This window comes from Haliotis cracherodii, unplaced genomic scaffold, assembly GCF_022045235.1.
Source record: "Haliotis cracherodii isolate W230 unplaced genomic scaffold, xgHalCrac1.p SCAF_2, whole genome shotgun sequence".
NCBI classification, from domain to species: domain Eukaryota; kingdom Metazoa; phylum Mollusca; class Gastropoda; order Lepetellida; family Haliotidae; genus Haliotis; species Haliotis cracherodii.
In genome coordinates this window covers 42,243,537-42,387,715 of record NW_027266275.1, presented here as the reverse complement: position 1 = coordinate 42,387,715, position 144,179 = coordinate 42,243,537, and the positions used below count along the sequence as shown (strand labels likewise).

Below are 144,179 nucleotides of genomic sequence, written 5' to 3'. Positions count from 1 at the left end.
TGCCTAACTCGCTGTTATCTTCCTCGTTTGTAGAACACAACGTCTGGTCCGATTAAATTGAGATTTCAGATATCCAGTCTATAAGGATCTGTCACCTTCAAACTTCCAACCTCCCATATTGCCAGTAAACGTAGGGGATGTGAGGGATGGGGGGGGGATGTTGGCATGGATGCACCTGATTACATCGTATCCCCCCCCCCCCCCCCCCCACACACACACACACACCACACCAAGTCCCCCCTCCTGTTCCGCTTCCTCCGCAAACAAAACAATACCCTACTGGTTGTGCTCGTTTTCAGATACCGTGTATAATTACATTTGTTTAACATTTCGGAACAGGTGACTTAAACAAGTTAATTACATATAAGAGCTGTGGTTTGTTGTTAAACATGACAGTAAATGTAGGGTTACACTCGCGTGGCTTCTGGCACATAATTTTCTCCCAAGCTTCGTGCTGTAGATCTAGTTGTTCGGCACCGACACTGCTGCAACCCTCGATACTCCAGTTGTCCCCCTTGGACACATTGAAATATTCAGATTTACACTCTACACATTTACTTTTACACTTTGAAAAACCGTCACATGTTTCGGGTGCTTGTTTATATCTGTTTGTGCATCAGACCATAAACAGACTCATTGTTGATATAGATAATAAACAGACTCAATGTTGATATAGATCATAAACAAATATAATGTTGATATAGATAATAAAGAGACGTAATGTTGATATAGATCATAAACAAACGTAATGTTGATACATATAATAAAGAGACGTAATGTTGATATCGATGATAAACAGGCACAATGTTGATATAGATCATAAACAGACGCGATTTTGATATAGATCATAAGCAAATATAATATTCATATTGATAATAAAGAGAAGTAATGTTGATATAGATAATAAACAGACGTAATGTTCATGTGGATCATAAAGAGATGCAGTGTTGATATAGATCATAAACAAATATAATGTTGATATAGATAATAAAGAGACGTTATGTTGATATAGATAATAAACAGACTCAATGTTGATATAGTTCATAAACAAATATAATGTTTATATAGATAATAAACAGACGTAATGTTCATGTGGATCATAAAGAAATGCAGTGTTGATATAGATCATAAGGAGACTTAATGTTGATATAGATAATAAACAGACCCAATGTTGATATAGATCACAAACAAATCTAATGTTGATTTAGATCATAAACAGACCCAATGTTGATATAGATCACAAACGAAACTAATGTTGATATAGATCATAAACAGATGTACTGTTGATATAGATCATAAACAGACTCAGGCACAAGGAGACGTTATGTTGATATAAATAATAAACAGATGTATTGATGATACAGATTATAAACAGATGTAATGTTGATATATATAATAAACAGACCCAATGTTGATATAGATCATAAACAGACTCAATGTTTGTATTGATCATAAACAGATGTAATGTTGATATAGATCATAAACAGACTCAATGTTGATATAGATCATAAGGAGACGTAATATTGATTTAGATTATAAACAAATATAATGTTGATATAGATCATAAAGAGACGTAATATTGATATAGATTATAAACGATTATAATGTTGATACAGATCATAAACAGATGTAATGTTGATATAGATCATAAACACATGTAATGTTGATATATATTATAAGCAAATATAATGTTGATATAGATCATAAACAGACGTAATATTGATATAGATTATAAACAACTATAATGTTGATATAGATCATAAAGAGACGTGATATTGATTTAGATTATAAACAACTATAATGTTTATATAGATCATATAGAGACGTAATATTGATATACATTATAAACAAATATAATGTTGACACAGATCATAAACAGATGTAATGTTGATATAGATCATAAAGAGAGGTAATATTGATTTAGATTATAAACAGATGTAATGTTGATATAGATCATAAACAGATGTAATGTTGATATAGATCATAAACACACGTAATGTTGATATAGATAATAAAGAGACGTAATGTTGATGTAGATAATAAACAGACGCAGTGTTATATAGATCATAAACGGATTCAATGTTGATATAGATCATAAACAAACCTACACAGATATGTGTTGTTCCCATCGTGAATGCTGCATCGCAACAGCACACAGTGTGGGAGGAAACACGTGCATGCATCACAAAATACAACTTACTTTAAGGTAACTTTAGAAATAGAACAAACGTATCTCTTATGTCTTGACTTCAAATAATCCGAAATTTGACAGATTCCTTTAAGTCAGGACTATTAATATATTCATTTTAGTACATCATCATTAAGGAATCTACTTTATCCGACTGATCATTATAATGAGTATATAAGAGTTGGCTGTCAGCAGGCGCTACACACTGTGACTGAATCCTGAATGTGTAGGCTGTTGTCTAGCAGTGTCGGGGTAATGGCCTGGTACTGTTTGAGATGTGCTACATTTAACAGAACCGCATAAATTGTTTAAAACTGCAAGACTTCAACTTGCTCTTTGTTGTTTGGATGTTCAAATGTGTTTTGCTTCAGAGATATCAAACTAATTGTGGCGAGGGAATAAATGAAGCTGTTTGTTTTGAAATTTAAATAGGTTCATCAACCAATGTCTTCCATGTACGTGTACAGAAGCCGCTGTCTTAAACCTCACTAGAATGCATGGGTTTGATTAAGTGTGCATGCATATTAATCACGATTGTTATTCTGTACGGGTTATTACGTCTGATCCCAAGTCTATCTAATTTAATCAAACACATTATCACATAATTCTGACAAAAACTCCACACGAACTTTGATGTAACATCAATTCCATGAAACAGAAAAAAGTTGGCCATTAATCACAAGAATCACAAATTACAAGTTATCTGCCCTTGATAAGCGACACCTATCCTAGGAAATGTCTACAATAGTTGGAACGACGGATTCGGGGGTTTTGAGTTTGATTTATTCCCGACAAATGTGAGAGGATGGTTTCAGCTTTCTTGACTGCTGATAATGCGACTGCGGTCGTCGAGGGGAGCGCACTATCGATTGAAAGCGATAAATGGGGAGGAAGACACGCATGGCTTGTTACACCAGCTCCTTACAGGTCATCCAGGAAAGTTAGGGCAAATTTCTTCATTTTCAGATAGGTTTTTTTTCAAATTATTTTCTTTGGCTTTGACGTTGTGATTTATATGTTAAGTTTGATGACTTAATTCACTTTCAGTCACGAATGTTTAGGCAGTTGGCGTGTTTTCCTGGTATAATTAGAATAACTGACTGCTCAGTAAATTGGGCCTCAGATGTTTTGTGTGAAATAAAAAAACACGAGTATTCCACGTTCCCTATTCACTGAATTATTTACGTTGTCGAATATTGCAAATGATACGTTAATGTATAGATTGTAATCGTAAGAAGTCAACAAAGTAAACTAATTCAAATTTAAGGTCGGATTCATGTGACCAGTAGCCCCGAGCACTCCAAACACCTTCAGACAACAGGAGATAAAACATGGAGAAGACTTTCGGGCAAATGTCATTCACGCACCTGTTGACAAAACACACAAATGTCGGAATCAAATATTCCTTATGTTACAATAAATGTTTACAAAAATATAAAACAGTTTTTTGTTACGAGTTGCTACAAACTAATTTATTTCTTCAATGTATTGCTCATCTGCTTCTCGTTTGTCATGAACGGAGGTGAAATATGAAATTCTCGATTCCCTCTGACATGTTGGCTTTTTTCAATGCTCGTGCATTTTTGCACATGTCATAAGAAAACATTTCCGATTACATTAAAGATAACGCCAATGTTAAACACACACACAGCACAAACCATAATCAATTTCCTGCCAGTTTTAGATGCTCTGTATTGGGAAGATTTATACAACGCTAAGACTAGAGTTACGGTCATTAATATGTGGGCTTTGATTTACCCCAGCAAATACTGAGTCATACCACAATACTCAACTGATTATTCTTCCACCCATTACCCCCAGCCCGATACAGTGAATGTAAGCTACGAATTGAAGACGTATACAACAGATATACTGATAGTGAATATAAACTACTAATTGAAGACATGCACAACACATATACTGATTGTGAATGTAAGCTACTAATTGAAGACGTGTACAATAGATATACTGATAGTGAATGTAAGCTACTAATTGAAGACATGCACAACACATATACTGGTTGTGAATGTAAGCTACTAATTGAAGACATGTATAACAGATATACTGATACTGTATGTAAGCTACTAATTAAAGACGTGTACGACAGATATACTGATACTGAACGTAAGCTACTAATTGAAGACGTGTACAACACATATACTGATTGTGAATGTAAGCTACTAATTGAAGACGTGTACAATTTATATACTGATAGTGAATGTAAGCTACTAATTGAAGACATGTACAACAGATATACTGATAGTGAATGTAAGCTACTAATTAAAGACGTGTACAACAGATATACTGATATTGAATGTAAACTACTAATTAAAGACGTGTACAACAGATATACTGATAGTGAATGTAAGCTACTATTTGAAGACGTGTACAATAGATATACTGATAGTGAATGTAAGATACTAATTCAAGACGTGTACAACAGATATACTGATAGTGAATGTAAGCTACTATTTGAAGACGTGTACAATAGATATACTGATAGTGAATGTAAGCTACTAATTGAAGGCGTGTACAACATATATTCTGATAGTGAATGTAAGCTACTAATTGAAGACGTGTACAACAGATATACTGATTGTGTATGTAAGAAACTAATTAAAGACGTGTACAATAGATATACTGATAGTGAATGTAAGCTACTAATTGAAGACGTGTACAATAGCTATACTGATATTAAATGTAAGCTACTAATTGAAGACATGCACAACACATATACTGATTGTGAATGTAAGCTACTAATTGAAGACATGTCTAACAGGTATACTGATACTGTATGTAAGCTACTAATTAAAGACGTGTACGACAGATATACTGATACTGAACGTGAGCTAATAATTGAAGACATGCGCAACACATATACTGATTGTGTATGTAAGATACTAATTAAAGACGTGGGTAACAGATATACTGATAGTGAATGTAAACTACTAATTGAAGACATGCACAACACATATACTGATTGTGAATGTAATCTACTAATTGAAGACGTGTACAATAGATAAACTGATAGTGAATGTAAACTACTAATTGAAGACGTGTACAATAGATATACTGATAGTGAATGTAAGCTACTAATTGAAGACATGCACAACACATATACTGGTTGTGAATGTAAGCTACTAATTGAAGACATGTATAACAGGTATACTGATACTGTATGTAAGCTACTAATTAAAGACGTGTACGACAGATATACTGATACTGAACGTAAGCTACTAATTGAAGACATGCGCAACACATATACTGATAGTGTATGTAAGATACTAATTAAAGACGTGTCCAACAGATATACTGATAGTGAATGTAAGCTACTAATTGAAGACATGCACAACACATATACTGATAGTGAATGTAAGCTACTAATTGAAGACGTGTACAATATATATACTAATTGTGTATGTAAGCTACTAATTGAAGACGTGTACAACAGATATGCAGATAGTGAATGAAGCTACTAATTGAAGACATGTTTTTTCAGATACATAAAACGAGTGAATGTAGCTACTTTTTGAATACATTTAATGCAAACACGGAAAGAGTGAATGTAGCTACTATTTGAATACATTTAATGCAAACACGGAAAGAGTGAATGTAACTACTATTTAAGGTGGCCTGAAATGGGGTTTAACGTCGCGCTCAAGATTATTGCACTTATATAGCGACGTAGCTACTATTTGAAGACATGTCTATGCAGATATACGGATACAGTGAATCTGGTTACGAATTTAAAACATCTATAGTCATAAAAAGAACTAGTATCAAGGTTTGTGGTGTGAGAAGTAATATTTATTGCACATTTAAACCCTTTCAATTTTGGAAACAGGACAACAGTGGACATATGTCAGTTACAAAGGCGAAGGTCAAGAGACCTCAATATCACACGTTTTCCTTATTAGCATCATAACATGGATGGGTCACACGTTTGGGAATGTTAGCCCACTCGGCCTGTAGAGCATGTTTCGGCTGTTGTAGCGTCTTCTGTTTTTTTACTGCGATCCATCAATCTCCCAAATAAAAATAACTGTACTTCACATAAAGTTCAATAAAAATATAGTTATTCTGAAATTAAATAATGCATTTTTCAATACATATAATGACGTCACGTCAATAAGACAACCATATTTGGTTGGTGCATCTACGGAATCGATACAAAACTGATACATTAACAGTTCGGACAATTATTGAGTGTAGACCAATTAGTGGCTGAACCCCAGACACGCCCAGCTTGGTGTAGACAGCACCGGAGTTTCAGAATCTAAGACTGGGACAGTATGCTGTTCACAGACGGGTCCAGTTTCATCAGCCCGGATGGTCGCGCAAGGGTGTACATGCGTCCAAGAGAACGTTTTAGCGACGCTTGCGTTACTCAACGTCATTTGGGGGTGGAAGTGTAATGGTATGGGATGGCACCACAACTCGTAGGAGAACACAGCTGATCATGATCAATGGGAATTTATATAGCGTACGCTACAGGGACGATATCGCTCGAGATCACGATCTACCACTTGTGCAAATGCCGGGACATAACGTCACGTTACAGCAAGATAATACCCGCCAAAACGTTTTGAGGCAGCCTAACATTGCTTTGCTGTTATGGTCGGCTGTTTCTGTAGACCTTTACCTTTTAGAACATGCCTGGAATGAGATGGGTCGACGCCTTACGACTGGACTACGACAGATCTAGCCAGTAACGCTAGCTCAGTTGGGACAATCGTTGCTTGACATTTGGAACAACTTCTCCCAGGCTATTTTCAATCATCTGGTGTCATCATGCGCAACCGCTGCCTCGCCTGCATCAACGCAAAGTACTTTTTGTTCCGTCAGTATATGTGAGTGTATTCACAATGCTTCACATGCAGAACGTGTACATACACCGGTGCCATGGGTCTCATGTTTTACTGTATTGTTACGTTTTGGGTTATGCATTTGGTTACCCTTACGTTTATTATGGAGTTCATATGCAGATAAACTCACTTTGGGTGAGTGAGTATATTTTTACGCCACTGTCAGCAATATCCCAGCAATATCCCAGCAATTTCACGGCGGGGGACAGCAGAAATGGGCTTCAAATATTGTACCCATGTGGAGAAAAGAACCCGGTTCTAAGAATGGCATCAAGTGGCATCTTTTAGCGTCTTTTGGTGTGATGCGGCCAAGGGATTGAACCACCGACCTTCCACCCACTGAGCAGACGCGCTATCCACTACACCACGAGGCGGACTGGTGTATTAGTGAGACAATAGCACAAAAATGACAACACATTGAGATGTGCTTCTGAGACATTTATTAAACTCGGGACAATTGGGGTCACTTTATGTGGAACTAATAATACCTGAACCAACATGAAAAAGAACTGATAATATGGCCAGACAATGCTTGGTTAATTAAGCACTTTTCTTTACTATTGGTGATAATGATTGTCTACAGCAGTCACTTGTTGACATATTGATTAATTGAGACGACAATCTACTTTCACTTAGAGTCGCCAGGAAACACGTACTTATAATGACGATTTGCGATTATATTTCCAGACAAAAAAACAGACAGGAGGTTTACCGACTTAAATACACCTGCAGTATTAATCTTAACACTTCCAGTTATCGCCCTTTGACAATAGAGACGCAGAATACCCACCCTGAGAGTTACACAAGTTCAATGAAGTGATGGAATTTTAACAGGCCGGGAGCATTACTTTGTCGACGTGCACGAATTATGAGAGTGATAGTATTTGGTAGGAATAAATGGAAAAACAATTACTGTAACATCGACAAGTACTCGAATTTCGCATAGACATTTGTGTGATAGGTATTGTGAGTTAGCGAGGCATTGCATCGGGTCAATTAAATGAAGCCCTTTTTCTTCACGGAACACCTGTTGAGCAATACATCGATTGCTGGGGCTACGTCAAGCGTTAAAATTTGTTTTAATCCTCATAAATGCACCAACGTTGTCCGTTCGATTACAGACTCATGAAAAAGCCATCAAATACCATTTTGTCCTAGATACATTTTCCGCGACGAGACAGGGAGGAAAGGAAGGGATATCACATTTGATGCAACATCTTGCAAATGGTTTTATATGACGCTCACCTCAAACATACGTACACGATAAGTAAGGCAGCATTCAAGTTTTATATATGTCTGTATTATCATTTTTGTGAAAAGACGGTCTTAATGGAGAACATTAGACGTAACTAAATTGTCCTGAACCGGTTGCCCCTAAACGGTGTAGCTGCATCTCGTCAGGGCGTCTTTGATCATGCTGCATAGAATTTGATATTGTTTGATAATGTTTGATATTGTTTGGTAATGTTTGGATATAAAGACCAAATAAAACAGATTGACTCTGAAGATACATGCCAGAAAGTTGTTAATAATGGAATGACTGTGGATATACCCTACGTTCATAAGATCGGAATGTTTGCTTGGTGTTTGTTCTACAAGTATATAAGCCAATGTCAGTTTTTAAACTATGAAATTATAGAGAAATGAAAAGATGAGCGCAGTCATATTCATTGGAAATGTGCTTCGAGTTAACAATTATCATTTTTCCAAAGACCTTCAGCTTAGGCGGGTAGAGTGCGTCAGTGAGGCTTGAACCTTTAGCGGCACAGTCATTTACAAATGAATTATATTGAATTTCTGGTTAGAAAATACAACTTTGTCATTTGCAATGACATGAAAGGTGTGTGAGTGTGTACACGTGCAGATGGTGTAACTCCCGATAGCAGTTATCTGTTCTCCTGGTACATCTACCCTTGTGTGTGTCAGCAAAGTTTCAAATGCCTAAACAAGGCCGTAGTTAACTTTTTTTGGCAGGGGCGGGATATTTGTACAAGTACCAACTTGTATTTTTATGATTCAAATAATATTGTTAGCTATTTAAAAAATACACGGGTGGGGGGGGGGGGGGGGGGGGGGGGTGGCATCGGCTGGGTACGGCACTGCTGAGACCTGCTTCACTGCGGTCTTTCCTCTCATTAAGTTGAAATGCCGTGGCATTACTGAAATACTGACCAAAACGTTAAACACAACTCACTCTATACTTGGAAAAGTCAAATAAAAGCAACTGCGAAAACATTACAAATATTCTGATCAGAAGATTTATTATGCCAATAGTTTGATGTTTGTGATGATCGCAATGCATCATGCTATTTGACGCAGAGGTTCAATAGCGTGAATGACTGACGTTTTATATTATAAATTACAGTTTACTATAAATGCGATTTTTATATTCATATATTTTAATATTTCAAAATTTTGTCTAAGAATGCTTTACTTTAGAATCTGTCGTTGTGGAAAGTTGTGCTCTTTATCTGATATCGTGAAGTTTGTGTGTAACTTGATATCACGTGATCTACCGCAAACTCTGCGCAATGCTCTATGCCGAACTGTCGCCGCCGACCAGTAAATCATCGACAGATCAAAATGCTGGCAGTTTTTGCGTCGCTTGCTGTGAAGCGGTCATAGCTTTCCATCTCATTTATTTCCTGGCCTTCCAACATTGAAAACCGAACTAAAAATCTCATTATTTTATCTGACAGAGAAAACAAATCACGACGCCGCGATAGCACAGGCACCATCCCTCGGGAGAACGTCCCTGGTAATTTTTCATTTGACGAGAATTTTAGAAAGGCCAGGCGAATTAATCACTTTCGCTAGATCTACGTTTCCCCTGACCCTAAACTTCGAACAAAATTGATTTGGTAATCTGTCTTCTGAGAATGGGAGAATTCATCATCGGCAGAACAATTTGATGACATTCGTGGGTAAAATGTCTCTTTCGTAAAAATGACTGGTCCCTACAGAAATGGCGTCTGCCCCGGGTGACGTCTCCGAACACCAATAGAGCCCTGGAATGATGATCTGGGGAGATAGCTCGAAATCTGAGTATTAAATGATATTTGTACATGTTCTGATATTTTTTTCAATTTGAGATATTACGTTTTAACGCCATGCCGTTTCCGGTTTTCCACTACAACTTAAATACGACACCACAGACCATTAAACATAGCACCAGATTTAAGTTGTATTAGTACATATATATCTATATATATATAAACGTAATACTATCTCTCAACGCTTGTCTTGTAGTGGTTTCATTGCTATAACAACAACATTTTATAATCTGTCTGTCAATCAAGAGGGTTACTTTATACTTCACATTAAACACATATTCTCAATAACACCATGATTCAACCTGTGTGACAGTGATGTTCCCACGCTGTTACAGGCCAAGCATCTACACGTAACACGAACAACACAGATTGCTATATCCCTGACACTTTACCTTACACGTACAATACATACGTTGAAGGATCAGGAGACGGGGGTGCATCGTGGACATCACTCTCTCGTAACACTCCAAATCAACCTGAGTATGTGATACGATGTTATTTCCCCCTGCATCACCAATAATGCCACTGTTCGCGACAGTCTGCTAAATACCCAGGTAACTCAAAATATATCATTTGCACTTCGTATGATTATTTATTTATAAACTTCTAAACTTAATTCTAATCCGCACACTGTTGGCCATGATTGAAAGGAGCAGGCATGAATATCTGCAATGGTCGAATTGAGATACGCTTTGAAAGTGTACAAAGATATTAGCCTTTCTTGACACAGGTAGATACGATGGAAGCTTTGTGGATCACTTAGTGTAATTCACTAGTGTTGCACAATATGAAATACGTAGAATGCCCGCCACTACGTCTGGGTTAGAATGAAGCAACTGCTGTGTGTCCTCCCCGTCTATATATACACATTACATCAATACTGAAATGATAAACAGTGATTCAAATGACCGTGAACATCCGGGGTAGAATAGGTCTTCAGAAACCCATGTTTGCCGTAACGGGCGATTATGCTTGTCGTAAGAGGCGACTAACGGAATCGGGTGGTTACGCTCGCCGACTTGGTTCATGCATGTCATCGTATCCCGGTTGCGTAGACAGATGCTCATGATATCAATCACTGTATTATCTGGTCCAGACTCGATTATTTACAGACCGCCGTCCTAAAGCTGGAATATTGCTGAGTGCGGCGTTAAACAACAAACACACAAACATGATAGCGTGAGCCATTCCATACAAACGTACAATAATGTTGATATTGAATCAATTTGTGTTTATCATTAAAAACATTTCGTCAATAATAGTCAATGACCAACACAGGGACACAGAAAGTGCAGTTATCGGGTTATTGAATAAATAATATTTCCATACATTGAGCGTTACATATCTACAATATAGGTGTGTGGATGCATTAATTCCACCGAGGCATGTAATGACACCTTTTCAGAGTATGAAATGTTTGTAAACACTGTTATTTTGTTTTCTTAAGAAATTAAGTATTACCTAAGCTCAAGATGTGAGGGGGGTAAATTACGGTAAGTATCGATAAGGGCTACAGGGGGTTCGATTGAAACATGTTCGGTTTAAAAAGTGAATTTTTTAAGAAGTATTGAAGCACTGAGCCGTAGATTTGAGTTCACTTTATTGCGATAGCCCGTTGTGTTGGCACTAACAATTAGGATGAGGATGGTAGTTGTAATAGTTTTAACTGATGTGTCGTTGTGTCTTCGTTGCCAGGTCGTAATTGTTACGGCATAAATTTACCAACCTAATTTCACATAAAGTAATGGGATACCTTTCAGCACGCATTTTCAAATTCCGTAAACATTTAATTATCCCAGTCGTGCGCGGACGCACTTGCCATTATTAGCGATATACCTTCGACTGTTAGGCCAGACAGGCAAACTTTACCGCATCGATTTTTCTGGGTCAAAGATCCCCCAAATTTCTCCGTTGCGGAACCTTGCCTCAGTCTTCCTCATCATTTGCAGCGCAATTGAACACTGGCTATAATGGCTAACCTGGAAAAAACAGCACACTTAACGATAATTGCCACCAGAATATACCCCGGGATCGATGTTGTTTTGGCTGACCCCTTACCGAAATCATAGATTATCGGGCGCGCAATATTCCATGGTCTATTAAGCTAAATACACCGCGCTTCGTGAGATTAGCGCAAGTGTTTGTACGTTTATTGTTCAAACACCCCACCGTGACGACTAATGACAAAATGACAGCGCCCCTTCCTCCTAAATGTTTAAATTTACTTACGCCAATGTTGTTTCGACCACGTTGCTGCGCCGCTAATGATGTGCTACATCGCCTGGCACAGAGAGATTTATCAATATTGATTCTGACGTCATTCTTGATAATGGTGATTAGAAACATTCAAGGATTGACCGTTTGCTACCTAACATGAAGTGCATTTGTACCTTCCAGTTGAACATCTATCATGGGACAAACGTGTTGGTTCATTGTACTATGATATTGTCTGTGACAAATATCATGACATAAAAGAAGCCATTTTAATACATTTTTGGACATTTCTGGGCGTACATGTTTCCAGGCTGATTAGCTGCCTTTATACAATGACCTATATATTTTCGCCATAGATGACGCGTTTGAATTAGTCAGCAGGTCCTAACCATATGGATCGCCTCCGTGGTCTAGTGGTAGAGCGTCCGCCCGGAGGGGTCGATTCCCAGCCGCGTCATACCAAAAGACGTTTATAAATGGTAGTTGTTTTTACTCTGGCTGGCGCTCGGTAAGGGCTAAACAAGGACTGGTCGGCTCGGAGTGAGTACACTGTGTCTGAGTGGGGTATTCATACACACACACACACACACACACACACACACACACAAACACACACACACACCGTACTGAAGATTCAAAGGCTTGGGTCAATTATCAGCAAATGACATTAATGGACTCATTTTCCCAACATTTAATTTCAATTGGCAGTCAAAACTAGACACACGACTGTAAAGGTGAAAAATATTTTCAAAAGCACAACCCTTTGAAACGACCGCATAATAACGAAATTAACAAGTGAACGCAAAATGTCAAATGGTCACAAGCCTCCCGTTCACATATGTCGCAGAGATCCGCGACCTGTCATGTGACAATAACCTTTGTTTACGTCAGCACGTGCGGCGAACAGACGACACAAATAAACAATAGTGGCGAGCGATCAAAGTGGTACATTTAGTTTCGTATAATAGCTGAGAGCTATTCTTTCGTCCACATGGCAAGGAGAGAGTAAAAACATAATACCCGAATTACTGCCACACGTGCACGGCACGAGACGTCGGAATCATCCGCCCTTCACGCAGAAAATGTGCTCTTAACTGACACTGAACGCATGTCTACGCATGCGTGTCGACGGAGATATATTAGTGCCGGCTGGGTGCGACACACGCTGACGTCATCAACTGAGTGTGATGAGGGGCGGGGAAGTCGACTCCGGCATTGTTTTTGTCATGTTGGCCCGGGGTGGATGTGTGTTTCTACCCTGGCGGAACAACTGCTACACCACAAGCATCACTATAGCTAGCACAACACCACATGCACCGGTAATATTATAGGCTAATTATCCAGCATCATAGCAAGATCTTTTTTCAAATGAAACTAATGTATCTAGTGATTTAATTACCATAATTTGAAAATAAAAATGTGACATGAGCTTATACGTTTATCTAGACAAGCAGCAAATGAAGCAGGGCTCCAAATATTACAGATATATTCACCGTGGTTTGGTTTGTTACGACAGGCTGAATTATAATGAAGGTGGGTCTACTTCCTATGGAAGATTTAAGAAATGCTCGCACAATTCGCCGAGAGATGGTAATGTATATACAATATAATCAGTATGTGTATATACTGCATATTTCCTCTAAACAATAATATCACCATTGTTGACGTTGATGATCCTCAACGATGCTACTGTGCACAAAGCTGGAATTGAGGGAATATTGCTAAAAGCGGCGTAAACCATTCTCACTCACACACTGTGCCCGATCGTTACCAATATGGTCAATACCAATAGCAATACTAAGGAATGTATATTTACCATCCACACCCGGCCTCCACTCTTACTAAACTATACCACTCACACTTTACCCAACACACACAAATGAAATGAGATAAAGGCGTGTAAATATCCAAGCCAAACTGCTTACAAAAGGAATCAGAAAAAATAAATACGAAAACTGAAACAAGCGAAAATTGAGATAAACAGATATCCAAGAGGATAACAGTGATTCGTGTTCTTTTCCAAATTTTGTTTATACTGGAATAGGTTCTATAGGAATACATGAATACACGTGTTTGTAAGTAAGTCGGTAAAAACTATCACATACCTAGAGCCACTCGGCTACATCTATTACTACATTGACCACTACAATTTAGACGTCTCCATCGCCATGTCAGCGCAGGTAGGACGAATACGGGTTCATCACGATGTATCTAAGGTTCCACAAAACACAACACCTAACCAACTCGGTTGCTCATTTCTGTGGATTATGCACTCAGCATTGAATAGTTATGTCTGAGATTTGGGGAAGTCGGCATAAGGCCGCACAAACCGGGACGGGATAATGTCTTTCCGTCTCCCAAGTTCAATATCCAATTACAACGAGGAGCGAACCTTAATTAAGCCTGAGTCTGAGTTAATCATATCTGGTCGACAATACGACCACTACACTACCCCAAACCATTAACTCTCCTACCCTCCGTTTTCAGACCCGCTTTTCAAAATTGAGTATCTTTTGATCGGCAAATTACAATCGTAACTCTATCAACATTTGCCCTTCCAAGCCCGTCAAACGTGCTCCCCTTGGGTCTGAACAGGGAGTGCAAGGGCCTGGTAATCCCCAACCCTGCCCGTACTCTCACTAGATTAATAGTGCTTTAAATCCCGCTGAACAGCTGACCATTCAGATTGACATATCGCTTGACTCTCGTAATTTTCTTTAGTGGTCAGACATACATCACTGCGAAGAGGGTAGCCTCGCTCGGAGTTGATCCGCCATGACAGGTGCGCCCCTATTCTCAGTCCCAGATACCCGTTTGTAGGTGAAGGTGGGTGATTATAAGACACCTATATGACGATGCGGCTCTAATTCTGATTGAAGAATTAGCAATACAGCTATAGAGAGCTTAAGAAGGTTTATGAGGTATTAGCCCAGCGGGATAGGTCATTTGACTGTGGTTGGAAGAGGCCAATATTTGTCACACAATGGACTTGGTCCGAGTTATAATTTACCTACCCTCTTACAAAGGACGGACGTTATTATGTGGTGACCGGGGACTTAAACCAAACGAGGTTCTTTAGGTGAAGGTAATTAACTGGCAATTTCACTTCCACGTGAATAAACTGCATTTTGTTCATTGACAGATGCTTAGAAAAAAGTCTGATTTATATCTGCGATTATTTGTAGAAGTTTAAGGGTTAATGTTGTTAAATTTTCCCGGATTAACTTGGAATTGATGACTTGTACTTTCTCCGTGTCAAAACTACACGATCCGTATCAGAAGCAAGAACCCCAAGTAGATAGGAACACATGGAAGAGATAATCGGAAAATGGTTGCTAACAGAAACATACGGAGTTCAGTACGAACATTTGTCAAGTTTAATTTGCAATCCAATTGTCATGACATGAAATGCATGTCTGTGTGTGGTCGGTGCTGTACGTTGGTCGTATTGCCAATGCTGATTGTTTGTTACTTTGATGACTCGTCAATTCTACTCGTCATTGTTACTTTGAACTGGGGTGGCCCAGTGGATGATGCCTTCTCTCCAGTGTCCTCCGTCATCATGACTATTGATTGTGAATAGTGATGAAAGTGGCGTAAAACCCCACTCACGCACCTTACTGAATTTAAGAATTTCTAAGTCCGTGCACTTTACAAAGTCATATAGTTTTAACACGGATAGCATGGGATCATTTGATATTGCAATGGTCGGTACTAGTGGACAGAACAAGAAACATCTGCCGAAAATAGTTGGGAGATTCCGTAGCTTTCCCGAAGAAACGCAATAACGCATAAAAAAATGACATTTCGCAGCATCTTGTATATTGTGAGCCCATGCAATGAAAGGCCAAACAATGTCATTTCTCGATATATTTTGCATCAATGTAACGACAGGTCAAACCATGTCATTTCTCGGCACCTTGTGCACCACAGTAATGACACACCAAACAATGTCATTTCTCGGCATATTGTGCACCAATGTAATGACACACCAAACAATGTCATTTCTCGGCATCTTGTGCATCAATGTAATGGCACACCAAACAAAGTCATTTCTCGGCATATTGTGCATCAATGTAACGACAGGCCAAACCATGTCATTTCTCGGCACCTTGTGCACCAAAGTAATGACACACCAAATAATGTCATTTCTCGGCATATTGTGCACCAATGTAATAACACACCAAACAATGTCATTTCTCGACATCTTGTGCACCAATGTAATGACACACCAAACAATGTCATTTCTCGGCATATTGTGCATCAATGTAATGACACACCAAACAATGTCATTTCTCGGCACCTTGTGCACCAATGTAATGACAGGACAAACAATATCATTTCTCGACACCTTGTGCACCAATGTAATGACACACCAATAATGACATGTTTCGCATCTAGTGCACCAATGTAATGACACACCAAATAATGACATGTTTCGCGTCTAGTGCACCAATGTAACGACACACCAAACAATGTCATTTCTCGTCATCTTGTGCATCAATGTAACGACAGGACAAACAATGTCATTTCTCGACACCTTGTGCACCAATGTAATGACACACCAAATAATGACATGTTTCGCATCTTGTGCACAAATGTAACGACACACCAAACAATGTCATTTCACGTCATCTTGTGCACCAATGTAACGACACACCAAACAATGTCATTTCTCGGCATCTTGTGCACCAATGTAACGACACGCCAAACAATGTCATTTCTCGGCATATTGTGCACCAATGTAATGACACACCACATAATGACATGTTTCGCATCTAGTGCACCAATGTAACGACACACCAAACAATGTCATTTCTCGGCATCTTGTGCACCAATGTAACGACACGCCAAACAATGTCATTTCTCGTCATCTTGTGCACCAATGTAACGACACACCAAACAATGTCATTTCTCGTCATCGTGTGCATCAATGTAACGACAGGACAAACAATGTCCTTCTTCGGCATCTTGTGCACTAATCTAATGACAGGACAAACAATGTCCTTTCTCGGCACCTTGTGCACCAATGTAATGACACACCAAACAATGTCATTTTTCACATTTAGTCCACCAATGTAACGACACACCAAATAATGTTATTTCTCGGCATCTTGTGCACCAATGTAATGACAGACCACAAAATGACTTTTTTCACATCTTGTGCACCAATGTAACAAGACACCAAACAATGTAACTTCTCGGCATCTTGCGCACTAATCTAATGACAGACGAAACAATGTCTTTTCTCGACATCTTGTGCACCAATGTAACGACACACCAAACACTGTCTTTTCTCGACATCTTGTGCACCAATGTAACGACACACCAAACACTGTCATTTCTCGACATCTTGTGCACCAATGTAACGACACGCCAAACAATGTCATTTCTCGACATCGTGTGCACCATTGTAACGACACACCAAACAATGTCATTTCTCGACATTGTGTGCACCAATGTAACGACACACCAAACAATGTCATTTCTCGGCATATTGTGCACCAATGTAATGACACACCAAACAATGTCATTTCTCAGCATATTGTGCACCAATGTAACGATACACCTAACAATGTCATTTATCGGCATATTGTGCATCAATGTAACGACACACCAAACAATGTCATTTCTCGGCATATTGTGCACCAATGTAACGACAGGACAAACAATGTCATTTCTCGGTATCTTGTGCACCAATGTAATGACACACCAAATAATGACATGTTTCGCATCTAGTGCATCAATGTAATGACACACCAAACAATGTCATTTCTCGACATCTTGTGCACCAATGTAACGACACGCCAAACAATATCATTTCTCGGCATCTTGTGCACCAATGTAACGACACACCAAACAATGTCATTTCTCGGCATCTCGTGCACCAATCTAATGACGTTGAACACATCAGTATATTTGTTTCCGCTGTACACTGCTAAAATCATTTTGTTTCGTCAGTACAAGGAACATGTGCAAGCTGTTTGTTTTAGTTTTACGTTATTGAAAAAAACGTCTCTTTAGTTATGTTGTGATATGCAAAACGCTTCCATGTTAAACATGCGCATCTCCTGCACAACAGTTGTAAATCACAGAGCCGCGTGGTCTCTGGCTGTCGGCCGGCATTGTTGCGGGACAAGGGGTCTATGATGGGACTAGATGGTGATTCGATTACTCAGGACTTAATGTATTAACAATATTAATACTTCATGGAAGTTTTCACACTAGCTTTCCACGTGTGTCGTACCAAGTTCTCGTGCAATAACGAGCCGCTGTCTACGATCCTTGTGCCCAACTGACCCCATAAATGTAAACAAAATATCGCAACATGTATTTTACACCGGTTTTACAGCCTCCGAGTCCACAGGCACCATTATTAATATAGTTGATGTAATTGTGTAGCGGCGTATTCGGAAACATCAAAGTGGGAGGCTGGGTCCCGCGGATTCCTCGTGGACATGTAATGTTGGAAATGTTCAAATAACGGCTGCTTTTCGACATCAGAAATCAATTCCAGTCGACGTCAGAGAGGGAAAATTGAATTAAGAGACACGGTTCAGTTCGTGATGAGTCGGTATAAAGCGCTCAGCGACTAGAAAATGGCGGGCGACACGGAACCCCCTATGACGTAACACGGCCGGCCATTTGGAAGTTCCGTGGATGGTGGATGTGCAGCTTCTGGCTTCAAAGACCTCGCTTTGGTCATCATCGGGAACAAGGTCGTGCGCCATTGACGGAGAACTATCCCGTGACAATTTATGTCTTTGGATTTTAATACGACATATAAGACGCTGCAGGCTGGCGTTTATACAACACATGATTTCATAGTAAACTGCTCGCGGAGACCCTTGTGTGTAAGAGGTCGAGAAATTTGTCTGGACTTACAACTGTGGATGGTGTTTGAGAGATTTGCTTTGTATTCAACTGACAGTAAAATTGACATCGGGTCTAAATTCAGTTGTAATGTCAGTTTGATGAGTTGGTCACTGTCTCCCGATGAACCAGTACCGTGATAGATAGAAAATGTGAGTAGATTGGATGAGTGGGTGAGTGAGGTAACTCCGGGAAGTATAGTGCTAGCACAGGGAGTTTATACTGTAGGGGACTCTTTAACTCTTTAGGGAGCAACAATTATATTTGACCGTCACGTTTACTCCGACTGTTTCATCAAAATAATCTTTGCACTCAAGTTGATGTTCTTGTTCGTAATATCCCTTTAGTAATTGAGTATTTTGTGGTCAAATGTGAATCATCATTTGATGTAGTGGCTCCAACTCAATAATGTTCCACAACGCATGATAAGGTAATCTGACACATGCGTAACATATCTATTTGATAACATTAGGATTTATGTAACAACTTGTCAGAGATACTCTTGATGTAAGGGTTAAAATGAAATATTTTCATATCTGAATTACTCGTGAATCGTTTTTGTAGTTTCGCATGTCTGGTGTCTACTTCATTATACAGATGTAACGGGAAGTTCATGCGAACCTGGCTGATGGTAACTAAATGGACATAACGGGGGAAAACCTTTGTCAGCATTCCTCGTTGCATGTCGGGGCAAAGCATCGCCTTTATGTGTGTGGAACCCGCTCCTTGGAGTGACTGCTAATGCAGAGGGCTTCTAGACAACATTTCTTTACGTTAATTACGAAATGCGCTTGTATCCCAGTGTGGGAATTCAAACCATTGGGCTTCTGATCGGAGCCCTTGTCCACATGACCAAAGAGGTTAACCCCGTCAGCAATGTGACAAGGTAGGGATGTCATCTGTGGGATGACGCCACACCCTGCTACACATTGTTTATGTTAAGGAGAACGTACGCGTAACTGAGCCTCACAGGTATATTCTTTAACTTGTAATGTATTCCTTTGACAACACATTCATTTGTGGAAAATATTTTGAAAAATAAACCAAATATCTTTGGTGTCTGTTTTTTAAACTGTGTGAGTCGTCTTTCCGTGATTCATGTAAACTTTGTTCTCTGCAGAGTTTCCACGTGGAACAAGCTGCGTCGACAGCTGATCTTTACAATGCACGGTACAAGGTTGTTTACAATGCACGGTACAAGGTTCTTTATAATGCACGGTACAAGGTTCTTTACTATGCACGGTACAAGGTTCTTTACTATGCACGGTACAAGGTTCTTTATAAGGCACGGTACAAGGTTCTTTACAATGCACGGTACAAAATTCTTTATAATGCACGGTACAAGGTTCTTTACTATGCACGGTACAAGGTTCTTTACTATGCACGGTACAAGGTTCTTTACAATGCACGGTACAAGGTTCTTTATAATGCACGGTACAAGGTTCTTTACTATGCACGGTACAAGGTTCTTTATAATGCACGGTACAAGGTTCTTTACAATGTATGGTACAAGGTTGTTTACAATGCACGGTACAAGGTTCTTTATAATGCACGGTACAAGGTTCTTTACAATGCACGTTACAAAATTCTTTATAATGCACGGTACAAGGTTCTTTACTATGCACGGTACAAGGTTCTTTATAATGCACGTTACAAGGTTCTTCACAATGTATGGTACAAGGTTCTTTACAATGCACGGTACAAGGTTCTTTATAATGCACGGTACAAGGTTCTTTACAATGCACGTTACAAAATTCTTTATAATGCACGTTACAAGGTTCTTTACTATGCACGGTACAAGGTTCTTTATAATGCACGGTACAAGGTTCTTTACAATGTACGGTACAAGGTTCTTAACAATGCACGTTACAAGGTTCTTTACAATGCACGGTACAAGGTTCTTTATAATGCACGGAACAAGGTTCTTTACAATGTACGGTACAAGGTCCTTTACAATGCACGTTACAAGGTTCTTTATAATGCATGGTACAAGGTTGTAAACCACAACACTTCACCAACACACATCGCTCTGTTGCTGGTAGTGAGGCAATGGTGTAAACCACAACACTTCACCAACACACATCGCTCTGTTGCTGGTAGTGAGGCAATGGTGTAAACCACAACACTTCTCCAACACACATCGCTCTGTTGCTGGTAGTGAGGCAATGGTGTAAACCACAACACTTCACCAACACACATCGCCCTGTTGCTGGTAGTGAGGCAATGGTGTAAACCACAACACTTCACCAACACACATCGCCCTGTTGCTGGTAGTGAGGCAATGGTGTAAACCACAACACTTCTCCAACACACATCGCTCTGTTGCTGGTAGTGAGGCAATGGTGTAAACCACAAGACTTCTCCAACACACATCGCCCTGTTGCTGGTAGTGAGGCAATGGTGTAAACCACAAGACTTCTCCAGCACACATCGCCATGTTGCTGGTAGTGAGGCAATGGTGTAAACCACAAGACTTCTCCAACACACATCGCTCTGTTGCTGGTAGTGAGGCAATGGTGTAAACCACAAGACTTCTCCAACACACATCGCCATGTTGCTGGTAGTGAGGCAATGGTGTAAACCACAAGACTTCTCCAGCACACATCGCCATGTTGCTGGTAGTGAGGCAATGGTGTAAACCACAAGACTTCTCCAACACACATCGCCATGTTGCTGGTAGTGAGGCAATGGTGTAAACCACAAGACTTCTCCAGCACACATCGCCATGTTGCTGGTAGTGAGGCAATGGTGTAAACCACAAGACTTCTCCAACACACATCGCCATGTTGCTGGTAGTGAGGCAATGGTGTAAACCACAAGACTTCTCCAACACACATCGCCATGTTGCTGGTAGTGAGGCAATGGTGTAAACCACAAGACTTCTCCAGCACACATCGCCCTGTTGCTGGTAGTGAGGCAATGGTGTAAACCACAAGACTTCTCCAGCACACATCGCTCTGTTGCTGGTAGTGAGGCAATGGTGTAAACCACAAGACTTCTCCAACACACATCGCTCTGTTGCTGGTAGTGAGGCAATGGTGTAAACCACAACACTTCTCCAGCACACATAGATAGAATGAGGAGACGTCACCGACAAGTTAAACGTTCCTACTATCATATGTGATTTTTGTGATATGAAAGCATTCGTCAAACATTCAACTTCTAGAACCCACGAATTTTTGCACTGTCAATGATCTGTATTTTTTCCGTCAAAGATGACAGTTAACGGCAAAAAGCCCATTTGTTGTGTTTTATGCTAGCTTGTAGGAAAGGTTGCAGCAATTTGCCAAGTTAAGTATCCGTCTAAGATGTACATACGTCACGCGTCGCTTCTACTGAAAAACAAATGTGTTTATATTATTTGTTCGTTCTTCAAAGTAATCGTTAGGATGATACAGTAGCGATTATGTTGCAACGTTGTAATTGTAATTGTTATTTCTTTAAATTGATTTGCAGTAAGCTTAAACGATAATTCAATGTTAATCATCCGTGCCATGCTTCGCCCTTCAGATCCCAGCGCTTCAGCATTAGTAAGTTATAAAACAATTCTTGATTGATTTTGTATATTTCCTCCCAGGAAAATGGATTATTATCAATTTCACGAGTCATTGATTCACATAAAGAATATCAAATGACACAGAAGGCAGTTTATTGTCAATTTGAAGAAGAAAACCTTCATTTTGTATACTTCTGATTTTTTGTTGTTGTAAAACGCATAAAACTACAGGCTCCCCGATGTTTTTTTCAGCATTTTAATTGTCCACAGAGTATATCAGTTCAGCTCGCCTGGGAATTTGATACCACGATTCTGGCAAAAATGAACACGCGTTATATTTCTACAATTTTATAATACATTGACCGATAACATGTATGGACATCATCGTGTCACCTCCATGGCAATTTACAAAGTTGCCAACCCGTTTAAATTCTCTCCTTAGATCTGATCGAGTACTGTGTCTGAATATTCGAGCACAATTCATAAACATACAGCAATATGAACAACATAACATCTTGCAATCAACAATCTTGCTGTGTAAATGCGCATCACTGACGACAAGCGTCATGCAGATTGTGGATTGATGTATACCGAAGACTTACGTCATGCAGAGTGTGGATTGATGTATACCGAAGACTAACGTCATGCAGAGTGTGGATTGATGTATACCGAGGACTTACGTCATGCAGAGTGTGGATTGATGTATACCGAAGACTAACGTCGTGCAGAGTGTGGATTGATGTATACCGAAGACTAACGTCGTTCAGAGTGTGGATTGATGTATCAATGAAGACTAACGTCGTGCAATGTGTTTGTTGATGTGTACAGATGTATCCCCGAAGACCTTCACAACCACCAACACTCAAATTGTCAAAACTTAATAAACTAAAGTGGCTGAACTTCTGAAATGATCAATTAGTATCAACAATAAACACAATCAACATAATAAAGAAAACAATTATATACGAATTAGTCTCATAATCTAATCTGATAACCAACTACCCAAGTCGACCGTGTAGCTTGCTCCCGTTCAGGGTCGACTCAACCTCCTTGCCTCGTCTGGCCGGGCTGTTACTGATCAACACTTTCTCAAACGTTCGCGTGCTTCAATAAAAGAAGTGTAAACATTTGCACATTTGCGACATTCGCCTGGTGTCTAACGGCATGAGTCTGTGCGGAGCACTGCTTAAACTATCTGTTCTCCGCTGCTGATTAAGAAAACAACGCTCGAGTCGCACTTTAGTGATGGAAACGTATGTAAAATCCCTACGACAATTTCGTGTTTCTCGATTTGATCTGGTTGACTTTCTCTCTTGTGTGTTCATGCAACTCTGTCACGAAAAATGAAATCATTGTGAATGCTTAACTGATGAAGAATTTAAGCATAACACCTATAATATAATCATTTGGTCTTTGTTTTTCCCTTTAATTTTCTTGATATAAACAGTGACTAAAGAATAAACGCAATGTCTTGACAATAGGTAGTTCAATGTGTAAGTGACTCCACCCTATATTGCATTTGTCGCAGGCATTGCTTATGTCTTTAACTTAAGGCATGATGTCGGGCATACATTCAGAACATTCAATGCAACATGAATTTCAAAGAGCATACGGTTCTAAAAAGTATGCAAGAAAATATATTTTAACTTATTTTCAGTTATTTTCGAAAAATATGTGTTTACTAAGTTCAAGAATGTAAAAAAATACAGGGTGAGAATTTAACATAATATGAAAATACGTGTATCTTCTAAAAAACTGTTTACGTCAAATACCATTTCAATAAAAGATTATCATGGCAATGCAGCAGTGAAGCTATACATTGTCAACTGTTGTCAGATCTTATATTGCCAATCTCAAACAATGTTTATTGTAGCATTGCATTTCACTATTCTGAAACAAAGAATTTAATAGGTAGATAAAACGGTCCGCCACAAGCTAAATCGTGTTCTAATGGAGTTTGAGGGGGAGTTTGAATAGAGGTATTTCTTATAACACGACTCTTTACTCGTCGGTTAACTTTCGTATTTATAACGCAGATTATGTTAACTGCGGTCCAGTCGTGTCTATATCAGCATCATGTGTCAATCACTCAATGGTATCTATTTCAGAAATGTACATGCCACTTGTGATGTCGGGTATATTGCTATTTTACGGAAATTTCTTCCGCTGTAGAGGTTTACATAAAACATTGATACCATTGAGGTCGTCATGCATGATCCACTGATTTACATGTCAACAAAGTGTTTTCAATACACCCGCGTTATTGAAGACACGTGTTTCTGCGGCGATGACACCACGGCAGGAGCCTGCTACAACAAAGCCGATTAATAAAGACACGTACAGTCGATGTCATTTTCAAGTTCGTGCATCTTCAGCATATACAGTAATTACTATTTCAGCTGGGTTGTAAATATATATCAAGCAACTCGTAGAAAAATCGAGGATTTAGAAGAAAAAAATCAAACTTGACGCTTTCCATAATAGCATGTACTAAACACAGGGTCAATATTGCTTTGTTCTTTTCATTTTCATATTTCATCAGTTCCGCTCTGTCTGAACGGATCAAAGGGAAAAAAACAATTTGTAATGCACGTGTTTTCCCTGAATCTACATAACGTCTAGTGTAGGAACGCGTGGTCGTATACACCATTGATGTGTTTGTAGGTTTACAGGAGGTCGTCGACCAGTATACGGGTATTGGATGTCCCATGGAAAGTCACTACATAGTTCCATGTCGCTGAAACTGTATAATCAAATCGGTTCCCGAGCTTCCATATCCTTAAATTACAACTACCAATGTACAATGTGTAAAGAAGAATGGGTGGTGTGTAATAACAGTAGTGGAATCGTGTTATCAGCACCGGAAGGGCCTTTACAGTTGACTACCCACTCTGTGACCCTTTAAGAGCCGATCGAGCAGCACATGCACGTTAGTAAATGCAGCTACATGTATTACTAAACGTCATGTACATTAATACCATCATCATATCTCCCAATGGAGAAGCATCAAATACATTCTCGCATGGAAATAATGCGATCTCTTATTGATACAGTTCCCTTCATAGTGTACACAAAATAATACACATGACGTACAGTTAGTTTATCACTGTGACAACTTGCATCCAATAAAAACGATGTCGCTTAAGATAGTACGTAGTTGTCATAAGTATTATTCTGTACACTGGCCGTGTCAACACAAATGATTGACTTCTGTTGGGGATGGCGGTGTCAGTGTTGTTAGTCACAGCGACTTCGTGAACAAAGCAGTAGCTAAACTTACAGCCATCGAGCTTTCTTATTTCAGCGCCCAAGCAAAACGTAAATGTTTATGTAGGAATTGAAGCTGTTAATGGAGCTTACATGTGATAGGTATGGCCCGTCAGGTGCATCAGCTTGCTTCGCTAACTCCTAGATTACCATATTGAAATGCGCCTTTTTGTTATTGACAACTGCGGTATTGAAATAGACATTGATGGCTGAGTAATGAACAACTGGTTTATTTCAAACCTACGTCCTTCAGAGTCTATGACACAAATATATCTGATTTAAATGTAACCTGATAATTGAAAAAAAAGAGAGAGAAACGTTGAACACGGAAGGTATGTGCACATAGCAATTTTAAAAATAATATTATTGACTTCCTGAAATAGCAACTGTAATTACCGATGTCGTAGTTGTGCAACATATTGCACGGGACCGCGATGAGGCTACATATTTGTACCCTGTATGATTTGTCAGAATAGAAAAAATGAGCTTCGCTAAAACAGCTAAACAATCGAATGACATGAGCGATCGATCTAAATTATGTTAGCGTTATTTTCTCCCTGTCAAGGCTTTGTAAACATTGATTATTTTACTGTAGACTGTCAACGTTTTAAGCATTGCATTGAATTGAAAATCTAACATTTTCAGATATTATTAAATAATTTTAGACAGGCGTAATCGACAAGCTCGTGTGAGATGAAGTGACTTTATATATCACGTCCTCGAAGGCGAATGTGTCACGTGCGGGGCAGGCAGTTGTCAATTTAATTAGTTTATATGTAATGTGTTTTTGTGTGACATGCATTTGACAAAAAGAATCACATACACATTGTTATGACACAGACTGTTGAAATATGTTTCTTATTGAATGGGGAAGCAGCTTTTACTATTACAAAGACGTGTGTGCTTCAAAGTTACGTACTTGTCATATACGAAATCTTGGATTTAAGGTTAGCATAAAACATATTTCTTTCAAGGTTTCTATTATCAAGGATTACATGAATAAAATGTGTGAGGGAATTAATAGTCAGAGAATTAACCCCGGTTGATGGAAAACAAAATGTTGGTTTAACTCCATCAACTGTCAGTTTAATGTTGTAGTAACCTGAGTGGCTGTAACAGGACCATGGCGGAGAGATTGTAAGTACTGTTTATCAACGACTAGAACATGCATCTGCTGATCCGCTACTCTGGTGTAATAGCTTCTATCCGTACTCACAGTCACGGGTACAGTACACATGTGATGCTCCGATCACAAAGATGTTCATTCCGATCTAGGTTCACACACATTCACCCTGTTATTACTACAGATACATACAATTATAGCTACACAACTCAGTCATATACAAAGATTTATTACCGAAAATGGTTCTAAATTATATGCATAAAAATCCTTTTGCATTCTTTATGTTAACAAATGCGAATAACTCCAAGAATATTGTATTATTTCCTGCAGTTTAAATGTCTATATATTTTAACAAATAAATTCTAGAGCATTAATACTGAGAAATCCAACCATATGACAACAGTTGTCAATGGCCAGATCGTCAATTGCACGGCGGTGTAGATTTCACAACAATGGTTTCCGCTCTAAAGTGAGGTATAACTACAGCTACAAAGGCTATTAGGTTCATCTTTCGTCTTCATTTTAATTGTCATGAAATATTGATAGTATTTTTACAGCAGTGGACTTGCTCTCCGCGTATGAGCGCGTTTATGTGCTGTCTTGTTCACGTTTTACATCACTAATGATGTCCCAAGTAGCAATTTTACTGGCGTCTCTTTCATTGTGATGAAGCCGAGCATATCGATAGCCTCACAAGGTCTGTCACATGGCCAAGCGTCTGTGTCGGGGAAACTCATCGTGTTCGCGAATCAATCAGCAGCATTATCAACTCGTAATGAAGAAACAATGGCAGAAACTGAGTGGAGAAATTGACACCGAAATAGACATGTGTCGATAACATGGGTCACGTAGAAATTCCACCTGAAATAGGTGTAACTGAATGACACCCTGGAACTAATGGAATGTGGGAATGTCTGAAGTGAAAAATATACACTTGAACAGACAGGAAAGGAGTAAACAGATATATATATAATTCTATTTTTTATATTTAATGCTTCTGTCTGACTGTCTGTCTGCTGAAATGATGATGATGATGTTGTTGATAATAATAATAATAATAATAATAATAATAATAATAATAATAATAATGCATCTGTTGATGTTGTTTTGATGTTTTCTGGTAGTTTTGTTCCATTCCAAGGCGATATTAACCTAGGAAACCTATGAACAGAATGTTTTTCAAATGGTCGTAGATTTCTGGATGGTTGATACACAGACATGAATTCCGATAAGTAACTTGGAGCAGAACCATTTAGGTATTTATGAGTGAGAAAGTCTTCCTCTTGGCAACCAGTTGCTGGACTGGTGGTGGGTGGTGGTGGTGGTGGTGTGTGTGTGGGGGGGTGGGGGTGGGGTGGGGTGGGGGGGTTGGTGGTGGTGGTGTGTGTGCACAACCCGTGCTGCGTTGTTTTAGGTAGATTCTGTAATCTCATTAATGTTCGAGGCTGAGATTCCTGCAAGAAGTATATTGAAACAAACTTAGGCATTGGCTTTCATCAGCCCCTGCTTGTAGACGACTAACGGGATCGGGGGTCAGGCTCGCTGACTTGATTGATGCATGTCATTGTATCACAGTTGCGTAGATCGATGCTCATGATTTCCATCCCTAGGTTGTCTGTTCCAGAATGAATATTTGCAGACCCCCATCATGTAACTGGAATATTGCTGAGGGCGGCGTTAAAGAACAAACAAAAACATCTAGAATAAACATGTAAACGCAAACAGGGTATGTCGTCAAGCAGGATGTAAATGACGGAATCAGATATATTTGTCATGCATAACTGTTATTGTTTGTAATTATCAAAGTGACGTGAGCGGGGTCCTGGTGTCAAACCTATAATCATGTTAGAAACTAGAAGATAAGACAAGTTCTGAAATAAAATAATAACATATGATAACATATGTATGTGATTATACTCCGACAGATGTTGGACGGAGGTGGGTCAGTGAACTGAATATATCAGAAGCAGCGATACAGGAAGATCTTCGGAAATGAATTACAACATACGAAATAAGTAAGAATTTTGAAGCAATAATTAACATGTTCGAGTTTATATACTATTTATGTAGGAATAGTTGTATATAAAGTATCTTGGTTATTAAGACAAATGACTATTCACAATATCAACGGATTTATGTAGGACAAATACTGTCAAGCGTTGTCTTCAGACTTCGAGCCCACATCACCCCTACTAATCAGTTCTATGTGAAACAGTAGTTGTGCACAGTGAATCGTGGAAAACACTGGTCATACAGGCTTCGGCACCGAGTGCCGCGTGGTGTGCAGAAAATATAAAATTAACGTTTAAGAGATATGCTAAACACCCACGGAGAAAGCACACATTAAAACACATGGAACTATATTAAGAACTTATCAACAAAAGATACCAGTACCGTGTCCAGGGTATCTTGCCCTTACAACTACAGTGCCACGCTGTGTGTTGTAGAGTCATAAAAACGCATGGCAAGATTGTCATTTATCTATCAAGAATTGCCATATCTAGGGCCGTGTCGACCCCAGCGCTGAGTCCAGGCTGGTCGCGCTCACGAGAACCAGCGATACGGGAAGATCTGAAATTAATTCCAACATACGAAATAAAAAAGAATTTTGAAGCAATAATTAAGCGTATGGCAACATGAGTAAATGTTCGAACATTGTTAAGGCAAACCAAGATCTTATAAATGTGTTACGTGAAAATCTATTACAGCAAACATAATAATTGTGTTTAGTAAACAACAACTTTGAGGCAATTTAAAACAAATATAACGAATATGGAATTATATTTTAAAAAATAGATAATAGTATTATCCTTGATTTTAAATAATGCCCATTAAACTTTGTTTTGTTCTCGTTTCTGATATTGTTCATTGTCATGTCTCGATTCCGCTCCCTTTGAAATACATTGTGTATCGAGACTGACAGTTGTAATTGAAGGGGATGACTTCAAAGTCATATTATAATCACTCGGAAATGAACAAGGCTAATTTTGCTGGTTGTTGATTTCTGAATGAAGGTGTTGAATGACTTAGGAATAAGCTATTAACAAGGTGTTTCCTATGAGGTTTGCGGGGTGGTGGCGTGAAGATTACAAGTCTCGGAAACTACTGATCTGAAACTTACCTCCTTTTATAACCACTGAGACAAGAAATTGAAATTTAATAATTGAGAAAATGTGTATGCTCCAATATCTGTCTCGTGTGTTGGCGTGGGGTGGCAGTGCCGAAACAATGAACGATCGTCTATCAGATTGAGTTAATTATTCACATCCACGTTACATCTTTTCTCTGCTTGCCAATTGAAGTCAGTAGATGAAAACGAGACGGTGGTAGTTCATGTCAATAATTTCTTTGAGGGTAATCTGCTTCTAGCCAAGCGTTTGACTTTAAGACGTTGTGCTGTGCCGCGACCTCTGATTTGACAGACAGAACAGACAGCACGAAATGTAAATGGTCTTGTTAATTTCATATTTAATACCATGTACGATTCTGTAAAAAGATGTTGGATAATTATTGATAATGAAAGCAGTTATTATCAGCACAAGTGTCGCACGACAAGTAATCTACCATAAAGTGTCAGCTGACGTGCATATCAGTTGTTTATTTCACCTAGAACAAAACGGATTCGATCATTTAGAGTTGTTTAGTAGAGGGTTTTTTTAACTGCAAAAAGTTTAAGTTGACTTAGTAAAAATAGCATATGAAGGATTATGATGAACACCATTCGTTAAAAAGTCTAAATTAACATTTATATTACATTACGTTGTGTTTTGCGAAGTTCAACAAAAACAAATATTCGAACATCTGACGATACGATCGATATGAAGTTTAGTTTCACACTTCATCAACTCTGACTGTCAGTGTTTGAAGATGCCACATACCTGCAAACTACTAACGTAGTTGCACTCAGTACAAACCTTTTTTATAGTTACGATATCAATATTCATAAAAATGGCTTCAGTAGAGAATGCGTAAGTACTGCTTCAAAGTCCATCTAACAACTTGTTCGTTTCATCTACTTGTATCAACACCTATCAAGCGTTTTAACAGCGGACAAATAAACATGCCACTTTCGTAAATAGATTTCTACAACACAGGCAGTTATTCTAGAAAGGCGATGTAGGATTGTCATAGCATATTTTGATATAAAATATTCTTTCCACTAACTATTTTTATTACAAAATAACAAGCGATATTTATCGTCTACTCCTTTTAAACAACAAAGAGCAGCGACCAGGTAAAGTACAGGTAAATATCACCTGATGTCTTTGAAGTCGCCGACGGGTGAGAGAAGTCATCCCCCATTGCCCCTTTATCTCCGCTCGGAACTACTTCATCTTCAATATGACTCGGCAGAATTGTTAATTGAAATTATTAGCCAGAGAAGAAGGTTTACGCTTCTTTTGAACTGCCTCTTCACAGCCTAAAATGTTTTTCTCGATAACCATGAGATAATGTAGAAATATAGGAGGTCATAAATTTCCAAAGCTATGTCGATTTTCTTCTTCCAAAGTTTAATCAGTACCATGGTGTTTTAGAATAAGAGTACGTTATCAGCAGGAGACAGGGTGAGATGGGCTATAGCCATCCCTTCCCCCATCCAAGGACACAATTCACCGCCCGTAAGGATATGTTCACAAGGGCGTTATGGTTTGTTGCGCTCCCTGCCACACGCTTCCCTCACAAAGCTGCTCGTCAAACGGGTGTATTAGCATGCAATTTATTTTGAGGTTTACTCGTTGAACTTTCGTAAGTTCCTTGATTAATAATAGTCGAGTCTTCTGATCATACTGTCCTCGGTATCATTTTTTCTCGTCGTAAAATCGACATAACTCAATAGAAACGCCATATGTCGTGGGGTTATATTATGTTGAATTTTCAGCTTGACGAAATTCTCTGTTTTGATGGTGGGTTTCCCCAGAGGACGGTTTATTCAGCTTCCTTTATCTTGTCTTATGTCGGCCCGAAACCCAACTTCCAGATACAGGCTGGGGAGGACATGTTTATCATTGTGGGCATTCAATAAATGTAAATTAGAAATGAATAACTTATCCATAAATGTAACAGAAATTTAAAGCAAATTAATCTGTGACTTTTTGTCACTTATGACAGACAGTGATGCTGTGGTGATCTATACTGGGGCTGCTCTACGTTTGTCCGTGGTGGGAGTCTAGGTCTCCTGTGTTTTGTAAACACAGCCGGCACAAGTTGTCATCTACAGTAGCATGTGAAAGTATGTTTTAAATGCATGATTCCGTACGTCAAGATGGTAGAATTTTTCTTTCTGATTCAAACGTATCTCTTCATTCTCACGAACATTTGTTAAAAATATATATTTCTACAGTATCCAATTGTAAGTTTCATATTTTATACATAGTTTGATCTGTTTGATGCCAACACACACGACATGGCGCTATCAACTACTAATGAGTGACATTTGGTTATCACACATGCATGCAGCAATCTCGGCCGTCACTCGTGATATGTATGTTTTCTTACAAGGAAATAAATACTTCATGAGGTTAAACCTTCAAACATATGTTAAGAGAGGGTACCTTCCCGAAGTGCCCTACGAGCGTGTTAAGTCTAAATAAGGCTTCTAAATGCTATATGTTACAACTATTCCTTGTAATGGTGATGTTCGTTACAACTATCTGTTATAACAATGCTGTGTGTTACAATTATCTCTTGTAATGGTGATGTTCGTAACAACTATCTGTTATAACAATGCTGTGTGTTACAATTATCTCTTGTAATGGTGATGTTCGTAACAACTATCTGTTATAACAATGCTATGTATTGGAGATCAATTAATAATACTGCGCATATTTCCACACCACACAGGGGCATGCTCAAAGCGCTATTATTACCCCGGTCCATGGATCAGTGTGTACTTGCAGCTCCCTGGGGAGTACAGCAGAAGCTGCCTGTGATACGCGAGAAGGTTAACAGCCACTTACCATCTAATCCTACGGGGTACCCATTCACTACTTGGTAAACAGGGGCACATTTCGAACAAAGTCACTTGCCCATGTAGACACCACATGTAATACATGTGTTTCAGTGTGGGGCAGGACCGAAGCCCTAGAAACTCTCAGGAACCAAGGTCCTGAAACGCGGTCTCCCATCCAAGGACTCTCCGCTACCCACGTTGCTCAAACGCGGTCTCCCATCCAAGGACTCTCCGCCACCCACGTTGCTGAAACGCGGTCTCCCATCCAAGGACTCTCCGCCACCCACGTTGCTGAAACGCGGTCTCCCATCCAAGGACTCTCCGCCACCCACGTTGCTGAAACGCGGTCTCCCATCCAAGGACTCTCCGCGACCAACGTTGCTGAAACGTGGTCTCCAATCCAAGGACTCTCCGCCACCCACGCTGCTGAAACGCGGTCTCCCATCCAAGGACCCTCCGCTACCCACGCTTCTGAAACGCGGTCTCCCATCCAAGGACTCTCCGCCACCCACGCTTCTGAAACGCGGTCTCCCAAGGACCCTCCGCCACCCACGCTGCTGAAATGTTGGTTATAAAACACGAGCACGGGTATATCAGACGTTACCACGTTGGTAAAAAAACACAAGCATGGGTGTATAAGACGTTACAAAGCTGGTAAAAAACACGAGCATGGGTATACCACACGTTACAAAGCTGGTAAAAAACACGAGCACGGGTGTACCATACGTTACAAAGTTGGTAAAAAAACACGAGCACGGGTGCGTCAGACGTTACCACGTTGGTAAAAAAAACACGAGCACGGGTATATCAGACGTTACCACGTTGGTGAAAGAACACGAGCACGGGTATATTAGACGTTACCACGTTGGTAAAAAACACGAGCACGGGTGTACCAGACGTTACAAAGCTGGTAAAAAACACGAGCATGGGTGTATCAGACGTTACCACGTTGGTAAAAAAAAGAAAAAGCACGGGTATATCAGACGTTACAAAGCTGGTAAAAAACACGAGCACGGGTATACCACACGTTACAAAGCTGGTAAAAAACACGAGCACGGGTATATCAGACGTTACAAAAATGGTGAAAAAACACAAGCACGAGTACGTCAATCGTTAACACGTTGGTGAAAAAACACGAGCACGGGTATATTAGACGTTACCACGTTGGTAAAAAAAACACAAGCACGGGTGTATTAGACGTTACAAAGCTGGTAAAAAACACGAGCACGGGTGTACCAGACGTTACAAAGCTGGTAAAAAACACGAGCATGGGTATACCAGACGTTACAAAGCTGGTAAAAAACACGAGCACGGGTGTATGAGACGTTACAAAAATGGTGAAAAAACACAAGCACGGGTACGTCAATCGTTAACACGCTGGTGAAAAAACACGAGCACGGGTATATTAGACGTTACCACGTTGGTAAAAAAACCCACAAGCACGGGTATATTAGACGTTACAAAGCTGGTAAAAAACACGAGCACGGGTGTACCAGACGTTACAAAGCTGGTAAAAAACACGAGCATGGGTATACCAGACGTCACAAAGCTGGTAAAAAACACGAGCACGGGTATATCAGACGTTACAAAGTTGGTGAAAAAACACGAGCACGGGTACGTCAGAGGTTACCGCGTTGTTAAAAAAACACGAGCACGGGTATGTCAGAGGTTACCGCGTTGGTAAAAAACACGAGCACGGGTATGTCAGACGTTACCGAGTTGGTGAAAGTCTCAGGCACGGGTATGTCAGGCGATTCGCTCGTTAGCTCGCTTTTTGTCAACCCAACAGAAACATATTTTGTAGAGACTAAAAACGCGTGGAAGACGTATCTTTAATTGTCTTTGTGTTGTCTCATCTTTCATTGTTTATTGCCATCACTGTTCACATGACTTGGGCGCTATCTCCCTATTCCACGTGATGGGCTGAGCTATATTTAATTCAGCGTACATAAAGTATGATGAATACCTCATTGGCGTGAAGATACAACCACCAGATAACAACTCCGAAAACGCACGCGCATTAAGCTACACATACAGTGGGTCTGTATATGCGGGACAGTTCATTAGTATATTGCTGAAATACTGTTTCTATGGCATAGGGTGTAACTGAATGTTGGAGGTTGAGGGGAGAGCTGGATGTAAATGACTTGTCATCACCTGATTAGACAGAAGACAATATAGTGCCGAGGTAGCGCTTATCTATATTGACAGGTTTAATGGGGTAAAAGCTCAGAGTACCGCTCAAGAAATGAAATAGTTACGCAACAATGCCCACCCAATCAATATGATTACGCCAGATTTGCCAAACTTAGGATTTGCTCTTTACTGCCAATCGAATGAGGGACAGCTCGAAACGACGTATGTAAACACAGGCGAGAAACAGTTAGCGACGTCCATCTCAGAAGCGCTCATGATCGCCTGGATATTTGCATAAATCGCGCTATCCGTTCCGCCGCATTAACATGACAGGGTGGGTGACGCGAAGGAGGAAAAGTAGAGAAATCATGTCAATTTCTGCTAACGACACGAGAACCTGTATCAACATCTTCCTCCCCCGGACAATTGATGTCATTATCGCCGGCAAACTTTGTAAATTACAACAAAAGATTGACATCGTAAATTTTGAAAATTAGAACAGGCTTGATCCTGCCTCTTGTTGCTGGGGCTGTGAAATAGATTGGGCTGAGATATATGGCTGTTTTTCCCCTGACCAATATAAACGTCTTGTCTGAACACATTGATATGCGTGAGGCCAGGATACTAGTTGGATTAGCAGAAGTCGAAAGTGAGCTTGATTTATGTCTCGGCAATAGTTTCTTTCTGCGACCGATTTCTCGGATTATCAAATAATATTTTACAAACAGCGACAACAGTGGCAACACCAGCAACCACATCCTCTGCACCGAACACGTAACAAAAGGCTAACAGATTTCGACAAGAGATAAAGTATATAGGATAAATATATAGTTTATTTTAAATATGCAATTTATTTTAGTATTATTAATTGTAAGGGGTGAAAATGAGGGATTTCTTTTCATTTACTTCATTTCTTATTGATAGCATAAAGCATGATTAATCTGGATAAATGTGACATAAAGTCAATTTTCCTCATAAATTCATAAGTCACCATATCCAATTTCAATCCGACGTTCCTCGATAGCTTGTCGATTTCAAAGCTGATGAAGCGGTGTATATTTCAAATACCATCACATGATATTTCAAAGTCACCCAGTGTACCAACAATGCTATTATACTGAATATTCATGAAGCCATTTTGAATCTTGAAATACTTTCCAGCGCTGATCCAGCAATGTACAAGGACAGTAGTCAATGTAGTTATACGAATTATGTAAGGTGTCAGTTGCAATGAAATCGACATTGTTGACAATATGACAGGGTGCATATGGAATCTGCTTCGTGAACCTGCTTCGGTTGACTGATAACAGTTACTTGGAGAGTTTATCGTCATCTGCTTCTTTCCTCAAAAGAATGTGACAAATTTTATGATGAATACGCTACAGATTTACATTAAAAAAACTTTTCAACGCGACTATTTCTGGAAGTAACGTTAACACGACTTACCATGTAAACTGAAACATATGTGAGGCTACATTTTGATAGCCGAGTTAGCTAGATGAAGAAATAAGATTGTTGATATGTCGAGTATAAACACAAACCAAAAGGATTGTAAGATTAAAATCAAAACGAATACAACATCTTTACATTCAAATTTTTAATTTTTATATCAGTTATATCAAGTTATTGGTAAGTGTTTAGTAAATAACTGATCGTTAATTACTGATACATAACGATCAGTTATATGTTGTTAAATATGCATTAATGTATGTTGCAGTCGATGAATAAATCTCACTATTAACTCTGCGTGGAAAGCGCTTCATGTTTCATACTTCCCTTATATCAGAAACTGCAACTCCATAACAGAGCGTGGAATAAATGTACGTGTAAATAAATAGTCTTTTTGTCTTCATTCCATGCCATTTTAAAACAAACTTTGAAACATTCAATATTCATATAAGTAATGATAATATCCACAGAACGGTTAATTATTTATTAGAACGTATCGAAATAACTGAAAGCGAACTTTACATATTTCTCGGAACATCTCTCCTGATGTTTCAAATTTGTCACAACCATCGGAATTGCAATAATTCTAAATATTGATGAGGATGTTTACACCTTGAATTTCTTAAGGAGCCATTACACTGGATTTATTGATAAAATGCAGGTTAGAATTACATCCGATGGAACCAAATACTCGTCTTATAAACAGAAACTCGAAATTAGTTGTCTATGTTCAGTTTTTAAATATTAAAAATAAATAATTGTATTTATTCATTTGTTAGATTACATATATACTCCACAAAATCATACAATAAGTTTATTCTGTCTCTAAACTGTATTAAACAGTTAATAATGTTCATACATAATCCCGCACATGTTGCAAACAATCATAATAGAAGATGCTGTGTCGGGACAAAGCCCCGGCCTCATCACCCTGCAGCTCTTTAGATGGTTATAGGTTTAATAATTCAGAACCAATGGGAACCCCGGGTGCATATGTAGTTATAAATGCACGTTGATATGAATACGACGTTATTGTACAGAAACTCAAGACAGCCAACAATGGCTGAGCTTCATGAATATTTAACACAAATTGTCAGTTTTAACTGTATATTTTAGCTGGTGCTGTATACGTAGATAACGATCGGGAATCGCTGTCCTGACTACCTGCTCATTAGCACGTGCTCACAGGCCAGCGCTGTGTTTCGCTGTGATACACCAATATTTCTATGTATTTAGTTTAAAGATTAAATTGTATGTCCCGCTTGTCTGATGTGTAAATAACGTTTTTGACATTTTCGCTATCACCCATGAAGCGGGCATAATTATTCCATACAAAATGCTTTCGCTGTTTAGTGAGCGAGGCTGCGTATTTGTGAATTATGTTAAAATACTTTATGAAACCATTTTCTCTTCATAAGTAGTTCATATAACCAAGTAAACAGTTCTTTATCTGGGTTTTTCCCTACTCACCGCAGTGTCTTACTTTAAACACTTACACAGAGCGATATTTGTATTCGGGGATATATTAACTTTGCTAAATGTACAATTACTGTGAAAGGAGAAGGAAGCTTACTAAGAATGTCGTTACTGTGTGTGCGCGTTAGGAGCTGGATATGCATGGAGCATATATCGATTAACAAGGGAGCTTAGATAACTGTGTAAGCTGATGGTACACAATGAACGTTTGTGATAACAGGAACTCAACATCAATAGATTTCAGTTTTGAAATTGACAACTCTTTCTTCAAATGAACAACACACTAAATGCAAACATCTCGGGGTGGGGACGTCCACAATACAAGTTGGAACATGACAGCCTCTCAACGAAAGTTTATTGAGTGATATAAACACGGCTGTTAATATCAAAATGATTGGTCAATAACACCTTATGTGTCAATACCAGAGATAAAAGAACATGTCTGACACAGTTCCTTTACATCAATAAACATATCCCCCTCGTCCCCACAGTGACCACCGTAATCAAATTCCCCTTAATCAACACTGGCAGCGAATTTGGACACTTTTGCTGTGCTCTGACCCATAAACTCAGCAGACGCCTTAATGACAATCTTCGCTTCATGGGGTGCCCAGATACCCTAATCGAACACGCCTCGCCGCCTATCCGTTATTGTTTGTTTCTAGGTGTCCGTTCGCTTTGTATGTTTGGTTGTTGGCTAATACTTCAGTGTAAAGACGACATAATGACAAATTTGTTCATTTACTCCTGGCCTGGGTGTTTCTACGCGATTGCTCCTTTATGGCCCGTGACTGCCCAGTCCAGTTTTATGGCCAGTTCTACAGTGAGTGGTCAGACCGACCACTGGGTAAAAGGAAATATATTGGCCTCGTTGACCGCTGGTACTGAATGGTCAGTACAGACCGCGCCTAAAGAAAAGTGATGAATGATTCCATTGAAAAAGTGCGGCTTTGTAATGAACACGAAGTACATTTCCTCACAGAATGTGAATACTTCTCTGATCTACGATATGACTATTCTCATTTGTTTCCTCCAATACATACTTGTCTAAGAAGTTTAACCCCAGAAGACCAATTTATATATGTTATGCAGAATGATAGTCTAGCTATTCCCCTAGCCGCAGTTGTTACTGCTATGTATAAAAGAAGAAAATTTCAACTTGCATTGTAAATAGTGCACTTCTGATCCATAAGTAATTGTTATTCTTCCTTATAGGATTTAACCACATGTTTATACAAGTCTAAATATATTTAGTTTTAATGGTATTCTTCCTTAAAGGATTCCTCAACAGTTACAAAAGATATTAACAATGGGACATCTTCAAATAAGTACTTATAAAATAGTTCTGTAACCACACGTTAGTATATATTTTGCTTTTGTATCTCACTAAACGATACTAGTATAATCTCTTTGCATAAAACTGAGTTATTTTTTATCTCTCGTGTCTCATAGGCCAACTGGCCGGGTGGTATATTTTATATTTTGTTATGTACTTTGAATGTATGTTTTTGATACTGCGTGACACGCAAATAAAATATTATCTTATCTTATCTGTAATTATTTTCTTTCTTTATTGTAGTAAGCTGTACGTGACATAGAGAATCTCACCCGAGTGTCTTTTGATATCAAATATATCAACACGAGTTGATAAAAGTCCATCATCCAACATCATTCTTTCAACTTTATCAATTTGTAGACAGTAATTAGCAGTGTCTTCAGCGTGAAAAGTACTGCAAACAGCTTCAGTAGCAGAGCCATTAGTGATGTCATTTGATTGTGACGTCATGGTAACCAGTGACATCACAATGATCTGCAAAGCATTGTGATGTAATTTCATTGCAGCGATTTCTACAGTGTAGATATCGCTTGATCTCATCCAAGCGATATCTCCTGTTGGAGCCAGTTTTGGATGATAAAATGTGTTATACCCCCGCACATCCGAGAAGACGGGACTGTAGAGCCGGTTGTTACACACAAACACAGGGCGGGACCTGCCCGTGGAAACGTCTATATTAGTTCTGACGTAACAGAACGTTCGGTGGTAAATATTGGCCATGTGGGCACATTGTGTCTTTGGGAATGTTGGCCATGTGGGCACATTGTGACTTTGGGAATGTTGGCCATGTGGGCACATTGTGACTTTGGAAATGATGGCCATGTGTGCACATTGTGACTTGGGAAATGTTGGCCATGTGGGCACATTGTGACTTTGGGAATGTTGGTAATGTGAGCACACTGTGATAGTAGGAATATTGCTAATGAGGGCACATTGTGACTTTGGGAATGTTGGTTATGTGGGCACATTTTGACTGTGGGATTGTTGGTAATGAGGGCACATTGTGACTTTCGGAATCCTGGATATGTGGAAACATTTTTAATGTGGGAATGTTGGTAATGTTGGTAATGTGGGCACATTTTCACTTTGGGAATGTTGGTAATGTGGGCACATTGTGATAGTGGTAATGAGGGCACATTTTGACTGTGGGAATGTTGGTAATGAGGGCATACTGTGATAGTGGCAATGAGGGCACATTTTGACTGTGGGAATGTTGGTAATGAGGGCATACTGTGATAGTGGTAATGAGGGCACATTTTGACTGTGGGAATGTTGGTAATGAGGGCACATTGTGATAGTGGTAATGAGGGCACATTTTGACTGTGGGAATGTTGGTGATGAGGGCACATTGTGATAGTGGTAATGAGGGCACATTTTGACAGTGGGAATGTTGGTAATGAGGGCACATTTTGACTGTGGGAATGTTGGTAATGAGGGCACATTTTGATAGTTGTGATGAGGTCACATTGTGACTTTTGGAATGTTGGTTATGTGGGCACATTTTGACTGTGGGATTGTTGGTAATGAGGGCACATTGTGACTTTCGGAATCCTGGATATGTGGAAACATTTTTAATGTGGGAATGTTGGTAATGTTGGTAATGTGGGCACATTTTCACTTTGGGAATGTTGGTAATGTGGGCACATTGTGATAGTGGTAATGAGGGCACATTTTGACTGTGGGAATGTTGGCAATGTGGGGGCATCTTGACTTTGGGAATGTTGGTAATGTGTGCGAGGATCGAAGGCACATTGCATACAAGGAGAGTGAGATCATGGAATTCTATGTACACACCAGTGTTTTAAATTTAGAATATCTAATCCATTCAAAGTGGCTGCTGATGTAATATGCTTTGAACACACATGGAACGTAAACAACATAGCGTTGAAAATGATATGATATAATCACATACGTGAAGCATGTTGAACCAACAGAATATGTACTTAAACACACAAAGTGTTAGGGAGTGTTTACGTAATAAAACTTTAGAAATCTAATGTTTTAGATCTATTTTAGTGTTGTCTTTGCTTGAGCACCTTCCTCCAAAATACAAATGAATAGAAGAAAATTGGAATACGAAATCCCTGGATGTCCTTGTGAAAACCTAGTCTGTACAGCTGACTAGTTATTAACTTGTTTCGATGACCCTTTTTATAACAATGTTATTCACGTTTACTGCCTGGGAGCAGATATTTTGTGTGAAATCAAAAAAACATGTCGTTTATTCCACTTATATTCAGCATATTGTTTTTCAACCAATGCTCAGCAAATTGGTTATATTTGCTTTCTGGCTCTTTATCACCCATCCTCATCTGCAAATTGTCAATTTATCTAACTCAGTTCGTATGAGCCTTACCCTGATTTGCGTATTGTCATTAAGTCTTCAATCTTCATGTTGAAACCGTCTTTCTGTATATGCCGGTGTTTATGTATACAGCACTGATGATATAGAAGGTACTCACTCACGAATAATTAAGTATTGTCTGATCTTTTCTTCTTTTTGCAAGTCGACATAGAAAAGTTGTGGTAATTAATTGGATTTACCGGTGAGCAATATTGATGTGTGCTACAGTTTTGCACCTGGAAGAACTATGGTTTGTTTGTTTGTTTAACGCCGCACTCAGCAATATCCAGCTATATCACGGCGGTCTGTAAAGTCTGGATCTAGACAATCCAGTGATTGGTAACATGAACATCGATCTACGCAATTGGGATACGATGACATTCATCAACCAAGTCAGTCTGACCACCAAATCCCGATAGTCGCCTTTAACGGCAAGCATGGGTTTTGCTAAAGTCCAATTCTAACCCAGATCCTCACGGATAAAGAACTATGGTTAACCTGTTAAGACGTTATAGGTAGGTCATATGTATACTAACGGGAAGATGTTATTCTGAATTTAAATAACGCATCTTTCAATGCATATTCATGAAGTCATGTCCTTGACTTTAATATCGTAATTCACAGATTGTACGTGCATGTTAATGCACGGCGCACAATGTCGATGTTTGCGTGTTTGTTGAGAGCATGATACTCATACACGTGGTTTTTTTAATGTGGGCAGTGCACAATGACTGTTTAGCCGTCAGGTGGTCATAAAAAAACACTTTTGTTCAACCGTAAAAAACGCCAAGAAGTTTAACTTAAAGTTCAGGTACATCGATTATCTGATCATAAAGTTTAAAATACATTAAATAGCCACTTCCACTGATTTACCCACCTATACCAGAAATAAAGGAGACCGCCTCAACAGTTTTCAGATTTATGCATAAAAATTCAGAGCGACAAAACACTCTCAACAAAACTGTATGACAACATTGGTGACTTCAGCTTTCCAATAGTCAACTTTCCCTTCATGTCGAGCAATAACTAAGAATGAACTATTACATATTTCCGGGCATGTGTTAGCAAATAGTTATCACAGGACTCGATCAGTAAACCAACATCTGCAGGACTGAACATCTAAATAACAGGCTCCCTGTTTTTGTCATGGCGTGTTTTATTAACACATAACTGCATACTGTCAAGTATATCACGCTGTCCAGTGTATCTAGATTATCAGTATATCACGATGTCCCTCTATACCTAGATTAACAGTATATCTAGATTAACAGTATATCACAATGACCATTACATCACGATGTCCAGTGTACTAGTATCTAGATTATAAGTATATCACGATGTCCAGTATATCACGATGTCCACTTTATCACGATGCCTAGTATATCACGACGTCCAGTACATCTCGGTGTCCAGTAAATACCACCAAGTATACCTGTCAGTGGTACGGTGGAAAACCAGTGATTGTTTCGTGAGGAAATATTTCCCGACACCCAAAACACAGCATTCTTACGCTGAAATATTATTACTAAGACCTACGTGTAGTACTTTAGTGACCTACTTTGAAACTGAAATACCAGGTGACTGATAACTTCTAAACGGACGTAGAAGGGATTGCGTAATAGTGAAATGTTTTGTTACTGACATTAAATGATGTCATAACGGTATATGTACAGAAACTTCAGTCGTTCAGTAAGCATTCCAAGGAGTGAGTATTCGTGTATTCCATTATCACAGAAACTTTGGCACTGAAGACGGTATCTGTCCGTGGGTTCGAAAGCTTCTCACATCTGACCAAGCACAACATGTCTCGTCATAATCTAGCTCTGTTTGAAGCTGACCCATAAAGGTTCTTGCAACAATTTGTAACTATGGGTGAAACCTGAGTTTGAAAATGCTAGAAAAGGAGAATTAAGCTTCAGACTGTTGAAATAAAATGAAATTGTCCGCCACCCTAAAAACAATCCATTGCTGCACGATGCTTTTAAAACAAAATTATAATAAAAGTGGTATTTAAAAAAGAGGTAAAATATCTGGTCTCCATACAACATTCATGTCGGGAATGTCGGGTATGGGGTGTCGGGTGGAAGTGTGGTGTGTCGGTTGGGAGCGTCGGATAGGTGCGTCGGGTGGGTGCGTTGGGTGTGGGGTTGGGTGTGTGCGTCGGGTATGAGTGTCTGGTGGGAGGGTTGGGTGTCGGATGGGAGCGTCGGGAGTGGGGCTGGATTGGTTCGTCGGGTGAGGGGGGTTTGGTGTGGGGGGAGGGTCGGGTGTTTGGTGTCGGGTGGGAGGATCGGATGTGCGGTGTCGGGTGGGGAGACGCTCCACATGTATACTCCATATGTATTCCATACATAAAACACCTAGCCCGGCAGCATAGAGCAAGTAATTGATTCTATCTTTGCGCCTGAACATCTACCACAACAGCATATTTCAATTATGAATCACATCAATAAAAAGTATGTGTAGCTTCGTAACATGTTGGTATTTCAATTTGATTAAACTGCCGACGTTTTAATAGGCGTGTAACAATTGGATTGATAAGATTTTAATCAATACTTTGGATGCATTTCAACAATACTCCATAGTCAGTACTACTACATATAGACTGGCATAGTAATATCTAGATATCAACACTGATAATTCAAGTACATTTTCTGATGTTTAACAAAGCTTTCAGTGAATCAAGTATCGGATGATTTCAATATGTCGCGACAAATACCTGCTAGGAACTAATAATTCAATTGACATCTCATCTGCCTCGGCGGTGAGTGAACCTGATGAATCTATGCTGATATCATCTGGTTAGTGCGATGTAAAACATATCTGATGTGAGTTTCTATGTTACTAAAGTTTAGAGAAGCAGCTCGGGTCCTTGTAGCCGTTCCATAATATGTGGCACTGAGGAATAATGGCAGTGCCAGCTGTGCCTGCGCCGGTGCTGGAAGAATGGACGACCAGTGAAGTGGAACGCTGGATCAGATCAAAGGGAACATCACAAATATAACGTGCAACATGTGTTGGAACTAACGCGATTATTACCTGCGTGCTGCTGTGTCTACATCCACGACATGAATACCACACTGGTACATGCGCCACAACCAGGCAAATAGCTCAGCTGTAGAATCAAATATATACTTGCATTTTTAGATTCCTTCTCATTACCCCCCACCCCACACACACCCCAGACACACCGTATCAATTACTATGCTCCCAAGTCCCCCCCACACTATCAATTACTATGCTTCAAAGCCCTCCACCCCCACCCCCACCCCTACCCATTGCCCTGCTCCGAAGTCTCTCCCCGGCCCCTATACTCATTACCCTGACCAAGTTTCCCCCACCACTACCCATTGCCCTGATTCCAAGTCTCTCCCCGGCCCCTATACTCATTACCCTGCCCAAGTTTCCCCCACCCCTACCCATTGCCCTGATTCCAAGTCGCCCCCCACCCCACCCACCTTGTCCAGTTGGCTGAATCAGCGCATCCTCTCAGTTGGAGCCCATACCGCGTCACCTACACTAGAGATTAATGAAGCTACGCATGACACATCAACAACCAATGAGCTATGTATTATATTGACAAATTCATATATACATCTACATTGCTCTCTTTGTTCTCGTATAATAGCATAATCTTCAACAACACAATATACTGTCTATGGAAATTGGGAAATACAAATACAAAACGAATACCTATTCCTTTTGATGACTGAGACATGAATGCTACCAAACGAGTTTTGAATTGATGACATATTTAGGCGCTGAATCCGTCGACAAACCCATTGCCAATCATATTTGTTAATCGAATTGGATGCAGATCTGACGACAGTCGACGGCGGTTCCCATGAGTCACAAGTCGCCTTGGTCGTCTCAATAGGGCGGAGATTGCTCCAGTGGTGTACCAGTACAAATGATTTAAAAGACTAAAATGCATTAACAGATTCATAAAATTATTTTTGGACCTTGGGTTTCAATTACAAGAAGATAATGAAGGATCAATTTGGCTGCTTTGCCAGGCGGGAAATGTCATTAGGATGGTCTCAGTGTCTGTAGTCTCCATGGTTTTTCTTAGTTTCCACGTGACTAGCAGTAATTCTACAGGGGGTTTAAGGAGAATATTGTCACATTCCTGGTATGTATTGCTGAAGTGATTGGATGCAGTAAGCATACATACCCCCAGATAATACAGCAGCGCTCTTACAGCTGGGACGTATATCTAAAGTAACATAAAATAGTTTTCTACTCCATATAAATATAGTTGTCATATACAGGATATCCTACAGTTTTTACAGGATATCCTAGAGTTTTGTATAGAGTAACTCTTGCAGAATTAAACAAGTACCCTAAAGGCAGGAGGAGATGGTGTGTCTACAGTTCAGCATCAGTAGATACCATGCCTATATATTAACTCATAATTCCCGCCTGGGCGACCAAGCGCTATCCGCACTGTAGGCGTACAGTGTTTAATTAAACAAAATGTTTCAATTAGTTTTAGATCGTTTCATATTATCACAACCGATTATACCAATGGAGAATGCATTCGCTGTCACGATAAAATATGCGAAATCTCTAATTCATGAAAATTTCGAACCAGTGTGTCTTTCGTACGTCAAAAACAAACTTTTGAAAATAGCGTAATCAATAATACACGTTTATGACAAAAACCTTTTGCGAAATGGTGAAGTACTTATGCGCATCTCTATCGTCACATCAAATTGTGTCTTGTGTCAGACTATAGCCTTAAATATCATTCTGGCCTCGTTTGTAGATTTACACTCTTCAAAATAAATAGAAACGCACGGGTAGTATGTAGTTTACTGAACCTGATTTGCAATGTCTTAAACGGCACTGTTTTCACACTTGTTCAAAAGGTCATGGAGGAAAACGGTAAAGCAAAATGCACGTGCAAGTTATGGCATTCAAAGAAGGCAAGCATAAGCCAATAATTTGTCCTTCAGTTGCCATTCAGTTCGAAAATGCCGAGACTCAGCGACTGCCGATCGGAACATCGCCATAGGACGTATCCAGGGAGAGGAATCGCAGTCTTCTGTTGCACGCAACTTCAACGTCCACCACAACACCATTTGCCGCGTTTGTGACCGATACACACAGTTCAATCCCACTGCAGACCGTCCGGCCAAGAGTTACCACCCCTGCACATGATCGCTACATTCGACTGTTCCGCCTACGTCATAGCGATGCCAAAGCTATGGAGAGACTGCAGGATGCATTCCTGGTTTGAGGAGGATATCGGACCAGAATGTCTGGAACCATCTTTGAGAGGCTGAAATCCGACCCAGAAGACCAGTTATCGTCCCATTTTTACAACAGATTCATCGACAGCAACGCTTGCGTAGGTGCCAATCCTTACAGCCTTACAGCCTTACGGCAAATCGCTACATGAATCAAATTCTTCAACCTCACCTTCTTCCAATCATTGACCGCCAGGGGGGGGGGGGGGGTATTTCAACAGGACAACGCTCCACCGCACAAGTCATGTCACGGTAGACTACCTTCACAATGCCAACATAAACGGCTTGCCCTGGCCGTCGAGATCTCCAGATCTTAACCCAATAGGACACCTCTGGGATGAACACGATCGACGTGTACGTCAGAATACGTTGCAGACACTCCCACAACTGACCAACGCGTCACAAGCAGAATGGGGCAGACTTCCGCAGGACAGAATTCGTACACTTATCCAGTCAGTGCCGAGGAGATGCAGAGCCGTGATTGCTGCCCGGGGCGGTCACACGAGATACTGGGTTCAGCGCCACCTTGTGGCCTTATGTGACATGACAATGAAGAGTTTTCAATGCCTTTGGACCACCTCCGTGGTCTAGTGGTAGAGCGGAAGGTTCGAGGTTCGATCTCCGGCCGCGTCATACCAAAAGACGTTAAAAGATGGTACTTGTTGTTATCCTGTCTGGCACTCGGCATTCATGGGCTAAAACAAGGACTGGTCGGCACGGAGTCAGTATACTGTGTCTGAGTGGGCTATTCATGTTAAACTGCGGCATGGTATCTCAGTGTGCTAGCACTATAAATCGGAATCAGTCCGGACTAGTACAAGCAGCCACACTCACACAGACACACACATGCATGCACGTCGCTATATAAGTGCAATGATCTTGAACGCGACGTTAAACCCCATTTCACCTCATCTTCAATGCCTTTGTTCAACGACACCATGTGACTATCGAGCTCCAAAATTTCATATTTGTATCTATGATATTACATTAAATATATCGACTTTATTAGGTGCAATAAATTTACTAAAAATCTACTTGTGCGTTTTTTTTTAGAGTGTATATTTCCTCAAAAGACGCCAGATTGATATTTAAATATACGGACAGCAGAAATTATTGAAAATATTAAAATACTGAATATTAATTTCAACTTCTGCCGTAAAACTGTTTCATATCAAGAAAATAAATCAAATAAATCCAGTTGTAAATCGCTATCAACTATGAGCGCTAATTTATTGTTGTGTGTTTGCTTCCAATTGTCCATTGCTAATCACCCATCATCGCCAATTATCTGTTGGTCCCCTTGTTAAGTTTCCTCCTCGCTATGTTTTTACGTTTGTTGTTCTTACAGGTACATATATATGTTCTCTGCTTCATAGCATTCATTCACCTGATGAAGGAGTAAGTACAGTCTCCGAAACGCTGTGTTCCTCATAATAAAGGAGCTGACATCCATAAATTCTCTTCCTCATCGTTAACGTTGACTTCCCATTTCACGAAACAACCTTTTTAAAGTTAACCTTAAACCTAAGTTGCGAGAAAAGACATTAACTCACTTAAGTATTTTTTATGTGTTTATTCAATCTATTATGGTAAATAAAGGGGGATGTTTCATACACTAAGTATGAAAGGGTATTTCTAATAATATATTACGGGCAAAAGAAAGTACACACCCATATTTGATGGTGGCACGAATGATTTATGATATATATGTGATTTATTGTGATACGGGTATCACAGCAGTTTTGGATATTAAGTTGGCAGTGTTTCAGCGACTGTTTTCCACCTGTTTTCATAAAGTTTCTAATGTTTTGGTTCAATCCAATTTTTAGGTGTAAATAATTTATTTTAAGTTAATAAATATAGTTTCATGAAAAAAAACTATCTTAGCACACAATTCAGTAGATTTAATCCTTCAATTAAAGGTTAATAATCAATCGATCACATGGTATATCAAGACTTCAGCTGAAAGAAAATAACATTTCTATAGAATAAAGTTTATTAATAATATATAGACGATATTTTCCACTCTTTATCTCATCGAATGAATATTTTCATGACTTCCGGGGTACCATGGTTTACACATATGTACTGAAAATTAGTTAGATAATTAAATATTAATTTTCTTAACTTTTTTAATGTTATTAGTTTTTTCGCATCATACAAGGAGATTATACCGTCTAACACATGAGTATGTGATGTGTGTTCTACAATGTCACCTATCGCATTTAAACTCAATTATGATATACCTGCGTACTCTAAATTTTCAAAGGCATAAGTACAGAGGCATGTATATTCACAAACCAGCTAAGTATTGAAACGTTGCATGGAAAACGACTCATTGAGCGTAAGTGATGTAAGTACCTAAGCATTAAACTATATTTAATTTAAAAACTTCCCGTGAAGCGACATACCTTGTTTTGAAAGTGAACACGTTTTCCCCAATGAAGACGGTATACATTTATTCATAAACGAAGTATGTGGCTTAAACAGGCGGGAATGGCAGTGAATGTAGTGCTAATAGCTGATTAAAATTAATAACTGAAGTGTAAAAAAGGATGCAAGGTATTAAGAGTAAGAGAGGATAAAGTCGACATTTGTATTTAATTTTATTAGTGACGATTGTGATACATGTAGAACATACAACCGGCATTGCTATCCCTCTCGTCATTCCATATTCAAGATAATGAACACTATGAAGACATGCATGGGGATCATTATGATAAACTGTTGTGGCGTTTGTCTTGATATTCTTTCCGCGATTGGAGTCCTGTTTTGGTAGTTGAAGGGGAACTGCTCTAACGTGTGGACGTCTTGTTTATCCCCTTCTTCCAGATTGCATTTTAGCAGTATGTCGAGTAATGGTTTCATAAGACGATGTCATACAACCTTAGGATCGCAACCTAACCGCTAAGGTTTGCGAACTAAGTTAAGATCGAGCTACGGTTGCTTTGTGAAACCGGTGTAACTTCAAACTAAGGTAACCTTAAATATAACCTTGGTGGTTAAGGGTAACCTCAGCTGAGATTGTGTCGTGGAAAGGGCCCTGGACAAGCATCTCCCCTACAATGCTCTCCTTGTGGTACAATCCGCAAGTTTTCAAAACGGGTGTTCTATATGAAACATGAGGGAGTGTATATGAAACAGTATTTACATGACGAACACGAGGGTGTTAACTTATGCAGTAATACTCCAAGCCGAGCAAACAGTTGAAAGATAGTTTGTTATTAACGCTAGACTCTGGCAGGACATTACCAAGAAGACCCTTTGTTTATCTACAAGGACACAGGCCTCGGATTCCGGAGTGAATGCCTATGTGATATTATCTGATATTAAGCGCCATGCACATGTAGGCGTGTAGCGAGGTGGTGCTTGTTCACTGTGTGTAGTATCCGCTCATACTGATCTAGGTCTGTAGGAAGTGTGTCATCAGTTTTATTCCATTAATTCACCGAATTATTTCTCCGTGTATATTCTTAAATTACATTTTCTCCGACTGTAGGAACTCCAGTAGAACCAAAAAGATAGGTGGTCATAATGAATTGTTTGTTTGTTGTTTTAAGGCGGAGTCAGCGATAGTCCAGCTATATCATGACCGCCTGTAGATTATGAAATATTAGCTATGCATACCAGTGATTGATATCATTATCGACTTCCCACGTCTCCAGTGGTACGATGACATACATGTCAAACCTGCCCGACCGATGAACGCATCAGTGGACTCTCACAAGAACAGGAGGTACTGGGAACTATCTATGAACATACATTTACAATGGCTTGTAGTCTGTTGATTACCTGAACAAACACAATGAGTTACAAAGAGATTATTGTTGATTGCTTTGTCTATTAAGGCAGTTCTCACTAAGACATACCGCCATGTATGTCTGACACTGCTGGGTGCAGTCAATCGTGCTTGGCAGCTTCGTAAGATGGTGTATGATACCGTTAACTTTTCAAAGCAACAATATATTTGAAACCCCAGATCCTAACTTAGTAAGTACAACAGTCAGTTAGAAACAAAGCCATACTACATGGTATTTAAATGTTGTAATTCTGTGGGTAATCTATACGAGATGTGTGTGTGTGTGTGTGAGTGTGTGTGAGTGTGTGAGTGTGTGTGTGTGTGTGTGAGTGTGTGTGTGTGTGTGTGATTTGTTGTAAATGTCATGCTGTGAGACATCGATGCGTGATGTGGTCATACAGTCCTGAGCACATGGCGGATACTCCTAATATCCACCAACTTGAGTTGTGTAAAAGTTACGATAAACAATGCGATAGCATGGCTGTTAACTTTTGAATGAAATGTATCTATAGATTGGAAATCAAATTGAAATTGCAAATCAAGCATTTACAAACATAACACCTCCATACTGTACACTCTCATAGATGGGTATTGATATTACTTCAAGTAGCAGTTCTTCATAGATCAACGAGAAGGCCAATTCCAGTTGTGTCACTGACAAACAAGTATAGTTTTCACTGTGTAAGAACTGTTCCTGAACAGATAAGTTATCTAAACAGATCGAGAACGAATTTCACTTCTATTCCTATTCCTCCTTTTCCTACAGATAACAATTGTTGTCTTCTGGCTAACAGCTTGGTTCATGTTGCCATGTATTTTCCATCGCGTGTCATAAACAGTCAGTCTCAATCAGCAGAGTCGGAATGTTGCGCCTCGCTTTGATCTAACATGGATAAGAAGCGAGATGTTTGTTTTTGTTGAGCCTAAACGGGAACTGTCATTGTTGTTCGAGCGATTCTGTTTCAAGCGAAACACAACAGAATGCAGGTACCACAAATTACATCACACCATGTGGGCATGTATGTTGTATACATACGGTTTTTCATAAAGGGACTTGTCTGCTTACTCTATATTGTTAATGTTCGTACGATTTACTAGCCTGTTCACAACATAGGACGTATGGGCTGATCACAGGAACTACTCCACATTAACGTGCTGACTATCTTTTACCTTGAAGCTCCGCACCTCATGCTGAAATCAAAATACAATCAACTCGTTGTAAAAGAATAATATGACAATTTATTCATGTGAGTTTCACACATATACACGATTTAGATACACAAACAGAATAGACTATTGTTTTACCTCGAGTACCGTTCACAAACACAGAAACAGGCGGATCTGTCAGACACAAGGCCCAACAACGTAAAAAACAATATAAGAGTATTGAGCAAAACTTGAACAAGTAAAGATCATATTTCCATTAAACTCATGAGATGAAAGCGTAAATGTCATCATGTACACAGCATAGTTTATAAGCCTGTCCGTGTATAGATTATTATTTGCGACTTATAATTCTGTACAGTTCGAAATAATGAGCTTAATAAATTCCGTGTTTCTAAATTATTCTTGTGTAATTAACGCAAAAGAAAATTTTGCTTAAAAGAGATTCAGATCTTTATGCACATTTGATATTTCTCAATATATTTCAGGAGGGTAATGATTTAGATAAATTAACATAATGAGACAACAGTATTAACAAACATGGAAGAAAGTGTATTTCCAACCAGAAACAGTTTTGATTGTTGGAATTTGATTGAGCAGGTTAGGTGCAAATAAGTATGTATTTGATATTTCTATAAGGTACATATATATAAAATTTAATTTACAATAGTTGACCAAGAGAAAGAATTGTTTACCGAGATCAGCAGTGGATACCGTACACTTTCAGCAGATCGTTAGACATAGCGATTGAAGTACATGACAGAAATGATTTGAACTGAATAATGACTTAATGATATATATGGCGTGAGAAGGAGGTGGATATCAAAATCTGGTAGTCTTTTACAGATCTAAATAAAATAAATAACCTGGATATATTTTAAAGAAGCGGAACTTTACTCCGTAAATATTTATATTTTTGAATTAACTGTTAACAGCTTTAAATAAATACAAATTATACAGGAAATTATACTTTATTTTTAAAAGGTTAAAACCTGTAAAATAATGCAGAGAGCTTAAAATTTTGTTTCGTATAAAAGCTACAATGAAATACTTGCTATATACAGAAAGCAATTTGAGCACTTAATGGCCGGCACGGGCCCCATGTGTGTATATGGAGGGGTGTTCTAACTACTTTACCCCCACACCATATGCAGTGATAATGCGTCAAGATAAAAAAAATGCCATTTTTGACACAAAAAACTGGTAAAATGGCATTGATGGCAAGATTTACTAACAAACACAACGAAAACGGTAATGGCTATGTTAGCATTCACGCATTCTCAGTCATATGTGTTCACATGAACGTGAATGATAAATTGTACAATTATCTTGTATCTACAAATAAAATATACACACGGAATAGCCGCATTTGATTGACAGTATAATACCTCAATAATCTAGATTTTGTTTGACATGAACGAGAGCTTTTACCCGATATCTGTAAGAATTCTGAAACAGACTTTACACATTAGATTCGATGTTACCGTAAATGGTTATACACAGCGCTCTCTGGCTCTACGTAACAAACACACAACTGTATATTTGAGCAAGGCGTCTCCTCATGTGGGAAGATATGTGTCTGCCCCAAAGGAGTAACGTATGGAGCCCCATTCGGTTCACAATTGTGAAATTATACGTCACTATCTTCCAAATAATTGACTTTGTGCCCCGAATGCGTCTCCATAAATACTGGTGATTCGCTCTACGGTCTTCGCTGTATTTTCACAATGCATCTAGTATCTATTTGTCTAGGCTCCCATATATCTCTATATCATGAAATCTATAATGTGTGTGGCAAATGAAATGTTTAATAAATATTGCACACAACAAACGTTTTGATTAGTACGTATGATGGTGGACTGGTCGACACGTCCCGCTGGTGGATCTATGCTGGAGGAAATGTACATGAACATGATGATGGCAAGTGTCATCTGTATGGCACCACATGTGGGACAGATTTCCTTAAGAGACAACTATATATTGGACATCCCTGGCGTCACCACCATGCTGCCACACCTACAGCTGTACATTGTATACAAGCAGCACACAGGATCAGCTATCTCAGTATCAAACACCATTGACATGTGGAAATCTCAATGAAATACAGATCTATGGAGATTTCTATGGCAAGACAGCAGATGTAACACTGAGTATTCAAACAAGTATGTCTTAAAATATTTTCTGATGGGTATGGATGTAAAATAATCTCTGATAACATAGGCTTAATATAACATCAGAACTAGATTCTCTTATAATACCATAATTCATGAGTCAATAAGTCTGAATGTGGGACTATCTTGTTATTTGAGACCAGACTTAGATCTTCATTATCAGTCACGTGACACAACTCCGACCAATCAACACAGGCGTCACATCGTCCGACCATGCGTCACACTGGAGTCTATTATCTCGGCACATGTTGGACACACTGATGAATTAAGTCCCTTGGCCAGTCAAGTCACGTGAACTCTTCTCCAAACCAGGAATTCTTCTGAAGATAATGTCACTTGAAGAAGTGTCTCTTTCATCCGTGCAATCAGTGCCAGCAGTCACGTGCTGTCGCCCAGCATTATGACAAGGTGAAGAGAATACATGGTTCAATCACCCGCGCTATTACACATTTGAAAATCCACCAGCCAATGAAAATGCGTGTTGTTGATTTTCAGCCAATCAGTAGGTGGTTTGGGCTGCGAAGACAGCTGCCGCGTGATTGCGTGCTTTATGTCGTAGCTCTTCCAGACTCATGTCTCTAGGTTTTGCTTGGTGTGGCTGTTGTTGGGGGGTCGCTTCGGACACTGTGTGGATAATAATACGGCGTGTCTGTAATTTAGGAAATGACTTTGCAAGCAGGTTCGAAGGTTGATATGATGTGTTTATAAATACATTAACTAAACAAGCATATGACACTGATAAGATTAATAATAAAAATCATAATAATAAATTAAAAATATTACGATTTGGAACAATTTAAAGAACACAGTTGTGGCAGAATTGGATGACATTTTTACAGTAATTACACATGAATTAATTCTTTTTGTTACACCAACACAATGTCTCTGTGAAAAGTTTACTCACTTAATAAACCACTGGGAGTTCCGTATCTCATTGCCCACGAGGGGTCGGTGTAGGGACCAGCGCTGTACTGGGTGTAGGGGGTGGAGTTGTACGTGGAATATTCAGCAGCTGCAAAATAAACATCAACACCATCAGTGTCTGTGGGCACAGGGAACACACCAACACCATCAGTGTCTGTGGGCACAGGGAACACACCAACACCATCAGTGTCTGTGGGCACAGGGAACACACCAACACCATCAGTGTCTGTGGGCACAGGGAACACTTCAACACCATCAGTGTTTTGCATGACACAGTGACCACATCAACATCATCAGTGTTTTGCATGACACAGTGACCACATCTGTGCCACTGCTATCTGAGAACATCGGACATGAGTGGTGACACCCGTCCGTACCGTGCCTCAGTGGGCGGTGTCCATCGTCCGCCACAGTTCGTGTGGGCGACTCAGGAGCAGTTCGCTGCTTCGCCTTATTTCCATTTGAGGCTAAAGGCCTGTTCGAAATGCAGCTTTTAATTACAACGATATCGGGATACAAATTGCGCAGCTACGTATTTTAGCTGACACAAAGTATTATAATCCTGCATATGTCTTACATGTATGTCAATCCAGTTCCATGTATTACATTAGCGGGTAAATCTATATAAAACATCCGCACACATTAAAAACAGTTACAACATCACTAATCAAACTGATAAGAAATAGATTATACAACATGTGTAGGCCGCATTTGGTGTTTTTTCATGTCTTTAAAAATGTGTATTTTGGTGTATTTTAAATTCCAATTCATGGGAATTAAAACGTCCTTTCATACTTTATGGGGGTTCCATTTTGTCGTTTACCGATAATATTTGTTTCAGTGAGTGTCGTGTTACTCTCTGAAATAATATTTTACCAACTCGTATCACAGTTGTTTGTCCATCTAAACGCAGTGCAACAGTGTGAGTGGGCTCAATTTACAGTGTGATTGGTGTACGGCGGAGGGCATATTTGTCTCCGGGCTCGATTAATGGCAATACCATTATATTTTATACCGTCATATGATACCGTATCGCTCATCACTTGTTTGAAATCTCATCGTTATTGTTTCAGTCACTCATTGTTTCGTTTCCCGACCGATCCAACTTTTCGTAATTTCTCTCCTGCTGTTGCCAGCTCCAATGGCCTCAAAATCCAAGATGGCGGGTCGTGCGTAAACATTAAAACAATTGCCCCGTGGGGTGAATGCAAACTAAAATCAATAATTGAATAATTTGTCGACGCGAAAAAATCGTCAGGTTTAGGGTACGTCATCTCTGTTTCATGTTAAAATAACAGATGGTTCGCCGCGATACATACACGAGCAGTGGATGACAGCGCCATCGGTCGAGTGTTTTCCAGAGCATTTAAATCATGTTTTCGGCCGCTAGGTGTTTCTCGCCCCGCGACACTATTATTTCTAACAACTCTACCTCGTTGACAGTTGAAAGCTCGTCGGAGAAACATAGCAGTGCTTATTTTGCCAACAGATCTCTCTTAATGAAATTTGGTAAATTGAGAACGGGGGATAATTGAATGCTTCTTCCCTATGGCCGTTCGCTGATTGGGTTTCGGATCATCACCGCTCGCATTTCATTGGCAACTGACAGGCGAAATTAGATAAAACCTTAACAATCAAGCCTATTTCCCTCCTCTATTCAAGCCCCACCACTCTAAATAATATTATTTCAATGTCATTATTTTTCGACGTGTTTTTGAGATCGACGCGTCCCGATAGCCTAAGACAATCGCGTTTTATCGCGAATTAATGGAGTCCCCAATTTAGAGCGAATACAGCAACAACGCGACAAGCTTGCTTCGCTAATTAATAGGAGAAAAGATTTGTAAACTAACAGGCCGCCGAAATTAGAGATGCTCTCGGGGGACCAATTATTGTAGTGGTGCTGTCCGTAACAATGACTGGTCCCCGCTATTAAGTAGAGCGATCGCGACATGACATGTCAAGCAGATTTTCGTATCCAAGCAGTTTACTCCCCCGGGCTTGTGGCGAATGGCTGTCGCAGAAGCCGCTGCTATTACACGTCCAATGCGTTCATATGTATCCCATAAAGTAGCCACTGACAAGTGGTCACTTCCTCGCAAAACGCCATCCGGTCAGCTCGAACCTCCATTTCAAAATCAGCAATTTGAGCAGAAGAAAATGTCAGTTTTCACTTTCGGAAACATAGATAATATATTACGATTAACTTAAGCATTTTAGCTAACCGCTTAAAATGGAATATTATTTGATTAAGACATGATACTGACGGCAACGATTCACACATGTAGCGCATTATCTTAACTAAAATTATTTTTGAATGGCGGGTCCCGGCTGACGTCACATAGCTTGCAAACGAGGCGCTAAACGAGATCTCGCGAGACATTTTAAACACTTTTACAGCTGTCGCCCAACTTTTCAATAAATTCTCATCTGGCTTTCCATATTCCCCGTGCAATAACTATTTTAGCTAGTGCCACAACGTTTACACTTTAATCACAAAACAATCGGCTAATTTAGGTCCGGCTTCAAGGATATCGCTTACATTTAAATTTTCCAGAGCACAGTACCACCGTATGAATTTTGTCAGTAGGAAAACTGACACCAAGCAAAGTTGATCTTCGGCGCCCTACCCATTAATCATTACAAGCGTGGCATGCACGAAAAACACGCGTTTCGCTACTCGTTGTTGGGACATAGCTCCCAACAGGGTTAACCCGCACCTGGGGAAGGATTTTTGAAAAGATCCACTTCCTGATTTAGATAAACTATACTTTTAAGGTGATGCGCATTTTGGGGCCAGTGAATGGATCAGTGTATCACTATATACAGCAACATTTCACAAAAAGAAATAGATTTACAATTCATGAAAAAATGTAACTTTAATATTTCCAATTCGTTTTCATTATATTTTTTTCATTTGCAACTGATTTTGTGTCTCATTCAAGTTGAGATCTTTTAGGGTAAATTGGCGACTAATGTCGCAGGCAAACGAGGAGGGTGGGGCTGCTGGCGAGTTTCAGCGTTGTGCGGATGCTGAGTGAGGTGATGGGGGGGCCCTTGGGAGCCGAGTGCATTAGACTGAATTACTCCGTAACTTCAGTCGATCTAAATCGACTTGGATGTTACTAGGAGTAACGGTACACGAGAATCACTCAACTTTAATAGCTAGAGCGGCGATTGGAAGCATCTTTGACGATCTATTTGAGGGTTTTGATAAAGACATACATCATGCAGAATCGGGATCTCAATCGCCCGCAGTCCCTCAGTGGGGAAATAACAGGATCGTTCCCCGTTATGATTACAAGCAATTTATCCAATTGTCTGGTAATTGCATTAGCAAGACTCACAGGCCCTGCCTATTGCGGAGTATCCCAATAGGCCTGAGCGAGACTTGGCCGAGATTTACTGACATTATGCGAGATCCAGCATCAATTTAGTACAGCTCTCTTGCACTTTATTGCCCAGCTATCAGTAGTGGGGCGGGCATTACAAGCCAGGCAAGCAATTTGTTTGATGGGTTACAGAAAACAAGGCAAATGTTAATAAAATTGTCTGCCATGTGATTAGTTATATCCCAATATTGTAGCTCACATGATTCCCACCGTGTCAAGCTCTGGGGGGAGCGGCTCTGAGGTGGGTGACTACGAGCCAGAATGGGGGTATGGTGTGGGTGATGAACCGGTGTCATATTGACCTACCTACCTTATGGCACAACGCGCTGCTGACTTCAGTGTAGCACATTTCATACTCGCATAGAATAGTTATTGTGAAGGAGGGTGTTTGCAAACCGGACAACTTGTACTTAAGTCCGTTTCACTATTGTGAATAACGTATGCTTAAACCAATAGTTCATGCACTAATACCCGCCCTGTTTCATATTAAGGTTTTCACACTCATTGCTGAGTACTGATCCTTGAACACTTACAAAATATTGTTGCGTTAAGCAATGAACACACGACACTCGACCGGGACACGTGTCGGCTGATATCATGCCCATTTGATACAGTTGATAACAATCACATGCACATAATCATGGTGCCAATAATGGCAATCAGAAAGGGGCCTCGCAAACAGCAATCAAGGGCATCCGTCCGACCAATTTGAGACGATCGCGCGACCGATGCTGAAGTAACAATGGCCGACTGTCCTCGACTTAATCTCAATCCTGTAATATCCTGGGGGCTGCATGCTTAAGCCTCATTTGGGTAGCCTCTCTGTTGCGAGCAAGCATGGGCAATGGGCTTCTAATTCAATACATGATTCCATCTAATTGCTGACGAGGAATTGAGCGCGTTGTGCTGAAGGTTATACGATTAAGGCACGGAAAGCCTTAGATTTTTTCCCTATGGGCTGGACCGTAATGTCGTGTTTGAGCTACGGAGAAAGACCGTGTTTGATTTGTTGTTTGAGAGTCGGCTTTGAACTGTGTCATATTGTGATTGGTTGACAAATAGAATACACATGTAATTGTATCATGTCTGGTTCTTGAAAGTTCGAACAAATACCTTAAAATGATTAATTTTGTTTGTAAACCGCGACACTAAAAGCCTTTCAAGCACTCTCAGGAATAAAACAAAATTTGATTTTCATTCAGTGGCCATGACCTTCTCACTTCAACAGACGAGACAACGATTTTATGTTCAACTCAGCACACAAGGGTAACCTATCCCCGTGATATGATGATCCACAATCGCTAACTCCAACACAGTCAGAACATACGTATGCCAGGAACTCCGTCGATCTTAATACTATCTCTCCCTATATCACAATATTCAAGCCTTAGTTCAAACCTGTATTTCACGCCAGTCTTAAATGTTCGGATCAACTTGAGAGGACAATATCTGTACCACATGGACCGACGCAATGCTGACTACTGTGTTTGGCATGTTGGCATGTCTGTGGCTTGAAAACAAGTTTCTGCGGAAGGTGAGCTACGTACCAGGGACATTCCCGGTCTGATATATTCCTCCGGGTACTTGGGGTAGAACAAGAGGTACCGAGCTGTTGACACCTGCCTGGCCTGTGTATGTCGCAGTGCTGTAGCTTATTGCTGGTGCTGAAAGACAAACAAGCGATTAGCTGATGCACAACGCTACCATCACATCAACTACATGTAAACAAACTCTTCAATTACATGTTACACTTTATAGATTTTAAGGTATCTAAAGCTCCATCAACAGTTTTCAAGATATTGGTTCAATTTCAAAACGATGAAAAATGGATCTGACACAAGAGTTAAAAAGATCGTCTCAAGGTTATAGAGATATACTTTGACGTTACATTGCTCGGGAAAGACGGAAACATGGTTGTAAGCTCATGTCATTGCATTCAGTATCACTAACGAATGTCATGAACCAAAAGCGATTTCGAAATGATTATGTGATTGAAATACAAAATGACTTGCACACCATTCCAACCTACATAGCATCCCTCTAGCACACCATCCAACCTACATAGCATCCCTCTTGCACACCATCCAACCTACATAGCATCCCTCTAGCACACCATTCCAACCTACATAGCATCCCTCCAGCACACCATCCAACCTACATAGCATCCCTCTAGCACACCATCCAACCTACATAGCATCCCTCTAGCACACCATCCAACCTACATAGCATCCCTCTAGCACACCATCCAACCTACATAGCATCCCTCTAGCACACCATCCAACCTACATAGCATCCTTCTAGCACACCATCCAACCTACATAGCATCCCTCTAGCACACCATCCAACCTACATAGCATCCCTCTAGCACACCATCCAACCTACATAGCATCCCTCTAGCACACCATCCAACCTACATAGCATCCCTCTAGCACACCATCCAACCTGCATCATCCACAGTTAAGAAAACTGTACTCGTAATTACGTTGACTCGGACAAAAAATATAGTGAATGACATGTACTCGTAATTACGTTGACTCGGACAAAAAATATAGTGAATGACATGTTGAATATTCAAATAGTTATGGTGAGATGCACTCTTTAGCTTTGTAAGGAAAAGTACAAAACAGATGATGAGAAGATTGTTAGTGTGCAAGTTCTACACGCGGAGTGTAATAGACGTGCTGGTCGTACGTAGGAGATGCGAGAGAATAGATCAAAGTACATAAAGGGATTGACCTTCATAGGGGGTCGTTAGGAAAACAATGGAGTGAAGACCAAACACTTCCCCCAAAGAGTATGTGATCCATAAACTCTTGTAGCATTTATTGATACTGGCAATGCCCTAGTTACATCACTGAATAATGTATGCCAATGACTGACTGTAGGACTAACAGCCTCAGGCAAATGTATCATTGTGTAGCTACCGACAAGGATAAGTCCTTCCGATAAGTAATTGATTACATTCAGATCGAAATACCTTCCATAGTGAAATACACATAACACTGATGTGAGTCTGTATAAGCTACTCTTTTTGGAGGGCTTTATGACATTAAATCCAGAAAGAAACAAGTCTTTTTAATATTTAACAGTGAAATAATGTAGATTGCATTCTTTATTTGACAAATGTTACTAATTTCCTTACTCGAAAGGTCATTGCACGAGGCAGCACAGGATGGAAACTGATTTCAAGTACTCCAGTGAAAATCTTTTTACTGGGTACAGTATGAAAGGCCTTTTCAGTTGTAAATTGATTTTAAGCCTGATTCTTATTTTCTTAAAATTACTTAAAAATAAAAATGGGTTCAGGGTGAAATAGGCCTGAAGTGTGAAAAGTCCTATATACTAGACTGCAGATCGCTGCCTGGTTCAGCACCCCCTGGTGCGCCCCGACATGTGTGTGCACGTGCGATGTCGTCACTCTATAGAATAATTAATTGCGATTCTGGTGATAAAGAGGGGTTTAAGTGAGAACCTGATGTAACCTGAGAAGGAGTTAGAATACGTTTTTGAAAATCGAACCATAAATTTCGCTGTAAATTGAAAGTGGTACTGTGAACAGTACGGCGCCTTTATGCCAGATGTACGGGGTAATGGAGAATTATCTCCCTTTACAGAACTCCCCTATAGGTGTTCAAACAAAAGATTGGAATATGGACAGGCGTAGACAAGCAACGTAAAAACATTTCATAGGAGCTGTTAGCCATGTGAGGACATGGACGTGTTGTACATAAACGTTGGCTGCCAAGACAGCCCGATGTCAAACTGCTATTAATTCTCTGTTACTATTTGACAAGTGTTCGGCGCCGTCAGATATACTGATAATGATAAGTTATCAATTAAGACATGTAACAATCAACCATTTCTTGGCAAGTGAGCAATGTTGATGTCATTGATTCCCGTTCACCAGAAATGGTGTCGAAATGGATCAGATTAGTGTTTGTTTGGAATGAGAGGAGAAGGCGTGGTGACTCCGTTGTACCAGATTACCTGGCATGGGAACAACTGACTGCTAAATGACAAGTTGGTTACAGTAATCAACAACCGATCACCCCGTGGCGTGACCATTACGAATTATGCGTGTCAGGGGCTGAAATAATAGTCGGCCTCTGTGAGTATCATCCCCGATAAACAAAACAGAGTTCATTATTTCAGGATTACCTTTGAAAGACATGTCGTAACAGGACAAATAATATAGATTGTCGTGCATTTACCCTGTACAACAAATCACATGCTTATTCATGCAACATACCAAAACGTGACGAGAGTATACATAAATACATATCTACATATACATACAAAATGGCGTGCACAATATCAACCAATAAAACGAGCTGTAACAACAAGCGACGCTTACTTGAGAAGGTTTGTCCAATGGGCGGGAGCGGTGCATAAGTCTGACTGATGGGAGCTACCGTGGGTACCGGTTTGAGCTCGGTAAAAGTCGTGTTCCCAGAATTGTTTGGAGTCCCGGGCTTGGAGGGTGGGGAGGGGTTATTGTTGTTGATGTTGTTGTTGTTGGTAGTGGTATTATTGTTGTTGTTTGATGGTGAGGAGGAGGCGGCTGGGGTCACACTGGCTGCAACACGATACACCGCATGCGGGGTCATGCCACTCAAACGGGATGACGGGAGTACATATACATTGCACTAGCTAACAATGTCAATTTCACTACATTGCATTACAAAAACACATTTACAGATCTCGTTCAACTCAGAATACCTTAATGTATCACACCTATCAAGGAAACAAATGATGTGCCGAACTGAAATGGATCTAAAAGAGCAGTTCCTTTTAACCGTAATTCGCTTTTGACCTGTTCATTTCGAATCAGAATTGGCTTGCTATAACTGATATATCCTATTGCGTCATACTCCATATCATTTACATGTTAAGAATAATAAATGAATTATTAACACATAACGGTATTTTACTCCCTTGAGCGAGATCTGCAGAGTGTAGAATATATCATACCAAAATACAAAACTACAAAACATATAACATTCAACAAAAAGCATCATAAGCAATATTGGCTTGAACCAGTTTCGACGTGAAAGGAAGGAGAGTTGTATTGGGAGAGAAACAGCTTGGTCAACCTCGGGGACGATCCTGCTCCTTAATCGTGTCTAAGTGGGAAGCACTTCAAAACATTCAGATGACAAGTTTCTATCAATACATGTCCCTGCCATCTAATCATGCCATTGTCTCAACACACAAAGTCCGTTATAGCAACATTTGTCACCCTTGTTGGGTATTCACACAAATGAGGCAAATGAGCGCACTGACATCCAGGTATTGTTGACGATATGCGGGCGCCCCTCCCACAAACTCTGTGCGAATCATTTCTAAATAATAGCAAAGTCATTCAGATTTTTAATTATTTTTCTTGACAAAATTAATTATGCAGTCGCTGCTTCAAAATATGTATGCCACACGCTGCGTAATTCCCGAAACGAACTCATTATGATGGACACTTTCTGTGACATTATAGTCAACAAGAGTTACGGCCCCTGGTTCCGCTCTTCTGACATCGCGGACCCAAAAAGCCAGTGCGTGACGAGAGGCGAGATTCTCGGCCACTCTCGCATTATCTCTTGCGATTGCCAATAAATCTCCTTTCATCTTTAATTGCTTACATCTTGATCAAATAGCGTTTCAGTTCACGATAGCACCAAGCAGAAGCAAAGTTGTCTGCGACTAATAAATGCAATTAGTTACAATTGATTCTTTATACGACGGTTTATATATGGCGCATGGAGATTTGGAATGAGCCATCGGCATGCAATGGGAGCATCCGTCTCGGGGCTGATAAAGATGGGCGACTGAGGAACCTGGGCCGTATTCTTAAAGTCTCTAGAAGACAAGCAATGTGACAAAGAGGGAAATCCTTTTAGAATGCACACATTGATTCGACGCCACACGCGGTCTGCATCTGTAATGCAGTATTATATGTACAATTTACGAAGAAGATAGAGTTTCAGTTGGACGGCGACCAGAGTTGGAGCACTTCTGTTATCTCAGGATCTTAACGAGTCTTTTTCAGCTTAATATAATTTGTTTTCATCTGTGGTAATTTACTTTGCCATGCAGTACTCATAGAGGAAACTGATACCCCAATTAGGCGCTTGTTGGGCGAGGTACACTGGGAAAATAAGAATAACGGGACCAGAACGTATTTGGTTGTCAATTCTTCCAGAAATGGTCGATGATCTCCTATCCAGGCACTCGGTGTATGAGTTTCAAACAAGAAACAACTGATTGATCAGCCAATACAAATGGTCATCTAATGTAGAATAAGAGAGATAGGGGTCCCCCAAGGCGGCCTGCTGTTCTTTAGGCTTTCTTTTATTCGTTACGAAAAGTTAATGATTATCAAATGAAATTTAAACTTTACGAAAACGGCAGTGAAAAGTTAATGATTATCATATGAAAGTTAAACTTTACGAAACGGCAAATAAAAAAATGTTGGGTGTGGTTATACCTTCAAAATTACTGGGAGGGGTACTGGCCGTCTGAATGTTGTCATTAGCAACAGGGGAGACAACTGGCTTAGCTTCCGATCCAGCAGGAACCGTGTTTATATGGGCAACTGTACCTCAAAGAAATTCAACACAAATATTCAAGCAACTAAAAAGAACGTGTTTTACCAAAACTTAAAAGAAATCGATTTCACAACATTTATGTTAAAATAAGAATAGGTGCATTTGAAAACAAGTCAAGATCAACAGCATGCAAAGGAGATGTTACTATCTATTCACTTTATGCCTTACATCAGAATGAAACAAGGGCCATGAGAAATAAATAAAAGCAATGCCAAAATATTGCAAGGCCAGGGCGTATAACTTTCTTAGGTGAGTTGATGAGGCACAGGCCTGGCTAAGTGTTGCCTTGGCAAGTAAGGGACTGGGCGCAAAGTTCTTTCTGATATTGAGGCAATAAAGTTCTACATCATCCCTTTTCTTCTGGACATGCAAATCCTATATGACACAGAACATGAGACACACACCATGACATCAAAACAGGGCTCACCTATTGCGGGACTATAAGCTCCACCGGCAGCGTTCTCGCTCGTGTTTCCTGAGTGGAGGTATTCCTGTTTGATTTCTGCTGAGGCTGGGTTGGCTCCGAACTGGCTACTATAAGGGGCATGAACAGTCGTGAAAACTCCGTTCTGAAGAATCTCAGACTCCGTGCTGGCCTCTTCAGCTCGTGGTAACTTGGCCGGACGTTCGTACTCCCACATCTGACAAGAGTCATCGTTCTTTAAAAAGCAGTTTTTTTTGTGTAAATTCAATCTAACGAAGCAACCTGCACTTTGTCGTCTTTGTTGCGTATATAGTGAAAACGCTATCAACGCTTGAATATCATTTAGGATATTACAGAAACAATGGGACTTACTCCAATTCTGTTTTCACTGCTGCTCGCTCCCTCGTTACTGGCAATCCCATCCCGAGACCCGTTGTTTACTGAAATTACAAGAAAAAAGTTTTAATTATTGGAAATTCACACTATTATTAAAATGTTCAATGAAACATGATATATTAGTTGAGATGCCACTTGAAGTTCTTGCACTCAATGGCTTCCTATGGGTGACTAGGGTTGAATAATCCCTATGATGTGTTATTTTAAGGGTGAATGTATTGTTCTGTTGATTTGCATAGCCATGGAAGATGAGAGCTATTATTTCACGACTGCTAACGCCCAGTCAAAGAAAAAGGATATTGGAATTAGTTCAGGGTGAGCGATTAATGTTTTTCTTCATTGGGAGTCTATGGATGATTACCACATTTCTTTAATTGTTTTAAGAGTGTCGCCAATTTGCCTAGGACGGAGGATAACTTCCACTCCGATTGTTACAACAACCGCGAAGCAAACAGGAAACTGTCGTGAGAGAATCCCTAGCATGATTCAACCAAATAAATGGCCCTTTCTGGACTTCCAAACAACTTCCGGTCGAGGGGGTAAGCACGCGCAGAAAATGAGTCCCAGAAACGCCTCTTGCTTAGTGCCCTCCACATGAAGTTTTGTAATTACTACTAATTTCCTTCTGTCCTGTAGATTACTCGCCCAGTCCCCAACGCAGTTAATAGAACTCCGTTAGGAACATCCTGTGCTCTATCGTGTCGCGTAATGTACACCACTTCGCCGGAAGTGAATTCAATAGATCGCTCCGCCATTGCTGAAGCCGATATTGCCAACGTCCTTTTGTAGGGAACGAAAATTAACAGCTTTGGATTTATGTCGGCAAAACTTTGCCCGCTTTGACGTTAAATAAGCATTCTGCTTGTTAACGCAAACTCCACAAAGCCCTGGAGCGACTTAAGCTCTCGCAACACGCTGATCGAGTCCAGACGTAACAGTTATTGATGGTTTTATTGACTGTAGCCACACAACACCATGGCATTCATGAAAAAGATTCTGATGTCGTGAGGCTTTCAGAATCTCTTGTTTCCAATGCATTTCCCCTCTTGCACGCGAACGTCAAGACAAAAGAGCGCCAGTCAAACCCCAAGCCAAATTCTCGGCGGGCGGTTAGACGATGCTCTTAATTGACAAACGGATAAATTTCAAACCGATTAATAGCAGGAACCATACGACGTTTGATATGATAGACATTAGGCGACATGGCTACCCCCTCCACATGAAACCCGCCGCCAAATATAGGATTATTCACGCTACCAACCCTCGCCCTTGGAGCTACTGGACACGGTGTTAAGTGGCACTTCGTTTCTCCAACAAGGGGCTATTAGTGTATACAGACACTTGAGATTACTTGTGACAACTATTGACCAGTGTATCAATATAGGACCATTGGTCTATCTAGCCCCCGTTGAGATCGCAACATTACGTGCAGCAGAAAAGGCCGTTGGTTGCGTTGGCCAAACACGCATCAGCGAACTCTTTCAGTACCATGCTTTCGGTAGGACGTGGAAGACGTGTCATGTATGCTAACCTCTCATTTACGACAAAGCAGAAATATAACGATACCGCGGGGTATGTCGCAAAAACAATTTACATTGCCTTCGATATAGGGGCATAAGTTCCTACTTCTTCAATGTCGTAGCGATAACTACTGCCAGAGTACGGCGATGGCGAAGGTAGTAAAGTCACTTGTGGGATTAGGGAGATACAAGGTATTGTCTGGGACTTGTCATGGAACGACTCAAGAATGAGCTAACAAGACCTCAAACATATAAGATCTAAATATTACGACTTTTTGACAGCACATCTACCCAGCTGAGTGCAGCCGCGCGGAACCTCGTACTAAACGTCCCCGCTCGTAACTCTCTACCGCGCTGCCCCCTGCTCGCGAGAACACCGCTTTCATGCAGGATATTCTCAACTGCTCATTTGCGAGTGCTGTGAAAAGCAAAGACACAGCCAGTTTATACCTGACCCCCTGTCGAGGATTTTCCTCTATCTTACAAAGAGACATGATTTCCCACTATCGCGCTTTCACGTTAGATCCTATCGGAAATGGGGTTTCCTCACTGAAGTGCACTTAGTCGACTAACAACCATTTATAGCAGGCGCCGTATAAAGCGAGCACTGCCAACTAGCCCCGCGACTGCTTTATGCCGTGAAGCATTAATTAACGACTGTATTGGAAGCAGAGAAGCAGAATAAATAAGTTTCTATGGACTAGATTCAACGTGTTTTCTCCTATCCTCACAAGCGAGAGAGACCAATTGGCGGGAAGCTTTTTCTCCGAAGCCTTCAATGGCGATGCTGACGATTCATTCTCACCTTCCAAATTGAAAGTGATAGCGAATTAAAGCTCAATAAATTCCATTCTTTACAGTTACTCGGCAAAAACACGTCTGTCTCGCAAGAAATGTATTTCAGCGTTGATGGTGAGCAGCCTACGATGTCAAACTTCACGTGCGGTACAATGGCGGAAGCGCGTGCAGTGTTGATCGTCTGCCACAGTGCACGCGCGGCGGTGTTGGGAGAGAGAGCAGCCGGCTAACATGGGAACATGTTGTACGGAGGGGAGATGACAGAATGTACAAATTTTGTTTGATGTACGGTTGGTTGCCTCTTTAAGCGTTTTGCTTCATAAGTGGGTCTGCACTTCGCCACACATCACTGGTTATCTTAGCGCAGGGCAAAACGGGATAGACCCAGGCACGGAGCTTCAATGCAAGCGCACACCCTATTGCGGCTTTGCTAGAGTATCGAACTCGTGGCTCTTAAACGTCGGCTAACACTTTCTTTTGAACCATGAAAAGAGAATCAATATAATATTACGAGTGTGTGTATATACTAGGTTTAGCCTCGGCAATGGCAAACAGCTTGTATGGGTAATAAGCCGCCACAAAATGCATCGTCGTGTACGACAAGAGCTGCGTGAACTCCGGTAAATACACTCCGTTTACACAACGCCAACCCTCAAGTGGGCAGACTTAAGATAACTGTGGGGTCACGCCCCGTGGCATCATAAATGTCTTTAATAGCCGCTCGCAAATACTGAAGAGCAATACCCTGCTTGAACACATTCAGTTTCCTATACAATTAGATAACCCCTCTCTCATCAATATCCGTTCTGGGGTTGTTGATTTCAACAACTGGGAACAGAGTGGAACATGTAAACATTATATTTCTCCGTCTGTCGACACGTGTCAGCAAACGCAGGCGTCGGACATCGACCAGTTATAGATAGTAGACAGCAGCGAAGCAGGTACAGTCAAAAACCGATGTCGAAGTTTAAGGGACCTACGTAAATACTTAAAGAGTTATTCGAGGTTCGACACAACCGAAAATGATAAATAAAGAAGGAATACGCAGGGACCATGTTTTTACTTGGAGACAACCGTAAGTTCGACACAAAAGTGTTTGACTGTAATTTGCCAGTTGATGCATTCATCATACCTCGAGATGACAAGACATAGTCGGATACATAGCACATTGAAGTATGCAGCATTAATGCAGCATTAATGCAGCAGCACATGCTTGTGTCGGCCATTGCATCATGAGACTTGTATTAGCAGCATGCTGGACGTTGTTTGGTGGGAATCCAGAACGCAGAAGTATTAATTTGAATCTACCAGGTTTATGAAATATTAGTTGAGGTAACTAATCTTCAAACAACACGGCTATAATATATCCTGAGAAGATGGGTCGACCGAATCTCTTTGATATCAGACCAGGGCACTATTCCAAAGGCCGCCTTGTGGATGTGGAGGGGACTCGACCCAATCCAGCAGTGAGTTACAGTGACAGCAACAGAACGACAATGGAATACTCTCTGTCACGTACAATAGTCACCAGACTCCCTCAAACAGTTAACGAGGTCTCGGACAATCCGACCCCTGATGGCCTATGGAAACATTGATTCGTCCCCCGCTGGGCCAATGGCCTTCAATGTGCCTTCCGTCGCTTGGTCATCGGGGTGTCAGGTTTCTACCGTAGGGACCAAACGCACTCTACCTGTCGGACAGGTGACGTTTGAAGTTAATTGAGCATTTCAGTATTGGTACCGAGCCTCGGTCACCGTACACACACGTTACATCCAAGACAGCGAGCATTTAGACCATCCATTACCACTCATTTGAGGACGTCTCTCGTCCACGTTTGCTTGTCGGCCTTTCAAGCGAAATAAATAATTCAGATGTTGCTTTCACAATCTCGGAGTCAATTTTCGTGATTAAATCGCCGTTAAACTCTCTCTCTCTCCTCGGATCCACCTCCTGTGAGATGGGGACTAGCGACAAACAATGCCACCACACAAACTATTATTTATTCATGTTGCTCGAGAGTTAGAAAATTGGGCCACACCCGATAGTGTTGGGGTCAGTGATTTCATGACAATATAAGGCCTGATAAACATTAAAGCAACAAATATAAACATCTCATTTTAACTTGAAAACGGACACTTGCAACAAACGCGCTAAAAACTTAAATGATGATATGAAAAATCTAATTTATTACATCAGATATTGAATTAACTTTATGATATGAAACTCGGAAATTGATTTTCGATTTCTCCATACGTTTAAATTTCACCAAGAATTCGATACAAATCGACATTAAATTTTCAGAATTTAACAAGCACGTCTACACGCGGTTTAATGTGTTTGGCTGAATGCCAGGTTCGAGATTACGGTTCAGAAATAGCTTTGTATCATTTCGAACAGCCAGAGAATTAGTATTGTTTTACTGGGATCATGTTCAGTTAAACCTGATCCCCTGTGTTAAACGGTGTACTGCGCGAGGCTGCGGTCGCATATCGCGATACCCCCTCGTGCCGATACCAGTGTTAAGTGTGGGCCAGCCACACAGCTGTGAAAATGTCACCGATTTTAGAAATATATATCGGACAGGGATCCACATTGTAATCTTTAATATCGTGTTTTAGCAGCCAGGCGCATAATTCCTTTAAGCTAGAGTGCGGAAACTCCATGCAACGGCGATAAAATACATTTTAATAATTGAAACTATTTTGAGAAGGGAAGTGTAAAGGATGTTTTGAAATCACGACATACGACGATAAAGTGAAGCATGATATGTCACGTGATCTGTCGTAGCTACAAAGCTAAGCACTAAGTTAACCCGTATTTACGAGTGTTCTAGCTACACCAGGTAGCCATGCTATACTTGCATTCATAGTCTACACGCATATGTATGTACTTCTCCAACTGACCCCTATGTTGAGCCGATGACTCAAGGTATCAAATCATGTAAGACTTATTGTCGGAATGAATAGCCTCTCATTTCGTGATTTAACATATTACAAATCTCCATTCAAACGTAAAAATAAATACACGGCAAACTTTCCTGACATTCATGTTAATATATAACTTTCTTCTGTAATATTTTCAAAGGCACATACTATGTACATGAATAGGCACACATAGTCTCCTCGTATTGTTTAAGTCAGGGCAAGGCAAGGGCGATTGAACGGCACAACACTTTGGTTGATGTGAACGCATTGTTTGAACATGCACTTCATCACCTCGCCTTATATTGGGTAAAACACATGGATATAACCCCCCATTTTGAAGTTCAGAGAAAGGGTAGTGGAGTGAACAACTTAAGTGCCAGGAACGCTCTGGTGTAGCCTGAAGGGAGCTTGTTATTTCACCGTTTCACAAAACACATTTTGTGAAAATATTGCAGTGTTATTGTCTGACCATAAAAAGGAATCAACCATATTTCCTATCAAATGTAATTACCCATTTCAAAATGTTGACATCAGAATCAATAAAACACAAAAGGAAGGTTGAAAATAAGTTACCACAATAACCCAGTTCACCTTAAAGTCGGACTGAATATTTGAGTTAAACCAATCATTGCACAGCCACACGCTCGCACAACAATAACATTAAGGTGGAAGCTTGATAAAACCCTAGTCGAGTTGTAAATGTGTGGGAAATACTTAATATTTAATGTTATTACTCTTATCAAACTTAAGTTGGTTCTGACCTTGTTCATTGTCGCCTTTCCTCTTGGCCGTCGTGGGCGTGTTGAGTATGCCGCTGATGGTGTAGCCACCCCCCGAAGAACGCTGAAGGATGTCCCCATTAGGTGACGTTGTGGGCTGACCGCTCTCTCCTAAACCGTTCGGACTGGACTGACCACTGGGAGACATCTTCGCTTTCTCAGCTGCGCGATTCCGGACAATCCTAAAAAAATGTATATGAATTAGGTAAATAAGAACATAAGAGTTTCATAATATCAACAGACATGATTAATACAATATAAATTAAATTAAATTTAGGAATATATGCACTGTGCATCTAGAACTAAACAGCCTACAACTACCTGGCTATCTGTTTTATAGGTAAAAGATAGGAAGCCTCCAGCACGACATGAACATCAAACACCTTGACAATGATTGTTTGTTAATCGTTTGCAAATGTTTGTTTGAACGTTTGATCCTTGTAATTTATCTTAACGGTACTTGATTCAATCTGCCGCTTGTCACGCATCAGAGCAAACGACTTCTATCAAAGTGAAGAACATCAGACGTATCTATCTTCCATACGATATCAAATAAACTATCTAATCGTTGAAGTAAATCCACGTATCATATTTACACGGGTTGAAGTAATGTACGGTACACTTGACTGGCCTCATCCGTCATAGCGGAATATCGATTGAATATTGTTATGAGTGCTTATGATGTGAAATACCTTTTCTTTGATGTTGATGTTGAAAGACAGACAAATGCTAATGTTAGTTTTTCTGTTACGTAATGTAGCATCGCGAGTGAAATGTACATGGAGTGTGGCTGTGACGACAGACTGTGTAAACACACGCCACTTTTTGTCAGCGTTAAGTGCGACTGGAGGATGATGATCCTACAACCAATTCCTCTGTAAAATATATGACTTCACTTGGATAATGCAACGCCGATACCAACACGAAGGTTACTCATTGAACTATCATCAATTCTAAACGAAGCGGGCATTCTGTGTACTGTGCTACCACCAGCCTGTATGGGATATTCAACATGGGGCGATTGAATGGCAGCATGTTTGTCTTTCAAACACCGTTCAAAAGCAAGAGTTTTTTATGACATAATTGTCAATGCATTAAAAGACCAGATATATTTTCTTTTAATTTTGTTTTCGTGTTATATGCATCAACCGTGTTGATGTACTAGCTACACAACTCAAACATCGTCTCCTGTAACATATGTTTTGGGAAGAAGGCTTAAACGTTGCTTAAACGCTTACAGAAACTCCCGCTGATACAAGCTGTGCCCAAGTCATCTGTACTTCATGTTTCATTACAATGAGGTATTCTGCGTCATTGCAAAAAACATATGTTTTGTGGCGAAAATTGCAACGGAGGAAGCAAAATATATTAACCCTGATTCCACACAACACTTCCATGGCACTGCTATGCAGAAACACGTTTTCCGAGCGTTATAATGGGTTCATGCCAACTCTGTATATAGAGAAAGTGCCAAAGCTGCTGGTGAAATCGACAAGCGGATCCGTCAAAATCAAACGCTCACATGACCTCTGACCTGTGCAACCTAAACAGGTGTAACTAAGGAGGGGGGTGGAATCCTCGTTTGGAAATGTGTTTCGGTTTTTAAGATTAAAATTCCCTACGGAAGACTGTATGATTGATGAGTGTCACGTGGCATCACATTAAAACAACCTCGTTTCTCTAATGTACTTCCAATATTTTCCTCGAGAGAGTTGAAACTTAAAACAATTCAATGTTTCCACTTTTTGTTGAACTTAACATACGTTCCTTGAACGACAATGGCAATTCAGAAATCAAAACCTTGTAAACTTAACTGCTATACGTACCTGGAGGAGATACCTAGTAACTACAATTACGTTGTCATAATTTTTCAGCCAAATATTGCTATCATATGTACCAATCGTTTGATCTAATATCAAATGTGCCAAATCGTTTAGAAATCTAACGACAGAAATAAGATAAGAAATGTATTTTAGCGTATCGTATAAAATCACCAAGAAACATGTGATTTTTCTAAATGGGACATGAAAATTGCCACTGGGATATGTTCAATGTTGAAGTGGAGAGTTGCCCCCGCCACAAGGGAGCTCTTTAAAATGTAAGTCAGAAAAGCGCTGAGTGTGAAAGCATTTTGTTTCCCGCGTTGCAGCATCGACGTATTCATATAGCTGTTTAAGCATTTAAGATCATGTTGATGAGGTGGCAAGACACTACCGTTGTCGTTGTTTAGATCTTTCATAAAGCTGGTTATAACATTGAAATATTTGATGAATTTTAAATCGATATGAAATTATTTCGCTTGACGGTTAACCAGATATGCTGTCTGCAAAGATGTACAATAAATCGTTACGAATATGTGGTAATTAATAAGATGATGAGTATTAATATTAATACAGGCTGATGAAACAACTCGCATGAGAAAAATTACGATGGAATATTATTCATCAACATTAAACTATGAAAACATTAAAAAACAACCCAATCGAATATTTTCTTCATAATTTGCTTTTTTCACATTTATTCATAATAATATTCCCATCGGCTTAAGTAGAATACTAAAATCATCATTTTAAAATTGTCAGTTTACAAACATACACATAACATTTAGCTCGTAAGGCACAGGACGACCGGTCTATCATTGTCTGAACAAACTAGAAACAATAAGAACTACAGCGTTGTAAATCAGCGACCTTCCCTTGCAAATGTATATGTATTGTCAATCACCAATACAAGGCAGCTTCAGTCGTGAAGGGACAAGTTTGGGCGAGGGGTGACATTTGCCAAAATAATCTGAACAATTTGTTAGCTGCAGTCATAAGTCAGTAAATCAGAAAGTATTACACACTAAATACATCTTCCTGTCTTCCAGCACATGTCGACTGTACTATATTACTTATAGACTAGTATTACTTATAGTTGTCATCTCTTTGCTCGGCAACGAAGACAAACTGCTTTATGCATTATGTTGATGTTCTAATACACAGTGTACCAACTTAAATAGAAAATAGGATAAAATGTTCAAACGAAATAATCGCTTATAAACTTCGTCAAAAGACGCCATTGTTTGAGACACTCCATGAACAGTGGTTTGATCAGTCTGTTTAGCAGTTGGGTGTTTTAGAAGACCACCCCTTCATAATGCAGGATCTGCCTGGTCTGTCGGGGGGTGCGGGAAGGGTCAGCTGATTGACCTGCGATACCCTGGCACCGGCCTAGTTCGGGGTATGCGTAATGCTACCTATTGTCAAACTCAGCCATGCTGTCACAGCACGCAAAGCTACACCTGAGACCCGTGTATGTAGTACGATACGTTTCCGGAGTTCACCGGGGACTTTGAGAAATTGAATGAAATATATCAAATGCAAAGTATTTTCAAACCAATGAATTTATACTATCTCCTTTAGAAACCCAACCAAGGATGAAATATGATATAGAAAATAGATATTTTATCAGTTTGTAAAATAACTTTTGGCGAACGGTATTCCATCTGTTTACTGTTAATGAAAATAAACTGAAATTATTCTTAATTAAATTTGTTAAAAATGTATTTGTTTAGCTTTAAGTAGTTTTGCTGGGGTCGCAACTGTAATAATTAATACTGTCAACAACGCCGGCATCCCACAGTACTGTCAGCTGTACCATCACGGACAAGCGGACTGTTATAGGTTCTATAATATTGGTATTTGTCAATAGGTCGTTAAACTGTCAAAACTACTGGTCTCGGTGTATCAAAGATCGCCCGAGACAATGTGGACCACAGACTGTTGCATGACGAGTGTGGACCGTCGACAGATTCGAGTCAGCCACAGGAGAGCCAGGTTGCTTGCCGTTATGAATACCTCTTCTAGATAATCGGAGAGCATTTGAAAAATTCATCAGTGCATAGCCTGAAGTCTTTAATCTTTGTGTCATCTGGCAGGGATTAACTTAACCCACAATAATTCATACTCGTAATGTTATAATTGGTGCTACCGTGTGCAAGGCGGAAACACTATAGCGCCTAATTTGGAGGACGATGAACGGTACAAATTTATCTCAGCTATTTGAAGAGTTGTAAATTTAACTTTCTTGACTAAAGAGCAATTAAAATGTACCTTAACGACAGGCGACTAGCACAATGTTCACATTGCTGATGACAAAATATTGCCTCACAAATGCAAGAGTTACGCGAGGGTTTCTGCTAGACTTCATCTCTTATCCTCGTCCATTGTTGCATTTAGAGAGCGTGTTAAACCGATCGAGAACAAATGTTCAAATATTCCTGCAGAGCGATGAGCAGAACTCATGCGGAATGGTTCAATTAACTTGATAGAAATTTAAGAACGAACAAATTCGGGGCGATGTATTTCTGTTCTCCCATATGGGGTGTTGGTGAGTGGGTATCAGCTAGGTATTAGCTTGGTATCAGCTGGGTATCAGCTTGGTACAGCGAAACTACCGTTCTGTATATGGCCACTGACCGACATATTCGACCAAACCAACTTAACGTCCACATCAAGACACGCAACGGTTGACGCCTGCGATGGCGAGAAGATGAAGAAACAGACCAGCAGATGGCTTATCGGGAGAATGTTATGCTTCAGTAAAACTCTATGGCATTTCAACTCTCAACCAGGCATTTGGATATGCGATTGAGCCAAGACATTAATTAAACACTCCTAATACCATCCTCGACTTCTGGCAATCATCGAGTTCGAATACAACGGGATCGAACTCAGTCTTCCACGGCGACATAATCACCCCGTGGAACGAGTTTCCCGATCTACCCTGTGTTCCACGCAGCCTGTCATCACGACCGGCTTTCTTTGGATGTGAACGGGGGCAATTTGGACAAATAGAATGAAATTTCGCGATTCGCTGGCTGTTCTAACATGCACGTGAAATATCATAACACATATTCTTTGTAGTTTTCTGTCGACAGGCTCCTTCGGGAGCCACACCAAAGCCCAGTCATGTATGGCATTTGTGCCGCGAAGTACATCAGTGTAAATAACACCGACGTTATCAGACGCTCACGTATTAAAGCACAGCAAGAGCATGTATTTATGCATGAACATTGTGCTATCACACTATCACCTGGTAATAATACATGCAATCACACCATATGGTCAGGGCAAAACAATTACCGCGATCAAACAAATCGGTATATGTGCGAAGCGTTAAATGATAATTTAAAAAACCCAAAGATTATCTATTTTTTTCAGAAATTCTTTCAAGGATTGTAAAAGTAATGACAACAATCAGATTAGCGTCGGCATTAAGCAACTACTATTGAAGACATCATTCTGACAGTCATGGAACCTGAAACCACCGCTTTCCTACCTCAAAGCTATTTATGTTATCACAGACACAAATTGCTTTAGAAAATGAAGATGAATTATTTTCTACCATCGATTCTCTTTGCCATGTGAAAATAGTTTTTCGTTCTTTCGGCAGCTGGGGTAGCCCTCAGCCGGGTTACAAAATGCGTGAATCATAGCTCCACCGACGGTCATCATAATGGACCGAGAGGAAATGACAGAATTATTATTCCTTTGGCGAAAATTGATTTTAAAGGCATCATTTGTGTCGCAGGCGTTCATTCCCCTTCCAACTAGTTGTTTGATATTCTTTAATGTGAATTCATCGTCCCGTCTTAATTATCATTAGCCCCGAAGGGTATACATTAGTTAAAGAGAGTTGGAATTAGCCAAGAAAAAGAGCGATATTAGCAGCAACGGACACGGTGCGGGCGGGCGGGCGGGAGGCGGGGCGTAGCGTTGGCAGTGGTCCGAGTGGTACTTGACCGTCCTATGTCTAACACTTGTATATCCCACATCCCACAACAGGTGTGGGCAATAAAACAGATTTAAACTTGAAAAACCTAAATGGGCATCAGCTAGGATGACCAAGGCATTAACCCGAAGAACAATGTGTTCTGACGGTTGATTTAGGCTTCTCTCATTGCTCTACCAATCTTCCCCTTATGGCGACTGACAAACAAAACCATGGCTCGAGCACCTCTGAATCTGTATATTTGTTTATTTACACGTGAAATAGACACGTCTGAAACGAACAAGTTTCTATTGCTGTCAATTACCCATGTTAACGACGGCGAGAACACCCATGTCATTTACGGCTTAAAGTATGGAACTATTACTCTCTCTACTTGATCAAGTCAAAGCATGGTAGGCCGATTCTCCAGATACATTTAGCAACTACAAGCCCCCTTAATGAAGCGTGGCTGGACGTCGGGACTGTCCATTTGTTTAAAACCTGACCATCATTGTGGAAAATATGATCGCGTGAGATGTCGAGGTGTAAACGTGATAACATCTAAGTTTCTCGTGAGAAAGGATGAAGGTTTTCGCTTTTAAATGTTCGCTTTTTATGGTGTCCTCTGAATCATGCTATTGTTTCGCGCACTAGAAACGCATTAAAGCTAAAACGCTTTAAACATCGTTTAAGTCTTTATGAAATAGAAATGCCTTTACGGTCATGCGGCCCGAGTCACCTGTGACGGTCCTACTCGAAGCCCAACAATGACCAGTGACGATGATGTCTTTGTCGACATGGGTGCACATGAGGCTCGGAAACCTCATCGCTATTAAACTGAGGGGGGACATAGGAACAAATGGGAGGGTTTTGTCCTTCACACCAGGGGTCTGTCTTTATAATAACTTTTAACTATGCCCCACGACTAGCGGCCTCACAGAGGGGGAGAGGTCCTAGATTTACTCTCTTGTCAGACCAAATGATTCTTGTTTCAGCTCGAATTATAGACCGCTGCTTTTATAGCCTTCTCGGATTGGAAGGGGGGTCTCCGCGTTAGTTTAACACTGAGCTTGAAGCGGCGATTATCACTGGCTTAGCGGGAAGCGGTGTTGTTTTTTCGTCTCTCGACGAACTGCCAGCAATCGTTAAAGATTGATAAGTGTATTACGAGACAAGCGGCTCGCATAGGAAGCCAAAGACTGTAAAAAACGTATTAAAACTCGAGAAGTGAGGGAGTCATTCTACATTGGACAGCTGAATAGAGGCGTGAGGGTTGCGGGAACGTTAGACGGGTGGGCCGAAACGTTGACCAACATCACAGAAAAAAACCCTAATCTGTGACAGGTACAGGAGTGAAGAACAGATTGAACTGAGCCCGGTATGGGTGCCCAGGCTGGTCAAAGGACAACGGTTCGTATTCTGAATACCGTATTTCCAACAAAGGGATCAGAAGTGATGTGTCTTTCGTGTATTAGCGAGACGGTTTGTAAGTGATAACGTGGAGCAAGAGGTATATTATCAAGAAATCAAATCCCCGGAATCAAGAACAATTAGGTCATTGAAAGGCTATATACGACAGCTGAGGGTTTAAGTCAATACACAGGTTCTACTTAAATTGTGCTTCAGATTTAGGCAGTCAGTGACCAATGACTTGTCGATGACAAAACGATTACCGTTTCCAAAGTCTACTACACCTGTAGCCGTGCCCAAACTGAGGTCATCAGGGAACTTCGTGTGGCTAGTTGTTGCCAAAACATGTTGACATTCAATACGACAATTCGACAATACTCCTTCATGTCGTAGATCAATATTTGCAAAATGTCCGAAGAAGAATAGAAATTATAAGCAAGCCCAAACTCTATCTGTCTGCATTCAAGACGCCTTTTGTTTGAGGGTTTGACATGTGTCTATGTTGCATGTTCATAGTTTTCAGCTGAGCCCATTCCGACTTCAGAAATGTCATAACACTTGACTTAAATCCCTGAGTCATGGAAGCCCCCAAATCAGAAACCTGTAAATAAACCACAGGACCAAGTGTTCGACCCCAACTTGCGTGTGGCGGATCGTTCTGTTCCCTTCTGCCGATAACTGCAGGCTTTTTTCAATACACGTTCTATTGTTCGTGCCATAACTTGTTTTCTAGATTAATGCTTTTTCGGGAGACCGTCCAGGCCAGCATGAACTTACGAAGTGTCGGTTTCAAGTAATAGTGACACATAAGACTTCTGTTGCAAAGTGAAACCCATTTCAGGAAAGGCCCTACCCAACTGCTCCTTGGTTTCGGGAGGTGTAAGCCCCGGGGACGTATTGCCTGACCCTGCCACCGTCCCTGTGAGTCACAAACGATCTCGTCATACCACACATGACATCTTTGTCGACTCTTGTCAAAAAGCAACCGTTTAAGAAATATAAATTTTTTCCATCTACAAGTTGAAGAAATTGAAAACAATGAAACCAAAATTGAAATCTGCGTCCAACAGTAGTGTTTTTTGTTTCATTTCGAACTGAAATAGACATAATCAGACATAAGTAACTCATTACAGATGGTTTCTTGAACTCGGTCCACAATTTTGAATTACTATCATTATACGTAATTTCTACCAAACCGTTTTCGTGCCTAAGCACTTTGAAATATTATTGACAAAAAGTTGAAAATCAGACTGAGGGTATTGATTTCTACACATTTGTTTTCTTTTTGACATGAAGTGATCGATTTCAGAGTTTTAGCCATCAATAACCACCTGCCACATCAAGGTGTAAGACCAGCCAACACCTGACTTGCTATACACTAAGTCCGGCACATTAAACCACGACCTGACTTCTCCTTAAGACGTATTGGCACGAGATGAGGACATTCTAGCAGGCAGCGGGTCCCCGATGTCCTACAGCACAACACGAGGTAGTCCTTAGACTGCTCGGCCATGTGGTTCTCGGCAGATAGCTTAACCTTTCTCTATCGTGCTTGCCAAATCTCTAAGGAGTTTGTGACAGATCTTACAAAAACGGTGCGTTAAATTGTTTAAGGATATCTGTGGCTGATGTAAACGTATCTATTGATAGGCCGACAGAAGCGTATCTATGTGATGTGTTTGTACACTTAGACCTGAGCTAAGATAAAGATAGTAGGTAAGATATTTGGATCTGTGTCATCGGTGAATTGAACACATCAATTGAACACATGGGGACGTGAGGACACTGAACGAAGAAAATGATACTTGTCCATGTACGTGATATGAACGATGTTGATATGGTGAAGGTTTGGGGTATGACAGGAAAAGCCGTGCGAGGGCTGTATATTGCATGCCTATTTCCCTGATTGTCTCCATGATACAGTACATGTCTCCGGCAGAACATGAAATAGAGGAGCCATGTACGCCAGTGTTATCACGCCGTCCTTCTGACCAGTGATAGTAATCGGGAAATAGACAACACTTGACATGAAACATACAACCTGATACTAGACGATATAGACAGCATAGACAAACGGATACCCTCGGGAAATCTCTGATTGTAGTGAGCTCGATATCACAGTATTGATTTTACCATGTAGTCTTACGTGATACACACATTTCAGGACGTGTACGAAAATACATAGACACACAGAGTTTTTTTCAAACTCTACAACCAAAGCAACTACATGAGCTTGTAGGATGTCTTTGTACTTCAATAATTCAAGAAGCACCATTTACGTTTCTTCGTTAAAAGTTTATGGATAGGCTTAGGTTTTCAATTTCGCGCCCAATAATCTTCAGAGATTTCCTGTGATTTGATTGGCCACTCACCTGTTTATTGAACTAACACTGGGCACGTTGTCCTGAGAACACACCCCTTCTGTGAGTAACCTGTCCCTGATCTCCCAGGCGAACATGGTGGGGTTATCTTGCTTATAGCGGGTTATGGCATCCACAACTTTGGGGGTCGCCACTTTGGGCTTACTGCCGCCGATAACTCCTGGTTTGATGGAACCTGTTTCATAATACCTGGAACATATGTCATATCATAAACCGCAGGGCCCTGAATATGGATTGAAACACGTCACAAAACAACAACAAGTATACTTCCTCATACAGCTGCACATTGAGACAAGCGTGTTGGCTTTCAATAGATCAGAAACAACTGTAATGTATTCACGATTGTTCACAGAAAATGTATTCCTTCTTGATAGAATACTGAAACACTTCCTCCTATTGAATCGTTAGTGTTTACATGATCTCGTGTAACATTCACAACAGAGACTTTTAAATTTTAAAATTTGAATGTATTTAAAGCTTTGGCAGTTATTTTATTACAGCAATTTAATTTTTTGGGGAAAACCATGCAAGTAATATTTCTCCATGGGGTTCAGTGACATTACGATCAAGAGGGATGCTTTGTCGAGCATGACTGTAGTGGTAGAACAATCCCACATATTAGCATAAATTTCAAGCTTAATTGGCAGTCTGTTTTTTGTACAACACATTTTTATCAACATGCGTTGCGGATCATTTTACAAGCGACAAGATGCTTCCATGCTTGTGGACGATATGCTTTAATGATGTGAAACAAGCACTTGCAACTACATGATGTGTTGTACGTCGTTTCAGTTTTAATAGACGTAAATGTTATTTGCTTTAGTCAACATGTAATACGCATCAATTGACGGTGAAGCTTTTTATAGAGTAATAACTCCGATCCGAACCAGTGGCACATTTTATGTGAGCTATAACTCAGAATGTCTCGTACACCGTTCATATTGCAGGCGCGAGAGCTTGTCATTTCCAATTAAACCTCGTAACATTACCCTGACAGCGCAACAGACATCAATACAGCTGAAATGTGATACACAAATAAATAAACAGAGGAGAAAATTAACAGAAATCGTCAGAATCGAATTTCTTGAAAACAAATCACGCTCGATCAGATTATGAGAATTTGCCTTTTTCCTGAGCTCCGTTCAATCGATAGTCAAACATGTTACCACACAATCTAATCTATCGGTTCATCATGAGTTGCGTGCATTTAACTTGTATAGAATAATGAAGACTCAATGTTGATGGTACACTAAAACGGGGCGGGAAAGACAATATATAGTAGCTGAAATGAATAGCTAGCTAGGCGCCACACAAGACAAACTTGCAGCTGTTACGCTTTCTACCCGGCATTGAAAACTACTAACTAGGAAATTCACAAAGTTTGTCGATAAACTAGAAAATGAAGTAAAAGCATGTCTGCCAGGGGCGATGGGGGGATCTATTGCCAAGAGTCCACTAACAATAAAGTTCATTACTAAACAACGAAATCGATAGGTTGTTTGAAGGATCGGGGCAGTGTCAATGTAGCACTCGGGTTGTATCGACGTGTCAAACCTCATTCTGTAGAAATAAACAACAAATACTTAATCGTATCATTTCATCTGAAAATTGTTCAGATTAAAAATATCGAGATAAAATAATTTATACCTGGATGCTTCGTTAATTTTCTGTTATGTTGTTGAGATTAATCCATGAGATTTGGTCTGCGAGGACTGGTTGACCTAATCCGGACCATAGCAAGACGTTCATTTAGATTTATCCGAACACCGCAGAAACAAATATCACATTACACGGTACCGGCCTTATGCATATTCATTTAAATATCCCGTCGTGATCTCTACACATCTGATGCCCCAACAGCTGGGTGAATATGTATATATTCCAATAATGTTGTTCATTAACAGGTTTGTTAAAAGCTCCTACATAAGCGCACAATGCGCGCACACTCGTAATTTGAATGGTATTTGTAGCAACACAAATATGACTGACCAGGCTGCCGATTAAACTCAAGCTACATCGGATATTAATCTAATTCAGAAAATGATATTTTCGAGTTGAAAGCAACGGTATTTAATGTAGCTGAGAGTGTAAACTATGCTGAATGCATTGTACGGCAAAGCAAGCAATAACCGTCCTCAACCCAACAAGCAGGCAACGCAATCTCAATTCCTGAAATCATTGTGATACTGCATGGTTTATTGTGCAATCGGAAGATAGGTGTTTCGTGCGGGGTATTACATTACAAAACATAAACAACTAGGGTTACAAATACTGTTTTGGGGGTAAGTATCCTTCTTCTCAACCTTGAATGAATACATTTAATGCATCACCTCTCTAGAGAAATTCGCGTCATTAACTGTGCGTAAATTGTAATATCTGAAATCGATTAAAAAAACCAATAATATCTTTTATATTCACAGAACATGGAGGCCTCCCTTTAGTTTCATACTGTACAAAAAAACTAAAGCAATGTACATTTACAGATGAGTGGGTGATCTTATAAAGCAATATCCTCAACGGCACCCAGTTAGGTAATCTGCGCCTTTCTATTATTCAAAGCGTTTATCTTGTCCACAAATACGTATTAATTATATTAAGCCACTAGTAAGCGTTTTTCAGGGACTCAACATGTTTATTCATGAATCACATTTAACTGAGAAGGTTTTATGGCGGATCATTACCTTCACCGCGTTCCATTAAGCTTCCTTATGTAGTACTGAATTATTTATCATCATGAAAATTAGTAAATAAATAATAATAACTGTCAATATTATAACCAATTTCATGCTTGACAACCACGGAAAACAAAGGCAATTTTCAGGATTATTGTCAACAGTTTGCATTTTAGAGTTTGTTTTGTTGGAATGGTCAACACAAGCAGTGAGTTGAAAGGGTTCGAGCTGGGGAACAGGCACTCACCAAGAAGAATCTGTATGTAGTTTAGGCATTCTCGCGTAATAGCAGTTTCCTCAAATGATAAATGCTCTGCCGATGTCATATTTATCTATGGACATGGCGAGACAGCCTCCTTGCATCTCATTAATTTTTCTCCATGATGAAGTGTACTATTTCCACATGAAGCCTGAGACTGGCCGGCCACGCAAGCCAGGGGAGTGTTCCATGTCACGGTCAGGGTCACTTCATCTGACTGACAATTTCAGGACCTAAACACTAAGTACGGGTAATCAACATGGGAGAAACCATCCACACTTTGGAAATACCTACCATTACACCGAAATTTGATTTCAATTTGTCTAAGTCCCAGGGTGAATATTAGATAGTGTACGGTATATACTTGAGGGATGTACGCAGATAAACTGATATTGCCCCTAGCTCAAACATCGGAATGGGTGAAAGTTGTAATAAATACTGATAATAATAACACTGATAACAATGTCATTATATTCACAAATCATCTCACAAACAAGAACTTTTCCTTGTTCATCAAACCAACTTCTAAATGCTACTCGGACAAGTTAAACTATCTCATAATAAATATAAAATCGGGATTTTTATTTGTCTATAGGGTGAGGGGGAGGCGCGTGTGCGGGGGTGGGTGTGGGGATAAAGGGGTGGGACAGGAGACACCCCGCTTTAGCTAGAACGGTCAGTGGAGAGGATTTAGCGTGAAACGAGAGCTGCAGCAGGATGCTTGATAACGGGTATTCTGTGTGGTAGAGGGGAATCCATCATATAAACACACACACCCCACGTCAAGGGGGAACAATAGTCAACAAAGACGCTTGTGATTGTCTCTCGGCGATTAGAGGCAAGATATGGTGCATCACGCAACGAAGCCCGCCTTCAATGCTCGGGTGACGGTCCGACCGGCTGCCAACACACAACACAGGCTTGGAAACAGGCCTATAGTCCAGCACGGGCAATTTGAAAGCGATTTCGGGTAATTTCTGCTCATTTGAAACTTGTTCAATGTCTGTGAAATGTGTTTGAAGCGCCTTTATGCTAATCGCATGTACATTGCAACCTCCCAAACCCCACCGGAGCTAATTCCAATAAATTCAAGCACAGGTACAGGGTGAACGTTAACGTCTCTTTCATGTCATTAGCTTTGATTAAGGTGATTGTTGTGTCCATCTGTTTCTCTGTGTCTTTAACACTAACAGTCACAAAGTGCACAGGCCCCAAGGTGTTGGCTAGTTCGAGAACCTGCACAACACATCAAGGTGCCCTGATCGTGATCCTGAATGCTTCACGGTTTGTGATATAACACCAACAAGTCTTGTCTGTGTCGCATGGTTGTGCAACAACAAAACGAAAAATAGGAATTACTTTAATTGCTGTGATTTTGTTAAATGAAGTGTTAACATTGATGCAGCTGACATCGAAGACCCGTATGTCATAGACTACAGACTGCCTTGGGCCGAAAATAAAACGATTCGAAATTCACAAATAATCTAGAGCATTAAGGTAGCCATTTAACGAGACTAATGTGTTAATTTAAACATGACACCAAGTTTAATAGAACTTTTCTTGGGAATAAAAACTGTTCTGCTGCCTTTGTAGCTTTAATTGTGTAAACTCAAACCGGTTACTTTGTCACCATGCGCAGTTTATTATCAATGTGACGGTCATTTATCAATATAAACCCATCAAAATAAGTTTCTTATCCTTTGAAGTGAATAACGAAATTGAAGCCATATTCACGGGAAATAACACATTTTCCTCGTTGTTTTTTCTACGACAGAACGCATGAACCTGTGCATTATGTTTCTGATTACACGGAAGCTGTTTTCCCCACAAAGCTGTGCATAAAATAGCCTACAACTATTTTTAATCCCCCCCCCCCCTCCTAGAACATGGATGAAAGATAATGTTTCATGTGGTTTCACCCCCTTAAATCGGCGTCCATCTCTACCAGAGAGCAGCAGAGTTTGATGTGACAATAACGTGTATTAATCCACAGCTCTTTAATAACCAACTGCACTATTAGTGCTCAATAGAGAGCCAGTAAAATACTGTTTTCCTGCAGCAATCTCTGTCACCCTGATGTCAGGGCGCGATGTGGAAGAGAGATTGCTGTAGCCTTGAGCACCAGAGAGAAATATGGAGAATCTAGTGAGACAATGACGGTGGTTAGGAAGGGTGGAGTTTGGACGGAGACGGGCACGCCTGTTTCAACAATGGTTAAAAACTACTTGAACACACGACTGCGGGGAATTGGGGAGTACGGGTACATTTGAGAGAGAATTGAAGATCCTTATCGAAGCAATTTTGTATTGTTGGCCAATCTTTGGGCGTGTGTAACAAAGTGCTATGTTAGTCCTTCTACTGGTCGACGGGAGAGCGAGACCCTTCAGTTACAAGACAATCTGGTTCCTTCCTTCAAATCAAACTCTACCGCGGAACGATGTGAATATTTAACCAGATTTAGTAAACATTCGACCGATAAATATGGACGAGAATTATGTTAAAAGTCTTGTATTCAATATTCTAATTATGATGTACAAGCGCTTACATAATCTGGTCGCTTGATATTCGTCAATCTTACCTCATACAGATACCAATTCCCAAATCCATAATAATAGTCAAGAGTGTAGGATTATGTTTATGTAGGCACTTTGATGATTTAACCTATAACATTTCACACATAGTTTACATCTGACACAAATGGTTTTTGAAATACACAAGGAATATCTAGCTCACTTATTTAAATTGCTACGCCACTTGATGAATGTACACATGGATTTTGTAAAGAGATAACAAATAGTTTTCTGGACAAATAGGCTACAACACGAAGGACGGGAACGATCGTAGCGTCGTTGAGGGACCCAAACAGAATATAATTTGCCAGGTACAAACAATTATGTGAAACATACTGTACCCAACAAAGGATCCTATCTGTCACGTGGCTCAGAGGCAATGTAGATGCCATTCCTTTATAGTGTGTCATGTAGGACAATTCGATGACACTTGAGAATCACGTTCAGAGATCGTTATTAGCTGTGTGTGAGATGCCTTCAGTAGGGCCGAGGCATTTTACACACAACCCGGGCCACCAACACTAAACAATATGTATTCCATATTATAGTGTCGCTCAAACTTTTTCATTTATTTTATAGGTACATTCGAATTAAATTCATGTCAGTGTTAATTGAACATAATGTTTATTATTCAATACACCTTGAGTCAAAGCACATCACAACAAAGATGGTGGATCACGATAAACATTCGGGCACACAAAACAGGAAAATAAATAAAAGGTGTCACACAGAAGACACATTAAAAATGCGTGTAACTGTTATATGTTTGACTTTACCAAAAGTCTTCCTTCGATAAATGTTTACATGCACATGTGTATGAGTTTATAACAGCCAAACTTTTGTTGACAATGTCAAACAATTTAGAAAGCAAAATACTATTTAACAAAAATTCAAATTGGCATCAATTTCACAAAAAAAGAAATGCTTGTTAGATTCATTTAGGTTGAAAGAAGAGACTCATATCTTTGAAATAATACACAAATTTAGACAACTGATTAAGGTACATGAACCATGTTAACGGACGAAGATACCAATCGGTGGAAAGACTTTCTTAGCTTGAGAAGGGAGATATTGATTGTGTTGAAACATAAGCCACACAGTTAGATAAAGTTAGCCTTACGAGAAAGGGGCACTGCGGGCTAGCAATGCTGTAGTAGACGTAGATGGTGGAGTAGACGGTGGCGTCACGTACCTGCCGAGGATTTTGCTGACACAGCCGTGAGATACACGAAGTTGTCTGGAAATATCGCATGGACGTACACCCTGATGGGCGAGGTCCACGATCCGGGTACGAACTACATCGGGTAGCGGTCTTCCATTGACAAACACTCCTCCTAACTGATTCACTCCGCCGTGGCCTGAAATGAAAAGAAAAAAATATTTAGCAAAATGCAACAACATATCCAACACAAATTGAGACTGTGTGTTTTTATTCGAGAAAAAAACACCCCGATATCCCATTTGTAATCGACCTGAAACAAGAAAGTTAGCACGGAAAACGTACACAGGTGTATGAATATATTTATTGTGGTATAATAAATCGCTGGCAGTGGAGGTATTCTTTAACGTTGAAATAATTTTATTTAATATTGCAATGACATGCTAGTATTGAAAAAAGTAACTGTATATTCAATTTCCATTGTACTATTTCGACGCAATCGAAAGACAGATAAATATAATTTATAGACAGAAATAAAAACGGTGGTGGTCGTCGTTCTAAATGGATTTCTCCAGTAAATGTATTTTGTATGCGCTGCTAAGTGGTGTTCGGTGTCATTAAAGATACATCAGGCCAGTATATACATATTAAGATCATATCGATATACGTCCGATTAATAATACATGTGGGAATATAGCGGTATCGTTGATATATCTACCGTTTATCATCTGAAAAAATATATATCTATACACAACCCGATGTGATTTACATAACCAATGGTTGAAAGGAAAATTGAAAATAATTTTGCTAAATCGAATACTTATTTTGTACACTAAAGAAACCAATGGTTAGTATGTCAGTACAATATAGCTAAATGTTATAGTTTAGGAATATCCATTACAATATATAAGGACGCCTGATGTAAGAATGTAATACACAAACTAATCAAATGGAAATCAGTTTGTATTCTACAGAGGAGCGACTGCTAATGATTGTGCAATTAACGTATGTCAGATGTTAACATAATGTTATTGCCGGCGATTGTAAAACTGTCGAGTCAAGCTGGTGTCGGCGACGATTGTATTGAGGAAAATGACTTTACAAGGACGGGGGAGGAATTCCTCCAATTCAACACGAACCAGATCCAGCTATTTAACTCCCTATCCTCTTCAGGTGTGTGAAGCATCACCGTCTTCGCGGTTTTAAACCGACCGGGGTTTAAGAGCCCTTTTGTTATACCGCTGAAATAGCAGCAAGCTAGAAGGGCGACGAGTCCTTTAAAAACTGGCTTAACACAAAAATAATGAGAGCCGGGGCTGGAATATACATCATTCAGACATCGCGCCCAAAATAAAAGCCTATCATCTTAACATTAGAGGGAAAATGACTTACTTACTCGCAGCTGAACTCCCCTTAGGCGAAATAGGTTGTAAACATTGCCAAAATATTTGTATCCTATACAAATTTGTTTTCAAAGGATTACGCAAAGACACAATGACATAGCAAAATAAATATTCTGACATAAAATAGTTTCCCCATTTATAGACGAATTAGGACGGGGAACATTTTCTCAAATGCTGGAAAAGTAAACGACGATAAATCTTATGTAATGCGGATTGGTGGTTTTACTTTTGGTTGTACATTTTGGCAACATCATTCAATGATTAGGGCATCTAAATATTAATATTGTTTTAAAAAACTGTGAAAATCAGAAAGAGTAATCGGTCCTAGTTTATATTTGCTATATATTGACCCATACTTTAGACAACTAGAAAATTACGTCCTGTTTATATGAATGGATAAAATAATTGTTTCGTTGTATTGACATTTATTCCTAAATTATAATAGAAACGCTAACATAGTACATATAGTCTACAACATTTCACTTATCAGGTATCACCGGGCGGAAAAAGTATTTATTTCATACGAAATTTACAAAATAATTATCAAAGACTGAATCTCATGAAATCTAAGCATCCGATAGGACCGAAAGGTACTTTAACGTTAAAATTTACCCCTTTCCCCGGATATTTCGCATTTATTTTAAGCGAAGTACATCTCTAAAAATATAAATATTTTTTTCCCATGAAAATGCAGTAGTCCAATACAAGTTACTAAAAAACAAACAAAAAATAACTGTTGTCCTCAGCTATTTCCGCAAAGTTGTGCGTTCCAATCTATATCATCTAATACGATATGTTCATTTCAGGATGAAATAGACACCGATGCTGTCACTGTGCATATGCCAATACTCTGACAATGATGACAACCAACAATAAATATTTACCTTGATATGGATCAAAAGTCTGAGGAGGCCTGAAGGCAAACGATGGGTGAAAGGATCCCCATGAAGGGTGGTGCATGGTGTCCTGCTCCCAAAACATTGTAATTGACAACGGACGGACACTATGACTAGATAGGCACACGAGTCATCAACACGAGAAAGGACAAGTCCAGTCCGTAGGCCAAACACCACCGTCACCCGAGTCGGCAAGTAACGCACTGACGGGGTGGGAGGGACCGGGCTTCTAAGTCCACTCAACAAAATAATATCCGTTGCACAAAAGATTACGAGGGTACCGGTGACGGTGAAACAGTAAAGTGTATAGTGAGGGGTGCACAGGTTGACTAATGTCAACAATGTCCGACGCTGCTACTATAGGCCCGTCCAAGCTTGAAACAATCTCCAGAGTAAAACAGCAAGTCTTGGATTGGAATATGCGGGTGGGACAAGGAGCCCGCTCACGTGGACCTGATCCTACGATAAGTTAATTAGCTATAAACAAACCGCGAGCTGTTCGCCTGATCAGATGAAACGAGCACCACTTTGAAAGGCAGGCATTTCTCGGGTTGCGACTCGGCCCTTGGTTCTGCCTGTCAGCGAGGCTCATTCAGCGATTGGTTGCTGTTACCTTCCCTCAAATCGTTTATTTTCTGCTCGGTCCGCCTCAAGTGATATATCTGTTTCCCTTCCCTCTCGGGGGGTAGGCCCGCTCCTGAACGCTACTGGGGGTGGGGGGCGACCTGCCATGGATATATTGACTTAAAACTGCCACTTGACACGTAAGCCAAGGATTAAACCTCTCCTCCAGATACATATTTCATACCAACGGACTTTCGCCCGTTAATATGGATAGTATTTCTCAGATATGACACAAAATGGTATTTATACAGAATATTGATACTATTGCCAATCACGAATATCATCACACAGAAACAGTTGATTTTAGAGGATAATTGACCAGACATTTCAGAACAAAAACTATTGTTTTGATGAAAGTGATAATATTATCACTACAAATTGTTATATTCCAACTCGGGTAATTGTCATGACTATTGTTTTCCGGAGTGGGACAGGCATGCTGAATTGTTTTCTCGGGGTCTCTGTGGACGTCTCCGGTATTAATACCTCGGTATTACGACTTCGTGAAAAATTGATATTGCTATTTGAGCATGTGTGAATGACGAGACCTACGTCTCGCGCAAGTAACAGTGACAATTATGTGCGGAAAATTGATAGTAGAGAACAAAACGGACAGCTCGAGCCCGATGACTTGTCAATATCATCAGGGCATGGGATAATCACGAGAAAGACAGTGAAATTGATCGGACGTGTAAATAAACACGGATATTGATAGTTCAAGTGTATTTGCGTTGTCAATCATGAGAGAAAGGGACAAGGGCGAAATATCCATACTATGGCATATATTGAATAAATAGAAAACAGCTAGGTTTACCCTTTACCGTGCTACAAGTGTTGTAGGTAACGTAGATGGGGAGAAGCACGTCACGCTTGACGGTGTGTGTGTGTGTGGGGGGGGGGGGGGGGGGGGGGGGGGGTATCGACATGAAACTCAACACCTCTGTCAAGGGGCCAGTGCTTTTACAACGAAGCCGTGGGCCATGAAACAAGACGTGGTGGAAGAAATTGACAGTGAAAGAATTCACCTAGGCGAAATCGCGAGCAGGTTCCGCTTTAATGCCGATATTTCCGCCGTTTTTTTCGGTAAAACAATGTTTTTTATTACTAAAACAAATGCCCGTGTGAATTCCAGTGAAATGAACAAGACGTGTACATTTCACCGTTGTGTACAGGCGACAGATAACTTCTACATCAATTCTATCACCAGCGGTGTACAGTGAGAACTGATTTACGTACCCTGTTATACGGGAACTCTAAACCATCTATCGCGGCTGAGAAGGGTTTATATTTCACGAATGCTTGTCATTTCTTGCTTTGATACATATCGGATACTGACATTTAAATTCTGTGCCAGTGAAAGCGTGTATTGGCTAACGAAAGCTGGTGGAACCGCTATCAGATTCTATTTGTAATAAACGTGAAATCGACAGACAGCGGCCAGAGTCGGGTGGTATGCTAAAATACCTTTGATAGACATGAGATCTGTGCTGGTTGATTTAGCAAGTAAATAAAGACACAAACTACGGATCAAGGAGCTTGGACAGCTCGAATCAAGTTACTACATTCCATACAATTATCAAAACGTGAAACCAACTATGCCGCTAATCGAATTGACTCTACCATCCATTGAACACAGTAACGCAGGGGTTCGAGTGTATCGTAGCGGACCATGGCCCTCTGTAATGCAATTTACACAAGTACTACAATGTCGATCAACTTTGAAAGAGATTTCTGTTTGGAGGTGTTCATTTCACCAGTCTGTAGTCATGAATGACAAGCATGCTCCGCTTGGAATCACCCGATTCCATGACAACATAACCAGACCCTGACCAATAGCTCGGTCTCACGGGGAAAATCTACATCATGTACATTACAGTGATATGTAGAACCGGGCGGGATTACGCAAGACTGGCAGGTTTCAGTTACGCGCGTGAAAAAGTTGAAACGGACTTACTTTTGCATTGGTGATAAAAATCCATCATGTTTAAATTAGGATTAGGGTGGTGATACCGGTACGCGGCAGCGGCAGCGAGGTCCATGTTTCTGTAGGTCTGCTCGTGCATCCGTGTATTTCCGGGTTGCTGATCCGGGCGCGGGTGATGAGGCTTGTCAGGTGTATCTGCTCGGATGGCCGAGTCGAGTCTCACTTTTACTTACAGTCAAGTGTCACCCTCTAACTGCCAGGCGAAAATACTTCACTCATGCACATCATAAAATATTTCTACGGTTTGGCGATAGATGACACAAATTCAATGACAAGCGGGCGATTTATCAACTGATTGCTTATCTGTTCAATGATCGATTACTCGGGTCCCTCCCGTTTCAGGTCTTGCGTGTAATTTATTTGTGCTCGTACGGACCCTCGATCCGCCCACCGCGTCATATATGGCAGTCACGTGACGTTCGTAGCTGTCAATCATGCTCCAATCGGCGTGCTTCCTGCCTCCCTTGTTAAGCAAAGGTTTGAGAACAAACAACGAGTGGTTGTTATATTTGGCAATGTGTTTATGACAGTTTTGACGTCTTTATGGGATGTTGACAATGTCTCCCAGTCGAGTGTCGCTGCAAGTTATATCAATGGTGTGCTTGCTGAGTTGGATCACTGGATTTTCTCTCCATCTCATGCGTTCATTCCAAGCTAATTTTCGTTTGCATTGAAAACTTACGGAGCTTGTAAACGGGAAAACTGGCGAGCAACGATAAGACCTGTATTGACACCAATTATACAACTCGTTATTGTAGTTCATTGCAGGCAAAACTGATATAAGCACTTGAGAAACTTTAAAAAATGATTCTCATTACAATGGATCTGAGAAAGACCTATTTACAAAACATCATACATGTTTTACCTATTTGAAGCCGTACATTCTTACATAAATATATTAAAACCACATATAAAAAAGCCATCAATTAGACGGTTTTTGTAAATTAAATCACCAGTGTAGTATCATTATAAAGGTGTTCAGCTGGACAAGTGTCTTCGTTAACAAGAAATGTCGCGAAGAAGAATCAGCTTGCATTTAATTCACAATGATTAATGGAAGTGGTTTAGCCACATGATTTATACTTGAGAAGAATTGTATGAATGTTTTTTTCTACAAATTGTCCGCCAGATGTAGAGGGTTGGGTGTATGGCGAAATGCACCAGACCGACATCCAGGTTGCCGCTGCAGAAGCTCACAAACTTGTTCATCAGACGTAAAATTGAATGATTTAACCAAAGAAAAAGGTGGTGCAAGAAATAAAACGCTTCCCACTTGAACACGGCCATGCGGGCTGCCAGACAATACTCAGAGATATCCCATATGAGCGATTTGTTAAAGTGAGTCTTCATATCGCCATACGCCGCTGAAATGTACACACAAATATGAACACGACAAGACGTCAATTTCAAATCGTACCAGTGTTTTCCATTTCATTTATCAAGAGATGACACATTAATTTCCTAAATGCTGGACGCGGTGCGCGCCTCAGGCTTGTGTATGGCTGTAATCCCCTACAACACCAACGCACAATATCCTCTCCAGCCACAAAAGCAATTGACAATCTAAATTTTGACAATTGTGGCCAAGATTATAAAAGGGATGATTTAATAAAGGTGTTAGACAATAGTAAGACAGTGAAATGCACCATTCTTATTTCATTAAAACCAACTAATATTTCCGATTGTTTCTACTTATGCGGAAACGTATCCCCTAGAAAAAGCTTGAAGTGGAACGAGCTTGGCGCGTGTATTGTTATCATCAATTTGTTCGCCTTAAAAGCTAATCTTCCTATCCGTTGGTGCTAAACCTGACGCAAGATGTTGCTATTGAAAAGATTTGTTGACTCTAGCCATCTCATCCCATTGTGGCGCCGATACTGAGATGTTAAGATGACAAACACTTGTCACTCAAGGAGCAAGGAACAAGATTGGGCACAAACAACTACAGGAATTAACAGGGGATAATAGCCTGGCCACGAGGCTTCGACAGATTAAGCCCCGTCTTGTATTCATCTGTTTGATCACATTCTGTTGTAATAAGTAAACAGGTAGAATTAGAAAGAGAAAAAGACTCTTTAAGTCGTCATTGTCATTATTAGGGTGCGACAGCTCGTGAACAACTGCACAGATACCACTGCTGATTAGGTCCCGGCTGATTGGCAATCTGTTACTCGAGGCTATTTGCAAAAGCCTCAGTTTTGAATGGTTCGTATAGGGAAATGATTGTAGGTTTTACCAGTGTTTAGCTATACGTAACATCTGTGGGAGCGACATGTTTCTGCCTTTTTTAAGCATTTTTTCAGCGTTATTGTCTACAGTAGGGGTGTTGAGTGTAACTGTTTCTATGAAGCATCGCGTGAGTCACGACTGCAGCATAGATATTTAAATATACCAACGCCGAAGTGAAATGTAAAGTCTTGTCAATTTCAACAATGAATCAGCATCAGAATATGATTGGCGTCTACACATGACGCGTGGTGATAAATAGGGAGATTATTTGATATTTGGGACTCTTTTCAAATTTATGATTTATCCATTATTAGTGGATGGAATACCCATGCATTCAGCGCAGAAATAAAATAGCTTGATGACATCCGTGATCATCTCAAGCTAAACAAACATGTACCCCTAGTGCTCGTCGAGTTGCATAGGCAATGTCATTTTCATTTCGAGCAAAATCCCTACTTGAAATACGCATCATATGAAAGAAGCCGCCCATTGAAGGCAAGATGCTTGAGTTATCTATATGGTAATGCATGATCGTCAATTTCAAACTCATACAATCACCGGGAGTAGGAGGACGGAAATTGAATGTGAAGAAAAGAGGAGGTAGAGAGGATCAGAATCTGTGGCTATGGGTCCGTATTCGGAAGGGGGAGAAGAAAGACGCCGGTACCCCCCTCTTGCAATATCCCCTGCGAATAGAAGAGGTAACAATGCGGAGGGAGTAAATTACATGTAGCTACAATAGATATTGTCAGTAGAGCGTAGTCGCTCAGTCTAGGTCCTTTGCCCCCCTCTCTAACACTCTCCATAAAGGGTGAAAGGCCGGTGGTGAATATTCATTAAAATTGAAATATTTCTCTCCCCTGGTGCGAGGGGCGGCTAGAACAGGGTTCGCATGGCTTGGGCAAGATTTTAGGGAAGTGTCGCTCACATTACAAAGTCGGAGGATACAAAACTTGTTTCATTTTTGAAAAGGTTCGTTGCGAAGTCTGAAGGGCCTGTGTCAGGCTTAGAGTGATCTATAGCAGCAACAAATTCACCAACACTATCCTGCTGAACGCACAAACGATCGGCACCCGATTCCCAGTGAGTGTTAATATTACGTGGATTTATTCAGTCAGTTTCTGCTTTTAACTCATATTCTGAACGTATCAACACGAAATGAAATTCCGTACCTTGAGCTATTTCATTACATTTTGGTAAAAATATGACATCGATTCTACACTGATGACAGAGAACATCCTCTATTTAATATCAGTTCCCTTCAGTATAGGATATACTGAGTGGCTTTGTTGTGTATAACTGTGTAATAATGATTTTTTTTTACGTTTATACTTTTAATCTCATCATTTTGAATAACACTTTTCTAATTAAGCTGTGCAAAAACGATGTTTCTGAGAATAAAAATAATAATGATTCGTTTCAGTTTTCAGAGCGTTACTTAGATTGAATATCAAATACACAGGCTATCGGTGTGCTTGAAAATATATTTACATTTATTCTGATAAGGGTAAAAGGATACGAAAAATAGTATGTAAATAAATGTAAATGACGGTAGAATGTGCTGGCTATAGATCTACGGGCGCGCGTGATGACTGCATTATTGCATTGACGTTATTGCGAGGAAGCAATGAAACACACATCAGTATTGTCGATGTCAATCAGAAAAGCATGAGATGCACTGGTGTTCATAGATCTACCTTGAGCACAAACAATTGTGCAATTATCGTTGTAAACTTTCTAGAGTTATGCAATACAGATAAACTTATTGTACTTTTAAAATATTATGTATATTTTACAGCCAAAACCTGCTTTTTAATTCTCCAACGAAGAAAAATATTTTATATGGCTCGTTACGGGTAGTATATTTTCATACCCCTTTTACACCAATATATTTATGCTGTACATACTGTGATACATTTTAAGTCTCTCGTAACCCTTAACGGGTGGCTCACTTTTATGTCCTTTTATATGTATTTATGTAATTATTTCTGTGAGGTGAGACTCAAATAAACAATCTGTCTGTCTGTAAAACTCTGCCACTAATGACAACAGATTGAAGGCAGGATAACTCCGTGTTAATTATTCAGCGTAATCCGATACAATGGCCGATAACTCCAAATACGATTTCATTGCACGCAGTTATATCATTGTCGGTTTGCGTTACAAAATATATCCTCTTCTGTAAAACAATACATGTGTGTTCACTTCAGTCAAAAAACGTATGTGTTCACTTAAGTCAACAACGCATGTCTTCACTTCAGTCAACAACGCATGTGTTCACTTCAGTCAAACAATACATGTGTGTTCACTTAAGTCAAGCAACATATGCGTGTTCACATCAGTAAAGCAACGCATGTGTACACTTCAGTCAAACAAAGCATGTGTTCACTTCAGTCAAACAATACATGTGTGTTCACTTCAGTCAAGCAACATATGCGTGTTCACATCAGTAAAGCAACGCATGTGTACACTTCAGTCAAACAAAGCATGTGTTCACTTCAGTCAAACAATACATGTGTGTTCACTTCGTTCAATTTCTGCAACAATTACCGTTTGTTTTAAATCATATAATAATTGATCGAAAGAACAAACATACATAATAAATACACAAGCACTGTTACTGACCATCGACACCAACTGCATTAACACTCAGTAAACAGTGGACAACAACTGACTATATAATGGAACTGTAATCACGCTATGCACCAGGAGGGACGAAATATAACCTGCCCTGACATTTCTCTAATGAAGCACTGATCAGTCTATCGCGAATACGTTTCTGTCAGTCATACAATTCGTCCATATCAGATGTCACCGTAATGTACATCAGTCTATCTTAATGCATGCACGCACGTGCATTACATGCTATATACGATAATCAGGTACTTTGATACGCGAAGCTTCGTGAGAAATGTATATGAGATTGGCAAGGTGGTTGTGAAGGACCCAGGACGCATACATTAGGAATGTGTATTTAACTAGGAAATTGACAAGTGTACATGTCAATAGCCAACATTTACATATGACGTACATATTAATTCATGAGAAGCTAGCCCAATGAAATGTATCATCACTGCATTTACAAGTATCCATAGCTTGCATAATTTCATTCACGTTATCGAAGACGTTACACAGTACCACTTGAATTCCTTAATTATATTACAATTAAAAAATGTTTATAATTTGTGCGTATGATTTGGTTAACGAATATCATAGCGAATGACAAAAATGTTTTGGAAATGAATTCGTTTGTGAGTTGTTCTCTTAACTTGATAAGAAGACGACAAGATCTAAATTTCCCCAATGATATCCAGCAAATTTAATCATTTAGGCTAATGTGTTGCTATCAGCTTATCGACAGCATGCTATCTGTTGAAACGAATATCTCACAAACGTCTTGTCGTTTCTGATTGAAACACCATCCTTCCAGGATCAGCTGAGATCTAGAAGGTGACACGTCACCTTTGGCTGATCCGTCATTTATATCGAACATAATAAAAAAGGCAGACAAATTACACAGCAGTAAAAAATGAATAACTTAATTCTATCAAGGAAATAATATTTTATTTATGGCGACGTAATTACCTTTCGTATCATGGATAGAGATTGCTCCGTAAGTTGAAATCGATTGTAGTTTATTATCGTTGTTTATAGTTGTTAAATGCTCGGACTCGAAATGTGAGTTATCTTTCTACCTGCATATACTGTGCGGAGATGCCAATATTTTATTCTTATATATCTGACATGAGTAGTTTATAATTATAATTATCTTTAACGAAATTTGCATGAATGTTGAACTATTATATTGTTGAATTTAACCGGACCCGATGACCATTTGCATATTGTTAGAACTCGTTACAAAATATACATCCTTCATATCAGACGTTATCACATAACTGAAGGATACTGATTTATTCTGAAAATCAAAATGGGATGTGGAAATGAAAAAACGCCACCTGAATCTAATATAAGAGAAGAAAAATCATGTAATAACATTTGATGAACCCATTTGAATATTACTAAAGTGTCATGATGATAAGATAAAGGTCGCAACATCATACGTGGTAAAACAAAAACATAATAATACCTCTTTTCATATAAGCAGGTGTCAAAATAAAGATGTCATCCCTCAAATTGAAGGACAAAATAATCTGCTCTAATAGTCATATTATTTTAAAGGGATCATACGTCATTTTAAAAATTCATAGCTATACAATAATATAGATATGTATTTCCAAAGGTAGGCTATTTGCCCCGCCGAGGTGCATATCCAATAATGTCCTTAAATGAAACCAAGCAGTTTTATACAACGACTTAAATTTCTTCGGACACGCAATTTACAAGAGGAAGTGATCGCACAGCTGTTGGGCATTAGTTTGGGAAGTAAAAACATTTCAATTCATTTTTATGAAATTTACGATAATTTGTATATTTCATGCCCGGCCTGTTCACTGATGAAATGAATTAATCTTGTCGGTGCTCCAACATGGGGTGTCAGTTTCACGTGGTGTCGATTTCACCCACGCGAAAAGTGTGGGCTGCGGCGCATCTTGTTTATGCTTTGATATACGTGACAACGAGACAGACAAACCACACCAACAACAGCTCCATATAGCGAGTAAACGATAAACGTGCAGCTGTAAGAAACACTTTCGAAAGACATGAAATATGATCGGAAATAGTATTATTTTATTTACGATAATTATTAATATTAAGCCCCTCCCCTCAAAAGTCGTATACAGACAGTGAGCAGTAAAAAGTGTTTTTAATCGAACAGGAAACTGATTGTAACATGCCACAACACATATTACTGAAGATGAAAAAAAACCGAACTGCAAATTGCATACATATGTATAAATATAGAAACCGGTAAAATTTAATGTTCTGTGTTTAACAATCAACATTAATCATTAGATGATGATAAACCCAGTTCAAAACAATTTACTCCTTGCAATTACAAACGGAAGTAAGCTTTGCCCGAACACGAACGGAAACCACAGAAAAGACTCAAGGAAAATTTTGTTTCTTTTCAAATTTAATGTTTTCGGGATTGGTGATCCTGAACCGATTCTTGATAAACGCGACTGATAGTGCCCCGTTTAACAGGGTCTTTTCACTACGAGGGTGGGAGATGGGTCAAAGCGCATGAATACCAAGTTCAAATACAAGGAGTTCGGGTACTCAAGGAGGCGTGGCCTTGCGTGCCCAAGTAGCCACGCCCCCTTTGTAGGAGAAATAGATACTAAGCCATGCTTTTACTCAGTTTTTGGGAGGTCTACTACAAATCAGCAACTTGTCATTCACTCATTTCGGTTATTTCAATACATCTTGACGGAATGTCAGCAAGATGTTGATTACCATATAATATTCTGAGAATATGTACATGTGTGATAAAAACTGATATAATGTAGTAAAAGTAAATTTGTGTATTGGAAAGCATATTGAATAATTGCATTGAGATAAGAATCAGATTGATGCAATGGTTTCACTACAGGGAAAACCATGATGATAGCTAGTTTAAGATAGAAGTTGAAGTGATGTTACGGCTATCCAGTGATCAAGTAATATTTAGTTCCATGCCATATTATTGTGTGTATAACATGTATCAATAAATCCTCACGGGGATGTAAACATATGATCACCACCTACATACAACCCCAATGTAATGTACCAAGTATTTTATAAGGTTCTGAATCCAGAGAATCTAGAGGATTAGAGAGGATTCCCTCAAATAAAGTCCCACAATTGAGAAATATTGTCCCCGGAGACAAGGCCGATTTTCTCATTCAATTTTCCGTTAGGATTCGCTCGGCGGCCAACACATCCATCAACCCCCTCTCCCCCTCCCTCCCGGCTCTAAGACGCACACCCAGGGGAATTGCCACTTGGAACCTTATAGTAACTGTATAAAAGGGTCGCGTCTTTTATTAGACTCTGATGATTACAATAAATTCGTGCAAGGATCGGAAACAATTTCAGCAAAGTTTGGCAAAACAAGAAAAAAACTCGTTCAACATTAAGTGTGACACTTCTCGCAACACGAAAACACAAATGACTCTGGTAGGATCATTTATTATGCTTTCGGTTTTGATGTGCGATTACAGAGGAACTATGATTGCTTCCTGGCAATCCGAGCTTTTGCTGAATAATAAGGGAAATTTGATCAAGCGGTCTTGAAACGAATTGAAACGGAGAATGAAACTGGCCAAAAATTGCAAGATAATTAAAACATTTTTCATGATCACTTCAATAATAACGAGTTATTGAAAACAGTTCTTATTTTGCCATACCTGATGTTAAGACATTATCTAAAATCTGTTTTGATATATATCACCTTAATATGTATATCATATTAAATATAAATGTTCTTATTCGACCGAGAGAGGAACTGTATTACGATTTTAACTCCTAACGTGTTTTGGTATTTCAGCACGGCCCTGTATGTATTATATATATGTTCCGTGTATATTCCCTATATGTGGAATAGTACTGACTATGTCACAACCGGCAATGACGGCGTCACGAACGAACAAAAGCAAACTGATAGCACAAGGAGAGGAGCACCTTGTCTTAACTGTCTATTGACGCTAGGGTCAGAGCTGGGCATCGGGATTATGCTGAAATCTACATAAGAAAAACAACAAGACATGTACAGCTGACAGTCACGTCAATCTTGTGGCAGTTGAACTCTACAGGCAGCAAGTGAAATGCGCACCGTCCCCCAACAGCATATTCCGTCCGTGCAAGGCTGGCGTGCAACATGGGGTTGAATTCTTTTGGTAATATTTCCAATTACAGTCTTTTTGCTACTTGTTCTTAGTGTTTCAGTTTAAAGTTAACCATTACAGCTCATTCTATGAAGACGTTTTCTTTAGACGATATATATATATATATATATATATATATATATATATATATATATATATATATATATATATATATATATAAAATTATACAACGTTGTAGTACAGAATATATCATACGTAATAAATGTATTTCACACTCCGTTTGAAGGAGCTTCATGGCCTCATCATGTTATAGGTATTATTGTGTAATTATGATAATTTTAATCGCCTGTTACATTTCCACCGTACAAACTTTAATCATAAAAATTTATAGAACTACGTGTAACATTTCCCCGACGTATCATGAAAGTTTTATGGAAAGAGAATATCAGTAATAAAACCATAATAAACAGAGTTTTATGATCTGTAACTTGAAAAATCAATTGCAAAATGTTAAACCTTTGAAATTGAACCCATTCCTGCCGAACCCGTCAGCTGTCGAAAATGTATATTTCAGTATAAGTGCGCCATAAAGACATTTCTCACGCTTCGACAATTGTCTAATTATTTTTCCGTGGTTTTCTTTTAAGAGGAGATCGATCCAGTGTTGCTAGCGATATATACAAAGGTAGTATGGATTTGTTTGTAAGCATGTCCTCACTGTAGGAGAAGGGAAAATATCCACAATTTCTTGACATGGATGAATACGTTGCCAAAACACATCTGACAATTAATGCATGTGCTGATATCGACATGCCATTGACACGAAACATCCGGTCAACAGCAAGGGCACCCCTTGGTAGATTCACATTTACTAAAGTCACACAATTGCAATGTATCGACGAGTGATGGTTAATTTGACGACCTAAATAAGAGGGAAATTGCTATATAATGTTCTCTTATCAATGCAGTGCTTGCCTCGATGCCTCATCAGAGACTAGTGTCTTCCATGTTGTTGATATAAACAACCCCTCATCGATGTAGTTTCTCTGCATGAGGTCGGGGTTAGACACTTCCGAGTGCACATTATTTACATCTCGATGATTTCACACAAAGACAGTATTTGCGACTAAACATACTATCTTGGTTAATAACACGATGAGAAAATAAAGTCAATTTAAGTTTTAAGAAATCTCCTATTACCTTTAATCCGTCCTGTCCTGCGCTGGAAAAACCCTGCACAAGAGCTGGGAGATTGGGGCTGAAAGTGGTAGGGGGGGAAGTTGGACGGGAAGTACCCCCCTCCGTCTGACGACTGTCCCACATTAGGATAGGCACACGACGAGGAGAAGTCATACTTGCAATGTGTGTTAAGTTGCGGGTATGTAGGCCGATAGGTATAGGTCACTCCATCCCCAAAATACAGCATGTCCATGATGACTGACCACTTAGCAGTGTCCGCAGTATAGAGAGTCCGGTATAGGCAGGTTAACATGCACGTGAGGCAGAAGTATTATAATCCAGCGCGTGCGCTGTCAGTCACGAGTATGAAATGTACATCCAGTCAGCTGTTGTAGATAATGCTACAGACAGAGCGCAGCACCCAATTCCTCTCCGCCCTCTCGCACTCTCTACCGCTAGACTCACCGAGGGATGAAGTTGCAATCGCGAGCCAGTTTGCTGGGGGGAAGCACGGCATGAATTTTCATACAACCGAGACGCTCCATGACAAATTACTCTGTGTCTTAACTTCCCTTAGAAGTGCTTGTGTCTTCATCATAGATACACGAGGCGAAAATCAGAATGCAAATGTTGATAGTGATACGCTCCTTCACTGAGAGTGATTGATACCTCGCCACACTTGTGACGGGCGTTCGCGAGGCTTGTTCTCCCTGCAATTACAACTAATTCTTCACCGTAGAGGCACCGCGCAACGACTTAGCCAGGCCCACCACCACTGTTCTCGAGTGCAAGCACACCTCGTGGCAACATGTAACAAAATTTGTCTCCTATTTCTGGGAATTATTTTTTTAAACTCCGACCGACGCACTTCGAGCAAGCGGTTGAATGCCACGACACATAGGCGAGAAAGGCTAGATGTCTTTATGCATGAGGTCGCTCCAATCAGTATTAAACCGATATAACCGAATCAATTGACAATACACAGAAATATCTCACGTGGTAGGAAAGTAATCTCCATCACATACCACACAGGACATTTCTTATGATCATCTACTTAGTTCTGTCATAGTTTTGCATGCCTACGGTCTTTAAAAGATGCGATAATCTACACATTGGATTGTGAAGATTCTCAGGAATTGATACTGATATTCACACTGCAATCCATTATCAATTGACAGTCTGTAAACCGGTATGGAGTTATCTGCCAACTGTTAAATAATGTAGAGGGTGTCGGAGAGCAGTTTATGTTCCACGCGACAAAACTTAACACAGGCCATATACCATAACAGCCTCACGGATCCTACCAAGCCTACATGTACAATGCTATCTACACAATATTAATGTTTCATTTAACATTCTTTATGGCTAGTATTTACTCGTTTTATCAAGATCAAAGCATAATATTATTAGTGGTTTTAACGGACAAGTTATTGGGTTTCAATGTACATGTAGTTCACGGCAACACTACGCCGGCGCTTGTTTCTCCATCGGTCATCTCGCCGTGTTGTCCTGATTCTAATTCAAACAGATTTTCACTATCATCACTGCTACGATAAAAGCTATGAAGGCCGCGTGAATGCGACATTTCTGGCAGCAAATTGATTGTTTCTGAATCTTTTCCATCTCCCTGAAAACCAAGCAAAACCCAGGGGTGGCTTCAACACGCCCCGGCCCCAAACAATTGATTTGTGTAAGCGCTAATGTGCGTTTTGATGCGATACCACTAGGCAGTAATAGACCCTTAACTACCGATTAAAACCGTGAGATTCTTCCTCCCAATCTGACACTAATATTCATATTTCCCCGACAAAATGGTGGACTTTTACTCGTCTCCAACTATAATCAACACCGACATTAAAAGCAATCGGAATGTCTCTATGTCCGCAATGGAAAATCCTGGGAGTTTCCCCTGGGACTACGGGTGCCCCACTACCGTGCTCCCACGGCAGTAAAGGTTATCGTTTCAACTGCGATTAATCCCTGCTATCGAATTTCATGCGCATTAAAAAATGAAAGCATTTAATATTTTCATCTCGACGAGAGGTTATCTCTCCGCGACGGAGGGACTTCTAGTTTTACATCTTCCATTCCACTTCATTAACCACGATAAAGGATGAGCCTTTTACTTTTCTTTTAAGAAAAGCTGATTGTTTCATAGATTCTTTGAGCTGAGAAATTGGTATTATTCAGAGAATGACACGTTGAAACTCCAGGAAGAGGTTATTATGATGTAAAAATCTTGCAAGATTACTTACATACGATGAACATAGAGATATTAGTTAGATAAAAACAAAGTTTACATAATTCGTTCCTACTTAAGTGAGGCCATATACATAGAAAAATATGTATATATAGGAAAAAAAATAAAAATTCAATTTGGTTTGGAGAAAAAATGTTTACCGATATACGCACGGCACAGACATAAAATATTACAATGTAATTATCCAAGGTTACATTACTTTTTCATAATTGCCATGAAGTCATATCTTCAAACATCAACAACGCTATCAGGTAAAAGAAAATTGCTTTCAGTCTGTTTCTTTCACATTCCGCATTGTAGATTTTCATCATCTATATCATAGCATTTGCTACTCAGAGAAAAGCGTTATGAGGTGTCACGTGATTACCCCCACAAAATAAATTCAGCGTTTGGAGTAAAAGTGTGACGGGATAATTTTTCCCTGACGATCGAGGCTTGCGACATGGGGAGTTCGCTGAGGAGCAAATTTATCGCAATGCTCGAAAAGTTTTCATTTGACGAAATAATTAGCATGGAGAAAGCATTAATAAACTTGTATTCGCTTTAATTAGGTTTAGCGTAGCGTGAGCGAGGTTTCGGCGCAACTGCAAAACGGAGTTCTTCAATAAAGGGCCCTGTTCATTTGGCGGGCCAGATAAGTCTATGCATCGCGCCACTGGGCTGAAAAATTGCATTATTCTCCCCATCAACATTTTCGGCTCGCGGTCTTTCTTGTAGTGGGCATGGAGGGACACGTCGGAGTTTGGATACGGTGTAGAAAACTCGAGGACAAATAAGAAGGAAATTAACAGACAGTTGAAATGCCAACCTAATCAGAACAACTCCCCGGCGACAATGCCCCAGTGCGGTCCGGGCCGAGATCCGAGCTCGGACGTGACCCCGGAGACAACCGAATGAGCCATGCTTGGTGGCGCTCCAGATTAAATCCCATTCCCCGTTTTTATCACCTCTTTTCTCTCGTTCCTGCGTCCAATTTCTCCCTAGATTTGTAGATGTGGCGGGTTAAATGTTCACCTTAGTTAAATCAATCTTGACAGTTGTTTTACTCTAGCATTCAAACGATGGTGATGAAATCTTGCGGCGCATATCCGGATTAAACTCGGCCACACGGAACACTTAACCGCCCTTGTATTGAATTGAATGTGGGGTATATTTTACACTGTTCCCACCTATACAGGCCAACTGACGTTTTTAACTCTCATTCACAGCGTCGTGGGTGTGTAAATAAGCCATTTTATTCCAAACATAAACACTTCACACAACAGAAATACTGATGATTGTATTTCCCAAATCTTATATTCCAATATACATATTATGCACAATATTTTGCCTACTTCTGTTATAAAGTCAAATCTAATTTGTACCCTTGAGAAGCGGTCACGTGGCCGTTATCCACATTCGATACCATTGTCAATATAATAAAATGTGTATTGATTGAAAAATATAAACTTTCATTTATGGGAAAATCGACAAAGAATGTAACTTAATATGGAAAGTATTTGACATGACAGAAGAGTTTAATGTAGGTTGCAATTTCCTTTCACAGTTCTCTGCTTAAAACATAAGTAAATATTTGTTTTAATACTGACCAATATACCGTTTTAGCAAAAAAAAATTATTTTAACGATGGAACAGAAAATATCATGCATTCTTGTCTCGAACAATCGTAGTGTTATTCTTCTCAGACTGCATTCTCATGAACCCTGGGTATCTTTCAAATTAAAATGACATTTTCCAAAACACACTTTCCCATTTTGTTTCTAACGTAGGACCCACCAGTATGGCTTTTTGTTGAGTATAACTATCAATAAACGTGTCAATATAAAACTTCAACACGGGACGCGCACTTCAATTGGAAGTTTGACAATACCCTGGCAGAATGTGAATGCGACATAACGTATTACTCCCCACTGGACCAACTTCTTCATTTTCCTCATTTTCATTGATTATGCAAACCTGCTTGAGTGTGAACATGTATTATCTACAACAATCAACACACAATGAAAAGGCGAACAGAACACAAGGTGAGGAGCATGGAGGGAGGCGGGTTGCTTCCAACTATGATATTTGTCCAAATCCAGGTGTATTGTTCTTGATAAATACAACTAATATGACAAACACCAAAGGCTAATTAATATTGCAACACCCCATTATAGTTTTCTTAATTACAACAGTGTAGTTACCGTGGAGGTACCGTGAGAACGCCTACATTCGCATAGATAGTTCTTGTAATTAAGTTTCCTCCTTGAAAGAGGATTTCCCATGCTAGATAGTTTTATTATTTTCAGTAAAGTTGTAAAATAGTTGATTTTCCCATGAGCTTGAGGTTGTTTTACGTTCAATTGTTATTGGTGTAATTATTTAATAAAACGTATTTACGTCTGAAGCATGATAAATTATTAAGCGGTTAGTGACAATAGAGGTTATGTATTTGTTGGAGGGGAAAACATACATCTCTAACACCAAACCCTTCCCCCAACCCCCTCCCCCATCCCCTCAAAAACCCATGCCTGATTGTGCTGTCATGTACCATAATGGAAAACGTGGCCAACGAAACATGTTCGTTTAGCTTAATCGATGTTTATGATTTTTTTGTTTTTTCATCGTTCATATTTCAGAATGTTTATTCAACCTCTAATACGTATTCATGTATTTTGTCAAAAATCGCTTTAGAGATAGTCTACGCTATGAAGAAAAACCATCGGTTCCAGTCAGTGAGAAATGAACATTTTGTCGCGGTTCGTTTCTTTCTCTTCAGTTATTTTGTAAAATAAGTCCCATCGAGTACGAACTTTTCAAAAGGCGCGTGATAATGTTGTGGTATGTATTTCAACTCTTTGTATATTTCAATCAGCTGGGTTTTGTTATATATGCTTATTCGCTTTTAATGAGATTCAATGAGTGATTAAAAAAACCTCTCCCAGCACTTCAACATGGCGTACTTTCAATGTCACTCGCTTCGCTGCCAAAATAAGCAGAGGCACGGAACTATGAGCATTGTATTGTTATCCAAATACATTGCTTTGTGGTTCGAAACCAATATTCACAACATGAATAGATATGGTAATATTTTCGTTTAGAAACGTAAATAGGATGTTTAATTAATACCAGGCCGTGGGCCACATATCATCACAAGGATTCTGTTTATGTAAATAATCAAATATTTTAAACGCAGAAAGCCGACGGAAATCCCATCCGAAAGCGTCTATAGGTCAAATCATCATCTCTATGTCCCATCATGTTTTGACAATATTTTAATTAAATCTACACGTCTACCGAAATAAGTGCCTTGCGAGAAGATTTATACTCGATATGCAACGGGAGTTTTAGCGACATACCAGTCTAATATCCCCGCAAATGCGTGTGTGTTTGGTTATATTGAAATAGGATGCGACAGAGCTCTTGTAAAATACACACGTGAAACGTACACAGAACGTCACGGGATCACAGAGCGACATATACACCTAGTTGACGACAATTTGATGAGGTTTCAAAGCGATATGACTAGGTGCTAAGAAAATTACGAGCGGCTTGCAATTATATTCGCTTTTCATCGCTGGGGTTCCTGAGGGAAATTGCCACTCTGAAAATGAGAGGTGATCGTACAAAAAGGCACACACGCATAAATACCGAGAGATATAAATAAACAGCGCACGTGCTAGTTATCTATATACCGACAGATGAGACCATAAATTGACGAATATGCCTATCTATAAAATATCCGGGAGAATTCTAACCGGTATTCCATATGGCCTTGCCATAACCCGACTTGTGATGGGGACAATCTCGCCTTGGGCTGTTATCGTATATCTAACCCCAGCAACATCGAGAATTAAATAAAAAACACAGATCTCGTATCTGCTGGATCTCCTTATGTGGGGATAACAGCTGAATACAGAGTTTTTCTGTTCTTTCCACAGCAGTGACGGACAGGCTGTTTGTAATAGATTTCGTAAAAGTGACAAGATTGTCCCTTTCTTGATTTTAATCACAAGTATACGGTTAGATATACTGTTGTTGTTTTTTGCTCGAACTTGTGTATAGGCAATTTCGGTTCATCCAGACACGTGTGCAAAATGTGAACATTGTGTTCATACGCATATGACAGTTGTAGTTGCTTTTTTATAACCTGCCAAAACATGACTTTTTAATGAAACATTTCTGTCGGAATTAATCTTTCAAAGAACAAATAGGAACATTCATGTTTACTGATGTCGCCTCTCAAAAAATATCCATTGATTAATGTCATGTAAATCTCCCTAGATCAAGAAGATATCAACTTAAATTTCTCGTGAAAATTGCAGGTGCAATTATTTTTTTCATCAGACTACAAATGTTTAAAAAAATGCATTGAATATTTCTATGTTGATATTAAGACCTGTTAAAACACATAAAAAGAAAGCGGCCAAGACAGATATGGTCCATTCAGCCTAGAACGAGAACGAATTGTCAACTGTCTTATAGCACTTCAGCTGGTCTTGTTAGTAGCAAGAGAGGTTTAGCGTGAGCGCTCTCTCTCTATCCCACACTAATACAAGGCAGCTGATGCTCATTTCATGTGTAAATGGGCGTGGCCGAAAATAAGCACCGCCTTATGGAGGCTGGCTTATAAAACAGTGCGCCCCGCCTCCTAACCTAGAGCTGTAAGCCCCGCCCCCTAAATTCTCACGCAACGCTTTGGAGGAAGCAAGTCGCTGCTTTGAAGAGCACGATCGGTCGCGGGCGCTTAGTTGTGCGTGGTGGTCAGTGTTGAACTGTCCACAAAACGGTCAGATATTGACACTTAGGAATGATGAATTACGGTAACGTACGCAGAGAAAGTGATTAATGTCTTATATATATATATATATATTTACCCACACAGAGATGCATTGCAGATGCAGGCATTCAGCCTCCGTCGGTAATTTTATTTGTTATTTTTACTCTGAAACAATTCTAATGAGCTGGAAGTTGCGATTAGTGTTTCTGGTTCTTATCAGAGATTCACATTTTCTGGAAATAAAAGCTTTAAACCATTAAAGACACTTAAAGAAACAGAAGCCGAGCTGTGCGGCAAGATAACACAGAGGAAGTTTCAACGTGCAATTGTCATATTTAAATTGAGATGTGAAGATATCAACATTTTGCAAGACGATACGCAAGCCGTATTCCAAGACAGATACAATTAGATATTCACTCGAGCTATCAGACCGATGGCCGAGAGCACTATACTACCACCGACGTTCCCACAGTCTCGACACGAGCGTTACATTTAGACAATATTCCTCTACGTAATGGCAAAATATTAGATGAGTGTTATGAAAATTTAAAAATATTATAAACTGTTATCTCTAAGAACGTCGATTGCCAATGACATCCCATTCACTCCCAAGCCGACATAGGGCCTTCCATGCAGATAAGCACCCCTCCTCCACGCAATGTGGCCGCTATATATGTACTTATCGGGTAGTTAAATTTGAATTATATATCACGTTCAAAATCCTACACAGATAAGGAGCTTATCCTCGGAGATTTTCTATGGAAATTATTAATCTCATAGACGTTTCTTTAAAAATTAAACTCTGAAGTCAGTTTTCGATCATAATGATTTTGTTCTAAGATATTACACATTGGAATGAAATTATCTGATATTTATCACGAATATATCATTTCTTGAGGAAAGTTAATACAAAGCCAGAATAAAGAGCTGTGGTTAACAGTATGACAAAATATTTGTAAAATAAATAAAGAGTACACAATATTCCAGCAATATTTGAATTACACATCAATAGTTGGTTTATATGACAAAACATCTAAAAAAATAATATTAAGAATGTATCAATGTTGTTAATTCTTTTGTATGACAGAAGGACATCCATCAGTGCTATATCTGTAACGAAAGTATCTCACACAGAACACAGGTGAACATGACACATGGACCTCACCAAAGGCATATCCCAAACGTAAGCATGTCCATCTGTATATGCGCAATAAAACAGAAACAAACAGCTTTCAATACACATATAAGTGAGCCATTAATAACATCTCTTGAAATATACACGCAACAAAATCAGTAAATATACAACTCTGTAAAAATGCATCGACGCAAGACCGTGTAAACATCTCCCTGTCCATTTCTGTCAGTATATTTACGCTTGTGGTTATACATGTCACAGGAGATGTCAGCGTGCAAATAGGATATATTGGAACATTTACATGAGTACTTCATTTGGTGTTGTTCTGAGTAATAAATGGACAAACCCTGTCACGTATGAGAGTGTTAAGAAAATCAATTCTACTTGGGAACTAATGCATGATTGGCCGACCAACGCCCGATGATGACACAGGACCTTGATTGACCAACAACTGATTGGCCGACCAACGCCCGATGAAGACACAGGACCTTGATTGACCAACAACTGATTGGCAGATGACCAAGGACTGACTATTATGTATATAATTTGAGTCTTTTCCGACAATGTATATAATAATATATACAATTTTTTTAAATATTTCAGTTATATTTTTCAGGTTACAGTTGCAAGAAATGTCAACAACAATATTGTACGCAATTATTCAAATATAATTCAAAATGAATGATAAGATAATAATCGTAACATTTGTACAATTTCTAGATCCATTATCCAGATTAGCGACATTTGCAATTACCCAGGCTGGGACAGTTATAACGTGCCATTGTTTTTAACAATGAGTTTTTAACTCGTCTGTCTATTTGTTATTTAATTTGAGATCATCACATAATTTCCAAGTCATAAATTTAAATGTTCAAAATTACCGAACAGATACACAGGAAGCAGAAGAGTCCAGATGTATGGAAAGCTATTCGGGACAAAAGGGGTGAGTTGAAATGCGTTGGTTGCTAGCCATGCGTGATTCCGTCACCACGAGAGCTTTGTTACATTTCCACAACGACATTGAAGGCTTAAGTACATTGCTTAAGACGTTGTCTTATAAACTATTAAAGCCATATCTGACCACAATCGATAATTACAATACAAACATTAGCTTGGCGCCAGCAGTCCAAGGGAGACAACTAGTATTGACTTAACTTGTCCCGTAACATACTGACCAATGAGCGCAAATGTTGGATCCAGCCTTAAAGCAAACACTATAGTATTCTCATAGCTTATACAACACTGCAGTTAAAACAACATCCATTAAAAACATTCGAAACATAACTGAAAAGTGTTTAACTTCAAACAAGTTCCCCGGGATCATTTTTTCCAGGGCGTAACATTTTGACCGGATGATACAGGCACATGTGTACCTGAATATGTTTGTAATAAAGGTAACACTCATAAAACACTGAGGTCACCCTGATTTGCATTTTGTAGATAGAAATATAGATTCCCTGATTGGCAAATAAGAAGGATGAAATAAGATTTGTCAGGTGAGACAGACAGACACAGACAGACACAGACAGACACAGACACAGACAGACAGACAGACAGACAGACATACATACATACAGACAGACACAGACAGACACAGACACAGACACAGACACAGACACAGACAGACAGACAGACAGACAGACAGACAGACAGACAGACAGACAGACAGACAGACATACAGACCCAGACACACACCGTGGCCGGGCGCTAGATGCCAGGTGTTAGAGTTGGCAAGACATGCGGTTTATACACATACGCTCACACGTGTACCCACAAAAAACAGGTGTACATGGCAAGAGGAATCTCTTGTAAATAACTGATTCAGACTGGTACTGAGTTGTCTCAAGAGAATTAACAGAAATGAAATAAATGTGAAAATTAGCCAAAAAGGGACCTGCTAACTTTATCAAATATAGTCAGAGAATCTCGATTTTCGCCACAAAAGAATAGAAACTTCCAAACGAGGCTCTGCGGGTCATCACGTAAATTATGGGCATTTAGTGTCATAACGTCATCTTCTGTCTACACACTACTCGGCAGCCTGGAGTCGGGCACGACTTGGTCGGAAGCTTTAATAGTCTCGACTCTATCAGCCCTAATTAGACAGCGGGACAAGAGAATATGGGCATACAGTTCTTCATTGTCCGGCAATCATAGCACAGATCTTGGTCTCTTTAGATCACGTGAGCGAGTATTGTTTGTCACGTGACACTTCATTGTAATGCCTTCACGAACACTATGGTGCCGTGATGGAAACAAGAAGCGGCCATGGTGGCAAAACGATGCACGTGCAAATACTGGTTGGTGTGAAGAAGAAGCCAGCGTGTTGTGACGTTCTTTGAAAGGACACATTACGCTGGTGTAAGGCAGTGGAGGTTGATTGAGTCCATCTGAGTAGTAGAAACAATAGCTGAACATTCGGCGCGGAGACAAACACGAGAAAATGCCACATAACTGTTTGGCTGGAGGTTACAGCGTCAGAAGCTTAAAAGGGGCGATAGCTTGTCTTGTAAATTTTTGCGTTTTCTATCCAACGAATGGCGTTACGAAACAGATGGAAGGGATGTTAACACTCTCGACGTTAATGTGAGGATATATCATCCCCTGCGTGTGAGACTCAACATCAACGCTGCAGTTCAGAAATACACTTCTTGCCAAAAAAACATCCAAACGGTTACGGATGAAATGGACATATGTTTTGAACAGTACTGTATTGAATGTGTCGTCTATATTTTGCGTGTATTTCGAATCCATCATAGTTTGACATTTACACGGTCGTTTCTAACCCGCCGAGTTACGACTTTCTATATGTGTATACAGCAACAAGCCATTTTAACTTCACACAAAATTCATTCACTGACCAATAAAACACCCCCAAAGAGAGTGACGTCATCGAGTTTACCCGGATGTTATTCTTGGAGTAAGAGCGACACCACGGTGGCGACGGTGACAGTCTAAACACGATGTGCTGTTGTGCTGGGTTTAGATCAACATTATACAGTCGGACTATTATTTCTGTGCCTTTCTGTCTGAAAATCTCTTTCAGCATGTCAACATTTTCAAAAATAGGTTTTAAGGGCTGTAGGTTAGGTTTGTTTATCCTGACTTTGGAAGTGTTCCCTTAAGGTGGGCGCGAAGACGTACCAACAACCAGCGGACACTGTCGTGTCTCTGAACACTCATACACTCACCTACCAAACCTTCTATCATCTACCACCAGCACAGTGCTTCCCTTACTCCCAACTATCAAACCTTCTATCATCTACCCTAGCACAGTGCCCCTCATACTCTCAACAGCCAAACATTGCATCATCTACCACTGGCGCAGTGCCCCTAATACTCTCAACTACCAAACATTCTATCATCTACCACTGGTGCAGTGCCCCTCATTCTCTCAACAGCCACACCTTCTATCATCTACAACTGACGCAGTGCCCCTAATACTCTCAACTATCAAACCTTCTATCATCTACCACTGACGCAGTGCCCCTCATACTCCCAACAGCCAAACCTTCTATCATCTACCCTAGCGCAGTGCCCCTCATACTCTCAACAGCCGAACATTCTATCATCTACCACTGGCGCAGTGCCCCTCATACTCCCAACAGCCAAACCTTCTATCATCTACCACTGGCGCAGTGCCCCTCATACACTCTACAGCCAAACATTCTATCATCTACCACTGGCGCAGTGCCCCTCACACTCTCAACAGCCAAACATTCTATCATCTACCCTAGCGGAGTGCCCCTAATACTCTCAACAGCCAAACCTTCTATCATCTACCACTGGTGCAGTGCCCCTCATACTCTCAACAGCCAAACCTTCTATCATCTACCCTAGCGCAGTGCCCTTCATACTCTCAACAGCCAAACCTTCTATCATCTACCCTAGCGCAGTGCCCCTCATACTCTCAACTATCAAACCTTCTATCATCTACCACTGGCGCAGTGCCCCTAATACTCCCAACAGCCAAACCTTCTATCATCTACCACTGGCGCAGTGCCCCTCATACTCTCAACAGGCCAACCTTCTATCATCTACCCTAGCGCAGTGCCCCTCATACTATCAACTATCAAACCTTCTATCATCAACCCTAGCGCAGTGCCCCTCATACTCTCAACAGCCAAACCTTCTATCATCTACCCTAGCGCAGTGCCCCTAATACTCTCAACTACCAAACCTTCTATCATCTACCAATGGCGCAGTGCCCCTCATACTCCCAACAGCCAAACCTTCTATCATCTACCACTGGCGCAGTGCCCCTCATACTATCAACTATCAAACCTTCTATCATCTACCCTAGCACAGTGCCCCTCATACTCTCAACAGCCAAACATTCTATCATCTACCACTGGCGCAGTGCCCCTAATACTCTCAACAGCCAAACCTTCTATCATCTACCACTGGTGCAGTGCCCCTCATACTCTCAACAGCCAAACCTTCTATCATCTACCCTAGCGCAGTGCCCTTCATACTCTCAACAGCCAAACCTTCTATCATCTACCAATGGCGCAGTGCCCCTCATACTCTCAACTATCAAACCTTCTATCATCTACCACTGGCGCAGTGCCCCTCATACTCTCAACTATCAAACCTTCTATCATCTACCACTGGCGCAGTGCCCCTAATACTCCCAACAGCCAAACCTTCTATCATCTACCACTGGCGCAGTGCCCCTCATACTCTCAACAGGCCAACCTTCTATCATCTACCCTAGCGCAGTGCCCCTCATACTATCAACTATCAAACCTTCTATCATCAACCCTAGCGCAGTGCCCCTCATACTCTCAACAGCCAAACCTTCTATCATCTACCCTAGCGCAGTGCCCCTAATACTCTCAACTACCAAACCTTCTATCATCTACCAATGGCGCAGTGCCCCTCATACTATCAACTATCAAACCTTCTATCATCTACCCTAGCACAGTGCCCCTCATACTCTCAACAGCCAAACATTGCATCATCTACCACTGGCGCAGTGCCCCTAATACTCTCAACTACCAAACATTCTATCATCTACCACTGGCGCAGTGCCCCTCATTCTCTCAACAGCCAAACCTTCTATCATCTACAACTGACGCAGTGCCCCTAATACTTTCAACTATCAAACCTTCTATCATCTACCACTAGCGCAGTGCCCCTCATACTCCCAACAGCCAAACCTTCTATCATCTACCCTAGCGCAGTGCCCCTCATACTCTCAACAGCCGAGCATTCTATCATCTACCACTGGCGCAGTGCCCCTCATACTCCCAACAGCCAAACCTTCTATCATCTACCACTAGCGCAGTGCCCCTCATACACTCAACAGTCAAACATTCTATCACCTACCACTGGCGCAGTGCCCCTCATACTCTCAACAGCCAAACATTCTATCATCTACCACTGGCGCAGTGCCCCTAATACTCTCAACAGCCAAACATTCTATCATCTACCCTAGCGGAGTGCCCCTAATACTCTCAACAGCCAAACCTTCTATCATCTACCACTGGTGCAGTGCCCCTCATACTCTCAACTATCAAACCTTCTATCATCTACCCTAGCGCAGTGCCATTCATACTCTCAACAGCCAAACCTTCTATCATCTACCACTGGCGCAGTGCCCCTCATACTCTCAACTATCAAACCTTCTATCATCTACCACTGGCGCAGTGCCCCTCATACTCTCAACTATCAAACCTTCTATCATCTACCACTGGCGCAGTGCCCCTAATACTCCCAACAGCCAAACCTTCTATCATCTACCACTGGCGCAGTGCCCCTCATACTCTCAACAGGCCAACCTTCTATCATCTACCCTAGCGCAGTGCCCCTCATACTATCAACTATCAAACCTTCTATCATCAACCCTAGCGCAGTGCCCCTCATACTCTCAACAGCCAAAGATTCTATCATCTACCACTGGCGCAATGCCCCTCATTCTCTCAACAGCCAAACATTCTATCATCTACCACTGGCACAGTGCCCCTCATCCTCTCAACAGCCAAACCTTCTATCATCTACCACTGGCGCAGTGCCCCTCATACTCTCAACTATCAAACCTTCTATCATCTACCCTAGCGCAGTGACCCTCATACTCTCAACTATCAAGCCTTCTATCATCTACCACCAGCGCAGTGCTCCTATACACTAAGCTACTATCAGTCGCCATCTCGTCAACTTGAAAGAGATAGTTGCCAATGTCACGTGTTTTCTCAGAACAATAAACTGTAGTACATCAAACGCTGGACCAAGAGTCGAGCCGAGACATTATCACATGCCCGTGTCAAACATCGAGCTGGGATCTACTGAAAGTGGCATCCCGCGTTATCATCATTTCCATTTTAGTCCAACAATGACACAAAGGGAAGGGGGTCGTTCACGGGCAAAATATCGCTTATGGAAAATGTAATATTGTCCCTGGAAATGCGTTGAAGGTAGCCCTAAAACATTTGGTTCATTCTGCCTCCAACATCAAAGGCCTGACACCTGTTTCAGATAAAATCGTTATAAATTCCTTATGGTGGCAAACATCAATTAGGACAGAATCACAAGAAACCTTCTCCAGGTATATTGTTCAATGAACGACCTCACCTCTGTGTACAAAGTCCACGCCATACATAAACGCCTGTACATTATGAGTGATTTCCATAAATATGTAGCCTTAACTTGTCACTTAACATGTACTCACCTACACTCACATTAATCACAAACCCAATGGCACTGCACAAGGAATCAAATCTGAATGTGTACTTACTAGCAGTCATTTCATAGACTTCCTTTTGCTGAAGAAAATTATTTTGTCATCTTACAATAGGCACAGTGAAGAGTGGGTTGCACAAACATCTCTCGTGTTTTTGACGCATGTGTACTTCTTATGATTCTCCTTGAAACGTAATCAATTCTAAACTGTGTGGGAAAAAATGAGACAAAATACCCCCACCAAGATCCGAATTAAAACCCGGATTCTAGATGCAAGACGGAGTTAATAGTACGACAGACGATATGTAATTCTTATGCTTTTTGGAGGTGATTTATTGCGTAGATAACCCATGTGTGTAACCTGATATCTTCTCCCTACGCAATACGGGCAGTTATGCTGGGCTATATGCTCAGTCCTGCTATGTTTAAGAATGTGCCAAGTCATGGAGAACCATTCCATCTACCTGTGGCGTTCATGTAATGTTATACTTGAACAGGTAGTTGATAGCATCCCATTCTCGTCTCCCCCATAACAAACGCGGGTCAGGTCGAATACGGCGTGGGACTGCTGTCAGCGGAAACTGATGGCTAGTTACAAATATACATTATATGTATGCCTTAATCATTCAGTTATCCTGAAACCTGTCATGGACTGAAATTCGAGCTCCTGCTGACGACATAACTTGAATCAGGATTTAATTATCCATAGCAGTGTGAGTAACATTTAAAAGAAAACAGGTGAATTTTCGAGGAAAAAAATCACAAATGTTGAATACGTTTTGTTAGTTCTTGGTCTTCTGTTACAGTTTGAATAAGCATTATACACCTTACTTGGCGGATGCAGATGCGGAACAAAGCCTTCTTCTACATGTCATGTTTGTGATTATATAATTTCATAGAGACCTTCTGTCGGGCCGAATATGACATATTCAACCACTCCCACAGGACGCTATCCCTAGACACAGATGCGTCATACATTTCTCCTATGAAGTAAACACACTTGGAGTGGGCGGAGCATCACAAAGCTCTATCAACCTTCATGAGCCGGATATTCCGCGGACACTTGACACAGACGTAAAACCCAATAGCCTATAAGCATCGCTCCCCGTAGGTTGATGGCCGTGTTTTTTTGTTTCCAACCTCTAAACCAAACCTACAAAACATTTTTCTAAGACAGGAAATATGTCGTCAACAAAAACCTGTACGGAGTGGCCCTGGATAATGTCTTAAAAGGTATAATCTGACCGTCATTTAACTCAGGTGCAGCAACCCTAACGAGAGATTCATATACTCCTTTATGAAAGTGAAAATAGAAAAGACAGACCCATCCCCTTTCTACTGTACAAGTCCACTGTTGTTTACAACCAGGTTGACATATGGCTCTTCAGATGCCACGGCTTCTAAACGTTGTCAAACTTTATGATTATTTTTTTAATTGACTTTTAGAGAATCATGAAAACCATTTGACAGAAATATTGTATGAGTCGAACACAAGAGTATTCCATGACCTAGAGACTGGCCAGGTGTTTACATCAGCACCCACTCAGCCTCGACGGCAGACGCCTCAGTGAACCTTGTCACGGTCTGCAGTGTGGAGACAGACAACTGACAAGTCGTATATATATATAGCAAAGACATGTGAACTCCACTACTGTTTCATATGTCATGCCCTACTTGTTAAAACACCTTCTGCTACACCAGCGCGGAACTCCCATACGTCCAGGGTATCTACATGAAATCAATGTTAACTTCCTTCACCACAATATTCTACTCATTCAGAGAGAAACAGAAAGTGACAAAGAAAACTTTCTATATTTGATAAACAAAGTGTTTTGTGTTTGAACGTGTTCATTGTTCAATATACGTTCACGGTACACCAGACGGGGAGCTCCGTGTGTTAAAAAAGAAGCTACCACCAGTTCGGAAATAGATGAATTATGATGGATTTCAAAAACGAAAAAAAAAAATCGATTTTAAAATCGACATGGATAACACTACACTCAATATCATATTTCTTCGCACAGTAAATCGTGTCTGACAATGCTGGACACCTGCGAAGCAGAGATACAATGGACATTCCTCGCCTGGTTATTGTATATTTGGAGATCAGGTGTAAACGTGTATAATGTTGCGCGTTTATCTACCTGTTAGTGAGCTCAGTGTTTTTTGAAAGACACCGATCAAAGAACATCAGCTGCTTAAGACCAACTTAAGCCTCCAAGGACAAAACAATGTCCAAATATTGCTTCAGAAGCACCAGGGGATCACCAGACTTGTCCTTTTATAAGCCTGTCGAGATGATTTAAAGAATGCGAATTGAAATTGGTGTTTTTGAAGGGACACCTGCTTTGCTCCCAAGCCGAGAAGTGGAGGCACTGCCAGAAATAACTCGAGGGTATGTGACATGAGAGTTATCTTCTCTTACCCCTTGCTGGGACTATTACTACTTTGTCTGAAATATCCCACTGAAAAGTGACATTGCTTTACTTTAATGTGTTTTCACAAGTGTGCCGCTGTGTTGATATTTTGAATTCATTTTAAATATTATTCATCATAACTTTAACTTGGGTTCTGAGCAAAATTTTATGGTCCCATTTACTTTGTAACCTAAACACATGACTTGTTACGTAAACACATGACAGCTTCAAACGAATTTTGAATAAGTGATCCGCAAGGCGAGATAGGTGTGCGATGTTTGGGCAGCTGTATGGCCGGGAATGAATAAGCGTCAACTAAACAGATGGTTTATGAAATGAACTTACACTATTAAAAAAAAGCCAATACTCAATGCAAACACGATAAAACCTACCATTCACAATATCCAAAGAAGAGGTATTAGGAAGAACTTGAAAATAGTTAAAAAGAAGACAAGCAAAATCGTGAGTGATAAAACTTCTACAATATACGCTGAAACAGCCAGTCACTCACCGTTGTCTTGAGTAGTAACCTTGGTCCACTGCATATCTAGAACAAAGAATACAGTTTAGGCATTTCACTCATGTAAAAATTTCCTTAAATAATTCGACGGAGCATTTCCCTGTTTTCCAAACAAACACGATATGAGACATAGGCCATAGGCAATCATGCCAAACGGATATTGATTTAGTCCGATCAAATACCTGACCGCAGGCGGGACTTTTAGGTCAAGGTCAAAGGTTAGCTGTATATCAAAGATGGCGGATCGATGTATATAACTTTATTTGGCCACAGGTGTTTCCGTACTGTCACTGCAAGCAAGCTGGTCCCGCACTCCCGCGTTTCAATGACATGCAAAACCTGAGACGGAATCCAGCAAATCAAATGGATGGCCGTTGCTAATGGTTACGTCATTAATTATATGTTGTCATATTGATTGCGAATGATTACAATGACACCACTATGCAATATACCATGGAGCTGAAAACATATGTGTTTGTAAAGGTAATCGTGTGGAAGGCAGTTGCATTTCCTCATGTAATCGTTATTGATTGCGCGAAAAAAATATTCGAAATCATATCTAAATAAAAGCGACAAATCCCTTTCCATGATTCATAAGAAATCTCTGCCGCATACTGGGCAATGGACTGCAACGTAACCTAACATTTAAACCGTCGTAGAGAGTAAGAACACGGACCTACATCACACTTTAGAACGTTGAAAGAAAGAACAAGCACAGAGCGACACATCATCCCTGTCTCACCCTTGTCGCACATGTACAGCTAACATCTTGTCGATCACACCAGATGCTTTGACCTGACTGACACGACACACGGAAATCTACATGTGTCAATTGCACTACTGCCACTGTCTGTTGACGTGATGTATGGGCAGCCCCTGCAACACGACCCGGCATCTATACACGATATTCACATGACTCAAATGATTTATATGAAAGGTCGTACGCTTGGATATCTGATTTCAAAATTCGGATCGAAATTTTATGGAGAACAAAAAGACTTCCCCGACGGTCGCAATCAATGTGAGGAAGAAACTGTTTTCCTCGTTGACAGAGGTAAAGTTACCATTAGGTGGTCCATATGCACATAAGCCTAAATTTCGCGGGAATTTAATATCTTTCATCATTAAGTGCTTACGTTAACATGATTTTGCAGGTGCGTACATGTATAGTATTACGTATCTGAATAACCGAGTTGCGCAGGGGATTAACGCCACTTTTAACAAAATACTTTGTCGTGAGATTCGAACCCAGGACCAGCAGTTCCTGATAGCTTGGGCATACATCTTTTCACAACACCACTGCATGAACTGAGAAAAGCACAAAGGCACTAACTTACAAAGGGCAATGGCGCGACAGTATTTCAGCGTTAAGACTAATGCAACTCGAGATCGAGGTTAATGGGGAATTCGTCATGAGTGAGTGAATAGGGTGTCATGCCTCCTTTTGCATATTCCAGCTATTTGAAAGCAGGGTACACCAGAAATACACTTCCCATATTGCGCCCTTGCGGGGCATCGAACCCGTGCCTTCGGTTTGACGAGCGAACTATTTACCTCTAGGCTACACCAATCTTCTAACTGTACACTGTCATAAACGTATAGAAAACCATTATTATTACATACTGCTGTCAAATCTTATAGATACACACTGTTGTCAAATATTAGAGATACACGCTGTTCTCAAATCTTACAGATACACACTGTTGTCAAATGTTACAGATACATACTGCTGTCAAATCTTATAGATACATATTGTAACCAAATCTTACAGATACACACTGTTGTCAAATCTTAGAGATACACACTGTTCTCAAATCCTACAGATACACGCTGTTGTCAAATCTTACAGATACACACTGTTCTCAAATCTTGTAGATACACACTGCTGTCAAATCTTACAGATACACGCCGTTCTCAAATCTTACAGATACACACTGTTGTGAAATCTTAGAGATACACACTGTTCTCAAATCTTACAGATACACGCTGTTGTCAAATATTAGAGATACACACTGTTCTCAAATCCTACAGATACACGCTGTTCTCAAATCTTACAGATACACGCTGTTCTCAAATCTTACAGATACACACTGTTCTCAAATCCTACAGATACACACTGCTGTCGAATCTTACAGATACACGCCGTTCTCAAATCGTACAGATACACGCCGTTCTCAAATCTTACAGATACACACTGTTCTCAAATCTTACAGATACACACTGTTCTCAAATACTACAGATGCATACTTTTGCTAAATCTTACAGATACACACTGTTGTCAAATGTTACAAATACAAACTGTTCTCAAATCTTACAGATACATACTGTTGTCAAATCTTACAGATACATACTGTTGTCAAATATTACAGATACATAATGTTGTCAAATCTTACAGATACACACTGTTGTCAGATGTTACAAATACACATTGTTGTCAAATGTTACAGATACACACCGTTCCCAAATGTTACAGATACACACTGTTGTCAAATGTTACAAATACACACTGTTGTCAAATGTTACTGATACAAACTGTTGCCAAATGTTACAAATACACAATGTTGTCAAATCTTACAGATACACACTGTTCTCAAATCTTACAGATACACACTGTTCTCAAATCTTACAGCTGCTTACTTTTGCCAAATCTTACAGATATACACCGTTCCTAAATCTTACATATACACACTGTTGTCAAATGTTACAGATACACACTGTTGTCAAATGTTACAAATACACACTGTTGTCAAATGTTACAGATACATAATGTTGTCAAATGTTACAAATTCAAACTGTTCTCAAATGCTACAGATACATACTGTTGTCAAATGTTACAAATACACACTGTTGTCAAATGTTACAGATACATAATGTTGTCAAATGTTACAAATACACACTGTTGTCAAATGTTACAGATACATACTGTTGTCAAATGTTACAAATACACACTGTTGTCAAATGTTACAGATACATAATGTTGTCAAACCTTACAGATACACACTGTTGTCAAATCTTACAGAATGAATGAATGAATGAACGAATGCCTTTATTTCCTCCACACAAATCCGAAGATTCTCAAAACATCAAGATTATATAATTGAATAATTAAATAACAACATAATCAACAAATTTAAGCCTATATACAGTGAGAAATATTGGTAATATTACCACACGTTGTTTAGGATATTCTATAATAATGAAATGACACGTCTTTTCATCAATTAAAGATACAGATACACACAGCTGTAAAAGGTTACAGATGCACACTGTCAAAATCCTTCAAAACAACGCCATTATGTCAAATCAAGTACCGTCTTTCCTCACACCGGGAAGGTCTATCCAGGTGGTATAAACGGGTGTGTGGGAGAGGGGGGATATATTTTGGTGAATGAACATTAAAACGCTGATTAGGCATCAAAGGAGTCCCGCCAGGTACGAACAGAGGACAGCGTTCTATCTGGTGATGTATCGGTCCCTGGCAGGACGTCATTACCGACACCAGCGCCAAATCACAAGCATAATCTACAGCGGAATTCTACAACCTACAATAAATGTTGTCTGTGTGGAAAAAGGGAACTACCCATTAATCAAGCGGCGGTGCGCCTCTCCGTCTGACATACAATTTACGTACACGGAAACAGGACTGTTATTCGTCTTATCTTACACACCAACATACTTTAAGTCCAAATGTTTTCATATTAATATTAGACAAATGCCTTCACAATGACAGTGAACACATGGGAGTTTTAGTAGCAGTAGCAGTTAACATTTTGGTTCTATTCTTCACACACTTCCACAGGTTAAGACCACACGTATTTAATTAGTAAGAAGAAACCCTGTAGTCAGAGGTACGATATGGTCTTATTATACGACAAGAAAGTCATTCACAGGTCTACAGATGTAGCCGGGGTGTGAGTCTCCTTCACAAGGTGGGGGATACAACAAAGTCTGTACTTCCTACACCGCTGACTAAACAGTTACATAAAATACAGCACACGAACCTATTTATTCGGCCTCTATAAAATCTCCAAAAAATGGACTGCCTAGCCCCAACCTTGCTTTGCCCCAGGTTTGTTTCAAGAGAATGGAAACTATTTTGGCTAGTTGATAAAATTCTGGTGGTGTACAAATGTGTTTTGAAACTGTAGAGGAGCGGTCTTTGTCAGCTGTAATTGCTCAGGAACCTATTTTCAATACGATTCTGCAATCTGTAGGTAAGGTCGATCCCTGTCGAGTGTTGTTGTGTCCGCTTGAGTGATCATCCTTTGTCATCAAAAGAGGAATTCGACGGTCATCATTTTCAATATAAAATGGCTTTCAAATCCCAAATAGATTCTTCTTCTTTCTGTAAACGAATACATTGCCTCGCATTCTTAGGTCTTAGCCCGTGGCACAAAACTTAAATATTCAAGCAAGAAAGAGACAGTAAATACTTTTTGTATGTTACACATTGTCCTATACCATAAACACACAGTTTATCTCATATATCACATGAATCGGACAGCTTGTTGTTGTCAGATATGTCCATTACGATACGACTCAAGTAACCCTCAACAAATAATACTAAACTAATGACATATGAATGTATTCACAAAATGCAGTTTAAATAGTTTTTTTTTCAAATGAATGCATATCGACTACAAACAAGTCCGAATCTCCTCGACTGAAACATTAAACACTTTCCTCCACAAGGAAGTACAGAAATACAACGAGGCCTTATGGGCTTTGTACGTGATGTATGCAAACTTGTTCCGCACATCATATTCAGTCCTATGTCCTGTGATGATGGAATGATATACATGATATATTCTACGAACATACATGGATACGGCCTGTCGCTGTATTCTGACACACACAAGTGTGAAAATGACAAGTTGTCACACTGTGTCTGTGACATAGAATCAATGTTTACCGGAGTCAGTCCTCAACCAATTTAAATGGCAAACCCTATTCATGCAATATAATTATAAAATTATCATAGGACCATGACTCACATGAAGAATGTTTTCGATGTCAGTTTACCAATTTATGATACAAGAATAATGGTTGAAAACTAAAACAAGGATCTTAACTTTTCGATTGAAACAATATGTTATTTAAATTCATCTATATTTATATTTATATATATGTGAAGAGTGAAAAAATATGACACTGCAAATGCTTTGACAGTCAGGGACCATTGTTTCGTGCAATGACATCGTAGGTCCAGCAGTGACAGCATGTCAGAATATGATCACAGATATCGATATTCTATCGTTTAGATAATTAAAGGAAATAGAAAAACAAAACAAAATAGGGATTGTAAGACTCCCCAAGCTGCTACATGTGGTAATTACAGGCTATGAACAAGCCATGTACGCTGACGTGAATTGATGTTTCACACTATGATTAATCGTTGTATATTTCGAACCATGCAACATGCAACTGACATCGAAGCGGAAATACGATTACATATAGTCCCTGACTGATACATCGTTTACCGATCTCATCATGAATCACACTCCGACAGCTGCACTAACACTATTCTCATCTAAATCATAGCAATGACTGACATTCTTAGATTATTTCTCCGGATTTGTCTCTCAAGAAAGATAGTGTCATGAACGCAGTGCTGTAAGTCAAGTATTTGGAATGTTCATATGGAACGTTCTAGAGTGTCATTCATTGTATATGTAGTAAGATAAAAAATACCAAATTTGGTTTTAAAATTGGATAGGAAGGAACCAGTTTGTGAGGAACACTGTAAATCGGTTATTGGTAACAACACATCCAAATAAAACACAACACAGTATTCGAAACTTAACCACCACATATTTCCATTAACCGTCTCGTGATACAACATTGGATAATGTCAGTACAAGGAAGCGGTGGTGGAAGGTCTATACTGTCATATTATTATCATGTTAATATTCCACTGAAGATATGTCATATGACACGGGGGAAATGTTCATATGACAATGATGGTATTATGTTCATATTACACTGAAGATATGTTATATGACACGGGGGATATGTTCATATGACAATGATGGCATTAGGCTCATATTACATTGAGGATATGTTCATATGACATTGATGGTTATTATGTTCATATGACGCTGAGGAAATGTTCATATGACAATGATGGGATTATGTTCATATTACACCGAAAATATGTTCATATTACACTGAAGATCTGTTCACATGACACGGGGAATAAGGAAACTGGGTCATGTATATTGTTCAGACCCTGGAAACGCAGCTGAAACTGTAGATTGACACCGATTTGATACGTCTAATCCTTTCTTGGAAGATATAACACTGCAGATATGTCAATATGACACTGGGGATATGTTCATATGACAATGATGGTATTATGTTCACATTACACTTAAGATATATTATATGACACTAAGGATATGTTTATATGACAATGGTGGTATCATGTCCATATTACATTGAAGATATGTTATATGACACTGAGATATGTTCATGTGACAATAATGGTATTCTGTTCATATTACACTGAAGATATGTTATATGACGCAGAGGATATGTTCATGTGACAATGATGGTATTATGTTCATATTACACTGAAGATATGTCATATGACGCTGAGGATATGTTCATGTGACAATGATGGTTTTATGTTCATATTACACTGAAGATATGTCATATGACACGGGGGGCATGTTCATGTGACAATGATGGTATTATGTTCATATTACATTGAGGATTTGTTATATGACGCTGAGGATAAGTTCATGTGACAATGATGGTATTATGTTCATATTACACCGAGGATATGGTCATATGACACGGGGGATATGTTCATGTGACAATGATGGTATTATGTTCATATTACACTGAGGATATGGTCATATGACATCGATGGCATCATGTTCATATGACAATGATGGTATTATGTTCATATTACACTACCGTCATATAGCTGGAATATTGCTGAGTGCGGCGTTAAAGAACACTCCATCATAATTATACTGAAGATATGTCATATGACACGGGGGATATGTTCATATGACAGTGATGGTATATTGATCATATCACACTGAAAATATGTTCATATAACACTGAAAATATGTTCATATTACACTGAAGATCTGTTCAACTGACACGGAGAATAAGAAAACTGGGTCATGTGTATTGTTCAGACCCTGGGAATGCAGCTGAAATGGTAGATTGACATCGATTTGATACGTCTAATCCTTTCTTGGAATTCCCAGTCGTTAAAGATGTGAAACAAGTTGAAAGTAATGTATAACCCCTCTGAATTCGTCATTAACATCACAATAACAATAATTAAACTAATGACACCGGGGTTTAATCGGCATTCAACTTAATCCAATCTAATTCCTAAGAGCAAACAGAGTCGGAGATACTTAATTAATTTGATGCTGTTTACACACTAATTGTAATCGGGGTTAAAGAATTGTAAACTGCTACGACTGTTTGGACCTTTCAAACAGAGCAGGTCAATTCGGAGGGATAGTCAGGACGTTGTTGCTAGGGCAATGACAGTGTCATGACAACAGTACGATGGACACTGGGGGGAGGAGGGGGGCATGGGGGTTGTGTGTGTGTGTCTTGTCATGTGGAAGGTGACAAGTGAAGTAGGTATGACAATGGGTGGGTGAAGGAAGGGCGGCCATCATGCTGTTGGACGGGTGATGACTACTTGGGGTAAGCGACGCACAAGCTAATGGTCACTGAACAGTTATTGTTGCAAGCACTGCAGGAGTTGTCCACTTATTGCTTTGACCTCCGAGACAGGTCAGCACCGGCCCGAACACGAGTGGACTCAAACAGTCGGTATTATTTTGGTGAACCATTCGTTCTGCTAATGCAAACAACGCAGAATCACGAATCAGTGGTATAATGTATCTATAAGTAGGTTCATTTAGTCTACAAACATTGGGACAAATGTGTAAACAGGTTTCGGAAACACGTAATTTCAATAACACCATAAATCTTAAAGACTGGAATACATAAACTATAAAGGTTGTATTTCAATGAAGTTTCGAGACAGCATGTCTTCAGTGACATTAGGATTAGAAGGGATTATTGATCTGAATTATGTCCACATTACAGGTGTGGAGGGGCACCCTCAGCTGTGAGAGGACACACCTGTAGATTCCACAATTCACCCTGAACCGTGCCCTACATCTACCCGGGGTGGTGCCTAAGACACCCACCCACGGTTCTATAACAGGACGAAGGTATGCGTGTCGTACAGCGACTAGCAAGACCTGTTTAATTAGTGAATACAGGTACCTACTGATGCAGTAAATACCAGCTTAAGTTACGTAATTAATCCTGCTTGTTCTTTACACCACTGCTTCAGATCTAGTGTTACCAGAGTAGAGTATTTCCTCAAGCTACACCTTGTTCAACACAAAGGGTTCGGGTTTTATCATAAACAATCTCCTCCTTTCCGAGCCATCCCAAAACGGGGGAACGAGAGAAGGCGAGGGCCTGAAATCAGGTGTCAAAATGGCTCGAGGTAAAGAAATGCGACCAGCGCAGAAGCCTTCGCTCCCACCGACAACCCAATTTATCATCGGGTCTATCTTTTATATCTGCCATTTATTTCGCCTGGGGCAAGCATAATAAAAGCCCCGACTGAAAGCGCTGTGATGGGAGCCCCGTTGTAATTTTGCCCTCGTAGACCAGTTTAATGTCTTCTTCACCCCCCTAACCCCCTGCGAGTTTATTTGAATGACAATACGTTGGCATAGAGACCCGCTGGATGCCATGCGAAGGTTTCCACGCCACATTCCGCCGTGATGTTCAGTCCGCCAAACAGGTAAGCGGCTCTACTTTGCGTGGCCTCAACGGCGGCCATGCTTGGTCGAGTCGCGATCAAAATAAACGGAGCCAGTGTTGGATGATGAAGGACTTTCAACACCCACTTGAAATGCTTTAGTTAGAGACTCACTCACACGTAACATTCACAACTTTGCTGACCTTGCCAGTCTGGCCTCGCTGCCGTCTCAACGTCGTAATCACATATTCGTTATTGATGTAATTAATTCACACAGAAAGAGTTATACTCAATGAAGAAAAAGCTATACATTCTAGGTGTTACAATAAAGCTTACCATTACTTTCATCTGGTTGAATATGCTTTCCTTTACCTGTTTGCTTACGATAGGTTTCATTGTCAATTATGGTCTCCGTCTATGGGACGCCTGATCGCGGTTGAAGTGCAAGCTATTCTAGTACGGTAGCACCCTCGGTTCAGAGGTCGGTAGTACAAGCAATATTGCAATTGATAATACATTTATACACTGAACGTACCTGAATGGGCAAATCTTTACTGTTAACACTTCAAAGGTGACAGTCAATACACACAGTATTTAACAAGCAAGGTTTCTCGGGGGAGTGGGGCACCGTTTGGGGAGAGGGTACGTCAGTGTTTACAACACAAAAATCTGCACTGTAAGACATAAAGGCAACATTCACTAACACTCCTATAGAGTGCAATGCCAGGGCCTGTACCAGCAATAATACCCGCTGGCCATTCACTGAGAGAGCAGAGCAGGAGTCCACTCCAAAGGCACAATTGTCACACCCAGGCCCCTGCCCGTCACCCTCACTCCTATACAATCTGCCAAAATGGCTGATGACTCTCGCACAATGCTTATCGACAGTAACTACTTTGCTAATAGCTCAAATGAATTCAGGTACTGGTCGAAATTGCTTTTTAGGCCCACGATGACCTTGTAACACCACCACGCCATGCGTCTCTTGTTGTGAAAAGTTCAAACAGTCTACATTCCTCACAAAGCAAACGAATGGCGATATTGGTATACTGTTTCCAGTTATGATGTTTTATTTAAAGTCAAAGTTTCCAAGTCTCAAACAAAGTTCCAGTATCCAGTGTTTTAAACGTCTCTGTACCCTTAACTTTTAAGTGATAAATAAACTCTGCAATTGATAATTTCAAACGTTAAAACATACGTAAATACATCCGACCAACAGAACTTTGAACTAAGCTTCCACAAGCCATTAATGAAAACATCAAACGATTGCCAATTTCAAAGTTATCCCCTGATCCTAAATTGCAAGATTACGATGTTCACTATCAACCCTGCCCTCATCTGGTGTAGCGGAGCACAAACCCTGTTCTGGTAGTTCTATAAATAAACCTAAATAGTAAGGGATCAACCACCTCACTGGGCGTGTCCCCTGGGGGTACATCCAAATCCACGGATTATATCCTCCCTGCCTGTAATGACGACATAAGACACACCAATTCCCATTTGAAAAGATAATTTAAAAATCTATTGGAGGTTCTTTTTGTCAGCAAAGACAAAAGATGTCTGGCTCGGGGAATGGGGTAATTGACGATGGTGTATTCAGAAGGGCATGTGTGAAACAAGTTGAGACACCTGACTGAGAAGGAATACAATATCTTGAATAATGACACGCTTCATGTTGGATTCAATCGGACCCAACACCCCAGTGGTATTACTTACACTAGGAGCTGTAGTATTCTGACAATTGATGGTAGTGGTTTTGTCAGCTTAATGAACGTTGTAAAGACTACATATTCAGAGTAGGATCTTACACAAGACATGTACATGGCAGTCAGTAACATGCGGGATGATATGTTCTTTAATATATATGATGCAAAGTGGACGTGTTTACACACGTTAAACGTTCAAAATCTCCGTAAAACATCCGTCGGTTAAGATGTCTATTTCATTATGACATACTATGTACATTGGTTTGTATCTGGCGAACTCAAAATGGGCGATTTTGGGAAACAGGCAGTGTAGATCGTGTTTTCATACAATTTTTTATTGACACTAAATGTCCACCCACTATTAAACAATTTCGCCATTCCACACTTTCATAGCAATCCTGAAAACTTTTTGCCCTCACTTGTGTTAGCCTCCACAGAAGAGGATGTCGGTCCTCGAGACAAGTGTCACGTCTCAAAACCATATTGTCTTACCCACATGAACCACCCTACCAATTTGGAACCCCTATGGTTGGCAAAAATGAGTCAAAATGACTTGACAGGAGGAATAAAAGACTTGGAGGCGAACATATTTCTACGATTCTCAATAGAAAAACCTTCTGCTACAAAGGAACTGTTGTCTGTCGAATCAACCCCCTGCACTTCAATTCTGCTGACAAATCCAGACTGAGAGACATCTTGTTCTATGTATGCTCGGGCTTATGCTATTGTGGGGAGTCTAATACTGCTAGTTGGTTTGGGCCCAGCATGGGATCCTTGTTGAAAACTTTGATGGCCCAAACATGTGATAGTTGAGCGATTCTGAAAGAGCGTTCGTCACACAAGGGTGAATCTACCATCATTCTCCCTCATTGCCCAATAGAACCTACTGAAAACACTTCTTAAACAGCTTATCGGCAGATATAGCCTCATATATGCGAGTTTCTGCTTGGCTAGACTTCTGCAACACACTGCAAATGGTTTGGGATATTTTTTATACAAGAAAGGTTATCATCAAAAGAAGGAACATAGTTCATTTGACAAAGAAATACCGACTTGAATTACAATATGGCTAAATGACAGGTTGATCCTATTCACGAGTCAGTAGACAAAAGTTGGATAAAATCCTGACAGGCAAATATATGTCATTACCAGGGGATTGAAGACCGGGTATACAAGAGTCGCCATATTGTTATCTTAGTGTAGACCAGTTTACCTTGTGTCCCAACGATCAAAGTCGATTTATATTTTCTTAGGCTATTTCCTTCTAAAAGGACTATATTTCTTTTAATGGTAACTTGATGATTTCTTTACACACGGGATGCAGTCGTTCCCCTGACGTGACAGATTGATGAAGTAGAAGACATTTCAATTTTTCAAAACAAGACCTTTATAAAAAGAGAACATGTGGTCACCAAACAAGAATGAAACACGCCTATATTGATGGTCCATTGTAGGACCTGCACAACATAATCACCTGTCCCAAGTATACCTATAGCACTGAACATACAAATACCGTGACCATAAGCTGAAAAGTAGTATTATCACCCATGGAGTTCTTTGAGCAAAACCTTTTACACATACACTGTATCTTCACTCAACCATCATGGCGACACACACGTCCCAGTGACTTGTTCGGAGAATGGCCCTACCAAGATCAATGAAGAGAGGTATCAACTGAAAACAATACTGTACATCTTATGTGTGTTCACTCGACGCAGAACCTATGGAGCCCTGGGGTTCCGTGATGTCCTTATGAACCCCGAAGAGCTTACACAGTCGCTGTATAAACCAATTCCAACAGCAACGTCACATATAAAGACATTAAATATTGGTCAATATTGACACGACGGGCTAGTTCATAAACTGTTTCTGCACTGTGTCAGTCGATCTAGTTCATTGCAATTTTGGTTAACTGCTGTCAGTCAAGCAATAAACAGACAAATTGTTAAATGAATCAGGTGAATGGCTTGCCACTAAATGGAATGTGTGCACTGATGATGTCAAAAAGATGCCAATTACATGCGTATTGTTAATGGAAATAGACACAACAGCATTTATGCTCGATATTGTATGTTTCCCTATACATCTGTTCCCTGCCTGGCTTGATAAGAGCTGATGTCTGCATTGATATTTCAAATACAGTACATTCCAAGTAGATGAGCATTAGATGGAATCCTAGCGGAATCATGCACTCTTGTCAATTTAAATCGTCATCAGCATGTTTCTTTACGTCACCTCTGACTAAACATTGCACCACAAACAAATAAACTATTTATACGTTACAGCACAGTACATTGTGTATCATGAGTAAAACTAAGACATGAGCTGAAACGGACGACCTCCACTTATCCCTTGTTTGTTCTGAAGTATCAAACATGCATTAAAACAAATGTTAATTATTCTTTTATATCTGTTCATAAATAATTAGCAATATTCATTGCTGACAGCTATAAATGGTAGTCTTGGTAATGTTTCTCCATTAAGGATGGACGTTTTTTAAAGTAACAATTATATGGAAATATAAGCCGACCACAAGGAGAGGTGTTGTGTCCTTTACCATTAATTGTATACAGACAAAGAAGAGATAGGTTATAAATAAGTCATAATTCTCGGCCGCTCGGCAGCACTTCAGGGCTCCTTGAGTACTGGTGTTTTCTTCCCTATTATTCCCTTCTTAGAAACAAACCAGCAGTAATTGTCAACGGAGATGACACAACAATCGTGGCTTATTTATTCATGGGAAATATGGTTAATAATTCAGACATTTCTCTTGGGATCCGTAAGAAAGGAGGCGACTATTGCACCTGTCAATTAGAGTAAATTAGCAACATGCCGAAGTGTCATTAGAGTTTGTGCGTGTTTATTATGGTCCCATATTCATTTGAAAAACTACAAAACATATGACCATTTCTCCCTTGCTATTGCACTTTACACACACACCACACCACACCACACCACACCACACCACACATATTTATTTTGATCTTGTACGAACTGGCAGACGTGGAAACAACTACTGACACAGAGACGTTAATGCATATCATCGCGGAGAAAACATGTTTACATCAGGATCTAAATGAATGTAGATAGTGGTAAATATATCATATATACTAAAATTCCACAAGGATGTCAACAGAAACCGTTGATAAATCAATAATTCTAATCCAAGTAATATCACGACAGACAGAAAGTCATTAAAATACATTTCATCATGCAAACTTAATGGCTTCTTTGTGATGTTTTATTGCCTACAAGTTAAGAACACGTTAACAGTCTCGTTATTATTTGATCATGGTACCAAAACAAATTGAGATCGATCATCTACTTTCAATGGGATTAATTAAAGAATAAACATTACACAGGATCAGTGGTCTAGTGATGCAGTATCGATCTTGTCATCAATACCAAAACTATGTTCAGGAATTCACGCTTCGGAAGCCCGGATCGATTTGCTTCGGTTTGATCTTGTTGGGGGGTAATGTCCGTTTTTGTAGCAATACACAGAGTCTCATTATCACCCATTAATAATTTCAGTCAGCATACTTGACGGTGTCTATTGCTGTCTTTACGATAAATATCTATTTCAGAGGTCTAAACATATTCTGAAATATTTATTTTCACAATATGACGCCAAAGGAATTGTCTCAGGTTCTGTCATAAATATCAGAAACGTTCATGTCACGAATTAATGGTCGATTTCATAATATGTGTTGATAACAACCTCCCTGTTGTCAGCTGTGATTGGGCAGCCATCAGCATAACCATATAGGTTTGTCATTATAATATTAACATATAACCAATGTAATCATTGAAACTGGTCGCTTCAAGTTGACGGCACATATTTTCCGTTGTCATGTAGCGCTAGACAGGTCCCGGGTCATAAGTTGGGACTATTTTAAAGTATGATGTCTACCGCAAATGTCATCCCAGTTCAATACGTGTCAGTGGGGACAGTGAAATCGACAGGAGAATCGATGTGTCATACTGATTCATGCCACAGACTTACTTGTTGGGAACAACATCATATAGCTGGGTTTCTCGAACATATAATATTGCAGTGTTACTCGGATATATCATACATCAGTGTTTCCCAGATATAGCATGTAGCTGTGTTTTTCCCAAATATAACATGCAGCAGTGCTTTTCAGCATACAAAATTATCCATTTGGCGCACATGCAACTGAGATGATAGTTAAATACATCATATATTCATTATTTGGATAAATTAACTATCTGGAAATGTAAATTATCATAAAGTACTTCTAAACCGTTCGCCTGAATCCAGTCAGTGTAGAATACAGTCATCTCACTAGGGGAGTGGAATAGTATTGCATCGCGGCGTTAACGTGTAAATTAAAATGCAGCAAGTGGCGATAAAGGAAGGACTATTATGTTAGATTAATGTACGGTATGTCTGAATGTCTCGTGACGTGTCGCACAAACATGTAGCAGCTGACAGTGACGGATATTCATCTTGTATCATACACAGGGTTCATCGAGCCTATGATGCAGTTCAAGCCAATAATTCATACTTCGTTCACTGACCACGTCGTTCTTCCTGGTGACCAGATATGACCAGGGATGACCAGAGAACACCAACATAATGAATTCATGGTATAAAGAACTTATAGACTTCTAATTGCCACTTACAGAAGACAACATAGCGTACTTTGAGTATACGTTCAATGAAGTATTAAGCCATTAACAAATTTCTTTTAAATATTTTGTTAAAATCAACTGAAGTTGTGCCCTTGGCTGATGGCCATATAGGCCTCTGCGCTAAACATGAATATAACCGTTGTCAACCAGGTGTCAGGCGGAAGTAGTAGACATAAAGAAGTCTCAGACTGTACCGCTTAATCACCAACACAGTTTTACTTACTTAATATAAACTAAACTAAGCCATGGCAACACACAGTAGAAATGCGAATACCTTCCACACGTGGGGTACCCGTAGGTCAGGACTAGCCCGCGGCGGACTGATAACTATGTCGACCTTCCCGTGTCATCTGCAGTCAACGGAGTAGGGGATAATGTATAACCCTGTACAACGCCAACTTCCTACACACGCCTTGTAGACTAACTCATATTACTTAGTCGGTCATTAGATAAAAATCACATATGAAATAGTACCCTATAGGATGTTTAATTTAAACATACTTATCACATTAATGTATTTAACTGGAGGTGTCAGGGTCACTATCTTTTAAGGTAATATCTGCAGGTCGTAGAAGTATACAGCATGTCAACGCGGAATATCACATCAGTAGATATAACAATGTACGGAGAGAAGAGGCAGTAATGTGAAGAGAAATCACATCTCGACGGCTCATCACAACACTTCGAAGCATGCCAGGGTGCAATGTGGGATCAACTCAATATATCTACCTGGTTTCTCCATAGTAATGTTGGGCTGGGTTGCAACTTGATTCATTGTAGCGTTTTCTCTCGCTTGAAAGTGTACGTTCCACTCAATCTTGGGAAAATAACATGAAAACAGGGGGTTCATCAAAATTATCAGGCCATCAAATCACTTTGGAATTGACATGGAAAATGTACAAGTAATACAAAACGAATGACATATTCTATATGGGCACATGTATCACAACATAGCAATTGAGCAAGCCAGCATGCAGAATAATGAACATATTTCACAATTTTGTAATTATTTAAGTTATAAACATCAAAGGGAAAAATCGATTATATATATTAAATACATTATGGAACATAGAATACAGCTGGAGGTGTAGAAAAATGATCATGAAAAAAAATAAGTTTCATAAATTAAAATTTCAAACTCACATGGCATATCTCAAAATGTTCACAAATGATGTATCTATTTTCTAAAGTTTCACTTTACCATAAAATAAAATATTTTGGATAAAGAAAGTGAAATATCTAAAAAGTGTAAATTAAGGAAAGTTGTATGTCTTGCTGTAGGATGGTAAGCAGTTTTACTTACCGGTGTCAACATGGTGCACAAGTAAGATGCCACAACAAAGGTAGCAGCATAAATTAAGATGAAAGTAATCCGTGGTGTGTTACTCCAAGTTTATCACGGGCTGCTGGGGTTATGAGTATTTAACACCCCCAATCCAGACGCGTATATCACAAACTAATATTGCCAAACCAAATACGCGATAGGACAAGAGTGTTTACTTGCAGGCTATCTTAAAGAAAACTCCGCTACCAATTGAGAGTATATGTTGTTTAACTACTGAGATATAGTCGGGTGTCCGTGTCGCCCCAGCACCATGTATATGTGACGAGAGACACAGGCAAATGAAGCAAGGACTATCCTGACGCTGACAAGGCGACGATTTGCTGCTTGAGTGCCGATTCAGGAACCGTGGCGAGATATTACGAAGCAAAGTGAAAAACACAGGACATACCTTTGCCTTCTTTATTGGGCTGCGACATTATAGGCTTGAGTGAGCGAGGGTCGACGGCTTCTCTCTCCGTCCTATTGGTTGTCTGACTTCTCCCTTCCTTAACCAAGTGTAACAGCTGAACGCAGGACAAGTCCTCAATCACAGCCAACACTGTCCATACGGCACACACAACCAGCCCCGGGACACCTGAAACATCCCATGTAGACTAGAGGACAACTCCAGACCCAACTCCCACACCAAGGTTAGAAGGGAAAGAAGCTTCCAAGCCCGTCTTCTACGTCAAGTTACAGGTGCATTCCCACCCACCTACCTGTGTTTACCTGTTCAAGTTGCTGATCAAAGTGGTTGCCACGATCCACGGCTGACTGACGATACTTTATCGATATTAACTATTCCAAGGCACACTAGGTCCTACCCGCAAGTCTTGGAGTGAGCTACAATCTCGTGTCGGCCAGCTTGTTGCTTCTAGTCCTTACAAGGATTGTACCCCATTGTATCACTCGGGCCTTTTCCCCGAGTCATGCATATTAAAAGTTGTTCCTGGGCCGTGATTGGCCGAGCGTATCGCGGGCGCCATAAGCCGCCTCTCGTCGAGCTGTGCCGGAGTTGAAGCAGAGGCGACATACCTTTCCAAACCGAGGATTTCTATTCCCAACCAACCTTTTCTTGCTTTTACAGCTAACTATAAACTAACTTTATTCGCTACTGGTGCTTTGATGTGTGTTGTGTAGCGGCTAAGGTATATTATTACGCACTACCTGCTACAAGATCTGCTGCATGTATTCCCATTTCTTTCCCCTCGGGGGAGATTTGGTGACGTGGTATACAGTGGCGTGTTCGGGGAAACCTAACAAGCAGTTAGCTACAGTTTCAAGATGTTCGCTTTGCTTACAGACGCTTGTGTACAATAACTGGTTGAAATTTCCCGCTGTGAATATACCTATGTTGATCGCGTTAAACGACTTCACAGGTGTGCCTTGACAGCTTGCACCGGACCAGGTACCTGTAGCGAAACCAACAAGATATTCCCAATAACCACATTTCACTGGGCAATGGGGCACATAAACCCTGGCTTGACACCAATTGGGGCCGACTGCAAGGAACCAGTTGTATAGATGATTTGGTTTTTGCTAAAGACATAATGAAACTGACAAAGCTGGTATATTTCATCGCGCTATGACCTATATTACTGTAATCTCATAACCATCAGCTGTCAGTGTTAATGTCTACCTGTGACAGGTGATAAACATGATCAATTTTTATAAACGCACCGATTTTACTATATATAGGATGTATGTGCTTAATGATAGTGTCATGAAATGTACAACTGTTTTGACATGACATTACACAAAAAAACATGTCGTGCAAGTGCTATTCACCTGCTATGCATATGACATCAACAACTGCACAAGAACTGACATCAACATGATATGTACAACTGCAGACTCATGTTTACACAGCATTCCGAACAGTATCAACTCATCCACCATTAATCGCTACTGTAAATGTGATCAAGTGGCAAGCGAAATATTTAAAGCAATGCTGTGGCTGTCATTTCAAATTGTTTTTCTAGCTACAAAAACACAGCAGTAATTAATACCACTTGTCAAACCCTGTCAACATTCCGTCACTCAAGCGCTAAGTACTGCTATTGTCTCACGGCCATAGTAATTCTCCATTCAGGTGGTAGGGAACGCGGAGTGCCGCTGGCAGGGCGAGTAAAACCACTGATACCCCCACCCCTGCAATCTACCCTGCCCCTGTAATTGTACCCTTTTTTAATGTCGGCCAACTGTTATCCCGCCCAAGGCATTTTTAATTTCTGTGATTATGTCATCAATTTGCTATTTTCGAGCACCAACCATCATACCTATCTTTTTACCGTTAATCTGGCCCGTTCCTTCAGTCACGACTCAGTTTTAAGGTAAATGGAAATTAAGAGAGTAACAATATACGTTTGTAAGCATGCACCTCCTCACGCATTTGTAGCGCAAAAGAGCGTTTATATATTCTGGAGAAAATAGGTTTCCCTGCAGAAATAGATTTCAAACTTTGGCACAAGTGACCTATAATTTACTTACTGAAATGATGTGCGTCCCGCTCACTGATATTGACAACATAAACATGCCACACAAGCCCTACAATAATCACTAAATAGGCTGCGTCTTAAAATCTATTTTTATGCTCTTCCCTACCCCCAGAAAAACAAGTCCAAACCACTCCCCTTCCCCCGGGGTAAAGAGGTCAGCTGTCATCTTGTTTATGGGATATTCTCGAGGTTTACCCGTGTTTTCACACCCGGGATAGCAAGCCCATACAAATGCAATATACAGCGAACCCGTGGAGTACAGTTATTACTAAAACACTATTGTGAGACTATTCTATTTCTGGATACAATAACGAGCAGGCCGCTCAAAGAATTTGCAATTCATTTTGAAGAGGGAAACCCCCCGAAGTGAGAAGCCAGCTGAATAGAAATATTTGATCACGGAGATATATTTGCCGAATAGATGTTAGTATTTCGACGAAGTGGTCGCCGTCGTTTCTCGGCCATAGAAAAAAAGCCTCAACACGTCTTTCGCTCTTTTGTTAATGGGAGAGAATTCTGAACTGGAAATTGTTCCCACATTTGGTGTCAAAGTATGATATTGACATTGTAGATAGGCAGTGTGAATACATGTCGATTTCACACTTCACTATGTTAATGGGATTAGTGGATTATCTTGGATTTTAAGTTTGCGTATTTTACACAAAAACGTGTTTATTGCCTTTAGAATAAATAGGAAGCTCGTTTTTTTTATTGGATTGTATATGGCCCTTTTAAAGGTGAAATAAAAATGGTTCATAAACTCGACAACATAAAAGTCAACAATGAAGACCATCCAGTGCCGAAGAGAGTAACCTAAATTTGTACGCTTATTGAAACGTGTGTCTAAATGTGTTTTAAGTTACTGGCCCCACACATAAAATGATCTTATGGAAATGCCCACAAACAATTGCTATTACTCCCTGTTATATCATCTCTCATAAACTATTTAAAAATCGAAAATGTTAAATGAATATAAAATACAAATAAAATTATTTCAGAAATTAACTATTAAATAATACAGACTCATCAACCTATTTCCCATCCACGAATGCTATTCATAAACAGGACGAGGTAAGCCGACATAATGACGCAGAAATTCAGCCGATGCGTGCGCTCTGTAATGTCACGAAGGCACTTGAACTAATCGGAAACAATGTACCCTTAATTCTGTCTAGCCTCAGGGAATTATATCACAGTATACTGTTTGATATTTGAAATGCAATAGCTTGTATCTGTTCCCTGTTAGGAACTTATTTCTCTGACACCAAAAAATAGAATACTGTACATTTGTACCATACATCCAAAATCCTCGCCAGAAAATAACCCAAACCGTTCATTTCGTGAATTTGTGTAGGATGATTGCGAGACCAATTACACAGTTTAAAAAATATTACACATACACGATATTCTTTGAAACAAATCCAAAATTTGCTGATTATATAATTGAAAGCAACTGCCAGTTTTGCCTTGGAAACTGTACCAATCAAATATATACTTCCTGAAGAGGAACAGAAGTTCCAATTATTAACATAATCGATCAGGCAAGACAGTTGTGTGTCAATCAATCGTTCTCTCTGGGACTCAGTGAGCAGGTATTGGGAGCTAGGCAAACATTTCCAACACGTCTTGTTAGCACGGGCGTGCGTGATGACTGCGGATATCGTGCGTGAAATGACCAGTAGGACCGTTTGACCGTGACTAACATGCTAGTCTAACCCGTTGACTTTCACGCCGTTCATAATTTTGTTCATACAGTATGAATGAGCGACAGACAGGATTGTAATAGCTTCCGACATGCACGGTACGGCCGTGCCGCGAGACAGTTGCGTGTCTTCATCAGTATGCCTGGTGCCATTCCTACATGAATACGACAGTTACCAAAATCCACCCATAGTCATGATTTTAACATATTTGAATTTTTTTTCCTTTACATTAAGCAAAACATAAATATACCCATTCACAAAAGAAGTTTACTATATTATAAAATAAACAAACAAAGAAACAGTCCGTTTTTCAGCTGGTCTGCTATGAATGGAACAACCCTTAAATAAGCAATATATAAACGGTATTGGCGGCTATGTTGTAAAACCGAAAATAAAATTATAGAAAGAGAGGATCTACCACCGAAAAGATCTATGGAGCGGGGACAAAAACAGTTGTCAGCTCGATCAATGTCCACAGCGATATTTGGGAACTAGCTCATTACAGCTGTACTGTTTTCAATTCTTCCATTGTTGCGCCTGTGTCATTACAGTAATGTCTGCTTTGACAAGAGCAGATTTGCCAAACCACGTGTCTCACCAACCAGTGTTCTGTTGCCAATAATCTCTAAATGCAGACTTAATCCAGTCTCTTTGTTTTCTGATTTCCGCTAGTTTGGAGGTTTTGCTGAAATTTACGCACCCAACTGAGGTGCAAGTACGTCGACAACGGTGTGGTATGATCACATCCCTGCTGCATTATTCCTAGGAACAAGATGTCAATAACATTTGCCACCAGGCTGTCCGCAGCGTGACACAATAATTCCATTTTGATTCCATTATTGTCATGTTTGTAAATCATAACGATTCAATTTCAGAGAAAGCTGTTTTAACTTCACGTAAATGAGCATACAGTTAAACCTCGATAAAGTGGACTTCAAACATGTTTTCCAGTAACAATTGGAATTAAAATAGACACATCCTGTGTATCAGAATAAAGGCAAAGGTATTCGTCTGGATGAATGAGGTTATTTTACATGTTTTGACAACCTCCAGGCAACGATAAGTGGGTGCATGGCTTGACACTATATTTGGTTGTCTCTGTGTCTCTCCTGATACAACCTATCAACTACATATAAATCTTCACGTACAGATAAATAAGAAAAAACCCACATCGATTCCAGGAAAAACATGATGGAGATAGTAGAACTCACTTTGAAATTAGTATCATCTCAATTTACCATGGAAGATAGACACGGAACGCATCTTGAGGGCCACATCGTGCGTTTGGAGCACCCAATACATTCTCTTAGAAAACCCCAGTGCAAAGACTAATCACGCTCGGCGATTTTGTAGGAATATCAAATATAAGAATAAACATGATAAGACTACGTTGTTCCTGAAACTTGCAACCGTCTCCGGTTTAAATCAAACCGCCGAGACCGACGCCGAAAATGAGGTCAAGGCTGTCCTGCTGTTTATGTTTATTACATACATTGAGAATTTAGTATGGATTTGATTTCAACTAAATACCTACTGGTCTCTGTCCTCATAAATATATTTGATATTCAGGAAACTAAACTAAACTAAACTAAACTAAACTAAACTAAACTAAACTAAACTAAACTAAACTAAACTAAACTAAACTAAACTAAACTAAACTAAACCTAAAACTAATCATTATCTTATTGAAAAACAAAGTCACCTCTTTTGTCAAACACTCTTGTGGAGAGTAATTTTTTGTAACTCTGAACCTTTATGCATAGATATAAATATGAAACAGATGAGGCAGTTTCACTGGTCTGTTTTATTTCTAGTTCAATTGGTTAAGTCAGAAGGAGGAAATTGTCTATTTGGCCGTTATTAAACGATATTAGATCCGCGATATGCCTGAAGCTTAAGTTCAACTCCTTTGCAAAATTCCCGTGTTTTGATTTTTACCATTCCGAGCTGATCTTCCGATTCATATGCATAAAGAAACGGATCAGCAAGAAGGGGGGCACAACCGGTGCCCATGGGGATGCTTACTTCTTGCCTAGATGTCCCAAATTTCACCTCGATGTCATCAATCAAAGAGGAAATACAGCATTTCACACATTGTTTTCTCAGTAAACGTAAGATTTCATTTTTGACAATTGGTTCTGAACCTCCGAAAACAGAGATATGACAATAAGCTTTAAGTTTGTCGAGTGGGATAGTGCTGTACAAAGTTGAAAAATCAACTATATTGACCTAATTGAACTTGTTTTTCTGAGATTGCCAAAAGAAATCAGGTCAATCAATTGCAATATCCTCAAATATATGTACAGATAAACATTTACTTCTTTGGAGGCATTGCAATATTCATTGAAGATAAGGTTAAAATGAATCAGATGTCGGCCCAAAACACAACGCAGCTGGAAGTATACATCACTTTGGAAATCAGCACGTTGCTAAGCTAATATAGCTCTGCCATGGTAAGAAAAGTAAAGGCTACAAACACAAAAAAGAAAAGAACCCCCAAAAATCACAGCTGCACAGCAAAACTGTCTAAACTTATACTGAATCTATCAAATTAATGCATCTTTATACATTTTTTTATCCGGTGGCGGTAAAAATA

At 39.9% G+C, this 144,179-nt stretch overlaps 1 protein-coding gene across 14 annotated transcripts; it reads right to left on the bottom strand.

Annotated features, from left to right (window-relative positions):
• Positions 1-52,037: 52,037 nt before the first annotated feature.
• LOC139468118 (paired box protein Pax-2a-like) lies at positions 52,038-138,298 on the bottom strand. 14 transcript variants are annotated; one of them, XM_071249868.1, is made up of 13 exons: positions 138,102-138,298; positions 137,792-137,977; positions 120,924-120,959; positions 88,079-88,316; positions 81,449-81,646; positions 71,895-72,094; positions 65,868-65,935; positions 65,499-65,712; positions 64,951-65,058; positions 62,827-63,048; positions 60,020-60,136; positions 55,061-55,168; positions 52,038-54,780 (listed from the first exon to the last, which is right to left on the bottom strand). In XM_071249868.1, exons 2-13 carry the CDS (start codon positions 137,817-137,819, stop codon positions 54,656-54,658), a joined length of 1,662 nt encoding a protein of 553 aa, XP_071105969.1. In that variant the 5' UTR covers positions 137,820-137,977; positions 138,102-138,298; the 3' UTR covers positions 52,038-54,655. The 14 variants fall into 14 exon arrangements, with proteins under 14 accessions (XP_071105969.1, XP_071105971.1, XP_071105972.1 ...); XM_071249870.1 differs by having other exon boundaries at positions 138,112-138,298; XM_071249871.1 differs by having other exon boundaries at positions 138,207-138,255.
• Positions 138,299-144,179: the final 5,881 nt, after the last annotated feature.

Bases quoted from the DNA above. Each gene is read 5' to 3' on its own strand.
- LOC139468118 (XM_071249860.1), bottom strand. From the start codon at position 103,473: ATGTTAACCTGCCTATACCGGACTCTCTATACTGCGGACACTGCTAAG. The intron at 72,095-81,448 runs GTGAGTGGCCAA...ACATTTTTTTAG, and splicing joins AGTGTTAGTTCAATAAACAG to GATTGTCCGGAATCGCGCAG. The intron at 55,169-60,019 runs GTACGTAGCTCA...TTTATTTTGCAG, and splicing joins TCAGACCGGGAATGTCCCTG to CTGCTGAATATTCCACGTAC.